At 46.0% G+C, this 144,179-nt stretch overlaps 5 protein-coding genes and 1 long non-coding RNA gene across 6 annotated transcripts in view; 2 read left to right on the top strand and 4 right to left on the bottom strand.

Moving 5' to 3' along the window:
* Positions 1–10,889: 10,889 nt before the first annotated feature.
* Positions 10,890–13,590, bottom strand: LOC127317161 (very-long-chain 3-oxoacyl-CoA reductase 1). The gene is made up of 3 exons (XM_051347685.2): positions 12,792–13,590; positions 12,592–12,661; positions 10,890–11,402 (listed from the first exon to the last, which is right to left on the bottom strand). The coding sequence occupies exons 1-3, from the start codon at positions 13,439–13,441 to the stop codon at positions 11,094–11,096; spliced, it is 1,029 nt and encodes a 342-aa protein (XP_051203645.1). The 5' UTR covers positions 13,442–13,590; the 3' UTR covers positions 10,890–11,093.
* Positions 13,591–43,029: 29,439 nt separating this feature from the next.
* Positions 43,030–44,706, bottom strand: LOC127313026 (uncharacterized). The gene is made up of 3 exons (XR_007858753.1): positions 44,581–44,706; positions 43,948–44,083; positions 43,030–43,257 (listed from the first exon to the last, which is right to left on the bottom strand). It is a non-coding gene; the product is annotated as an uncharacterized lncRNA (long non-coding RNA).
* Positions 44,707–48,211: 3,505 nt separating this feature from the next.
* LOC127315938 (uncharacterized) lies at positions 48,212–89,447 on the top strand. The gene is made up of 4 exons (XM_071823933.1): positions 48,212–48,307; positions 48,407–48,670; positions 48,749–48,870; positions 89,226–89,447. Exons 1-4 carry the CDS (start codon positions 48,238–48,240, stop codon positions 89,445–89,447), a joined length of 678 nt encoding a protein of 225 aa, XP_071680034.1. The 5' UTR covers positions 48,212–48,237.
* Positions 89,448–108,661: 19,214 nt separating this feature from the next.
* On the bottom strand, positions 108,662–112,914 carry LOC127315937 (tau-cadinol synthase). The gene is made up of 7 exons (XM_051346373.2): positions 112,809–112,914; positions 111,313–111,574; positions 110,186–110,561; positions 109,862–110,080; positions 109,397–109,532; positions 109,041–109,289; positions 108,662–108,958 (listed from the first exon to the last, which is right to left on the bottom strand). Exons 1-7 carry the CDS (start codon positions 112,905–112,907, stop codon positions 108,662–108,664), a joined length of 1,638 nt encoding a protein of 545 aa, XP_051202333.1. The 5' UTR covers positions 112,908–112,914.
* A 27,239-nt stretch (positions 112,915–140,153) lies between these two features.
* On the top strand, positions 140,154–141,747 carry LOC127317159 (dolabradiene monooxygenase-like). Its single transcript, XM_051347683.2, has 2 exons — positions 140,154–141,068; positions 141,154–141,747. The coding sequence occupies exons 1-2, from the start codon at positions 140,154–140,156 to the stop codon at positions 141,745–141,747; spliced, it is 1,509 nt and encodes a 502-aa protein (XP_051203643.1).
* Positions 141,748–142,032: 285 nt separating this feature from the next.
* Positions 142,033–144,179, bottom strand: part of LOC127317160 (uncharacterized) — a 2,263-nt gene continuing 116 nt past the window's right edge. Inside the window, exons 1-4 of the mRNA XM_051347684.2 lie at positions 144,000–144,179; positions 143,637–143,904; positions 142,991–143,095; positions 142,033–142,399 (exon numbers count right to left, since the gene is read on the bottom strand). The exon at positions 144,000–144,179 is cut by the window's right edge and continues 116 nt beyond it. Coding sequence (XP_051203644.1) covers positions 142,292–142,399; positions 142,991–143,095; positions 143,637–143,904; positions 144,000–144,179 — 661 coding nt within the window. The 3' untranslated portion in view covers positions 142,033–142,291. The remainder of the gene's footprint in view (positions 142,400–142,990; positions 143,096–143,636; positions 143,905–143,999) is intronic.

Below are 144,179 nucleotides of genomic sequence, written 5' to 3' on the forward strand. Positions count from 1 at the left end.
GGGTTATCTCCCAAGAAGTGCTTTCTTTATAGCCATTAAGATGGGCTCAGTAGTTTTAATGATGCTCGCGCAAGAAATAAGAGTTGAAGTAAAAGAGAGAATCAAGAAGCAAATTCCAAACACATTTAAGCCTAACCCACTTCCTATGAAAAGGAATCTTGTAAATAAAAAAAGTCATGTAAGCATAATGCAACAAGCATAGAAAGGCAACACAAGCGCAACTTCAAGATTCTCAACATAAAGAGGGGAAACTTAATATTATTAAGATGCATATAACCATGTTTCCCTCTCTCATAATAACTTTCAGTAGCATCATGAACAAACTCAACAATATAACTATCACATGAAACATTCTTATCATGAGCTACATGCATAAAATTGTTACTCTCCACATAAGCATAATCAATTTTATTTGTAATAGTGGGAGTAAAACTACCATAACCATCATTGTAATCATCATAAATTGTAGGCATGGTATAATCATAATAACCGTTATCCTCCATAGTAGGTGGCACCAAAATACCACTATCATTATAATCATCATAAATAGGAGGTAAAGTATCATCAAAGAAAATTTTCTCCTCAAAACTTGGGGGACTAAAAATATCATGCTCATCAAAACCAGCTTCCCCAAGCTTAGAATTTTCCATAGCATTAGCAACAATGGTGTTCAAAGCATTCATACTAATAACATTCCCATTAGCATGCATATAAAGTTCCATGGGTTTTTTAATTCTCTCTTCAAACACATCATGTCCTAATTCAAGATAAAGTTCATAAAGATCTCTCATTTTGTTGTTGTTTTTCATTAAGCCTAACTAGTGAAAACAAGAAACAAAAAGATATAATTGCAGGATCTAAAGGAAATACCTTCGAGCACTCAAACACCGGCAACAGTGCTAGGAAATAGCTTAGTAGTCGGAGGATGTGAATACCTTTTACCTTACCTCCCCGGCAACGGCGCTAGAAAATAGCTTGATGTCTACGCACGCTTCTAAATCTGTAGACAGTGTTGGGCCTCCAAGAGCAGAGGTTTGTAGAACAGCAGCAAGTTTCCCTTAAGTGAATCACCCAAGGTTTATCGAACTCAGGGAGGTAGAGGTCAGAGATATCCCTCTCAAGCAACCCTGCAATTAAGATACAAGAAGTCTCTTGTGTCCCCAACACACCTAATACACTTGTCAGATGTATAGGTGCACTAGTTCGGCGAAGAGATAGTGAAATACAAGTAATATGGATGATTGTAGGTAGTAATTGCAATCTGAAATAAAGATGGCAGCAAGTAAACATGCAGTAGAACAGTAAATAAACGGTGATTCGATATTTGGAAACAAGGCCTAGGGATCATACTTTCACTAGTGGACACTCTCAACAATAATCACATAAATAAATAAGTTCTCTTCCTTTGTACTACTTTCAAAGACTCTATTGTTGGATAACAAACACCATTCATTGTGTAGGGCTACGAGAGCACACCTCAAGCCGGAGTTAACAGGCTCCACAATGTCATAAAGGAATCACACACGATGCACACACTGTCACTGTCACACCATGGAGAGTGAATCCGGAGTTCATATTAAAGTAACTCTAGAGTGCATAGTAATAGTTAACTTCATAATCTACAAGAGATCACAATCATAACCTACGCCAAGTACTACATGATGCACACACTGTCCACATTACATCATGAAGGAGGAATAGACTACTTTAATAACATCACTAGAGTAGCACATAGATTAATAGTGATACAAAGCTCATGATCACATAAAGATCACATGGGAGAGAGAGATGAACCACATAGCTACCGGTACAGCCCTTAGCCTCGAGGGAGAACTACTCCCACCTCATCATAGGAGACATCAGCGGCGATGAAGATGGCGGTGGTGTCGATGGAGATGCCTTCCGGGGGCACTTCCCCGTCCCGGCAGCGTGTCGGAACAGAGACTTCTATCCCCCGAACTTGGCTTTGCAATGGCGGCGGCTGCGTAACTTTTCTCGTCTCGTGGCTTATCTTTTTAGGGTTTTCGCATCTGGGAGACTTTATAGACGGAAGGGCGGCGTCGGTGGGGCACCAGGGTGCCCTCACCACCAGGTGGCGCGGCCAGGAGTGGGCCCGCGCCCAGGTGTGGTGTGGGGGCCCTGATGGCGTGTATTTCACACGTTCGTTGGGCAACCCCAAGAGGAAGGTATGATGCGCACAGCAGCAAGTTTTCCCTCAGAAAGAAACCAAGGTTTATCGAACCAGGAGGAGCCAAGAAGCACGTTGAAGGTTGATGGCAGCGGGATGTAGTGCGGCGCAACACCAGGGATTCCGGCGCCAACGTGGAACCTGCACAACACAACCAAAGTACTTTGCCCCAACGAAACAGTGAGGTTGTCAATCTCACCGGCTTGCTGTAACAAAGAGTTAACCGTATTGTGTGGAAGATGATTGTTTGCAGAAAACAGAGAACGATGGCAAGAGATTGTATTTCAGTAAAGAGAATTGGACCGGGGTCCACAGTTCACTAGAGGTGTCTCTCCCATAAGATAAACAGCATGTTGGGTGAACAAATTACAGTTGGGCAATTGACAAATAAAGAGGGCATGACCATGCACATACATATTATGATGAGTATTGTGAGATTTAATTGGGCATTACGACAAAGTACATAGACCGTCATCCAACTGCATCTATGCCTAAAAAGTCCACCTTCAGGTTATCATCCGAACCCCCTCCAGTATTAAGTTGCAAACAACAGACAATTGCATTAAGTATGGTGCGTAATGTAACTAGTGACTACATCCTTGAACATAGCACTAATGTTTTATCCCTAGTGGCAACAGCACAACACAACCTTAGAACTTTCTCACTTGTCCCGGTGTCAATGCGTGCATGAACCCACTATCGAGCATAAGTACTCCCTCTTGGAGTTACAAGCATCTACTTGGCCAGAGCATCTACTAGTAACGGAGAGCATGCAAGATCATAAACAACACATAAGCATAACTTTGATAATCAACATAACAAGTATTCTCTATTCATCGGATCCCAACAAACGCAACATATAGAATTACAGATAGATGATCTTGATCATGTTAGGCAGCTCACAAGATCCGACAATGATAGCACAATGGGGAGAAGACAACCATCTAGCTACTGCTATGGACCCATAGTCTAGGGGTAGACTACTCACACATCACACCGGAGGCGACCATGGCGGCGTAGAGTCCTCCGGGAGATGATTCCCCTCTCCGGCAGGGTGCCGGAGGCGATCTCCTGGATCCCCCGAGATGGGATCGGCGGCGGCGGCGTCTCTGGAAGGTTTTCCGTATCGTGGTTCTCGATGCTGGGGTTTCGTCACGGAGACTTTTTATAGGCGGAAGGGCAGGTCAAGAGGCGGCACGGGGGCCCCACACCACAGGGCCGCGCGGCCAAGGGGGGGCCGCGCCGCCCTATGGTGTGGCCCCTCCGTGGCCCCTCTTCGTCTCTCCTTCGGACTTCTGGAAGCTTCGTGAGAAAATAGGCTCCTGGGCTTTGATTTCGTCCAATTCCGAGAATATTTCCTTACTAGGATTTCTGAAACCAAAAACAGCAGAAAACAGAAGCGGCACTTCGGCATCTTGTTAATAGGTTAGTTCCGAGAAAATGCACGAATATGACATAAAGTGTGCATAAAACATGTAGATAACATCAATAATGTGGCATGGAACATAAGAAATTATCGATACGTCGGAGACGTATCAGCATCCCCAAGCTTAGTTCTGCTCGTCCCGAGCAGGTAAAACGATAACACAGATAATTTCTGGAGTGACATGCCATCATAATCTTGATCATACTATTTGTAAAGCATATGTAGTGAATGCAGCGATCAAAACAATGTATATGACATGAGTAAACAAGTGAATCATATAGCAAAGACTTTTCATGAATAGCACTTCAAGACAAGCATCAATAAGTCTTGCATAAGAGTTAACTCATAAAGCAACAATTCAAAGTAGAGATATTGAAGCAACACAAAGAAGATTAAGTTTCAGCGGTTGCTTTCAACTTGTAACATGTATATCTCATGGATATTGTCAACATAGAGTAATATAATAAGTGCAATAAGCAAGTATGTAGGAATCAATGCACAGTTCACACAAGTGTTTGCTTCTTGAGGTGGAGAGAGATAGGTGAACTGACTCAACATTGAAAGTAAAAGAATGGTCCTCCATAGAGGAAAAGCATCGATTGCTATATTTGTGCTAGAGCTTTGATTTTGAAAACATGAAACAATTTTGTCAACGGTAGTAATAAAGCATATGCATCATGTAAATTATATCTTATAAGTTGCAAGCCTCATGCATAGCATACTAATAGTGCCCGCACCTTGTCCTAATTAGCTTGGACTACCGGGTCATCACAATGCATTGTTTTTACCAAGTGTCACAAAGGGGTACCTCTATGCCGCCTGTACAAAGGTCTAAGGAGAAAGCTCGCATTGGATTTCTCGCTATTGATTATTCTTCAACTTAGACATCCATACCGGGACAACATAGACAACAGATAATGGACTCCTCTTTTATGCATAAGCATATAACAACAATTAATAATTTTCTCATTTGAGATTTGAGGATTGTTGTCCAAAACTGAAACTTCCACCATGGAGCATGGCTTTAGTTAGCGGCCCAATGTTCTTCTCTAACATATGCATGCTTAACCATATGGTGGTAGATCTCTCTTACTTCAGACAAGACGAACATGCATAGCAACTCACATGAAATTCAACAATGAAAAGTTGATGGCGTCCCAGGTGAACATGGTTATCGCACAACAAGCAACTTAATAAGAGATAAAGTGCATAATCACATATTCAATACCACAATAGTTTTTAAGCTATTTGTCCCATGAGCTATATATTGCAAAGGTGAATGATGGAATTTTAAAGGTAGCACTCAAGTAATTTACTTTGGAATGGCGGAAAATACCATGTAGTATAGGTAGGTATGGTGGACACAAATGGCATAGTGGTTGGCTCAAGTATTTTGGATGCATGAGAAGTATTCCCTCTCGATACAAGGTTTAGGCTAGCAAGGCTTATTTGAAACAAACACAAGGATGAACCGGTGCAGCAAAACTCACATAAAAGACATATCGAAAACATTATAAGACTCTACACCGTCTTCCTTGTTGTTCAAACTCAATACTAGAAATTATCTAGACCTTAGAGAAACCAAATATGCAAACCAAATTTTAGCATGCTCTATGTATTTCTTCATTAATGGGTGCAAAGCATATGATGCAAGAGCTTAAACATGAGCACAACAATTGCCAAGTATCACATTACCCAAGACATTTATAGCAATTACTACATGTATCATTTTCCAATTCCAACCATATAACAATTTAACGAAGGAGAAACTTCGCCATGAATACTATGAGTAGAAACCAAGGACATACTTGTCCATATGCTACAGCGGAGCGTGTCTCTCTCCCATAAAGTGAATGCTAGGATCCATTTTATTCAAACAAAACAAAAAACAAAAACAAACCGACGCTCCAAGAAAAAGCACATAAGATGTGATGGAATAAAAATATAGTTTCAGGGGAGGAACCTGATAATGTTGTCGATGAAGAAGGGGATGCCTTGGGCATCCCCAAGCTTAGACGCTTGAGTCTTCTTGATATATGCAGGGGTGAACCACCGGGTGCATCCCCAAGCTTAGAGCTTTCACTCTCCTTGATCATGTTGCATCATACTCCTCTCTTGATCCTTGAAAACTTCCTCCACACCAAACTCGAAACAACTCATTAGAGGGTTAGTGCACAATATAAATTGACATATTCAGAGGTGACACAATCATTCTTAACACTTCTGAACATTGCATAATGCTACTAGACATTAATGGATCAAAGAAATTCATCCAACATAGCGAAAGAGGCAATGCGAAATAAAAGGCAGAATCTGTCAAAACAGAACAGTTCGTATTGACGAATTTTAAAATGGCACCAGACTTGCTCAAATGAAAATGCTCAAATTGAATGAAAGTTGCGTACATATCTGAAGATCATGCACGTAAATTGGCTTAATTTTCTGAGCTACCTACAAGGAGGTGGACCCAGATTCGTGACAGCAAAGAAATCTGGAACTGTGCAGTAATCCAAATCTAGTACTTACTTTTCTATCAACGGCTTAACTTGGCACAACAAAACACAAAACTAAGATAAGGAGAGGTTGCTACAGTAGTAAACAACTTCCAAGACACAAAATAAAAACAAAGTACTGTAGGTAAAAACATGGGTTGTCTCCCATAAGCGCTTTTCTTTAACGCCTTTCAGCTAGGCGCAGAAAGTGTGTATCAAGTATTATCGAAGGGTGATGCATTCTCAGCGGGGTGTGGAGTTTTCTCAGCTAGGCATAGTATATTGGATACATAAGTTTCAGCATCTCCCTTTTCATTAGTCTTAGGCGTGCTACTCTCATCAAACAAATTTTCAGGAACTAGCCAAGCATAGTTATTTTCTAATGCATCATTCATAGCTAAGAGCTTACATGGTATTGGTGCTTTTATCTCCCCTCCATCATCAATATTATTAGTGTATCTTATTCTATCCATATCCATCCTTTCAAGGAGACTAACAAAATTAGTAGGAGAACCAAGCATATTAAATTTAGCAAACACCTTTCTAGCTTCTCTTGCTAGACCACCAAATTCTCTAAAAAGGGTTTCTAATACAAAATCTTTCTTTTCCCCCTCTTCCATATCACCAAGTGTGAAAAACATGTGTTGGATTATAGGATTAAGATTAACAAATTTAGTTTCCAACAGGCGAACTAAATGCGCAGCAGCAATTTCATAAGTAGGCGCAAGGTCTACCAAGTGTCTATCTTCAAAATTTTCAATAGTACTAACATGATTGAAAAATTCTTCTATATTATTTCTCCCAACTATAGACCCACGTCCTACCGGTATGTTTTTTGTGGTAAAATTAAAAGGAAACATGATGAATAAAGTAAATGCAAGTAAACTAATTTTTTTGTGTTTTAGATATAGCAAACAAGATAGCAAATAAAGTAAAACTAGCAACTAATTTTTTTGTATTTTGATTTAGTGCAGCAAACAAAGTAGTAAATAAAACTAAGCAAGACAAAAACAAAGTAAAGAGATTGAGAAGTGGAGACTCCCCTTGCAGCGTGTCTTGATCTCCCCGGCAACGGCGCCAGAAATCTATGCTTGATGGCGTGTATTTCACACGTTCGTTGGGCAACCCCAAGAGGAAGGTATGATGCGCACAGCAGCAAGTTTTCCCTCAGAAAGAAACCAAGGTTTATCGAACCAGGAGGAGCCAAGAAGCACGTTGAAGGTTGATGGCAGCGGGATGTAGTGCGGCGCAACACCAGGGATTCCGGCGCCAACGTGGAACCTGCACAACACAACCAAAGTACTTTGCCCCAACGAAACAGTGAGGTTGTCAATCTCACCGGCTTGCTGTAACAAAGAGTTAACCGTATTGTGTGGAAGATGATTGTTTGCAGAAAACAGTAGAAACAAGATTGCGAGAGATTGTATTTCAGTAAAGAGAATTGGACCGGGGTCCACAGTTCACTAGAGGTGTCTCTCCCATAAGATAAACAGCATGTTGGGTGAACAAATTACAGTTGGGCAATTGACAAATAAAGAGGGCATGACCATGCACATACATATTATGATGAGTATTGTGAGATTTAATTGGGCATTACGACAAAGTACATAGACCGTCATCCAAGCGCATCTATGCCTAAAAAGTCCACCTTCAGGTTATCATCCGAACCCCTCCAAAGTATTAAGTTGCAAACAACAGACAATTGCATTAAGTATGGTGCGTAATGTAACTAGTGACTACATCCTTGAACATAGCACTAATGTTTTATCCCTAGTGGCAACAGCACAACACAACGTTAGAACTTTCTCACATCGTCCCGGTGTCAATGCGGCATGAACCCACTATCGAGCATAAGTACTCCCTCTTGGAGTTACAAGCATCTACTTGGCCAGAGCATCTACTAGTAACGGAGAGCATGCAAGATCATAAACAACACATAAGCATAACTTTGATAATCAACATAACAAGTATTCTCTATTCATCGGATCCCAACAAACGCAACATATAGAATTACAGATAGATGATCTTGATCATGTTAGGCAGCTCACAAGATCCGACAATGATAGCACAATGGGGAGAAGACAACCATCTAGCTACTGCTATGGACCCATAGTCCAGGGGTAGACTACTCACACATCACACCGGAGGCGACCATGGTGGCGTAGAGTCCTCCGGGAGATGATTCCCCTCTCCGGCAGGGTGCCGGAGGCGATCTCCTGGATCCCCCGAGATGGGATCGGCGGCGGCGGCGTCTCTGGAAGGTTTTCCGTATCGTGGTTCTCGGTACTGGGGGTTTCGTCACGGAGACTTTTTATAGGCGGAAGGGCAGGTCAAGAGGCGGCACGGGGGCCCCGCACCACAGGGCCGCGCGGCCAAGGGGGGGGCCGCGCCGCTCTATGGTGTGGCCCCTCCGTGGCCCCTCTTCGTCTCTCCTTCGGACTTCTGGAAGCTTCGTGAGAAAATAGGCCCCTGGGCTTTGATTTCGTCCAATTCCGAGAATATTTCCTTACTAGGATTTCTGAAACCAAAAACAGCAGAAAACAAGAATCGGCACTTCGGCATCTTGTTAATAGGTTAGTTCCAGAAAATGCACGAATATGACATAAAGTGTGCATAAAACATGTAGATAACATCAATAATGTGGCATGGAACATAAGAAATTATCGATACGTCGGAGACGTATCAGGCCCCCCGGCCCATCTCTGGCCCATCTTCGGTGCTCTGGAACCTTCCGTGAAATATAAGATCGTGGGCATTAATTTCGTCCAATTCCGAGACTATTTTCTGTGTAAGATTTCTGAAACCAAAAACAGCAGAAAACAGGAACTAGCACTTCGGCATCTTGTTAATAGGTTAGTTCCGGAAAATGCATCAAAACGATATAAAGTATGAATAAAACATGTAGGTATTGTCATAAAACTAGCATGGAACATAAGAAATTATAGATACGTTGGAGACATATCATGGGGCAGCTCACAAGATCAATACATGAAGCACAAAATGGAGAAGACAACCATCTAGATACTGCTTTGGACCCATAGTCAAGGGATGAACTACTCACGCATCACTTCAGAAGCGGGCATGTCGATGTAGATGCCTCCGCCGATGATTTCCCCCTCCGGCAGGGTGCTGGGAAGAGCTTCAGAACCCCCCGAGATGGGTTCGGCGATGGCGGCCGCGACGGAACTTTTCGTGGATTTTGGCTCCGGTTTCCAGGGTTTCCCGAGAAGATGTATAAATAGGCGGAGGATTGAGGTCGGTTGGGCGCCTGGGGGGGCACACCATGCCTTGGTGCGGGCAAGCCCTAGGCCGCACAAAGGGAAGGTGTGGGCGCCCTGGTGCGCCTCTTCGTCCCCCCTCCGGACTTCGTCTTTGTTTCGGTAAAATATTGACTTCGGCTTTTGTTTCGTCCAATTCCGAGAATATTTCCTGTACAACTTTTCAGAAATACAAAAACAGCAGAAAACAGGGAACTGTCACTGTGTCATCTTGTTAATAGGTTAGTGCCGGAAATCATGTAAAAGTGCAACGGAGTGTAAACAAAACACATATGAATTGGTGTAAAACAAGTATGGAACATCAAAAATTATAGATACGTTTGAGACGTATCAGCATACATACCTTAATTGATTAAAAAATGTATCGTCCCTCCATTAGCTTGTGCCCTAGCTGGAGGTTAATTGTAGGGCACCACCTTGGAAGGATTCTTTTTTCTCTTGACACCCTATCTGCGACTACCTCTAGTATAAGATATACAACCGTAAGTCGCATCACAACCACCTCCACGAGAGTCATACCAGCGACGATTATGGTAGACACCATTAAAATAATGAGATTTACCTCTATCAGAACAAGTAGCCCTACGACCACCAATGAATCCAGACCTGATGCCAAAACCTCCTTGTTAACAACAGTTCCCAACTTAAAGCCAACACCCAAGAACTCAACAAGCATGTTTCCAAATCATGGACTAATACCGAAGTTTAGATTTAACCCGTCATTGCCCGGTATAACAAAGCCATATTTATCTCCATGACCAGTGGGAACAAATTCCCGCCATCATAAATATCCTATTTCTCCTAACGTCGCGCTCCCTCCTTCGAGGCTTCCTACCCTAGAAGGGAGAGTGGATGACTTTGATATGGGAGGCAACCAGATAACGGCTATTTTTATGAAGCCTAGTGAATTTGGATCCCTTAAGCTCAATACAATATTGGCAAGCTAGACCTCAACGCGGTAGTACACCTCGTTTTTTTGTAGCATGCTCTCACTTAAGGAGGAATTGTAGGGTATGGAAGCCAATTAAATTCCTGCTGAGGCTCAGGGGAGTGGTGTTTTAGCTTTTGGGTGCATATGGTCCTATACAAAATGCATTTTGAAATGTCAAAAAGATTTTAAAAAAAACTTTGCATGGACATCTTCACATGCTAGGTGCGTTCAAAGTAGTCTCAAGAGAAATCGACTTGTCGCGTGGCCTATGTAGAAAACATGAAAATCGGTGAGTGTTTTTTATATGCCCATGTTGTGGGGCGCACCAAGGAAAAATTTGGAATTCAAGGAAAATGGGGATGATTGACCGTTGCAGGTATTCCCTCTGTCCCATGAAGGTTATCTGAGATTTGTGAAAACTTGGATGTATAACACTTCATTTTCATACCCAAATGAAGATTTGTTTAGATATATGTAAATAAGGTTGTTTGAGATTTTCTGGGATTTGTGAAAACGGAGATGTTGTCTAGACACATTCAAATTTTCACAAATCTCACACAACCTTCGGAGGAAATACATGCAAATAGGAGGCATTCATCATTGGGGATTACAACTTGATTCCAGCCGGCTGAGAGGTACAGAGATCATACATATCACGCAGATTGCGTTCAGAGATACACATCACACAGCTGATACTAAATACGTATCATACATTTCTTCAAGATAATCAAGAGCAGGACACCAGCAAACCACGAACGCGTCGCTTGCGTGCAAGCAGCTAGCCTTGTTTGCGGGCCGGCAGGCCGCCGTTGATCCTGGCGGACCTGAGCCGCTGGAAGAGAGCCCGCTGCCGGAGGTTCTCGCGGAGGCGCAGCGCGTCGAGGAGCCGGTCTGGCACGAAGCTGCAGAGGCACCACTGCAGACGATGCCCCAGGTTGGGCATGCAGACCGGGCCGTGCCCGATCCAGCGCGCCGCCGCGCCGGCGTACGCGTCCGACGTCGGCACCATCAGCCTGGACATGAGGCCTCGCCGCTTGCCGGATCTCGCCACGACTGAGGTCATCTTAGTCTCCACGAACAGAGGGGCCTGCACATTACAGAGTCGCAGAAAGTATATAATTCTTATGCATTATGCATGTGCATGTATAGCTTTTTGAAGCAAAAGCTAAGCTCTGCTTCGCCGCATTATGTCAAAGTACTACTGTAGTTTGAATCCGAGAGAAAACGAGGGAGAAACAGAAGAAAGAAAATATCATGCTGAACACAAACTCAACACCCAGGACCTCCGACTTTCCCGTGAACACGTCTCACTTGTCACTAGAGCAGGACCGTCGGAAGAGATGCCGCTGGCGCCTGTCGATCGTCGCCTCCTGGTTTTGACGTTTTATGGATCAACGCAGCCCGTGATCTGGAATCTTTGGACTCAACATATCTTATTACCACTGACATACGTGGGCACCGATGAATTGATGAACTAGTAGTCGGATGGGATCTGCATGCACTAGAATGGCTTCTACTTTAAGCGCCTTTTTTAATTCCCAGGATTTTAAAAATGTAGGAATAGGAAAAAAAAATACAGAAATAGGGTAAGAATGAGCGCTCAATCACATAGGATTGTAAAAGCATTGAAATTTACGAAAGTGGGTGTTTGATTCGCAGAAATAGGAAAAAGACAGAAATCCTTAAAATCATAATCAAATCATGGCTAAAATAAAGCTAAAGATAGATTAGGTTAATATCATGTAATTTGTGACCTTCTTCTGGTTTTTTGTGCATACGAATGTAAAAAAAGGTTTGAGTGGACTGTAGAATGCCTATGTTTTCCTTTTGAAAACTTAATCAAAGTAAAATTCCTACATTATTTCTCTGTTTCATTCATTTGAACACCAAAGAAAATTTTCTATTTTTATGTTTTTTAATCAAAGAGGCTCTAACTATTTTTCCTCTTCTTGTGAAGAGAAAAGTACTTCCTCTAACCATAAATAGATTTCAAAAGTTTATCTAAATTTGAATGTATCTAAACACTCTTTGGTGTATACATACATTTAAATTTAAACAAAATTTTGGCATATTTTTATGAGCGAAGGGAGTACTTACTATGCCCACAAAGGAAACAACGATGATATAAAGCACACCTGTCCCTCTAAGTAGAGTTGCAACTAATTTTTCTAGTTGAAAGCGAGTACGTGTTGACAACTAAGATTAAATAACATCACCTACCCTAAGCAAGTTGATTCAAATTAATTTGCCGTCGGCAGCCATGATTGCACACTTACCTGACATTGCACGTCGATCCCTTTGCTCCTGTACTCGACGTAGAGGCTCCTGGAGAACTGAGCAACGTACCTGCAATTTAGTCCAACCCACATGGCCTGGTTAATTGGTTCGGCGACAAGAACAGCTAGCTATCGTCAAAAGCAAACCTACACGAGATATGACTAGCGAAAAGGACGCAACAGTTGGCATGTACTAGTACCGTTTGGATGCGGCGTAGACGGTGTAGAGCGGGAACGACGGGATGGCCTCGGTGGAGCCGGAGCCGATGTTGACGACGGCGCCCCTGCCCCGCTCCACCATCCCCGGCAGCACCGCGGCGGTCACCTCCGTGAGCGACCACAGGTTCACGCGAACCATCCGCACCCACGCCTCCACGTCGACCTCGTGCAGGTACACCGCGCACGGCTTGGCCACGCCGGCGTTGTTCACCAGCACGCCCACGTCCAGCCCGGACACCGCCTCCCGGAGCCGCGCCAGGCCGGCGTCGCCCGCAGGGGTGGTGACGAGGGCGAGGTCGAGCACCACGGTCTTGGTCCGGACGCCGTCGTGGGTGGCGGAGATGGTCTCGGAGATGTCGTGGAGCTTGGCGGGGTCGCGGCCGACGAGGACGAGGTTGAGGCCGAGACGGGCGAGCTCCAGGGCGACGGAGCGGCCGATGCCGGACGTCGGGCCGGTGACCACGGCCCAGGCGCCGTAGCGGCGGCGGAGATCGGTAGGGCGCCGCAGCAGGAGGGCGATGTGGGCCAGGACCTGGAAGGCGGCCGCGGCGACGTAGACGGCGCCGAGGATGGCCAGCACGAGGAACCATGGCTGCTCCCGCTGCTGGAGGAGGAGGGCGCCGCTGCCCATTTTCTTTTCCGGGCCGGCGCACGTCGCGCTAGCTAGGAATTCTTGCAGATAAACAAACCAATACGATCGGTACGGATATAAAAATGTAGGTGCAGATCGACTGCAGGTCGCAAGTCGCAACGGGGGGCAGTTATCAATCGCTGCAAAAAAAGAAAAAACAATTCAGCTGCTTTTCTCCGGTTGCTACGGCGGAGGGGGGACGAAACACGTGAGGTTCTCGGGGAACAAGGCGGCATGCATGCAACAAACAACAACGTCTAAACTGGCCACCAGATTCTACAGCGGGATTTCAGAGGCATGCGCACCGCACCAGTGCTCTTGGGTTTGGTGGTGGATTTATCAAAACAATAGTTACCAGTTCAAAAGTTATTTTTATTTCGAGAGCATGCCGGTGCCATGCCTTACTTTTAGGGTGTGTTCGGTTTGGGGATGGGTGGAATGGAATGGAACCATTCCATTCCACTGTCGCGGAACTGTTCCATCCCTGTGTTCGGTTTGGATAAAAAAATTGTCACGGAACGGTTCCATCCCTGTGTTCGGTTTTGGAATGGGATGAGAATGGAATGGAATGGGTGAGATAGTCACCCGATTAATTATTCTAAACTCGATTAATTATTTGCTAAACTTGATTAAGTAGTGCTAAACTTCATTAATTATTGCTAAACTTAATTAATCAACGTGTGACAGTCACCCATCCCACCTCGTCCGGCCGAATCGGAGGAACCACTTCATTCCGGATCTAGAGGGAATATTCCATTTGGAGGAACCACTTCATTCCATTCCAGTTTGCAACCGAACGCAAGAACGGGCTCTGGGTGCGGAACGGTTCCATTCCGTTCCACCCCATCCCCAAACCGAACACACCCTTATAGAAGAAGATCGAGTCCTAGTAGCTACAAATAAGAGAACCCGCTCCCGTAGCCCCTCCCCGAGGGCGGCTCGGGGCACCCCCGCCCACACCAGCCGCCGCCCCTCCCCTCCTCCCTTCCTCCGCCGTCGTCGGCGACGGCGGTCTTCCTCTCTCTCGCGCGTCGGTCGGATTCCGTCGGGGCGGTTTTGATCTGTGGCGACGGAAGCCTCCCGCTCTGGCCTCGGCCGTCGCGGCCCCCGCCGTGGCTGGCTGTGTGTGGGTTGGGCGTGGTGGTGGAGGCTGCTAGCGCCGCAGCCCGCCGGTGCTTCGAGTGCGATCGTGAGGACGACCAGATCTGGGCCTGGAGGGCCCGGTCGCCCCCACACCTCTGCACGTTCCCTTCGTGGCATTGTGTCGTCCGGCCTGGACGTGCGGCTCTGAGCGGTGGGTTTGGCCCTGCGCGGTGGCCGGCGGCCTTCCGCCCACTCAGATCTGTCGGAATCTTGTGGGCTTTCGACAGTTTGGTGTCGTCTTGGTTGACGTCCCTGCTGACTACCTAGAAATGGGTTCCTGAGTCGGCCCGTGCTCGCCGAGGATGGTAGCACGCTCAGTACTGCAGCTGTTGGCGTGCTGCAGTCTGCTTCTTCCCACCAACCAGTTTGGTCGCGCTAGTGCAGTGGTCTTGCGCTCAACCTGCGGATGAATCTAGTCGGGGCTAGGTCTAGTGCGACTTGGTTTGGTGGTGCGGTAGTGATTTCTGCTTCGTCCGCTTTGTGTCCTCGCGTCGGCGCCCGATTTTTTGATCGGGTTGCCTCTCGGCGAAAGTCGCACATAGTGTTGGCCTGTGCCGGTGACGGCGTCACCTGCAGGTGTCGCTCCCTTGTTGAAGGCATCCCGTTGTTGTCCCTCCCGTTCGAAATGATGGATTCCGTTCCTCCGCCTCAACCCGCTCTCCTTGGGGGCCTCGCTTCATGCATACCTCTCTGGTAGTTTCTTGTGGATCACCCTGCGACCTCTCGCTGGTGTTGCAGCCCTCACGCAACGTCTGCCTGGCTGCTTTTACACGGTTTGATGCGGTAGCTAATGTCCTCCCTAGCGCCTTGGGGGGCTTTGCTAGGTCTAGCCCTTACCGGTGTGCATATCCCAACGCCAGGGGAAGATGTTGTGTTTTTGATCTGAACCTAGCCCGAGTTCCAGGGGTGGTGGCTCTTGGGTCTGGGTGAAAACTTTGCATGACCTCTGTTTCTGCCGATGACGATGATGCATTCTTGAGCCATTAACCTTCTTGGAGGCTTCGCCGCAATACCCCTCTCCTTTGGTTCCTCAAGCTCTACTAGGTGGTCGGCCCGTCGATGAGTTTCCCCTTGGGTTGCAGGCTTGGTGCGGTGGAGGCTTGTTGGTGTGGACACGGTCGTGATGGCTCCGGTGCAACAGAAGACAAGGCTCCCTCTTCACGGTTCAAGCTGGCGCTTTGGCTTGACTTTTTCTGTGTTGTCCTCTGTTGTGGCTGGTTTCGGTGTGCATTTAACGTGTGTGCGGGTTGTAACTCTTGGTGTAACTCCTAGCCGGTTGATGACTTCGTTAATTCAAAGTCGGGCTCATTTCGAGCCTTCCGTCTATAAACTTTTATAGAAGAGAAAAAACACACATACAAGAAGGCCAGAACCCAGCTGCAAACAACCCGCTTGTTTGGCACAACCCCCACCCAACACACACCCCCACACTCTTGGAGATATGCCCAAGAGGCAATAAAAAGTGGTTATTATTATATCTTTGTGTTTATGATAAATGTTTGCATCCCATGCTACAACCTATAATTGTATTAACCGGAAACATTAATACTTGTGTGTTATGTAAACAGAAAAGAGTCCCTAGTAAGCCTCTTGTAAAACTAACTTGTTGATTAATAGATGATCATGGTTTCATGATCATGAACATTGGATGTTGTTAATAACAAGGTTATGTCATTGGGTGAATGATATAATGGACGCACACCCAAATAAGCGTAGCATAGGATCAAGTCATTAAGTTCATCTTTCTATAAGCTTTCGATACATAGTAACCTAGTCCTTCGACCATGAGATCATGTAAATCACTTACACCGGAAGGGTACTTTGATTACATCAAACGCCACTGCGTAAATGGGTGGTTATAAAGATGGGATTGAGTATTCGGAAAGTATGAGTTGAGGCATATGGATCAAGAGTGGGATTTGTCCATCCTGATGACGGATAGATATACTCTGGGCCCTCTCGGTGGAATGTCGTCTAATTAGCTTGCAAGCATGTGACAAGGTAATAAGAGATGACATACCATGGTACGAGTAAGGAGTACTTGTCGGTAATGAGTTTGAACTAAGTATGGAGATACCGATGATCAAACCTCGGACAAGTAAAGTATCGCGCGACAAAGGGAATCGGTATCGTATGTTAATGGTTCAATCGATCACTAAGTTATCACTCAATGTGTGAGAGCCATTATGGATCTCTAGGTCCCACTATTGGTATTGATCGGAGAGGGGTCTAGATCATGTCCGCATAGTTCACGAACCGTAGGGTGACGCGCTTAAGGTTCGATGTTGTATAAGTAGATTCGGAATATGAGATGGAGACCGAATGTTTTTCGCAGTCTCGGATGGGATCCAGGACATCATGAGGAGGACCGGAATGCTCCAGAGAATAAGATTCATATAAGGGAAGTTTATTTCTGGGGTTCGGAAAAAGTTCGGGATGTTCCGGTGGAAGGCCGAGAAGGTTGTAGAAGGTTCCGGAGGGTCCCCTAGTGGGCCCACAACCCCGAGAGGGGCCAATTGGGACGAGGGGGTGCTTCATTGCCCTAATGGGCCAGGCGCACCAAGCCCTTAAGGCCCAGGCCGGCCACCCCTTTAGGGTTTCCCCAAAACCCTAGGGAGAAGACTTGGGGGGAAGAAATCTCCCCCCCCTCTTTGGCCGCCGGCCATAGGCTTGGAGGAGGGGCCAAACCCTAGCCGGCCTCCCCCCCTATATAAAGAGGAGAGGGGGCAGGGGCGCACCCCTCCTTCATCCCCACCTGAAACCCTAGACGCCACCTTTCCTCCCTCCTCTTTCTCTCTGCTCCGGCTTAGGTGAAGCCCTGCAGAGATTCTCCTCCACCACCACCACCACGCCGTCGTGCTACTGGGATTCCGAGGGGATATACCACACCTCCGCTGCCCGCTGGAATGGGGAGATGAAGGACTTCATTGACACCGTACGCGCGATCGAGTACGGAAGTGCTGCCGGATTGCAGCACCGGGACGATCGACTACATCAACCACGAGATCTGTCTTGTTAAGTCTTTGGATCTTCAAGGGTTAGTCTCTCATCTCTCTCGTTGCTCCGATCTTCATAGATTAGATCTTGGCTCTTCCTAGATTGGATCTTGGTTTTGTTCTTGTTCACGGTAGAAGTTTTTTGTTTTTCATGTTGCAAACCCATCAGTGGTATCAGAGTCGTGTCTATGCATAGATCTGTTGCACGAGTAGAACACAATGGTTTTGTGGGCATTGATGCTTTTGTTGTCTTTAGTTATGTGTACTTTGCATCTTGCGAGATGGGTGGGATGAAGCGGCCCGGGCTAACTTTACATGACCGCGTCTCATGAGACTTGCTCCACGCTTGACATGCAACTTGTATTGCATAAGTGGCTTTGCGGGTATCTGTCTCTCTCACAATAGTTAAGATCCATTTTACTATTTCAATTGACAACACTAGTATCACCATTGTGGTTCATGTTCGTAGGTAGATTGGATATTACTCGAAAACCCTAAACCACATAAAATATGCAAACCAAATTAGAGGTGTCTAACTTGTTTTTGCAGGGTTTGGTGATGTGATGATGACTATATTTGATGTATGAGATGATCATTATTGTATTATGGCAACCGGAAGGAGCCTAATGGTTGTCTTTAATTTTGTTAAGACCTGCGTGTCTATTCATCATGTAATAGCTTTATTTAAAGTAGTTGTTATAGTAGCTATAAGTGATGGACAACCATGAATCGGTGCCACTGACCTTGACGCCACGCTGGTGATGATGGAGATCATGTTCGTGCTTTGGAGATGGAGATCAAAAGCACAAGAAGAAAGGCCATATCATATCACATATTATGAATTGCATGTGATGTTGTTATCACCAGAATTTGACCGAGTCAGAGGTGGGCCGCGATCAAGATGGATTTGAAGAATATACATGGAAGAAATATGTGAATCGGCCTTTATATGCAAAATATGGGCTAGTTGGCCCGTGTATCTGTAACATAGTAGATTACGTGTCGTTTTAGTTAGAGTTGGCTTCGTGCACGGTTGGGATTATTCCCACGTTAGAAAGTCCCCTGGACTATAAATATGTATCTAGGGTTTATGAAATAAACAACAGCCAACGTTCAACCAACAAATCAATCTCGGCGCATCGCCAACTCCTTCGTCTCGAGGGTTTCTACCGGTAAGCATCATGCTGCCTAGATCGCATCTTGCGATCTAGGCAGCACAAGCTTTATGTTGTTCATGCGTTGCTCGTCATCGAAGCCTTTTTGATGGCGAGCAACGTAGTTATCTTAGATATGTTAGGGTTAGCATTGTTCTTCGTATCATATGCTATCGTAGTGCAACCCTTGCATATCTAGCCGCCCTCACACCTATCTTAGGTGTGGGGGCGGCACCCCACTTGATCATTATTTAGTAGATCCGATCCGTTACGGTTGCTCCTTGTTCTTCAAGGATTAGTTTAATATCTGCAACAGTTAGGCCTTACAAAGGGTTGGAGGATCCAGCGGCACGTAGGGTGTCGTTTGCTAGTCCTAGACAGGATGTTCCGGGGATCAACCTCGTGTTGGTTTTTAGGCCTTGTCTAGGATCGGCTTACGATCACCGTGCGTGGCCGCGAGGCCCAATCGTGAGTAGGATGATCCGATTATGCGGTGAAAACCCTAAATCGTCGTAGATCGTTTTAGCTTTATCTTGATCAAGCAGGACCACCATATATTCGTGCACCTCGTACGAATCATGGGTGGATCGGCTCCTTGAGCCGATTCACAGGATAACCTGAGAGCCGATCGAGGCTCGTATTTAATGTTTACGTGTATGCCATGCAGGAAACTAAGTGAGGCATCTCCATCACCTTCCTGACCAGGTATAGGTCAGGTGGCACGCCCTTGCATTCAGCATCGGACGTGTGTACCAGAGGCTTTGCGGGCCGTCGCTCGGAGGGACCAGGGCCAGCCGCAGCCCTAAGTTGTTCCCGGCTCTACTGTGTTGCCCGTCGCTGCCCGCCGGTGGGTTTTGACCGCAACACATTCTGGCACGCCCGGTGGGACCAGCTTCGTCATCAACCACATCGCCATCTACTTCTGAGATGGCGGACGGCACACCAGTCACGTACGAGGATCTGACCGACGAGCTCAAGAAGAAGTATGACGAGGTCAAAGCGATCCTCGAAGCCGACCTCATCGGCTCTTTCCACAGAACCCGTTCACATGGCATCAGGTGGAAGGGGTTCTCGCCTGATGGTGCCCTCGATGGGATAGACCTCTCTGCCCCGTCAGAAGAACGCACCAGGTCCCTGCGGCAGGAGATCAACTACTTGGTGGCTCACTCGCTGCATCGCCACTCTGAGAACCTGGTGAACACGTTGGAGCGTGTAGCTCTTCGGGTGATCCAGGAGATCATGAGGCACCAGTACTCGCCGTCAGGACCAGCTCTCGGGACGCATCAAGGAGAGTTGCCACTCCAGTCCCGTCCACCGCTGCCATTTGCGTTGGCAGCACCAGAAGTGCCGAATTCACCGGCATTCGTCGTCTACAAGATCGGTGGTGACCCTAGTGACTGCCAGTTCTTGCAGGAGGCGCCTAAGGAGATCCCTCACGGGTACATGTGCACGTATGTGCCAGATTGCGGTAACTGGGCACTCACGAACCAGGCCACAACATCAGGGACTTCTGGAAAAACCGGAGGAACGTCAGCGACAGATCTTGAGAAGCAGACGTGGCTAACTAAGTACGCCACCCCGACGAACCTCCAGAGCTCAGCTCCTGCAGTTGGCTCAGAGCTGGAAAAGCAATCATGGCTGGCTAAGTACGCCACCCCGGCGAATCTTCAGAGTTCAACTCCTGCAGCCCGGCCACAATGGATCAGATCAGTACCATACTGAGAGACCAGTTCGGCATGGTGCCGAAAAGGAGGGCAATCGGCTATTCCAAGCCGTACCCCGATGAGTACGAGATGATCCCGTTACCACCCAAATATCGGCTCCCTGATTTCTCCAAATTTAGTGGATCAGATGGTTCCAGCTCCATCGAGCATGTGAGCCGATATTTGGCACAGCTAGGAACGGCCTCAGTGTCGGATCCACTACGCGTGAGGCTCTTCTCACAGTCCCTCACGGGATCGGCTTTCGGGTGGTACACCTCGTTGCCACCAGACTCGATCCGGACTTGGAAGCAGTTGGAAGAATAGTTCCATACGCAGTACCACTCAGAGGCTTTCGAGTCTGGCCTTGCCGATCTAGCACAAATACGTCAGAAGCGTGGAGAAACTGTGACAGAATACATCCAGCGCTTCAGGAATCTTAGGAACCGATGTTATTCGGTTCGTGTGACTGAAAAGGAAGCAGTCGAGTTGGCAGTAGCGGGCCTTGCAGCACCGCTCAAGGACATGGCCTCCCAAGCAGACTACCCCTCACTGGCGCACATGGTTCAGAAACTGTCGGCATATGAACAGCGCCACCCGGACTTGTACCAGGACAAATTCAAGCGTGCAGTAGTCCTGGTCGAGGCAGAGGAAGATGAAGTTTCTGCGGGAGATCAAGAGGTAGCAGTGGCTGAATGGACTCGGGGGGCAACCCCCGTGTCCTGCAAATGGGTTAAGCCACCAGGTCCGCCCAGGGGGTTTGATTTTGACGTGACCAAAACTGAGCAAATCTTCGACCTCCTACTCAAGGAGAAGCAGTTGAAGATACCCGAAGGTCTCAAATTCCCCACGGTACAGGAGCTGAATGGAAAGCCATACTGCAAATGGCATAACTCGCTCTCCCATGCCACCAACGACTGCAGGGTGTGGCGTCAGCAGATCCAAATGGCGATAGAACAAGGACGTCTGATTTTCAACCAGTACGCCATGAAGGTCGACACCCAACCCTTTCCCGCCGTTAACATGGTGGAATGCACTTACCCTGAAGGTTGCCAGCCAGGATCCTCGTTCAGCATCAACATGGTAGGACTTGAAAACCACGCTGGCAAGGATGGAGACGAGGGCAGCTGCTCTCGTAGCAAGGACACAGAGGAGGCCGCTCCATGCGATCGGCTCTGTCATGATGGCAAGCGCTACGTCACAGAGGGAGAAGTGAAGAACATAAGATATCAGCGACCCCTCTCTGATCACCTCCTCAACAAGTATGTGAGTCAGTATGACCAACGCCGACGATCCAGCGATGATGATGAAAGAGATCGGCTGGCTAGAGAAGCCAGAAGACATCGTCGGCATGATCGCGATGAGGAGGAGCACGAGCGCCGTGCCAAAGGAAAATCAAGGGAGCAAGACGACAACGATAGGCACTGGGACTGCCCCTTCTTCAGACACTGATGGGATTCAGGAATGAGCCGATTGCCCACAATCGGAAATTGCCCAGAATGCAACCAGAAGAAGAAGGAGGCAGCCAACGTGTCCGTGTTCAAGCGCTTAGGGCCTCTCCCGCCACACAGCAAACGCGCTGAGTCCCCTCGGTGGGAAGATCTCGAGGATTCAGAAGACGAGGGACAAGAAGAAGAAGAAGAAGACAGGTACCACCGGCCAAGGTGGTGCCCTGATGGACTCAACCGTTCACAAAAGCGCAGGGTTTAGCGATTGCGCGGCCTGGAGGAAGCCGAAAGGTTATACTTGCATACGTTAAGGAAGGCACGACCTGATCTGGCTGCGAAAGTTCGGCGAACCCTGGACGAAGAGGGCCGTCCACGGAAAATGGAGTGGCGCCCCAAGCAAAGGAAAGCCGATGATGAAACATCGGCTGGCACAAACATGGTGCTCGTCCTTCCGACGGAGCTTAGTGCTCCACGATTACACGATGCACTCGAGGTGGACGACAGCAAGCGCATCAACATGATAAAGTCAGAGGTTGGGCTGGTTTTATCCACTGGCCTGACCATGTAGCAAGAGCAGAACAATGAGCAAACATGGCGAGGCCGATCCTTGGGATTGGCTCCAAAGAGTTATGGAGGGACATTACAAAACCTTCATTGAGCGTTTCAATCAATATGGAGGCCGATTCCAGCAATCGGCCAAAATTATCTTCACCACATGTTCTGTTTGTGTTCAACATCGATCTATTGGGCAGCGGTCACGTCGGTGGATGAAAGTCAACACGGATCCTAGCAGAGCCGACGTGCAAGTGCAGTGCCTTGGCTAACCACAAAGCCGATATCTGCAGTCACCTAGCAGATTCGGCTCGGGGGGCACCTAAACCAGATGAACATGTGAACATGCAGAGGAGAACATTTGTGCAAGTAAAATATTGGGGCTGATAGGAAAAATCGGCCAGTAAAAAAAAAATTTACAGCCGATGCAAGGGTATCGACTTTAGAACTAAGAAACGAAGCCGATGCGCAAGCCATCGACTCTAGTGCAATTATACAAGGTTTACCGGATCTCCACCAAGTCTAGTTCAGCTGTGGGGCCCTCTGCTGCCTTGAGCCGATTCGGGTTCCTGAACCTTCTTGTCGAAGACTTTCAGTCCTTGGTGCTAGTTCTGCAGTATTGACAGAAGAGGTATATCGGCTTTTGAAGGAAGAAGGGTGATCGGCTTTGGTGCATCCTCTCTGACATTCTCGCCTCGAGTAAGGCTCGGGGGGCAGCAGGCCTGGTGGATGCTCTGTTCAGGAGCCGATTGGGGGACCATCGGCTGATCTTTCGTTGCAGCCTTCTTCACAAAATGATGAGTGTTTGAAGAAGACCATTAGGTTTGGTTGGAAGGATTCAAAGGCTTTCCTGAAGACTCTACATTGTCTACCAGATCTCAAAAAATCATCATTTGAAGAATTGAAGGGTGAATTTCAAAGGACCGATGCATGGTTATCGGCTCATTACGCATTGGCAAAGGGGACAAATCGGCAGGATCAGTATGAGAGGAAATCGGCTAGATTAAGCTCAAAGGAAATCGGCAAAATCAAATTGGGAAAAGTGCTTCATTGATAGGCGAGATTTCTTACATAAAGAGCTGATTGCTCTCAAAAGGAAGTACTAGGGGATACATTGCCCCATCTACTGCTACTGGTCCTATACTAAAGGTCCTATCTACGGGCCGTCGCTGCCCTCGTCATCGCCATCGTCGCCGCTGTTGGCGCTGCTCCCGGCAGGCTCGTCGTCGCTCCAATGGCCGCCGACCGGGCCCTCATTGTCCTCGTCCTCTTCGTCAGCGTCATCGCCATCGCTGTCGAAGTCGCTGAGGTTCCCGGCCAGGGGCAGAACCACTTGGCCGGCGGCTCGTCGGAGGAGGTGTCGTCCTCCTCCTCCTCTTCTTCCTCCTCCTCCTCGGGAGAGGTGAAGTCACAGGAGAAGCGACCGTCGTCGCTCTCCTCCTCCGTTTCCCCGTCGGCGAGGAAGCGGAGATCGCTTTCCCCGTCGGTCAGGGACTTGTCGTCCTCCGACCAGATGGAGAAGTCATGGCTAGGCTCCTCCCCGGCCTCAATGGCGCGGCGGGTATTGGCTGCGTGGACCTCCGCCGGGTTCGGCTCCGGCGTCGGCTCGCGAGAGGAAGAGGACTGGGTCGAAAGATCTGATGAAGCAGAGGAGGAAGAAGACATGGTGGCGCAGGAGGGCTTTGGAGTGCTAATGCGAAGAAGATGCGGAAATAAACTGTGCGGAGCGGTTAAATAAAGGGGATATAGTGGAAATTCAATGCCACAGCAGTTTCCGAGGAAGTGGTGCCTAAAAAAAAATTGCCAGGTCACGCGGAGAAGTTGAGAAGGCAAGGCATCATGATGACGGATACTGCAACGGTTCTGCCACGACATGACCCAACGAAGGAAGAGCAGAGTGATTTTGGAATTTCCAATTCCAAAACCAGGGGGGCATGTGTTATCACCAGAATTTGACCGAGTCAGAGGTGGGCCGCGATCAAGATGGATTTGAAGAATATACATGGAAGAAATATGTGAATCGGCCTTTATATGCAAAATATGGGCTAGTTGGCCCGTGTATCTGTAACATAGTAGATTACGTGTCGTTTTAGTTAGAGTTGGCTTCGTGCACGGTTGGGATTATTCCCACGTTAGAAAGTCCCCTGGACTATAAATATGTATCTAGGGTTTATGAAATAAACAACAACCAACGTTCAACCAACAAATCAATCTCGGCGCATCGCCAACTCCTTTGTCTCGAGGGTTTCTACCGGTAAGCATCATGCTGCCTAGATCGCATCTTGCGATCTAGGCAGCACAAGCTTTATGTTGTTCATGCGTTGCTCGTACGGAAGCCTTTTTTATGGCGAGCAACGTAGTTATCTTAGATATGTTAGGGTTAGCATTGTTCTTCGTATCATATGCTATCGTAGTGCAACCCTTGCATATCTAGCCGCCCTCACACCTATCTTAGGTGTGGGGGCGGCACCCCGCTTGATCATTATTTAGTAGATCCGATCCGTTACGGTTGCTCCTTGTTCTTCAAGGATTAGTTTAATATCTGCAATAGTTAGGCCTTACAAAGGGTTGGAGGATCCAGCGGCACGTAGGGTGTCGTTTGCTAGTCCTAGACAGGATGTTCCGGGGATCAACCTCGTGTTGGTTTTTAGGCCTTGTCTAGGATCGGCTAACGATCACCGTGCGTGGCCGCGAGGCCCAATCGTGAGTAGGATGATCCGATTATGCGGTGAAAACCCTAAATCGTCGTAGATCGTTTTAGCTTTATCTTGATCAAGCAGGACCACCATATATTCGTGCACCTCGTACGAATCATGGGTGGATCGGCTCCTTGAGCCGATTCACAGGATAACCTGAGAGCCGATCGAGGCTCGTATTTAATGTTTACGTGTATGCCATGCAGGAAACTAAGCGAGGCATCTCCATCACCTTCCTGACCAGGTATAGGTCAGGTGGCACGCCCTTGCATTCAGCATCGGACGTGTGTACCAGAGGCTTTGCGGGCCGTCGCTCGGAGGGACCAGGGCCAGCCGTAGCCCTAAGTTGTTCCCGGCTCTACTGTGTTGCCCGTCGCTGCCCGCCGGTGGGTTTTGACCGCAACAGATGTTAATCCTTTATGCATCTTATTTTGCTTAGATCGCGACGGTAGCATTATAAGATGATCCCTCTCACTAAATATCAAGATAATAAAGTGTTCTTCCTTAGTATGCACCGTTGCTAAGACTTGTCGTTTCGAAGCATCACGTGATGATCGGGTGTGATAGATTCTACATGTACATACAACGGGTGCAAGCCAGATTTGCACATGCGGATACTAAGGTTAACCTTGACGAGCCTAGCATGTACAGACATGGTCTCGGAACACGGGATACCGAAAGGTAGAGAATGAGTCATATGAGTGATTATGATGAACACTTTGAGTGTTCGCCTTTGAAACTACATCTTCTCTCGTGATGATCGGACTTGGTGTAGTGGATTTGGTTCGTGTAATCACTAAGACAATGTGAGGGATGTTGTTTTGAGTGGGAGTGTCGTTGCCTATTCGTCGGTACCTTGGAGGAGGTATCCTCACGAAGGGAGAAGAAGTAGGGGCCATCGGGCGGAGAGTCCTTGGGATGGTGGTACGCGATTTACCCAGCTTCGCAACGCCTGCATGATGACAGGGTCTACTACTGCTTGTCTGGAATTATCAGGGCGTTGCGTTGTTACAATGAGTTGTGGTTGTCTCGTCTCTACTTCGAGATCTGCCTCCAAGGCTCCCGGGATCCGGCTTATAAAGGCACCCGGATCTAGGGCTTCTACATAGAGTCCTACCCGGAATACAAGTTTCCTAACTACGGAATATTACATTGCCGTGCACGTCAAAGATCCACCTATTCCTAACTTGTCGTCATGAATCCGGCTTCCTTCATGGGCCTTCACGGATCTGACTCCTGGCATAGACCTCCAAGGATCCGACTACCTTCATGGGCCTCCATGGATCCGGCTACCTCAGTAGGTCGGTTCGGTTCCGGCTACCTCAGTAGGTCGATTCGGATCCAGCTACCTCAGTAGGTCGGTTTGGATCCAGCTACCTTCGTAGGTCGTTTGGGATCCGGCTACCTTTGTAGGTCGGTTGGGATCTGGCTCCTTGTTCTTGGGCTGGACATCTTCCATCTTGATCAACAGCAACTGGCCGCCCGGTGGGCCATATGCCATCATCACCATCTGCGGGCCACCCGGGCTTGCCGGAATCGAACCATGTCGATGGTATACCTATGAAGTATATCCATAACAGTAGCCCCCGGAGTTCTCCGAGATTCACCGTTCTTCCGTCCAGCTCAGCTTGCACATGTATCTTCATCCTTTGGCTGGAACGAATAATAGAGAATCTTGAAGGACTCCAAATTTCATATCTCCAACCAAGTATTGGTCGGAAACTTCATGGTCCAATGGTAAGATTCTTCGGAGATTCCATTCAACGGTCACTTCACGTAATCTTCGGTATGGATCCGACTAGCCAAATGTAGGTTAGGATCTGACTAGCCAAAATATAGGTGCGGATCTGACTACCAAAATATAGGTGCGGATCTGACTACCAAAATTGAGGTGCGGGTCCGACTACCAAATATAGGTATGGATCTGGGTAGTTAGCCGGATTTTCGCCATGTTGAAAATTTTCCTGACATAACCATATGTAGCCCCCGAGCGTTGAGTCGGCTTGCTCCAAGGAGACCCGATGCTAAGAAACTTAGCCCCCAAGTGTTAAGGTGGAATTTTTTCGGCTTGTTGCTCCAAGGAGAACTTCAAAAGATGTATTCCCCAGCGCCAAGGTGAATTTACTTGAAAATCCATAGGTGAATTTTTCGGCTTGTTGCTCTAAGAGCTTGGAGCTCTTAGAGTAGCTTTATCTTTATATGTGACTTATGAATAGCGTAAATCTCAAGCATATAGGCGGAAATTTCCAGCACTGATACTCGAAAAGAAACACACTTTTCACCTAAGATCAAATCGCAGTCCCCCGAGGGTTGGTTCCTGCTAAGCATAGCGGAATCAAGACTCAAGGTGCTTTTCCAGCTGTGCCCGCCACGGATCTGCCTAACCTTCTCTCATATGGATCCGGCTAGCTTCCCCTAGGCTCCGTGCGAGTGCTAGGCCTCCTTGAAAACATCTTAAATCAAGGACTGTTGTACGTCCAAGCGTCATGTACCTGATACATAAACATAAAGATACATTTGTATTAAATTGTTTCTTTGATCATGTTCAACGAATAAATGTAAGGCGGAACAAAAAAAGGCCTTTGAACAAATGTTTTAAAGCTGAAACTATGCAGCAGTTGAACAACATAAAACTGTCAACATAGAAAAAACTCGTTTATCTTGAACAGTTAATGCAATTTATATGTTTTAAGAAAGTGTTGGTTTATGTGTTCTTCTGGTTTATATGCTTGTTTTTGCGAGAAGGCAAACTTTAAGCACAGAACATCTGCTGAGGCGATAACGCTTAATAGCGAAACAATCAAGAACCTCAGAAACAGAACCCGACTTTAAGTACCGAAATATCACTACTAAGGAATCCACACATAAAACAACAGAAAACGTGTAGGACAGAAAACTTAAGCTAACGCCCGAAGGCGGAATTTTTGAAGCGTACTGGAACCTTAGGCGGCAAAAATAGTACAATTTTTTTACGAGCGCGAGGCAAATCGTGGAGAAGATATGACCAATAGTGAAAGTAGTAAAAGACTCAGGATATGAGTGAACCAATCTTAATCTCATGCTCATAAAATTTTAAAATTTTAAATATAAATAAAAACTTAGTTGTTTTGAGTGGAGTCAACGTCGGTCGTGGCGGAGACAAATCCGTCCGTGATGGAGGCGAAGTAAACCATGATAACATAAATTCGGATTGGCGGAGTCGAAACAATCAGTGGTGGTGGCAGAGCCGACTTTGGCGGAGTCGAAACAATCGGCGGTGGTAAAGCCAACCATTGCTGGAATAAAAACCATCCGCGCCAGCGTAAAGGCGGACGTAATGGAGTCGGAGCAACCAACAGCGAAGACGAAAGTGGCCGCATGAGAGGCTGCTTAATCGCCTGCTAAGTCTCCGCCAATCTCCTCAGCTCACGCATCAATCCCTCCTCTTCTGTTGTGCAGGCACATAAAGAAACAAGAATATAGTCTTTGATTGCTTCACACGAAGAAGTAAAAGTGAAATGCTCCACGATGCTTCAAGCTACCTCCGGCACATGCTTCTGTCAATCTATCCTGACAGAAACTTGTCTTGTCCTTGCCAATCCCATGGACCCGGTCGGTACGCTCTGAAATCGTGTCGTTTAAAGATGTAGATTCCGTCAACATGACCATGATACAATCTAGTCTAGTAGAACAGCACAGCTGACAATGAATCCACGATTTTCTTCTCTTGGCCAGATCCGAATCAAAGATCAAGGTCAACTCGGCCACACGACTAGATCGATACGGCAGAATCAAATTCCTAACTTCTAAATTTTAGGTGAGGATTCAACTTCTAAAATTTAGGTATGGATCCGGCTACCAAAATATAGGTGCGGATCCGACCACCAAAAATTTAGGCATGGATCCAACAACAAAAAATAGTATGGATCCAGCTACCAAAAACATAGGTGCGGATCCGACTACCAAAAATGTAGGCGTGGATCCAACAACAAAAAGGACACTGCTGAGAATCCTCCGGAGGATAAACTCCTTCCAGCCTCCTGCTTGCCTGATTGACACGTGTCAACTTTCAGCCAAAATCCTGACGATGCTTCGTCGCAGCAAAAAATATCCCGCTTTTGCTTCATTGAAGCACAAAAACGATTCGTCTAAAAAATTTCAGCCTCCTACTTCCCTAATCGACACGTGTCCACTTTCAGCCAAAATCCTGACGATGCTTCGTCGCAGCAAAAAATATCCCGCTTTTGCTTCATTGAAGCACAAAACGATTCGCCTAAAAAAAGAAAAAGACACGAGGAGCTCGCTGGAGACTTCGCCGGAGACCTCGCCGGAGACATTGAAGCACAAATAATGTAGTAAAGAAGCAGAGCCACGAAACATTTACAGCACTGCCATTGAACATTTGCAGCACCTCCCCAACCTCACCGGAGACTCGCCGGAGTCTCGCCGGAGACATTGAAGCACAAATAATGTAGTAAAGAAGCAGAGCCACAAAACATTTACATCACCACCGTTGAACATTTGCAGCACCTCCCCGACCTCGCCGGAGACTCGCCGGAACCCTCGCCGGAGACATTGAAGCACAAATAATGTAGTAAAGTAGCAGAGCCACGGAACATTTACAGCACCGCCGTTGAACATTTGCAGCACCTCCCCCAACCTCGCCGAGAAATGAAATTGTCTTGCTGCAATGCAGCCCAAATTTCATAGTAATAAAGCTAAAAAAGTGTAGTAATGCAGCCCAAAATAATACTTAGGAAGCACAGTCAAAAAAAAGATGCAGCTGTCCAACAAATGAAGTAATGCAGCCCAAATTTAACAGTAATGAAGCTAAAAATACGTAGTAATGCAGCCAAAAAATAAACTAAGGAAGCACAGTCATTGCTCCGGTGAGACGCTCATAGCAAAATTGGGATTGCAGCGCCGTCGATGCCCTTTGCAGCTCCGCCGCTGCGGTTGCAGCAGCGCCGCCGCCGGTTGCAGCTTCGGCCACAGGCGCCTGCAGCAGGGGCAGCGTCGCACGGGATGGAGGCGGCGGAAGGAGCCGGCGCCGCGCGAGATGGTGGCCTGCTGGCTGCTGCTGCTGTTGTGGGGGAAGGAGGCGACGCGCGGGACGGAAGCGGCGGCCTTCGCGGTGAATGGAGCCGGCGCCGCGCGAGATGGTCGCATGCGGCCGTCGCACAGTAGGAGGCAGCGGCGCACTCCATCGAGGATGGCCGTCGCTGGGAAAGGAGGCGATGGCGCGCTCCATCGAGGCCGGTCCTCACGGGTAGAGGAGGCAGCGGCGCTCTATGTAGTTGCCGCCGTCGCTCCTGAAAATTTTTGGTGGCCATCGGAGTCGGGGCAGCTCACGTCGCGCAGAAGAATGGAGGGCGGCGGGTTTTGGTGGCCGCCGGAGCTGGGGCAGGTCGCGCAGAAGAATTCTGGTTCACGGAAGGATAAGGAAGAAACGGAAGATGGAGACGTGTTGAGGGTGGGGTCCATGTGGACACGCGTCGCAACGCCAAGACGGAGGCTGCGGGAGGCTGTGCCTCCGAAGGATTCAAAGCATTTTCCCAACAAAAAATAGTATGGATCCAACAACAAAAGATTTTGGTGCGGATCTGGCTCCAAAAATATAGGTGCGGATCCGGCTACCAAAGTTTAGGTGCGCATCCGGCTACCAAAATATAGGTGCGGATCCAGCTACCAAAGACAACCAAAAATAGGTGCGGATCCGGCAACCAAAATCTATGTGCGGATCCGGCTACCAAAAATCCAGGTGCAGATCCGGCTACCAAAACCAGGATTTGAAATTTCCAGATCTAAGGCGGATTCTTCCTTGGGAAGCTCCAGCGTCTCGGATCGGATCTTTGCAGCTGCGTCCTGCTCGGCGGCGGTCGTAGCTGTAGTACTTACCAGTGCGTTTCCGTTGGAATCGACGATCTCGCCGATGAAGATGTGTATCCCGCCGATCGGGATGATGGAGAGCTTGACGGGGTCGGTCCTAGTCGGAATCCAGCACTCGTCTTGAGGGACGATAGGAAAGTTTCCGGTGTACAAGACACGCCCCACGGCGATGGTGTCGCCGATGCCTCCGAAGGTAGAACCCTCCCGGTTCCGGCCTCCAGACGCCGCTGGCCCCACGGTGGGCGGCAACTGTCGTTGCCTATTCGACGGTACCTCGGAGGAGGGATCCTCACGAGGGGGAGAAGAAGTAGGGGCCATCGGGCGGAGAGTCCTCGGGACGGTGGTACGCGATTTACCCAGCTTCGGAACACCTGCACGATGACAGGGCCTACTGCTGCTTGTCTGGAATTATCTGGGCGCTTTCACGTTGTTACAATGAGTTGTGGTTGTCTCGTCTCTACTTCGAGATCTGCCTCCAGGGCTCTTGGGATCCGGCTTATAAAGGCGCCCGGATCTAGGGTTTCTACGGAGAGTCCTACCCGGAATACAAGTTGCCTAACTACGGAATATTACATTGCCGTGCACGTCAAGGATCCACCTATTCCTAACTTGTCGTCATGGATCCGGCTTCCTTCATGGGCGTTCACGGATCTGACTCCTGGCATAGACCTCCAAGGATCTGACTACCTTCATGGGCCTCCATGGATCCGGCTACCTCAGTAGGTCAATTCGGTTCTGGCTACCTTCGTAGGTTGGTTGGGATCCGGCTACCTTCGTAGGTCGGTTGGGATACGGCTCCTTTTTCCTGGCCTGGATATCTTCCATCTTGATCAACAACAACTGGGCCGCCCGGTGGGCTATATGCTATCATCACCATTTGCGGGCCACCCAAGCTTACCGGAATCGGACCATGTCGATGGTATACCTATGAAGTATATCCACAACAGGGAGTTTACCTAGTTAATTTAAGAATTAAAATGAACTCAATTTCTCATAAACTTAGTCTAAACTCTTTGCAAATATGTTGTAGATCATGGCGGCCCCCACCATCAATTTTAATCAGTTCCTAGAGAAAGAAAAGCTTAAGAACAATGGAAGCAACTTCACGGATTGGATCCGTCTTGTGTGGATTGTGCTCACTGCTGGACAACTGCAATATGTGCTCGATGCACCGCTAGGTCCCCCACCAGCACAAACTGCTCCCGATGACGTAAAAAATGTTTACCAAACTCGGAAAATTCAATACTCCCAAGTTCAGTGTGCCATCTTGTACGACCTAGAGGCAGAGCTGCAAAAGCGTTTTGAAAACCACGACCTTTGTGAGATAGTCCGTGAGCTCAAAGCTATCTTTGAAACTCATGCGGTCGTGGAAAGCTATGAAGCCTCGGAACAGTTCGTTGGTTGCATGATGGAAGAGGAAAGCTCCGTTAGCGAGCACGTGCTCAAGATGTCTGGGCACACAAAGAAACTCAATGACTTGAGAATAGTGATTCCTAAATCCTAACCAGTTGGGTATTCATCGAGTCCTCCAATCACTGCCACCTAGTTATAAGAACTTCATGATGAACTACAACATGTGAAAGAGCAAAGTCTAAACCCCGGGTTTTGTGTGTTTGATGACAACACTTGAACAATCTCACCGTGTGCAAAGAGTGTCTTTGATAGATTTGCAAGTGCACGGTGACCTCGCTGGACACGTCAAGATCGGAGGACTAAAGCGTAGCTTATAGGTTTTCTGGTTTTGTGTGTGTATCGTGAGGTGACATGGTCGGAGAGGAAAAGAGGAGAAAGCGGTTTTTGCCAGGCCGGTACCAGTAGCGGTAGTACCGCTACCCCTACTGGTACCGCTCATCAGTACCGCTCTGGAGACTTGCCTGAGAAAAAGCCCCACAGATCAGGGTTCAGTACCCTTGCGGTACCATGGGCGGTAATACCGCTTGAGAGCGGTAGTACCGCCTTGGTACCGCTTGAGTACCGTAACCAAAGTTATGGCAGTACCGCTCTGGTACCGCTTTGGTACCGCTTGGTATCCAATAAGCTCTGGAGGCCACTGCGGTACCTCAAGCGGTACCACGAGCGGTAGTACCGCTATGTGTCCACGTGGACTAGATCTGGGGGATTTCGAATCCAGGGCGGTAGTACCGCTTACCAAAGCGGTAGTACCGCTTAGGCAAAAATCGCAGATAACGGTTGGATTTCGGGGAGCCTATTTAAAGGGCCCTTCTTCCCCAGCTCGTTTTTATCTCTTCTCTCTCTCTCTCTCCTCCATTGTTGCTGAGCTTAAACCTTGAGGATCTCCCCAACCATCCAACCAATCTTGCCCAAATTTTGAGGAGTGGTGGAGGAGGCCCTGATCTATAGTTCTACCAAGAGAGATTTCACCAATTCGTGCTAGTCCTTAGTGGATCTTGGAGATAGGGTTCCTATGGTGGGATCTTGGAAGAAGTGCTCCTATGGAGGCTAGCTTGGAGTTGTGCTAGCCCCATAGGGTGTTGGGAGCCTCCTAGTGTGTGGAGCTCGCCTCAACCTTGTGAAGGAACCACTGCCTCGACCGGTGCCTTAGTGGAGAAAAGGGAGCCCCTTTGTGGAGCTCTCTTGAGGAAGAAGGTGAGGCCTTCCTTCGTGGTGTGGCCGTCTAGTCTCTTGTGTGAGACTAGCACCTCCTCAACGCAGACGTACTCCCTCTTGTGGGAGGAACTGCAGGAAACACATCCTCGCCTCGACTCCGCGCCCTCCGGTTGTCCGCTCCTTACTCTTACTATCATGTTTGTTCCTTTACTTGTTGCACTTGTCTAGGATCACGCTAGGATCATCTCCATCACTAAAGCAATGACCTTTACCTTCCGCTTCGCTTAAAAACTAAAAAAGACATAAAACTTGAGTAGCGCCCATTCACCCCCCCCCTCTTGTTCGCTACGATCCATTCAATTGGTATCAGAGCAAGGTTTTCTTGCTCGGGCTTTACCGCCTAAGAAATGGACGAACAAGACAAGGTTGTGAATGGGTCTCCTTCCCTTGTGACGCCCGCTCCATCATCTACCATCGATAGCACAACGGCTACGTTGGATGACCTTAAGAAATTGGAGTCATCCATCGTCAACCAAATGAAGGCAATGATGATGGAGTTGGTTGCACAAAAGTCAACCCCTATCATAGATCCTAAGGCAAGTGTCGAGAACCCCCCACCGAAAGCTAATCAATTTGCTCTTGTTGATTTTATCGCGCAATCGACAAAAGATCCACAAAAGGAAGGCCTTGGGGAGACCGGCACTTCAACAGAGGGGAAGGATGAGACACCGGTTGCGGAACGTCTAGGGGGTAACCATGTGGTGCCACCACCAAGTGATTACACCATAAACGTTCCAATACCTATGCCACATATCTTGTCGCATGGTTCACCACTATTACTTGAATCAAATAGCTTTGAGAATTGGCATATCTTGATGAAATCTCATGTGCGCAGCGCGTCTACCGAGCTTTGGCGCATCATCGAGGAAGGCTATTCACCACGGGACCCAAAGAGCTTGACTAGGAGAGAAGTGGTGGATGACCAACTCAACGCTACCGCCATCAACATGATTCACATGGCCGTCACGCCCAAGGATCGCGCTCATATCCGCTCGCTCAAGACCGCCAAGGAAGCATGGGATAAACTCGACAAGCTCTTCCTCGGAAATGAAAGCATCCAAAGCTCTAGTTTTGATGAGGTGAATAACATGGCCGACAACTTTGTCATGAATGAAGGAGAGACCCCCAAAGAAATGTATCTGCACCTTATTGCTCTCGCCGTACAAATGCAAGATCTTGGAGGAATGTTTGTGGATGATCATTGGATCAAGCGCAAGTTCTACAATGCTCTCCTCCCTTATGAGGAAGTAAAGTTGACGGCCATCCGCCAAAACGCCTCCTTCCGTGCTATGACATCCGATGAAGTCCTTAGCGAAGTCATCGCTTTGGACATCTCCAAGAATAATGCGGAGGATCTTGTTGCTCGTGCTCACAATACCCGCAAGCCCAACCTTGCATTGAAGATGAAGGTAGATGAGGCAAGTCAAAGCGATGAGGATCCTATTGAGTGGGGTCTGGATGATCTCAAGACCAACTATCATGAGCACATGGCTCTCGCCGCCAAGAAACTTTGGGAGGGAAACAAGTCCCGAAGCACAAGACCAAGAAGATCACGTGATTCCCCAAGAAGCTACTCCAAGAGCCCAAGAGAGGGGAAAAGGGGGAGAACATGCTACAATTGCGGCGACAAGAGTCATTTTGTTGCGGATTGTATCTATGAGAAGAGAGAAGATAATGGTGCAAGGCTTGTCCGCAAGGAGAAGTTCAAGTCACTCTCCAAAGGATTCTCCAAGTTCTCCTCCAAGCCCGATGACGATAAGGTCTCCTTCACCAAGAAGCCAAGAGCCTTTATCATTCGTGAAGAGTACTCCTCCGATGAAGATGAGGAGCATGAGGACAAGTGCTCCAACAAGGAAGGGGAGGAAGTGGCCGCCATCACCATTACCACTCCCTCTATTTCCCTCTTCGACTCTCCTAATGATAACCTCGACACCAACAACGCCCGTTTCCTCATGGCAAAGGTATCCTCGGAGGTAGAATCCCCTTCCAAACTCACACCCCCATCTAATGCTTTATCTATTGATGATGCCACTAGTCTCACCATTAAACGTGAGATTGTGGGGTTGGATTCTTTTCTCACTAACATGCAAGGGGACACCAAGACTCATGTTGGGGCTCTCTTGGCCCAACTTGGTGCGGCTCAAGACCTTATAGAGGAAAAGGAGAGTCTTGAAAGGGAGGCGGCAAATGAGATTGCTTCTCTCAGTCAAGCACTTGAGGAAGAACAAAACTTGTGCATGTCTCTTAAAGCGAGTGTGATCACCCTTGATGACTCAAATGATGCCATCATCTCTCAACTCACCAAGGACCGAGATCATGCTCTTGGATTGGTGGGTGAGCTCAAGAAAGAGATGCTTTCTCTTGAAGAAGCCAGTAAGAAGAAAGATGAGGAAGACCCCAAGTCTTGTCATGACGAGGTTGTTGATCAAGTTGCTTCCTTGAAGAGGCACAACGCTCTACTCTTGGAAGTCAATGCTCTTCAAGAAGAAGCCTTGGATGAGTATTACCGCTTGTGCAAGGAGAAGACATCATGTTGCAATCATGAAGAAGAAATCACCACTCTTGAGAACGCCAAGGCCAAGCTTTTGAGTTTGAGTGGCATGCAAGAAGAGTCCTTAGTGGAATGCCTCCGTATGAGCAAAGAGAAAGTCACTTGTTGTGATCATGAGGAAGAAATAGCCTCTTTTAGGAGGAGTGAAGCTAAGCTCATGGAGGTCAATTCCATGCAAGAAGAAGCTTTGAAGAAGTACTTTCCGTTGAGCAAGGACCGTGCGTGTTGCAAGCATGAAGAAGACATGGCCAAGTTAGAGAGTGACAAGCAACTCCTTAAGAAGATGAACTCTCTCCAAGAAGAAGCTTTGTTGGAACATTTCCGGGTGAACAAGGCAAATGAAGTTCAAGTGTTTGATATCACTCATCCCCAACCGGAGCATGAAGATGAAGTAAATCGCTTGAAGGCCAAGATTGATAGTCTCCAAATCCAAGCAAAATACTTGGAGGGAGTCATTGAGGCAAAAGGTGGAGTCAATGAGGGTTATTGCAATGAGGAAGGAGGGGCTTACAAGCCGAAGAGAAAGAGAAGAAGGAGGACCAAGAAGAGAAACAACAAGGAGAACATGAGGATCAATCATGAGGAAGAACATCCTCGCTGATACGTCTCAAACGTATCTATAATTTCTTATGTTCCATGCTACTTTTATGATGATACTCACATGTTTTATACACATTATATGTCATTATTATGCATTTTCCGGCACTAACCTATTGACGAGATGCCGAAGAGCCAGTTGCTGTTTTCTGCTGTTTTTGGTTTCAGAAATCCTAGTAAGGAAATATTCTCGGAATTGGACGAAATCAACGCCCAGGGGCCTATTTTTCCACGAAGCTTCCAGAAGTCCGAAGAGGAAATGAAGTGGGGCCACGAGGCGACGCCACACTAGGGCGGCGCGGCCCAAGCCCTGGCCGCGCCGGCCTGTTGTGTGGGGCCCTCGTGTGGCCCCCTGACCTGCCCTTCCGCCTACATATAGTCTTCGTCACGAAACCCCCAGTACCGAGAGCCACGATACGGAAAACCTTCCAGAGACGCAGCCGCCGCCAATCCCATCTCGGGGGATTCAGGAGATCGCCTCTGGCACCCTGCCGGAGAGGGGAATCATCTCTCGGAGGTCTCTTCATCGCCATGATCGCCTCCGGATCGATGTGTGAGTAGTTCACCCCTGGACCATGGGTCCATAGCAGTAGCTAGATGGTCGTCTTATCCTCATTGTGCTATCATGTTCGATCTTGTGAGCTGCCTATCATGATCAAGATCGTTTATTTGTAATCCTACATGTTGTGTTTGTTGGGATCCGATGGATATTGAATACTATGTCAAGTTGAATATCAATCTATCATATATGAGTTGTTTATGTTCTTGCATCCTCTCCGTTGCTAGTAGAGGTTCTGGCCAAGTTGATACTTGTGACTCCAAGAGGGAGTATTTATGCTCGATAGTGGGTTCATGCCTCCATTAAATCTGGGACAGTGACAGAAAGTTCTAAGGTTGTGGATGTGCTGTTGCCACTAGGGATAAAACATCGATGCTTTGTCTAAGGATATTTGTGTTGATTACATTACGCACCATACTTAATGCAATTGTCTGTTGCTTGCAACTTAATACCGGAAGGGGTTCGGATGATAACCTGAAAGTGGACTTTTTAGGCATAGATGCATGCTGGATGGCGGTCTATGTACTTTGTCGTAATGCCCTGATTAAATCTCATAGTACTCATCATGATATATGTATGTGCATTGTTATGCCTTCTTTATTTGTCAATTGCCCAACTGTAATTCGTTCACCCAACATGCTATTTATCTTATGGGAGAGACACCACTAGTGAACTGTGGACCCCGGTCCTATTCTTTACATCTAAAATACAATCTACTGCAATACTTGTTCTTGACTGTTCTTCGCAAACAATCATCTTCCACACAATACGGTTAATCCTTTGTTCACAGCAAGCCGGTGAGATTGACAACCTCACTGTTACGTTGGGGCAAAGTACTTTGGTTGTGTTGTGCAGGTTCCACGTTGGCGCCGGAATCCCTGGTGTTGTGCCGCACTACACTTCGCCGCCATCAACCTTCAACGTGCTTCTTGGCTCCTACTGGTTCGATAAACCTTGGTTTCTTTCTGAGGGAAAACTTACTGCTGTGCACATCACACCTTCCTCTTGGGGTTCCCAACGGACGTGTGTCTCACGCGCATCAAGACTGTTTTCTAGCGCCGTTGCCGGGGAACGAAGAAAAGTTACACCACAAAGATTTCTAACTCCCACGTCAACTACACGCCAGCAACTGTTTTCTGGCGCCGTTGCCGGGGAGATCAAGACACGCTGCAAGGGGAGTCTCCACTTCCGATCTCTTTACTTTATTTTTGTCTTGCTTTACTTTACTTTATTTAGTACTTTGTTTGCTGCACTAAAACAAAACACAAAAAAATTAGTTGCTAGTTTTACTTTATTTACTGTCTTGTTCTATATATTAAAAACACAAAAAAATTAGTTACTTGCATTTACTTTATTTACCTTTTGTTTATTTCATCATGTTTCCTCCTAATTACACTCTAAAAGACATATCGGTAGGACGTGGGTCTATCATTGGAAGAGATAATATAGAAGCATTTTTCACTCATGTTAGTAAGGTTAAAGATTTTGAAGATAGACACTTGGTAGAACTTGCTCCCACTTACGAAATTGCTGCTGTCTCTATAGTACGCATGTTGGAAACTAAATTTGTTAATCTCAATCCTATAATTCAACATATGTTTCTTACACTCGGTGATATGGAAGAAGGGGAAAAGAAAGATTTTGTCTTAGAAACCCTTCTTAAAGAATTTGGTGGTGTAGCAAGAGAGGCTAGAAAAGTCTTTATTAAATATAAGATGCTTGGATCTTACACCAACTTTGCTAGTACCCTTGAAAAGATGGACATTGATAGAATAAAGTATACCAATAATGTTAATGATGGAGGGGAAATTAAAGTACCGATACCTAGCAAGCTCCTAGGAATGCATGAAGCTCTAGAAAATAACTATGGTTGGCTTGTTCCTGAAAATTTGTTTGATGAGAATAGCAAGCCTAAGAGTAATGAAAAAGGAGCCTCTGAAACTTACATAGATAAGATAACATGTATAGTTGAGAAAACTCCAAACTCCTCTATCGATGCTTCATCTCTTGATAATACTTGATTCACACTTTCTGCGCCTAGCTGAAAGGCGTTAAAGAAAAGCGCTTATGGGAGACAACCCATGTTTTTACTACAGTATTTTGTTTTATATTTGAGTCTTGGAAGTTGTTACTACTGTAGCAACCTCTCCTTATCTTTATTTTATTGCATTGTTGTGCCAAGTAAAGTCTTTGATAGTAAAGTCAATACTAGATTTGGATTACAGCGCAGAAATAGATTTCTTGCTGTCACGAATCTGGGCAGAATTCTCTGTAGGTAACTCAGAAAAATCTGCAAATTTACGTGCATGATCCTCAGATATGTACGCAACTTTCATTCAATATGAGAATTTTCATCTGAGCAAGTTAAGTGCCCCTGTAAAATTCGTCTTTACGGACTGTTCTGTTTTGACAGATTCTGCCTTTTATTTCGCATTGCCTGTTTTGCTATGTTTGATGGATCTATTTGTTCCATTAACTTTCAGTAGCTTTGTGCAATGTCCAGAAGTGTTAAGAATGATTATGTCACCTCTGAATGTATGAATTTTCAATTATGCACTAACCCTCTAATGAGTTTGTTTCGAGTTTGGTGTGGAGGAAGTTTTCAAAAGGTCAAGAGAGGAGGATGATACAATATGATCAAGAAGATTGAAAAGTCTAAGCTTGGGGATGCCCCCGTGGTTCATCCCTGCATATTTCAAGAAGACTCAAGCATCTAAGCTTGGGGATGCCCAAGGCATCCCCTTCTTCATCGACAACATTATCAGGTTCCTCTAGTGAAACTATATTTTTATTCAGTCACATCTTATGTGCTTTGCTTGGAGCGTCTGTTTGCTTTAGTTTTTGTTTTTGTTTGAATAAAATTGGATCCTAGCATTCTTTATATTGGATATATTACGCTCCGCTGTTTCGTATGAACACATGTGTTCTTAGCTTTATTCTTAATGTTCATTGCGAAGGTTGAACTACCTCGTTCATTGATATATGGTTGGAAACGGAAAATGCCACATGTGGTAAATGGTATAATGTCTTGAATAATGTGATACTTGGCAATTGTTGTGCTCATATAGATCATGTTTAAGCTCTTGCATCATGTACCTTGTACCTATTAATGAATAACTACATAGAGCTTGTTAAAATTTGGTTTGCATGATTGGTCTCTCTAAGTCTGGATATTTTCTGGTTGAGGTGTTTGAACAACAAGGAGACAATGTAAAGTCTTATAATGCTTACAATATGTTTATATGTGAGTCTTGCTGCACCATTTCATACTTGAGTTTGCTTCAAACAACCTTGCTAGCCTAGCCTTGTATTGAGAGGGATTCTTCTCGTGCATCCAAATCCTTGAGCCAAATACTATGCCATTTGTGTCCACCATACCTACCTACCACATGGTATTTCCCCGCCATTCCAAAGTACATTACTTGAGTGCTACCTTTAAACTTCCATTCTTTGCCTTTACAATATATAGCTCATGGGACAAATAGCCTTAAAAACTATTGTGGTGAAGAATATGTACTTATGTGTCTTATTTCTTAATAAGTTGCTTGTTGTGCGGTAACCATGTTTCTGGGGACGCCATCAACTTTTACCATTGTTGAATATCATGTGAGTTGCTATGCATGTTCGTCTTGTCTGAAGTAAGGGAGATTTTCATGATCAAATGGTTTGAGTATGCATATTGTTAGAGAAGAACATTGGGCCGCTAACTAAAGCCATGAATCATGGTGGAAGTTTCAGCTTGGACATAAAACCTCAATCTCTTATGAGAATATTACCTGTTGTTGAATGCTTAAGCATTAAAAGATGAGTCCATTATCTGTTGTCTATGTTGTCCCGGTATGGGTGTCTAAGTTGAGAATGATCAAAAGCGAGAAATCCAATGCGAACCTTCTCCTTAGACTCTTGTACAGGCGGCATAGAGGTACCCCTTTGTGACACTTGGTTGAAACATATGTTATGCAATGATAATCCGTGTTAATCCAAGCTAATTTGGACAAGGTGCGGGCACTATTGGTATACTATGCATGAGGCTTGCAACTTATAGGATGTCTTATACATAACACATATGCTTTATTACTACCGTTGACAAAATTGTTTCTTTTTTTCAAAATGAAAAGCTCTAGCACAAAAATAGTAATCCATGTTTCCCTCTGCGAAGGGCCTTTCTTCTACTTTATTGTTGAGTCAGTTTACCTATTTCTTTCTATCTTAGAAGCAAACACTTGTATCAACTGTGTGCATTGATTCTTACATGTTTACCTATTGCACTTGTTATATTACTTTGTGTTGACAATTATCCATGAGATATACATGTTGAAGTTGAAAGCGATCGCTGAAACTTATATCTTCCTTTGTGTTGTTTCAAAGCTTTCTACTAAGAACTTATTGCTTATGAGTTAACTGTTATGCAAGTCTTATTGATGCTTGTCTTGAAAGTACTATTCATGAAAAGTCTTTGCTATATGATTCATTTGTTTACTCATTATCTTCATCATTGCTTCGAATCGCTGCATTTATCTCATGTGCTTTACAATAGTATTGATCAAAATTATGATAGCATGTCACTTCAGAAATTATCTTTGTTATCGTTTACCTACTCGAGGGCGAGTAGGAACTAAGCTTGGGGATGCTTGATACGTCTCAAACGTATCTATAATTTCTTATGTTCCATGCTACTTTTATGATGATACTCACATGTTTTATACACATTATATGTCATTATTATGCATTTTCCGGCACTAACCTATTGACGAGATGCCGAAGAGCCAGTTGATGTTTTCTGCTGTTTTTGGTTTCATAAATCCTAGTAAGGAAATATTCTCGGAATTGGACGAAATCAACGCCCAGGGGCCTATTTTTCCACGAAGCATCCAGAAGTCCGAAGAGGAAACGAAGTGGGGCCACGAGGCGACGCCACACTAGGGCGGCGCGGCCCAAGCCCTGGCCGCGCCGGCCTATTGTGTGGGGCCCTCGTGTGGCCCCCTGACCTGCCCTTCCACCTACATATAGTCTTCGTCGCGAAACCCCCAGTACCGAGAGCCACGATACGGAAAACCTTCCAGAGACGCAGCCGCCGCCAATCCCATCTCGGGGGATTCAGGAGATCGCCTCCGGCACCCTGCCGGAGAGGGGAATCATCTCCCGGAGGTCTCTTCATCGCCATGATCGCCTCCGGATCGATGTGTGAGTAGTTCACCCCTGGACCATGGGTCCATAGCAGTAGCTAGATGGTCGTCTTCTCCTCATTGTGCTATCATGTTCGATCTTGTGAGCTGCCTATCATGATCAAGATCGTTTATTTGTAATCCTACATGTTGTGTTTGTTGGGATCCGATGGATATTGAATACTATGTCAAGTTGATTATCTATCTATCATATATGAGTTGTTTATGTTCTTGCATGCACTACTACAAAAAGCCTTACCGTCGGCGCATGGATTTGGGTTATCGCCGGCGCCTTCGCGATCGCCGGCGATCACCTCGCCGGTGGTAAGGGGTTATCCCCGGCACAAGGCGCCGGCGATCACCTCGCCGGTGGTAAGGGGTTATCCCCGGCACATTCGTATTCGCCGGCGGTAATATGAATATACCCCTGGCACATAGCCGTTTCGCCGGCGGTATCTCTAAGATACCCCTGGCACATAAGACCAATTCGCCGGGGGTATGTCATTTTGGATTTTTTTAAAAAAAGAACGATTGACGTAACCCATCCATCCAGTCTATATATTGTTTATTAGCTCTGCAATTATACATCCGGACACATGTGAATACATCCAGCAAAATTCATAAAACAAATCCACAAAATAAAGTGCTCTAACTTCTCATCACTCATTTGTTCCATCCAAACTCGGTAAAGTTTCTCCAGGGTATTTGACTTCCTTGATTAGGAACAGTTATGCCTCTATGGATAGCATCTTCAACTTTCTGTTGCAAGCAAGAGAAAATAGTCAGTTATGCCTCTAATTGACCAGACTTCACTGCAAGCTAAGAAAGTGGTAAGCACTTGATATACTACAAAATCCCAACCCTATCCCACAAATAAAGTTGGATAATGCTAAACAGTAGAACGATGTACAACAAGAGAACTAAAACTCAAACGTTTAATCTACCATTGACTTAAGATGAAGGCATTTAATGAAGTAACTTCATGACGATTAATCGTAAGACATTACAGTGCATGTTCCCAACTGTGATGAATAAGCAGAAGTACAGTACCAAGAACCAAATATCGACCTTTCACTTAGGTGACACTATATGTCTAGATGACCTTACTCTGATTTTCCTTTGTTTCTTTTGGGTAGCTGAATGTGATTTGGTGCGAGTATCCTAACAGTTTTACTTCGGAGAAGTACATGAAAACTAGCTTTTCTTGAAGAAAATGATATCAGGAGATTAAAACACCCCAATGACAGATACCCAGTATCATTCTTATTTTATTTTACTTGCAATAAAGTTTGCACAACAATTCCAACAGTAAGTATATTAGGTATTCGTATTCAGCTCAGAAACATGAATCTCAGTAGTTGCAAAATAAATCATATGACTGAGCATGCTAGTTTTAGAATTTGAGACATAACACATAACAGTAAAGAAGGTGGCTTTGTGGCTTGTTACCTTAAATGTTAAATGCATCCCAGCCTCCAAATCCAAATCTCAGCCAGCCAGCCATAAATGTATAGACCAAAGAGTGCAGAATTGCTTGCAGTACCACCAACTGAAGATTGACTGACTGCAGATGCCATCTCACCCCCTGGCCAGCCAAGCAAACAGGGCCAAAAATTACATCTAGTGAACATAATTTAGATCCTTCCATTGATCTAGAGGTGAAAAACTACATCATGGTGAAGTTTTAGCATTAAACTGCAGCTTTTGGAAGGAAAAAAAAGGAGCGATTTCTCATAACAGACTGAAATACTGCTGGAACAGAATTCTCGACGGATTGGGTAAGACCACTTGAGGTAATATCATACAATGGATATTGAGCACCACAATCAAAACAAGCGATTTCTCCAAAATGAACATCACCACTGATGAATAGCACGCCAATTCTGAGGTGGGGAAGTAAGACGGGATCTGAGGGAGAAAAATTAGGCCTCATTCCCGTTGATCCCTCGTGCTAGATTGGAACTAGTAAGAGGCAACATCCGATGCAGATTATGCTCAGAAAATCGTTTGCTACCCTCCTAATAACTTGTCTCAGATCTGCTCGATGGATACGAAATGGGAGGGATGGGAAGGAGGTATTACCGTCTAGGGGAATGGGGCGGTGTTGCCCTCCTCGTCGTCGTTGCCGGCGGCGGCGGCGTTGGCGCTGACTCCGCCGCTGTCAGCCATCTCCTCCTTCTCCTTGATGTTGGGTGGGTGCTGCTGCTGACAAGGTATCAACTTGTCAATGCCTATGGATTGTAGGCTAGGGTTTAGTTGGAAGTAGAGGGTAAGTAGATCTCGAAGGTTTCAGCCGGAAAGTACTCGACGAATATGAAAACTAGGGTTTGCAGACAATGATTCGATTGATTCTTTGTCCCTCGACTCCCCCTTTATATATGAGGTGAAGCCGAGGGATTCGTGCTATACAAGTTTACAGAGTCCGGGACGGTTTCTAACTCATCCCGCCAGATTACAAACAACACTTTCTATTACAGCTCTATCTTTTCCTTAAATACATCTTGGGCTCTCGAATCTTCTTATTCTTCGGGTAGTGGGCCTTCATTAAACCCCGGGTACTATATTCGGCAGGCCCATTTGGGATGCCTATGTCAGTAGCCCCCGAGATTTTGCTTGAATCGTAGAGTCAGGGAAAATCTCCACTGTTTACGTTTACCCGAAAGCTTTAAATTTTGTTTATATTTCTTCACATAAAATTCTATATTGTACAGGGATACTGGTAATTGGGGCTAGTTCATCTGACGGATCAGGTACTAGTTAACTGCTCTAGTGGCAATCCGCAAAAACCTACTTCAAAATCACGTCCCTGGACATGATCTCGGGATACTGGTGTAAACTTCGACAGGTGCCGCTTAAGGTCTTACCATTCTGTCGAGTCCCAGTCAAATTTATCGGGTACCTAACGCGTCCGTTAGGATTTTTCTTCGTATCTGTTGATACGGATAAAAGTAGCAGAGCGCAGTCTTCGGCGATGCCACGCCCAAAGAACGGATACGGAGTCTTACCTTCGCAAATTTGCGGCATTCAGAAATTGATCGCAACCGGCGTTACGAGAATATATTGTCGAGTGCTTTTCCGGCTGTTGGAATGGCACATTTTATCGAGTCAAATATGACTTATACTGCTCTCCCGATGGGAGTATATGTAGAGTTAACTACAACTCGAAATATACTCTCTTGCTTTTCTATTTTTCCTTTGTTAATTTCATCGGGCACGCGAACAGCGTTCCCGATGGGAGTAGCCCCCGAGGCTACAGCCAAGAACTTGTGCTTGGTTGTAGGCTCAACATTTTAGTCCACCTTGTCGCTATATTGTCATTATTTCTCAATATGATCTTTTTCTTCTCTTTTTTTTTTATCCCTCGGGTGCGCGAACAGCGCTCCCGATGGGAGTAGCCCCCGAGGCTACAGCCAAGAACTTGTACTTGGTTGTAGGCTCCGCAATTTCTATATTGTCATAGTCGAATTTTTACTTTTTGTCGAAGTAGCCCCCGAGCATTTGGGGAAAAACTTGTTTTTGATCAAAGGCTCCCGAAGTATTGAATAATTCTTCCTGTCGCCAATCTTCTTTAACTTTTCTTATCGACATGCTTCCCTTAACCAAATTTACTTCATCCTTCTCGAATAGTCGTGATTTTTCTGCCCTGTGGGTCCATTGCTTCCACCACGTTGACACGTCGTGCAAGTGGGGGACACACGTCCTCCGCTTTTTCTGGCGCACGTACAGTAACGCCTATCTCAGTAAAAATACCTTTTTACCCTTGTATCTAGAAGATCTATTCTCACCATACGATTTCTTCATCCAACGGCACACTGCTTCACCCGATTCTTATATAAACCTTTCTTCAACCTCCGTTCATCCCCTCGCTTGCGCCGCTCACCTGTTCCTCTTCGCAAAACTTCTCCTGCGCCCAATCTTTCTCTGATTTTCCGCACTCACACACATTGCTCTGTCATTGCCGTTGATGCCACCGCGCGCGCGTCTGACTCGCCACAGCACTCCGGAATCCAAGATGGCCGCCGAGGATCTTGAGTGGGAGAGATCCAAAATCTCCAACCAAGACACCAACATGCTGAAGAGGCTTGGCCTCATGAAGAAGGAGGACGCCATCCGCTTCCCTAGCGAAGAAAGCTACCCCAAGCCTCCAATGGAGTATCGGGTTAGTTTTGTTGATCATCTCATCCGCGGCCTCTCGACCCCAATCCATGATTTCCTCCGCGGTCTTCTTTTTGTTTATGGGATTCAATTGCACCAATTGACTCCCAATTCCATCCTTCACATTTCTATTTTCATCACACTTTGCGAATGCTTCCTCGGAATCCCTCCCAATTGGGCTCTGTGGAAACGCATCTTACGCCTCCGCCGCAATGGCTCCCACAACGTCACTTATAACATAGGTGGCGTTGTTATCTGTGTTCGCACTGATGTCGACTATTTCGACGTCAAATTTCCTGATTCTGTCCAAGGATGGCGCAAAAAGTGGCTCTACATTCACGAAGAAAGCGCCAACTCCGTTGAGCACAACATAGTTCCTTTCGACGGAAGTGCCAAAATTCAGCGCCGCCGCTCCTGGGATGCCGAAGCTTCCGAGGAAGAGAAAAAGGCGACAGAGGCGCTCATGTCTCGTATTCGCCAGCTTCAAAACACTCGAGGCAAAGAACTTTCTGGTGTTCAAATCACTGCCTATTTCCTTAGGATTAGAGTGCAGCCTCTTCAGGCTCGCAAAAATCCCCTTTGGACATATTCTGGTAAAAATGACGCCAACAGAATCTCCGGTGATCTTTCCACCAAGGACTTGGAGAAGTTGATTCGAAGACTTTCTCGCCTGGGTAAAGACCCAATTCCTTCCTCTTGTCGCGTGGAACCGTACAGCGCCGCCAATCCACTCCCCGAGGTATTTTGTCTTGCCGAGTTTTTACCTTATTTTGCACTTTCTCTCGCACCTCATTATATTGTCATCTCTTTTAATTTTCCTTACGGTCACTATTTTTTGAGAACCATCCTACCATGACTTCCCTTCCTCCTCTTTCGGAGGGTGGAGAAGTCGAAGAACAGGCCATCGTTGCCGAAGATACTCAAGGTTCTTCTATTCGTGAAAGTGAAGTCGCGGGTTCTCACAAATCTGCGGCTTCTCATGAAAAAGAAGTTGAGTCTGAAGCCAGTGAATCGACGCAATCCCTTCCTCCTGCTGTTTCTCCCAAGAACAAAAGGAAAAGGACTGATGTTGAAGATTCTGGCACCTCTAAGGCTGAAGAAGTTGTTCCTTCTCATCCGAAGGCAACTTACGATCTTTATGCTGAATCCCTCATCAGCTCGTAAGTCGTCTTTATTTCTCTCTATTTTTGTACTCGAAATATTTAGCTTGTCTTGCTTTTTATGCTGCCGATTTTTTGATTATTAGCGATGACGAGGAAGAAGTTCCAACTATCGACGTGGCTCCTCGGACAAGCACGTCACGTACTGTACTTGCCTCAGACACGCTAGTTGAAGGAGAAGAAACCTCGCCTCCTCAACAAAACGTCGTCACCACTACTCCGCCATCAAGCCCCCTTGCTCCTTCACCAAAAAGGGCAAGGGTTGAAAAGATTATTGAACTTGCCCCTCAGTTGGGCAGTTCGTCGACTCTGCTCCTAGATGATGTAAGCTTGTCAACATCTATATTTTCCTTATTTTGTTTTTTCACACCTTTTCTCTTTTTCATGCCGATGTTTTTCTTTCTGTGTTCACGTTGAACAGCCTATGATCAAGGATCTTCTCCGCATCGGTTCCCAATTTATTGGGTACCGTGAATATGCTAATAGAGCCGAAGGTAACGACTTTTGTACTTGCTGTTTTTCCTTGATTTTTTACTCTTGGTGCTTGTCGCGATTTTTGATCTTTCTCCTCTCTTTTTTTCATATCTTGACAGAGAAACTTGCAGAGGCTAACGAACGCGCCGACGCACTTTCTCGAAAACTTGAGCAAAGTGAGGCGGCTCGCAAGAAAGCGGACCTCGCTGCTAGCAAAGCCAAGACCGAAGCTGATGAAGCCAAGGCGAAAGCTGCTGGTGTCGAGGAACTGCAGAAAAAGCTTAAGGATGCTACAGCTGCTTTAGATGAGCACAAAGCTGCGCAAGCTTCTCGTGAAGAAGGAATCCTCAAGCGCCTGAAGACTCAGAGTCGCCGTACTTTCGGTAATTTTACTGCTCCCTTCTATTTTTAGGAGAATCTTTGTTTCTTGTCTTTTCACTAATACTTTGTTTCCTTGACAGTCCAAACAAACCAGGATTTTGACCTGACGAATCCTGTCGATGATCCGGTCCTTGACGCACTTTCCTATCTGGAGCTTCATGGGTCCGAGATTCGTGAAGGTGTATCGAACGCTAACGCGATTGTCGGCATTGTTCCCCTACTTCTTCCCGAAGAAGGAGGAGCCTGCGACTTTCCTCAACCTTGCCAAGATGTTCAATACAGGAAGACCTTGGACTGAAGATGCGCCAAGAGAATATGAAGGTTGCCGTTGAAAACACCGTCGCCTTGGTTGCCGATCGACGAGACTATCGATTTGGATGAAAGTTGGCGACACCGAGCAAATAGAACAATCAAGGTGGAAGTCGCTGATCAAGGCAGCCAAGCCCAACACGAAGAAGATCTTGGCCTATCTCGGGATTAAGCCAGCGTCGACTCCTAGCTCGTCAAGGCCGGAGGTCTAGTTGCATGCCTCTGTTTTTCTTTGTTTCTTTTGCTTTTGTCGCCAAAGTAGTCGTTTAGCGACACGTATTTCCTTAGCTCCACTGTAATGCCCTTGTAATTATTCCAAGAGATTAATGAAAAATTCTATCTTTGCCTGTCGTTTGATTTTATCCTGTTTATATTTCAGTTGATATTTGATAACTATACTCCAACTTCCGCTCCTTCCAATGTGTCGCCTTCTTCTTCTCACGCGAGGAGAGCTTTTGCTGATACTGCACCTGTCGACGATACCTTGTCGCAAGAACTGGACGAACTTCGACAGCAGCTTCAGTATGCAAAGAAGCAAACACTTGTGATGATGGAACAATCTCGCAAGTCATCTGAAGCCGAAAAAGTTGCTCTCCAGCAAGCTCGCGAGGCCGTGGCTGCCAAGGAATTTGCTGCTTCCGAGGCTGAAAAGGCGACTACTCGAGAAAATTTCATGCTCGAATTAATGAATGAAGCCAGTGCAGATATGTCGGGTATGCCTGTTTCATCCTCTGATAACTTTCATCTTCATGCTATTGTCTCTTAAAGGTTTCCACTTCTTTGTTTTGATAGGTGCCTTTACTGATGCCGCTGTCGAGGAAGAGAGAGTAAGTGCTAGGACAAACCTCCTTGTTAATCTTTCCCTGGATCATGGTTCTTTGTTTTGGGCTACCCCGGAGAGGACCCGCCAAATTGTCAGATTTCAAGATCGCACCTCTCAAACTCGCGATTTCCTTGACTTCTGTACCAAGACCTTGTCCATGGTTTACAACTCCATGTTTCCTCGGAACGTCCAACCAAAAACTCTTCCTGAATTGATGGAAAGGTTTAAGGATGCTCGCAGTATCCATGATTTTGTCAAGGCTCAACTAGTAGCTGGCGCCAGATTTGCTCTTATCATGCTCCAGATCTGCCACTCGAAACTTGACCTTACCCAGGTTGTCGAAAAGGTTCACCAAAAGGTAAAACGTCGGAGAGTTGGTGTTGACAGGATTAACACGAAGGTTACGCCCATAGCCGAAGAAATGATTGGGGACCTGCTTCGGATGGATGCCGACTTTTTTGCCGATGGCCATTATGCCGATTTTCTTGGTGCTGCTCCTGAGGAAAACAGAGTTACTCTTGATGACATACTGAATCAAGACTAGTTATTTTCTTCTTGTAGATATTTCTTCTTTGTAATCCATGACTATATTGTAAAGCAATCATTATATTTCTCTGTTTGTCTAGCCCCCGAGTGTTTCGGTGACTCTTTACTATATTTGTATATTTGCGAGGTTTTAAACCAAGGCATATATATTTTTAAGGTGAATATGAGCCCCCGAGCTTTTTACTGAGTACTATTTTGTATTTTTATTGACTCACGAGGTATTTGAATACCAAGGCAAGGTTTTTCTTTTGTCGATGAACTATATTGAAATTCGTCGGAGCAAAGATTTTGGTCATGTCGATAAAGAAGAAAAGTTATATTGTCACTATCTTTATTATATTGCAGCACCGCGAGCCCGCCTCATTAAAAACCTTCTCCGGCCCCACTCGGTGCCCCGAAAAAGGAAAAGAGTGCGTCTGAAAACTCGCGGGCGTTTCAGTACATTGAAGTTTTACAAGGACTATATTTCGACTCTAGGCGTAGAACCGCCTAAGTTGCGCCACGTTCCAGGGGTTTGGCTCCTCCACCCCTGTCTTCTTGTCCTTTATCCTATATGCTCCTCCTCCGATTACTTCCGTGACGATGTAAGGGCCAAGCCATGGTGACTCGAGTTTTTCATGACTTTTGCGTGAGCCGCAGAACCAGGACGCCCACCGGACAAGATCTTGGCCGCAAACGTCGACTGTGGTAATTCTTCAAGTCCTGTTGATATTTGGTTACCCGAGATAATACTTCATCTCGAGCTTCATCAAGTGCGTCGACGTCGTCCTCTAGCGCTCTTCTCGATGTTTCTTCATCATATTCAGCGACACGTGGAGAGTTGTGCTCTATCTCGATTGGTAGTGCTTCTGCTCCATGAACCAGAAAAACGGAGTTTCTGCGTTCTTTGTGTTTGGTGTTGTTCGGATGCTCCACAACACGCTTGGTAGTTCTTACGGCCAGGTATGTCGAGCTTTTTCCGGTGGTCCTAACAAGCGCTTCTTGATGCCATTGCGAGATAATACCATTGGCTTTCTCGACTTGCCCATTGGTTTGAGGATGTGCAACCGACGCAAAGTTCAGCTTGATACCCACCTCTTCGCAATAATCTTTGAATTCATGGGATGTGAAGTTACCGCCGTTGTACGTGACGATGCTATGGGGCACTCCAAATCTGAAGACGAGGCCTTTTACGAATTTTCTGCGGTTGCTCCATCTGGTTAATTTATCGGCTTCGCTTCTATCCTTTTTGTAAAGGTGTCGTCAGCTACTAGCATGTACTCCTTTCCTCCTGGCCTGGATTTGTGTAACTTACCCACCATATCAAGTCCCCATTGAGCAAAGGGCCATGACAATGGTATTGGTGCTAGCTCGCTTTCTGGAGAGTGAGGTTTTGTGGCAAACCTTTGACACGCGTCGCAAGTTCTTACTATGTCCTTGGCGTCCTCGATTGCTGTCAACCGGTAGAATCCTGCTTTCGAAAAACTTTGGCTGCGATAGCTCGACTACTTGCGTGGTGGCCACATATTCCCTCGTGTACGTCCTTCGAATTATTCTTCCTTCCTCTCGGTGTGACGCACCTTTGCAAGACGCCTGAAATACTTCGCTTATACAATTCTCCCTTGACCACCGTGAAAGCTTTGGAGCGTCGAATTACTCGCCTTGCCTCAAGCTGGATCGTCGGGTATTTCTTTCCTCGGGATGTATGATATGTATGGCTGCATCCACGGTATACGTATCACCATGACCAGGTCCCGATCTTCTTCTTCGTCCTCTTGCTTTTCCTTGGTAGCCCCCGAGGGTTTCTTCTCCTTCTTTTTGATTTTGTCGACTTAGTGGATCTCTCTGATTTCTTCCCCGAGAATACACACGGCGGGATCGCAAGGCATTGCGACCCGATGTTTGCAAGAATATCGGCTTCATCGTTGCTCAATCTGCTAATATGGTTTACTTCGCATCCATCGAACAACTTCTCGAGTTCGTTGTATACCTCCTTGTATGCCATCATGCTATCATTGTTCGCATCACATTGGTTCATAACTTGCCGTGCCACCAGGCTGTGAGTCGCCAAAGATTTTTAGTCGAGTTGCTCAGTGCTTTCGCCATCTTCATTCCATGTATGAGAGCCTCATATTCTGCTTCATTGTTAGATGCGTTAGGGAACGTCATCCGGAGGATGTACTTCAACTTGTCGCCTTCGGTGATATGAGTACTACTCCTGCGCTGACTCCTTCGATCTTTTGGACCCGTCGAAGTTCATGGTCCAAGTTCTCGATAAATACGGAGGTCCTGTATTTTGCAACTCCATCCACTCTGCGATGAAGTCCGGCAGTATTTGCGATTTTATTGCTTTTCTTTTTCATACGTGATGTCCCGAGGGAAAGTTCTATTCCCCAAAGGGAGACACGACCCGTAGCTTCTGGGTTGTTCAGTATATTTGACAAGGGAGCTTCATTGACCACTATGATCGGATGTGCCGAAAAATAGTGGCGCAATTTTCGTGCTGTCGTGAATACTCCATATGCTATCTTTTGGTACTGCCGATACCTTTGTTTAGATGGCGATAAAACTTCGCTGACGAAGTATACTGGCCTCTGCACGCCGTGGAGTTTTCCTTCTTCTTCCCTTTCAACAACTAGCACCGTGCTCACCACTTGGGGTGTGGCTGCGATATATAGCAGGAGGGGTTCCCTTTCTTTTGGTGCCACCAGAATTGGCGGTGTCGAAATTGTGCGCTTCAAATCCTCGAAAGCTCTGTCGGCTTCTTCGTTCCACTGAAATTTATCTCCTTGTTTTATCAAAGCGTAGAACGGCAGTGCCTTTTCTCCCAGCCTAGCGACGAATCTACTCAAAGCTGCGACTCGCCCGTTAGCTGTTGTATCTCCTTCAACTTTGTTGGCTTCCTCATTGTTACGATAGCTTTGTATTTTGTCGGGATTTGCTTCAATCCCTCTTGCTGAGACTAGAAACCCCAAAAGTTCTCCTGCTGGGACGCCAAAGGAACACTTCGTCGGGTTCAGTTTGAGGCAGAACTTATCAAGGTTGTCGAAGGTTTCCTTGAGATCCTCGATCAGCGTTGCCCCCTTTTTTGATGTTATGACGACATCATCAATGTATACTTGCACGTTCTTCCCAATCTGTGTCGCCAGACACTTCTGCATCATCCTTTGATATGTTGCTCCCGCATTTTTTAGACCAAAGGGCATTGTTCTGTAACAAAACACGCCGTAAGGTGTAATAAATGCGGTCTTTACTTCATCTTCTTCTTTTAATCTGATCTGGTTATAACCAGAATATGCATCCAGGAAGGAAAGACGTTCACATCCAGCCGTGGAGTCGATAATTTGATCGATCCTCGGGAGGGGAAAGTGATCCTTTGGACAATGTTTATTGACACACGTAAAGTTGACGCACATGCGAAGGACCTTAGTGTTTTTCTTCGGCACCAGCACAGGATTTGCTACCCATGTGGCCTCTGTGAATATCTCTTTGATAAAACCAGCTTCTTGTAGTCGATTAATTTCTGACAGCATGGCTTTGCGGTTTGGTTCCGAAAAACGCCGCAAAGGTTGTTTGATTGGTCTTGCTAGTGGATCCAAGTTTAGGTGGTGCTCGGCAAGTTCCCTGGGTACTCCTGGCATGTCAGCTGGACACCATGCGAAGATTTTCCAGTGCTCACGGAGGAACTCGACGAGCGCGCTTTCCTATGCGATATCCATGTCGTTTGCGATAGATGTCGTCTTTTTTGGGTCTGTCGGGTGAATCTGCACCTCTTTTGAATTTTTCTGCATGCTGAAAGTTGATTCTTTGTTTGGCCTTCCAACGTCCGGCAAGACGTCGTAATCAGTCATGCTTTTTGACGCCAAGTACTCAGCTTGCATCCCGAAGGTTTCTGACAACCGGTGGAAATCCTTGTCGCACTTGTCGGCTAAGGCAAAGCTTCCTTTAACTGTGATTGGTCCCTTTGGTCCAGGCAACCTCCACAACAAGTATGTATAGTGTGGCACTGCCATAAATCTAGCATATGCTGGTCGTCCCAACAGAGCGTGATATTGCGACGGAAAATCCACGACTTCAAACTCGAGCCTCTCGATTCTATAATTTTCTCGGGTCCCAAACTGAACGTCGAGATTGATCTTTCCCAATGGATAACTTGGTTTCTCCGGTGTGATGCCGTGGAACCTTGTGTCTGTTGGTTTCAAGTTTGCTAAGGATATGTTCATCTTCCTCAATGTATCTGCATACATAAGGTTTAAGCTGCTGCCGCCGTCTATGAACACTCGAGAGACATCAAATCCCGCGATAGCTTCTTTGGCAGAATAAGTCTTGACTGCCTGGCCGAGGAACTTGCTGCGGATGATCCGCTATTGTGAAGCCGATATCTTGTCCCGACCAATTAAGGTACTCAACTGTTGGTGGAGGCATTTTTTCTGCCATAAACACTGTCGTGAGATTACTTTACGAGCTCTATTGGACGGTCTTCCCTTACGGATCATCAACACTGCTCCATTGGAATTAGGATCAACATAAGGTGGTGGTGCAGGTGCTGCCGCTATTACGAGCTGATGCCGATTGTCGTCTGTAATCGCGGGAGGAGGCGGCAAGTGAATCTCGCTTACGGGTTCTCGAGGATTTCTCTGTGCTGCCCGCGCATTAGCGTTCTCTGCATACCGCAACATTGCTTGAAAATTTCGACAATCCTTACGCAAGTGCCACGACTGTCTTTTTCCGTTGTCGTCGAGGAAAAATGCATCCGGCACGGTCCATTCATCATCTCTTCAGGGGACACGAAAGGTCTTGGGAACCTAGGCCCGTTACTTTGCCTGTTGCGTGAATCATCCCTGTTATCACCTCGCTGCTCACTGCTTCTCTGGTAATCATCTCTGTTGCTTCCTCCTGTATTTGTCCGAAAACCTGCCGAAATTTGTCCTGGAGCGTCGTAGTTCTGGTACGTCCGAGGAAATCTTCGCCTCGGTTGATAGTTTCGACCGCGGTCCTCCTCTGGCGACCTGTGTCGTTTGTTGTGGACAGCGTCTTCTCCATCTGCCCATTTATTTGCTATCTCCATTAACGCGGATCTTGTCTTTGGATTGGTCCTTCCCAAGTCTTCGACGAAATCTCCACGCCCGACTCTGCGACAAACGCATCTATTGCTCTCTCGTCGGATATATTTTCTGCCGAGTTTTTAATGATATTCCACCTCTGGATGTACTTCCTCATTGGCTCATCGGCTTTTGTCGACACGCTCTCAACTCCTCTAACGACGCGGGTTTTTTGCACGTGGATCTAAAGTTCTTGACGAACACATCCTCGAAACTTTCCCAGTGTCGATGGATCCCGGAGCGAGTTTCTTTATCCAAGATCGTGCGGCTCCGCTCAAATGCACCTGGATACTTTGCATGGCTGTTGCCCTAGTTCCTCCTGTGAGCTTCACCGTCTCTAGATAGTCGACTAGCCAATCCTCTGGATCTTGAAGGCCGTCGAACTTCTTGAAATTATCGGGTAACATGAATCCTGAGGGGACTCGAGTTTTCCGGACTCTCCTCGTAAAGCATGGCAAGCCACACATATCTTCGTCGGTCAATTCCGGAGATTGCCGATGATCCCTTCTGCTTTGCCGCGCTCTGTCGACTCTTGCACTGTCTTCTTGTGTCTCTTGCTCCACTTGGCTCTTCAGGTGCTGCCGCTGTTGCTGCTGCAGGTCGTGGACTATTTTGCCTTGCCGCTCCTTCGGGAGGCGTTGATACAAACGCTGTCCCCATAGCTCCAACTCCTGCTACCGCCATATTGTACAATGTTTCCCTTGGATCACCTGGAGGTGGTTTAGACACAAGGATAAAAGCATGTGTCGCCATATACCCAGCCTCTGGTGTCTTAGGGATGATGTTTCCTCTTGTATCTATCGACATGAAGGACATGTCGAGGTTCTGGACCAAGTGCTCTCTTTCTGCTTCAGGTATGTGTTGCAGCCTTGATCTTGCTCTGTTCCGCGCCTCCCGATGGCTATCACCCGTAGTTCTAGATTGTCGACTTAAATCTGCCCTTCTCCTGCTGGATGCAGAAGCTGCCTCCTTTCTCCTGTTCAACTCAGATGTCTGTTATTCCAATTACCTGGCATCTCGTGAGAGACTATATTGATATGCTTGCGGTTCTTCTGGTGTGGCCGTGGTAGCCATTGGTTCTGTGCCGTTCATAGCTCTCGCGGCTCTGTCCCACGCTGCTTGTGAAAGTTGAACTCTATCTCGCGGCTCTGGCCCGACGTATTTGTTGCCCAGGCCTTGCCGTAGATTAGAGGGATCGACGTATGGATTTCCCAGACTGTCGAAAGCCTCGGATGTCTCCTCTTGATCTTCAATGGCGTAAATCTGATGATACTTTGTACTCAGATCTACGTTGGGTTTGGTGACATCATCGTTGAGATTGATGAAGACCTTGCCCACTGTGATAGATTTGTCGATAAAGTCATAACTGTCGACATTGCTTGAGCCATCGCTTATATATGAGTCCGCAGATGACTCGAACGACATGTCGTTGAAGATCTTGGCGAGTTTCTCTCTTGTTCTGGTGCTGACGTAACGTGTCACCGAGGTTTCTTCTCCTGACTCGGTTGACGATGCATAGCTTGAAAAATCTGAATCGATCACCGACGATCCCGACGAAATCGGAATCTCGACACGATACGATCCTTCCTTCTCGACGCGAAAGTGAAACCTTCCGAACGTCATCTCCATGGGCTCCGCCAGATACGCATATGCATCCAAACGGGAGGGTGGGTGAGGAACAAAATCGACAAGACCAGCAGCGATCTGTTTACCTCGATCCATTGTGTTGCTTGCGGTTGACGATGTCGAAGATCTTGAGCGTGCCATCGAGATCAGCTCCTTACGCCTCTAGTTCCCACAGACGGCGCCAATTGACAAGGTATCAACTTGTCAATGCCTATGGATTGTAGGCTAGGGTTTAGTTGGAAGTAGAGGGTAAGTAGATCTCGAAGGTTTCAGCCGGAAAGTACTCGACGAATATGAAAACTAGGGTTTGCAGACAATGATTCGATTGATTCTTTGTCCCTCGACTCCCCCTTTATATATGAGGTGAAGCCGAGGGATTCGTGCTATACAAGTTTACAGAGTCCGGGACGGTTTCTAACTCATCCCGCCAGATTACAAACAACACTTTCTATTACAGCTCTATCTTTTCCTTAAATACATCTTGGGCTCTCGAATCTTCTTATTCTTCGGGTAGTGGGCCTTCATTAAACCCCGGGTACTATATTCGGCAGGCCCATTTGGGATGCCTATGTCAGCTGCTGCACGTCATCGGGCTCCTGCTGGGCTTGGTCGGGGGCGGCTCTGGTTGCGCGACGGGGGAGCGGGTGCCGGTGACGCGCGCGACGGGGGTGACGCGACGGCCGCGACCCATCGGACCATGGTCTATCTACTAATTCCTCTCCGCCGCCGAGGTGAGGGGCGCGCCGAATCGAGGGGCAACACGTAGGCGGGGGACGGGCTGGCTAGGTAGATCTGGGGGAGAAGGGCGGTGGTTGGTGCAGTGCGGTGCGGTGCTGTGGGCGGCGGCGGCGGCGGTGGGTTTCTGGACTTGGGTTGGGACCGGGGACCTTGGGGGAAAACTAGCGTCACGGGTGTCGTCTCCAGTAAGGAAGCTTGGGCGTCGAGCCGTCGACCGCTGGCGAATTTGCATAGGCGCCGGGGGTATATTTGGCCTAGATGGTCCATACGAGCCCATATTATCCCCGGCATCCTCGAAGTGGGTTCGCCAGCGTTAAGGCCCGCTACCCCTGGCATTATTGGGCTGAATTCGCCGGCGGTAAGGCCAGGCCGGACGGAGGCCCCGCGGTCCATTATATCACCGGCATCTTCAAATCGAACTCGCCGGCGGTAACGTATGTACCCCCGGCATCTTCCTTTCAACCTCGCCGGCGGTAGGGTTAGGCCACCCTGGAAGACCTTACCGCTGGCATCTTCAAATCGAACTTGCCAGCTGTAAGGAGTGCGGCTATAAGCCTTTTCCTAGTAGTGATGCTCTCCGTTGCTAGTAGAGGCTCTGGCCAAGTTGATACTTGTGACTCCAAGAGGGAGTATTTATGCTCGATAGTGGGGTCATGCCTCCATTAAATCTGGGACAGTGACAGAAAGTTCTAAGGTTGTGGATGTGCTGTTGCCACTAGGGATAAAACATCGATGCTTTGTCTAAGGATATTTGTGTTGATTATATTACGCACCATACTTAATGCAATTGTCTGTTGCTTGCAACTTAATACCGGAAGGGGTTCGGATGATAACCTGAAAGTGGACTTTTTAGGCATAGATGCATGCTGGATGGCGGTCTATGTACTTTGTCGTAATGCCCTGATTAAATCTCATAGTACTCATCATGATATATGTATGTGCATTGTTATGCCTTCTTTATTTGTCAATTGCCCAACTGTAATTCGTTCACCCAACATGCTATTTATCTTATGGGAGAGACACCACTAGTGAACTGTGGACCCCGGTCCTATTCTTTACATCTGAAATACAATCTACTGCAATACTTGTTCTTTACTGTTCTTCGCAAACAATCATCTTCCACACAATACGGTTAATCCTTTGTTCACAGCAAGCCGGTGAGATTGACAACCTCACTGTTACGTTGGGGCAAAGTACTTTGGTTGTGTTGTGCAGGTTCCACGTTGGCGCCGGAATCCCTGGTGTTGCGCCGCACTACACTTCGCCGCCATCAACCTTTAACGTGCTTCTTGGCTCCTACTGGTTCGATAAACCTTGGTTTCTTTCTGAGGGAAAACTTACTGTTGTGCACATCACACCTTCCTCTTGGGGTTCCCAACGGACGTGTGTCTCACGCGCATCAAGACTGTTTTCTGGCGCCGTTGCCGGGGAACGAAGAAAAGTTACACCACAAAGATTTCTAACTCCCACGTCAACTACACGCCAGCACTCGCTCAAGGAGGGGTGGAATTCCCGACGCCACCACACCGGGTTTCGCCGGATCTAACAATCCTTCTCATGTTCTTTTCATTGACTACTATGGACATATTCGTGCTCGCTTTATTGGTCCTCTAGAGGACAATGTTGATTGGACTATTTGGGTTCCCAAACCCCTTGTTAGTAACATGTTAGGACCCATTGAAAAATGGGTACCTAAATCCAAGACTTGATTCCTTGTAGGACTATGCTTCCGGTGGTGCTAAATGGGTGGTTGATAGTGGAGCCACAAGTCATATGACCGGAAGCAAGGATATTGTTGTCGACCTCGATCCATCTCACTCTACCGTTTCATATTGCGACAACACGTGCTCTAAGGTATTGGGTCTTGGCAAGGTGGTGGTAACACCCGACATCTCACTTGTGAATGTCCTCCTTGTCGAGATCCTTGGTTACAATTTACTCTCCATTCATCAAATTGCTCGTATGGGTCTATGTACTTTTTTCGATGAACATATGGTGGTCCTCTTGTGGAGCAAGACACTACATGTAGCCTTTGTTGGATATGTAGAGAATGGGTTGTATGTTGTTGATTTCTCCGGAAAAACAACATCCTCCGCTCTTTGCCTATTCGCTAAAGGTGACAAGGGTTGGTTATGGCATCGCCGACTAGCCCATGTCAACATGAGGACTTTGCAAAGTCTCCACAAGGGTGGCCACATTCTCGGACTAAAAGAGGATGTTTCCTTTTGCAAAGATCGTGTGTGTAGGGCTTGCGTACAAGGAAAGATGCATGGAGCTCCTCACAAGACCAAGACAATCATCTCTACCACAAGATGCTTGGAGCTCCTACATGTTGATCTCTTCGGTCCACCGTCTCATGAAAGTCTTGGAGGGAAGAAGTATTGCCTCGTCATTGTTGATGACTATTCACACTATTGTTGGGTATTCTTCTTCAAGTACAAGAGTGAGACTCAACGGACCATGATGGAGTTTGCCAACCAAGTTCAACACAAGTACAACGCCAAGATTCTCGCAATAAGGAGCAACAATGGAACGGAGTTCAAGAACTACACCTTGGATGACTTCCTCGGCGAAGAAGGAATCCAACATCAATACTCCTCGCCATGTACTCCCCAACAAAATGGGGTCGCCGAAAGGAAGAATCGAACCTTGATTGAAGCCGCTCGAACAATGATGATGGATTACAAGTCAAACTACAACTTTTGGGCGGAAGCTATTTCTACCGCGTGCCATGCTACTAATCGCCTATACTTTCGCAAGGGTCTAGAGAAGACACCATATGAGATTATCACCAGAAACAAGCCCAATGTGTCATACTTCAAGGTCTTCGGATGCAAATGCTATGTGCTTGTCAAGGACACAAGACTCTCCAAGTTTGATTCAAGAGCTCAAGAAGGAATTTTCGTTGGTTATGCTACGGATTCTCACGCCTATAGAGTCTTCAACAAGTCAAATGGGCGAGTTGTAGAGTCTTGTGATGTGACATTCGATGAAGATGATAGATCTTTGGAGGAGCGAAGTGCTTCTTGTGAGAAAGGAGATGCAATTCCCCCGGTTACCGTAGGAAGGATGGGTGTTGGCACTAGCCGAACTCAAATGCTACCTTCTATGAGTACCGGGGAAGGACCAAGTTCCACCCAAGTGGAGCCATCTACACCACAAGGCCAAGCTTCTTCCATTTATCATACAAGTGCAAGCCAACCTCTACAACAACCTCATGATCAACTTCAACAAAAACCTCAACAATCAAGTGCAAGCCTACCTCAACCAACTCAAGAACAACATCAACAACTACCGCAAGCTCATCTACCACAACAATCAACATCAAGTGAACCATGTCAAGCTTCAAGTTCTTCACCGAATGGCTCGGGGGCAATCTCCATGGATACTCCCATTCCAAATACCCTCGAGTCATCCAACTCTCATGATGATGATGATGATGATGATGATGCCCCACACAACGACAATGAAGGTCAAGGCGAGGATCTAAACCATGATGAAGGCCAAGAGGACTCTCAAGATTCTCAATATTCTACTCCTATAGCCAACACTCGCCATGAAGATCCTACCTCAAGACATTTACGCCTCAAGTCTCATTCCTTGCGTAATGTCATTGGTGACTTAAAGAGCAAAGTGACCACTCGGAGGCAACTAGCAAACTTTTGTGAGCATCACGCCTTCGTCTCTATGGTGGAACCTCTCAAGGTCAACAACGCACTTGAAGATCCCGATTGGTTGATAGCAATGCAAGAGGAACTCAACAACTTCAAGAGGAATGATGTGTGGACTCTCATGGAGCGACCCGATCATTGCCGCAATGTTATCGGCACCAAATGGGTCTTCAAGAACAAGCAAGATGAACACGGCATCGTCATCCGCAACAAAGCAAGATTGGTGGCACAAGGCTATTCTCAAGTTGAAGGAGTGGACTTTGGAGAAACTTTTGCACCCGTTGCAAGACTTGAGTCCATCCGTATCCTTTTGGCCTTTGCCTCTCATCACAGTTTCAAACTACAACAAATGGATGTTAAGAGTGCTTTTCTTAATGGTCATTTACATGAGGAGGTATATGGAGCTCGCCCCAACCTTGTGAAGGAACCACCGCCTCGACCGGTGCCTTAGTGGAGAAAAGGGAGACCCTTTGTAGAGCTCTCTTGAGGAAGAAGGTGAGGCCTTCTGTAACATCCCAAATTTTCAAACAAAGAAGAAAATGAATTTCCTTTTTCCGAATTTTGGAACCAACAAAAACTTTTATTAAACTAAGTCATGTGCATAGTGCTCATGCCCAATTGTTGTGAGTTTTGCCATGATATGTGTTTACAATCCTTGACTTGTGCCAAAACCCTAAACCATACTTTTCTCAAAACCAAAGAGGAACAAGTAAAAAGAAAATAAAATAAAAAGTGAGGCATATGTGGGCTAATGGCTAATTCTCCAATAAGTGGCCTATGCCCAATTTACCTTACCCAAATGGTTGGAAATCATGAGTAAACCCAACCAACCTCATTTTGAACCCAAAACAATGATCCTTGGGATCAAAGAGAAAGAAAGAAAAAGAAGTGAGAAATTGCAAAAACCCTCACATATGGCTTATGGCCATTTTTGAAAATCTTTAATCTAGGCCATGTAAATTTGTGCCAATGGTTTGGAAACTCTTTTAAACTCAAAAGGATCCCTTTTGCATCAAAGAAACTCAAATCAAATCAAAGAAAAATCAAAAACCTAGTTACATGTGATAATGGTCACATGTGACAATTTTAACATCTTGCCCACTTTGAGCCCCTGGATCAAGAAATTCTCAAACCAAACCCTCTCAACTCTTTGCACCTCATCCAAGACCTCATCAAGATGAACATTTTTCGTGTTGACCACCTTGACCAAGTCATTGACCATTGCTCACAATAGTCAAGCCAAAATGCCACTTTAACACAAATTCGAGATTCCCCCAAATTATAAATTTTTCACAAATCATTTCCAAATCCCAAACCAATGTCACCCATTGCTGCAAAATATCATTTATAACTCATCCATGAAGAAACCTAGCAAAATTTACCCACACATGAGGTTTTTACATGAGAATCCACTTTTTACATAGAAGTACACCTACTCCAACCACTATGTACCACCACCCTTTTTCAACCTTGAGCTCATCAATAGTGTCACTAGTACCACAACCACCCTCATGACATCACCTAACCTTGACATCGTCACCATGAACCAAGACAAACCTAATACATGGCCTATGTCACACAAAACTTTTGCTATAGTCAAATGTGACAACCCTAGACCTCTCTCACCATGCTCACCATGTCTAGGAGATGTCTCTCACTCCCCTGCACACTACCATATCAGAGTTGACCCAAGGAACCCAATTGCACCACCCAATGCCACACCATGTCATCCTCATGATCACCACCATGTCATTACCTACCCCTGATCTTTTCCCTCTCTCTCACCTTGTCACACACCTTGCCCTTGACCCTTTACAACTGCTAGACACGACCATGGGACAAGGAGAGCAAGTGGTGGGCTAAAACACTCATGCCATTGCCAATAGTCACCAACCCGAGGACATCACCCTCTCCCTGCGTCTACACTGCAAGCCAGCCTCTCTCCCTGCGCCACCACACTCCTCTCTCTCCCACTCACCTGCTAGACACCACCATTGACCCTCTCACGCGCCCTGGCGACGCCATGACGCGGGGACCACGACGTCGGCCATGTCCTAGTGTGCCCTGTACACGAAGCCAACGAATCCACCACTGTGCACACATCATCACCTAACCATGAGCTCACTCTCTGACGCCAAAGCCACGCCGGAGAGCCCTGCACACGGCGTGCACCGTGACGTCGCCGCCATGACCACCACCTCGCGTTCTCTCCCCTGAACCCTATATAAACACCCCCTCTCGCTTGGCATAGCACTACAGCTCCTAGCAGCATCCTACTCCCTCTCCTAGCGCCGCTACTTCTCCCTCCTCGCAGCTCACCGGAGCCGAAAGCTAGCCGGCGGCCACACCAAAGCCACGCCATATTTTCGCCACCACAGCCTTCAACTCCTACACCCTCTTGTAGCTCGTAAAAATCCCCGTCGATCAAGCCCAAGCTCGCCGGAAATCGTGCCCGGAGGTGAGCGCTATCGCCGTCACAAGTTTCTGGCGTCGGGAGGTAGACGATGGCTCACAGTCGTCGGATCCCGATCCAGCGCCCCGCATGCTCCGCCCGCGCGCTACGTGCATGCGCCATGCAGTGTGGCCCAGGCCGCATGCTGGGCCGGCCCAATTTCTTCCCGCTTTAAAATTCAAATTTGGTTCTATTTATTTCAGTTATGATTGCTTACAGATGCTTTGCTAGAAATTAAAAATCTCCAAATCCACTGGGCCAAATCTTATGAATTTGGTATTGTTGGAAAGCTTATGAGAAGCTCTATACAACCCCACTGGTCTCAACCCTAGAACTCTTGTAGAATTAAAGTAGAAAAAATAACAAGTCAGAGAGTTTTTAGAATTCAAATAAATTTATAAAATCAACCATAAATGATTTTGAGGTGATTCCACCTCTCATAATTCACTTTTCAAGTAACCTAATTGTTTATGTAAAAACATAGCCTAGTTGTTTGCATGATCATGGGCTAGAATAAAAAATTGGCTATGTAGCCAATACTAGCCCATTTAAATCATTTTCAAAGTTAGGATTTTAAATCTATGAGGTGTAGCACCTCATTTAAATCATCTTCCGAAGTAGTGTGAAGTAATGTGATGACCCTTGTTGCATGGTCTCATCCTTGCTTACTTGAGGATATTAAATCAAATAGGATTTAAATTGCATGAGGTGTAATACCTCATTTAAATTATTTTCCCAAATGAAAAATATGAAGTGTTGACCTTGGTCAACATGTGTTCATACCTTATTATTTGAGGAGATTAAATCTTAACAAGATTCAATGAGGGGAAATTATTTCTCCAAAGAACTAAATAGAAACCCTAATAGAGTTTTTCAATGAGAGGAAATTATTTTACAAACACTAAAGAAGAAACCCTAGTCTAATGTTGAGTAATGATTGGGATGATGATATATCATCTTGAGTGAGCCATTAAGGCTATTTAGGCTCATTAAGTATTGTTTGGTGATTGTATACCTCATATTCGATTTTAGACGCTAGTACTGGAGACTATCAAGAGGAGGAGGTTTTCTACCAAGAGGAAGAAGAAGAGAACTTTGATCACTACCCCAATCAAGGAAAGCTAATATTCTTGCAAGCTACCCTAAGGCAAAGCTCTACAAGAGCAAGGCCTCATCACAATTTACTTTATGCTTAATGATCCTATCCCAAGTTTTTACCTTACCAGTTTTTGACTTTGGGTCTATCAAAGATTATTTTTGATTCATGATTCACTTGGTCTAGATATGGAGTAGTACAAGAGCATCAAATTTAGCCTAGAGCAATCAGAGCTAGTTAGCACCCCTCATGACTAGTTGCTAGTGCTAATAAATAAAATGGCTACTCTAGCTGGGAACATGTGAAATAAAATGACTTTGAAAACCTTGGAATGATGAGTCATTCTATTGAAAGATTTTGAAGGTGAATATGACTTGTGAATGACATGGTGAACTTTACAAAAACTGATGGTTGGGTTCGGATGCGATACCATTCCAATTTTACAAGTACCCCCACAATACCTGATTATGGGTAAGGGCTTAACTGGAAGTTTATGTATCTTAGTATGGGTTCCCTCTAAACAAGCGTCATTGGGGTTATGCCGAGGCTGCCTCCGTTGAAAGTGAAATGATGTGAAATGACGTGAAATGAGGTGAATGTCCGGCCCAAGCCCTGTGCAGTTCTCAGGCTGACGGTTTGTCTTCACTGGGAGGCCAAGCTCATGGGGAGAGGTGCCTATACTAGGGTATGTAAGTGAAAGGTTATGGTTGGTAGTCTGCACATGGAGTGTGATAAATCAGGGCCAGTTAACCCTGACGGATTATTGCAAATGTTGTGGCACAAGTGTACGACCTCTGCAGAGTGTAAAACTATTCGAATAGCCGCGTTCACGGTTAAGGACGGTTGGGAAGGCCATACTGTTCCGTCATCAGAGCTTTTCAAAAATGTGGCATGTGACTTGTGACTTGAACTTGAAAGGTGAATTTGACTTCAATCACAACCGAGTTGTGGGAATGACACTAATGTTCCCACTTGAGTTAGTTAGCAAATGAAGAGGCTTTTACTAAATGATTGTGAACTAAAATTGGCTTTATATATGCAAATAAACTTAGAGCTTAGCACCCCCTTGCTATAGTTGATAGTGCTTACACTAGTATTCGTTTGCGAGTACTTTAAAGTACTCATGGCTTTGTCCCTGGCTATTCAAATGGCCATACTATGAAGAGGAGTACCAGAACCAGGAAGAAGGTCAGCAGGACATCTACGACAACTAGGACCACTCCTGACGTCAACAGTTGCCTGTGGAACAGATGGACCACGACCGCTACTTCGCTTCCGCTATGTGTTTTGTAATTGATCCTTAGATCCCCTATGTTGTATTAAGAATGGATCATGTGATCCTTTGTTGTAAGACGATTATGTGTTGTAATGAATGATGTGTTGTGATATCAATCTATTATGTCTCGCAAAAACAATATTCCTGGGATTGCGATGAATGGCATAATAGGCACCTGGACTTAAAAATCCGGGTGTTGACAAGTTGGTATCAGAGCCATTGTTTGACCTTAGGAGACCCTAGTTAGAATGGACGTCTGAAAAACTCAGTTTCAAAACCAATGAAGTAAATATTTATGAAAAACATATTATCACTCTTACCTTTGAAATCTTTTCAAAATGAGAAATCCATGCTCTACTTTTCCTTGTAATCCTACATAAAATTTTGCACACTTGACCACTTCTCTAACTTACTCACCCTAATTCTTCACAGATGGAGTACAATTATGAGTCCTATCAGCTTGGCCACGGAGGAAACCTAATGTTCGAGAAGGATTTGAAGCAACTAGTGGAGTATTTAGGATGCCCGTATCCCGAGTTCTTCGGAATACCCCTCAACCATCCGTCGGGAGGACCACCTCGGTGGGAAGTTACTGCAGATCTGAGAGGAAAGCTTGGAGCCCCAATATGGGAAACCATATGGTTTTCTGTAACGGGAAACACTTGGAAGGATGGAATAGCCAAAGCCATGCAGGAAGCAATTGCCCGTCTGTGTGGACAAAATGAGAACAAGATCAAGAACACTCGCTTTGTTTACTACCCAAGACATGACCCCATGGAAAGACCAATAACCATGCCACCGCACCCGGAGATGAACTACTATGTCACATGCCTGGACTTCCTGCTGCACCAGACCCACAAGGAGTTGGACAACACTCGCGCCTTTCGCTAAGCACACTACCCATGAAGATGAAGAACCAACCATTCCAAATGAAGAGTAGTATCACTAAAGCACTTGAGTAGGTGTGAGTTTTGTATCAGGATCCCCTTGTATCGTAGAGCGAATGAATGGTTCTTAAAACCAACGGTGTGTTAGCTTTGTAATGTGTGATGTTTGGTATGAATGAAAAAGTGTTGTTGGTTGTACCCCCTCAACACTACACAAGTTTTGAAACTTTTTGAACTTTAAACCCAAACAAACCATAGAAATTTCCCTCTTATCTTATCATCTATCTCAATATTCAGATGGCCCCACCAACCCGCAGCACCAATCAAGACGCAATGATGCAGATGATGATGGCAGACCGCGAAGCCGAGAGAGCTGAACGACAAGCCAACATTGCCGCACTGCAGCAGATAGCTCAGAACAATCAAGGCCACGGAAACCATGATCACCCTGGATCAAAGTTGAAGAATTTCCAGAACACAGACCCTCCAATGTTAGACAAGACTGAAGAGCCCCTAGATGCTGATGACTGGCTCCAGACAATGGAGAACAACTTGGAAGTAGCGGGAGTAGAAGCTGCAGAAAAAGTACTATTCGCCACCCACTACCTATCAGGACCTGCCAGAGCCTGGTGGACAAGTGCCCGTGCAATGAATGCGGGACAAATGATGACTTGGGAAGACTTCAAGCTCAAGTTCAGCAAATATCATGTGCCCCAAGGACTGATCAAGAAGATGAGAGACGAGTTCCGGGAACTCAAGCAAGGCAGAATGTCCGTGGTGGAATACCGCGACAGATTCCTCACTCTGTCAAGGTACACCCCGGATGAGACCGACACCAACGAGAAGAGGAAGGAAAGATTTCTGAACGGACTACATGATGAGATGCAAACCGTGCTAGTGAACATTCCGTTCGTTGACCTCGAAGCCCTGGTAGACTCAGCCATCCAGATGGAAGGGAAGCTGCACCAAGCCAACGAGAACCGCAAGAGAAGAATGATGAACCAGAATGGACCTAACAACGCCCAGAAGCACCGCAACAACTCAACTGGAGGATTTGCCCCAAGATACAACAAGCCCCCTGTTTCAACGTACCGCCCAAATTACACCCACAATAATGGAGGCCACCCGAAGCCCGGAGACCACAACAACAACAACAACAACCACAACAACAACAACCCCAACAACAACAACAACCACCCCAATGGTAACGACAACAACCCCAATACTGCCCCAAGGACTGGAAGCAACGTTGTTCCGGTCAACCCCAAGGACAAGTCAATAATAACTTGTTATGAATGTGGAATTGTGGGTCACTACTCCAATGAGTGCCCCAAAAGGTTAGCCAAGATTGCCGCCAACACCGCTGCACCTGCCCAGCAACAGCGCCGCTTTGCAGCAAAAAAGGAACCCGAACAACCGCAACGGCCGCCTCTACCACATGAATGCAACAGAAGCTCAGGAAGCACCTCAAGCCATGCCAAGTATGTTTTCCTATTAATCTAATTGCTCAATCTCTCTTAGGAACCTAACTTTTCTTAAAATCTCGGGACGAGATTTGTTTAAGGGGGAAGGGTTTGTAACATCCCAAATTTTCAAACAAAGAAGAAAATGAATTTCCATTTTCCAAATTTTGGAACCAACAAAAACTTTTATTAAACTAAGTCATGTGCATAGTGCTCATGCCCAATTGTTGTGAGTTTTGCCATGATATGTGTTTACAATCCTTGACTTGTGCCAAAACCCTAAACCATACTTTTCTCAAAACCAAAGAGGAACAAGTAAAAAGAAAATAAAATAAAAAGTGAGGCATATGTGGGCTAATGGCTAATTCTCCAATAAGTGGCCTATGCCCAATTTACCTTACCCAAATGGTTGGAAATCATGAGTAAACCCAACCAACCTCATTTTGAACCCAAAACAATGATCCTTGGGATCAAAGAGAAAGAAAGAAAAAGAAGTGAGAAATTGCAAAAACCCTCACATATGGCTTATGGCCATTTTTTAAAATCTTTAACCTAGGCCATGTAAATTTGTGCCAATGGTTTGGAAACTCTTTTAAACTCAAAAGGATCCCTTTTGCATCAAAGAAACTCAAATCAAATCAAATAAAAATCAAAAACCTAGTTACATGTGATAATGGTCACATGTGACAATTTTAACATCTTACCCACTTTGAGCCCCTGGATCAAGAAATTCTCAAACCAAACCCTCTCAACTCTTTGCACCTCATCCAAGACCTCGTCAAGATGAACATTTTTCGTATTGACCACCTTGACCAAGTCATTGACCATTGCTCACAATAGTCAAGCCAAAATGCCACTTTAACACAAATTCGAGATTCCCCCAAATTATAAATTTTTCACAAATCATTTCCAAATCCCAAACCAATGTCACCCATTGCTGCCAAATATCATTTATAACTCACCCATGAAGAAACCTAGCAAAATTTACCCACACATGAGGTTTTTACATGAGAATCCACTTTTTACATAGAAGTACACCTACTCCAACCACTATGTACCACCACCCTTTTTCAACCTTGAGCTCATCAATAGTGTCACTAGTACCACAACCACCCTCATGACATCACCTAACCTTGACATCATCACCATGAACCAAGACAAGCCTAGTACATGGCCTATGTCACACGCACTTTTGCTATAGTCAAATGTGACAACCCTAGACCTCTCTCACCATGCTCACCATGTCTAGGAGATGTCTCTCACTCCCCTGCACACTACCATATCAGAGTTGACCCAAGGAACCCACTTGCACCACCCAATGCCACACCATGTCATCCTCATGATCACCACCATTGTCATTGCCTACCACTGATCTTTTCCCTCTCTCTCACCTTGTCACACACCTTGTGACGAGGGATCACCTCGCCAATGCCTACGTATTGTAGACTTGGGTTTCGGGAGATAGCGACGATGGAGATTCCAGGAACGAGATTAGGCACACGATGTACCCAGCTTCGGGTCCCCTCGGTGGAGGATCCCTACGTGCTGCTAGCAATCTATTATATGATCATAGATGTGTTTACAGGGTGCCGCCATAGGTGGAGCTATGTTGTCTATGTCTTGGCCCCCTTCTCTCGGGTGCCCTGGCTGGCTTTATATATGCAACCAGCCTAGGGTTTTACAAGAGTCCTAGTCAACTACTTCTTCGGGTTGCCTTGTTGGCCTTCTCCATATTGGGCCGAGCCGAGCCAGGTATACTAATAAGGGATTTCTATTTTCGTGCCCCTGGTTCGTTAGTTGTACTTAGTTTTCTCCAGTCCCTTAGTTTTTCCTCAGTTTTCCCCTCCTCTAGTTTGAAACACGCACAAGTGCTGGAACGGCCGGTAGCCGTCAGGTCAGAGGCCTTGACCGTTAGTCTGACCGGGTGGGGCCGCACAGGGGCAGCTCCTCCCTGACCGTCTCGTGCTGACGGGTAGGGTCAGGAGACACGTCGGAGCAGCCATCCATCTATCACTGACGTGTGGGCCGTTTTATTTCATGATTTTATACGCGGTGCTGCCAATGACAAATGGGGCCGCTCTATAGGGCTGCCGCAGCCAATAACCTGTGGGGTCGTATATTTTTCAGGACAAGACATATATTGCCGCTCTGTGGGGCTGCCGCAGCCAATGACCAGTGGGGTCGTCTATTTTTCAGGAAAAGACATATATTTGCCGCTCTGTGGGGCTGCCGCAGCCAATGACCAGTGGGGTCGTCTATTTATTTATAGAAAATCATATATTGCCGCTCTGTGGGGCCTCCGCAGCCAATGACCGCTGGGGTTGTCTATTTATTTAGAGAATATAATATAGAACCGCTACGTGGGCCGCCTCGGCCCATGGCGAGATGACTATTTTCGTAGTTTAATCTAAAGTGACTCTTATGCTAAACATTGTGCATAATATATAGAAAATAGCTAGATCTCTAAATATATAGAAAATAGCTAGATCTCTAAAGGGGATGGATGCATGGCTTCACGTCGACGTCACTTTCATCGTCAGTATCTTCGTCGTCTGAGTAGTAGTACTTCCTGCACATTGTTCCGTCGAACACCTTCACTGTGAGCACATCATCGCCTTCATATTTGAAGTGTACGTAGCAGCCGAAATCCACACCGTGCGCGATGGCGAAATTCTCCCAGCCCTTGTCGAGATACATCCGGCCTTGTCCGTCAAATAGGACCTCCACGGTCCAGAGACGAGGACCGCAGTCAGCTGCTCGCAGATACACCTTAGCTGGCTCCTGGCCGTCAAGATAGTCCGCAAACTTTTTTGGAGTGCTCGCAAAGAGATCGAGCGCCGATCGTTTGAAATTAAAGGTTTTTTAGAACATGCCCATAATTAATCACATGCATCATATATGTGGGAACGCATACGTACCTTCTTGACCAAAGGGTCTTCATAGATGACGATGAAGAACTCCTCTATGATCAATGGCAGTGTTGACGACGGTGGTGGTGGCAATGATGATGATCCACCACCCCGGCCGCCCCTTCCCCTTCCCCTTCCCCTTCCCCTTCCCCTTCCCCTTCCCCTTCCCCTTCCCCTTCCGTTCCGCGTCCGAGACGTGGAAGCCATGGCAATGGATGATCAAGTGTATGTGAACGAAGAAGAGAGAGGCAGAACCTATTGACACAAGGGATGGCCGTTGTGGGTGTTTATAAGGGAGAGATGACCGTTGTAGGGGTTTACACAATAAATTAAGGAGGAGGTGACCGTTGTGGGGGTTTACACAATAATTTAAGGAGGAGATGACCGTTGTGGGGGTATATATCTCAACAAAAAAGTAATGCGGACTATCTTGACAGAAATGGAACTTCGTGATATAGTTTATCATTTTACCGTGAAAAGTAATGCCTAAAAGAAATTGTAATTCGTGATAGTTTATCATTTACCGTAATGGCTACAACAAATCATTGATGGTTTATCATTTTTTGCGTGAAAAGTAATGGCTACAAGAAATGGGTGATGGTGTATCATTTTTTGCGTGAAAAGTAATGGCTACAACAAAATCGGTGATGGTTTATCGTTTTTTGCGTGAAAAGTAATGGCTACAAGAAATGGGTGATGGTGTATCATTTTTTGCGTGAAAAGTAATGGCTACAACAAAATCAGTGATGGTTTATTGTTTTTTGCGTGGAAAGTAATGGGTACACGAAATGGGTGATGGTGTATCATTTTTTTTGCGTGAAAAGTAATGGCTACAACAAAATCGGTGATGGTTTATCGTTTTTTGCGTGAAAAGTAATGGCTACAAGAAATGGGTGATGGTGTATCTTTTTTTGTGTGAAAAGTAATTGCTACAACAAAATCGGTGATGGTTTATCGTTTTTTGTGTGAAAAGTAATGGCTACAAGAAATGGGTGATGGTGTATCATTTTTTGCGTGAAAAGTAATGGCTACAACAAAATCGGTGATGGTTTATCGTTTTTTGCGTGAAAAGTAATGGGTACACGAAATGGGTGATGGTGTATCATTTTTTTGCGTGAAAAGTAATGGCTACAACAAATCGGTGATGGTTTATCATTTTTTGCGTGAAAAGTAATGCCTAAAAAGAGTTTATAATTTAGCTCGTGAAAACTAATGCAGAAAACCAAACTTTGCGTGAAGCTAACCGACGACAGAGAGAGAGAGAGAGGGTGGTGGCCCCGACCAGAGAGAGAGATAGGGGTTATCCTGCCCGTTAGATCATACGATCAACGATCGGCGGGCACGATCCGCGTGACATGGGCTAGACCAATCAGGGCAATGTTTGGCGTTTGTGAGAGTTTGTGAAGGGAGAGGGCAAAACTGAGTAGTATCAAGAAACCAAGGGCAGGTGAGTAGTAAACAGACTAAGGGATTCAAATATGAGATTTAAAAAATGGAAAATGCGTGTTTTGTACAATGAAACCCATCTTGGCCTACCTCAAACTATTTGCAATACCAATATACATCAGTGTGAGAATTGTGGCCTCATTTAGACAAAGTATGATTTGGGGGAAGCTGTTTTGGGAAGGGCTTATTGTGGAAAACCATGCACCTTCATAGCTACTAGGTGATTTGAGAAGTGGCAATTTGTGGTAAAACTTGATTTATCTACGATTTATCTATGATTTGAGAAGTGGCAATTTGTGGTAAAGACTCCATGAGTAAGTGCCACTCTTTTTCGGATTTTTTTGCACATTAATAACTCATTTAACTAGTTAATCCCATTTGTTGACTCTCTGTTGACCAGCCACTTGAGGGTAAAACTGAGTATATTACACTAGCCAGTATTAGCACTCAAGGAGAAAACTGAGCACACAAAAAATGCTAGTATATGACTCGGGGGTATACCTGAGTATATCTAAATTTCCAGGGTTAGACCCGAGGACGCGTGTTGCGGTGCAGAAGTGCAAGACGTGCCATTGTTGACGCGTGTCGCGGTGCAGACGTGCAAATAGTGGACGCGTAGGACGCGGGTCGCATTTAGGACGCGTAAGCCCCTCCCTCCCTCCCTCTCGCACACGGTCGTCTCATTCTCGCTCACGCACGAAACCACCCTCTCACGTCCCATCAACTTCTCCAAATCGAAAAAACCCCAACCGCCGTACGCACGCTACCCTGCCGGCGATGGAGAAGAAGAATGCGCCGGCGGCCGTCGCCTCCGAGCCCGTCGCCTCCGCGCCCGTCGCCTCCGAGCCCGTTGCCGCCGAGCCCGTCGCCGCCGAGCGCGCCGCCGCCGAGCGCATCGCCTCCGAGGGCGGCGCATCCAAGCGCGGCGCCTTCGTGAACTGGGCCTCTCTCTCGGCTGATGGACCACTTCACAAGATCGGCCAATGCTTACTGGCGAACGAGGAGTACGCCGACACCTACTCTGCTATGAGGCAAGTCTGTAGAAATTGGCGCTCAGGTTTGCCTGAGCCCGACGTGCACCTGGACGAATGGATCATGCTACACCACACCCTTCCACGCGTCGCTGAGTTCACCTTCCTCCAACTCGGCACATCACGCTACGTCACCATAGATCTATCGGAAGTTCATACAAGGTTCAAATTCCTCCATATCTACCTTTTTATTTTCAATCTTAAACACATCTTAGTGCTGAATGTTATCTTCATCAATATATTTTAGATACTACTTCGTCGGCTTTTGCCGTGGTGTCATCGTGCTTGCCCAGAAGAACCCGCCGCACAAGATACGGCTGCTGAACCCACTCACAAAGAAATCGAACACTATGTTTGAGGCGCAGATGCCATCTGTTTTTCTGAAATTAGTCGCTGTTATCAAATCCCCGACTATGATCTTCGTTGCCGCCAATTACCCGTCGGAAATTGGTTGGGTCGATGAGAGCACTCCAACTAAGGATATAAATGAAGATTGGGGAGAAGGAAGATTTTCGATCAAGAACCATTATACTGCGTTGCATTACCCCGTTCAATGGTGAACTGTATGCGATAGCTGCGGACAATTTTGAGATCGGAAGAATAGTGTGCACCAATGTACGATTGCGACAGGCGCGAGCCTTGTCAAGATGGAGACACTAATTTCATTTTCAGAACTTGGACGTCAGAAGTTCTACCTTGTGAAGTCGGATGGTGATCTGCTGCTTGTGTTGTTGGTCAGCGAGGCTTTGGCGGGCAAACCTTTGGTGTACCGTGTGGACACTCAGAGCCGCTCTCTCCATCCGGTCAGTAACATTGGCAGTAATGCCTTCTTCGTGAATTATATCCGGTGTATCTCCGTCGACACCAGAGTGTACCCGACACTTCGACCTGGCAGTATCTACTACGCGGATTTGGGTTATATCAGAGAGTACTCTCATGATACAAAGGCCTGGGATGAGTGGCCGATGCGTGTGGATAGAATAGGAAGCTACGGTATGAGTAATGAACACAGGCCATACCGTTTGGAGGATGTATTGGCCGCACACTGCAGACGGAAGGAGTTCAATGAATATTTCCTTGGGGAAATGCACGAATGGAGCAACGAAGAAATATATGAGGAGGAATGAAGAACAAATTCATTCATCCTAATCTTCTTGTTGTCCATACATTGCGTGCGTCTTGTATATTTTTCAGCTTAGTTTGTCGTGAACATTAACAACGTTATTGCCTGCTTTTGGCTGCTGTATGCAGTTTATGTATTATACTTAGTTTTGTGATTATGCTGTTGTGAATTTATCATATACTAGCTTCTAGATTTGCTACTAGATTTGCTGCCATATTGGGCAAAAAACGAGGGCCAAAAGGCATAAATAACCCCAGAGATTTGCTACTAGATTTGCTGCCATATTGAAGAAAGACAGAAATAGAAGCTTCTCTAGATTTGATACTAATTTGGTGAAAAAGACAGAGAGAGAAAGAGGGGAAAAGGTGCTCTTAAAAATGCCAATTTGGGCCGAGAGAGACAAAACCCAGCTCCTGCTCACGTGCAACCAAACGCTTCTCGTCCTGTCCCACGCGGTCCCTTTCTACCAGCCCCACGCGACGCGGCCCCACACGACGCGGCCCCACACGACGCGGCCCCACAGACGACGCGGCGCAACACGTTAGCACAGAACGTCCAAATAAACGGATTCCTTCCGTCTGAGCTCCTTCTGCGGGTCTTCAGACAAAGGCTAGGGTAAAACTGAGGAAAAACTAAGGGGCTGGGGAAAACTGAGTACAACTAAGGACCCGAGGGCACGAAAATAGGAATCCCTACTAATAATGGGTACCCGAAGGGTATACCCATGTCAGTAGCCCCCGAGTGTCTAGGGAAGTCGAAGACTTGCGTAGAGACTCCAAGTATAATCATCTCCGAAGTCGAAGAAATACAAGGCGAGGTCCATGTCGTAGATCATGTGTAGCATAGATGATGTCTCGAAATTGGTTTTCTATCGGGTGCGCGGTCAGCTCTCCCGATGGGAGTAGCCCCCGAGTCTATGGGCAAGTGCTTGCACTTGGGCATAGACTCAAGTTGTACTACTCGATGAAGAACTTGACTATTTCTGGGCACAGCCCCTCTTTTTATCGACTCCTGTTGGAGGACTTAATGAAATCCATGTGCTCCCGATGGGAGTAGGCTATACTCGAGTTGCAGAGTCGAGTTGAGTCTACAAACCTTTATATATTTACAGAATCAAATGAAATTCCATGCTTTTTCTCTTTTTCAAATTCTTCGAGACCAAAGAGACACTATATTTTCTTCATCAAATATATTGTGCAGGGATAACGGTAATTGGGGCTGGTTCATCTGACGGATCAGGTACCAGTTAACTGCTCTTGAGGCAATCCGCAAAAACATACTTCAAGATCACGTCCCCGGACATGATCTCGGGATACTAGCATAATTCGACATGTGCCGCTTCAGGACTTACCAGATGCCGAATTCCAGTCATGTTTTATCGGGTACCTAACGCGTCCGTTAGGATTTTTCTTCGCATCTGTTGATATGGAAAAAAGTAGCAGAACGCCGTCAGAGGCGGTGCCACGCCGCGCAGGACAGATCCTGGGGACTTACCTTCGTGGCCTTTTTACGAGTCACGGCATTCGGAGTTTTTACCGCAACGGACGCGTTCCGAGAATATATTGTCTAGCGCCTTGTTCGGCTGATGTAATGACCCATTTTTCGGGCTCTTCTATATTTTTCACGGCGTGACGGGATAGCCGAATATATTTGGTTCTTCTATATTGTCGTCAGGTACCCTGCCGACGCTCTTGTTCGGAATAAATGACGAGTTAATGAACCCGAAGATTTTTCCACCCTCTTTTTTTTTGAATTTCTCTTTGATGAAAATTTCGTCAAGTTCCTCCTTGAAGAAAATTTCTTCGGGTCCTCCCTGAGGACAATTCTTCGGGTCCTCCCTGAGGACAATTCTTCGGGTTCTTGAAAGAGCAAAGTCTAAACCCCGTGTTTTGTGTGTTTGATGACAACACTTGAGTTATCTCACCGTGTTCCTTGAGTATCATTGCTAGATTTGCAAGTGCACGGTGACCTCGTTGGACACGTCAAGATCGGAGGACTGAAGCTTAGTTATAGGTTTTCTGGTTTTGTGTGTGTATCGCGAGGTGACATGGCTGGAGAGAAAAAGAGGAGAAAACCAGTTTTAGCCAGGCCGGTACTACCGGTACCTGTAGCGGTAGTACCGTTACCCCTATAGGTACCGCCCCACGGTACCGCTCTGAGTTCTGCGCTGAAATTGTCCCACAGTACGAGTTGCGGTACCTCTGCGGTACCTGGAGCGGTAGTACCGCTCACGAGCGGTAGTAGCGCCCATGGTACCGCCCAGGTACCGTAACTAGTTACGGCAGTACCGCTCTGGTACCGCTCCAGTACCACTTTGGATCCAGTAAGGTTTGGACCCCATTGCGGTACCTCGAGCGGTACCTCTAGTGGTAGTACCGCTCTGCGTCCACATGGACCAGATCTGGGGAATTCGAACTCAGAGCGGCAGTACCGCTTCCCAAAAGCGGTAGTACCGCTTAGGCGAAAACTGGACATAACGGTTGGATTTGGAGGAGCCTATATAAGGGCCCTTTCTTCCCCAACTCGTTTTTATCTCTTCTCTCTCTCTCCTCCATTGTTGCTGAGCTTAATCCTTGAGGATCTCCCCAACCATCCAACCAATCTTGCTCAAATTTTGAGGAGTGGTGGAGGAGACCCCGATCTATATTTCTACCAAGAGAGATTTCACCAATACTTGCTATTCCTTAGTGGATCTTGGTGTTAGGGTTCCTATTTTGGGACATTGGAGGAAGTGCATCCATGGAGGCTAGTTTGGTGTTGTACTAGCTCCATGGGTTGTTGGGAGCCTCCTTGTGGTGTGGAGCTCGCCCCAACCTTGTGAAGGAATCACCACCTCGACCGGTGCCTTAGTGGAGAAGGGGGAGCACCTTCGTGGAGCTCTCTCGAGGAAGAAGGTGAGGCCTTCCTTCGTGGTTTGGCCGTCTAGTCTCTTGTGTGAGGCTAGCACCTCCTCAACGCAGATGTACTCCCTTTTGTGGGAGGAACTGCGGGAAACAAATCTCGCCTCGTCTCCGCGCCCTCCGGTTGTCCCGCTCCTTACTCTTACTATCTTGTGATTGTTCTTTTGCTTGTTGCACTTGTTCTAGGATCACCAACACCACTAAAGCAATCACCTTTACCTTCCGTTGCACTAAAATTGAAAAAGCTTAAAACTTGACGTAGCAACCATTCACCCCCCCCTCTTGTTCGCTACGATCCATTCAATTGGTTTCAGAGCAAGGTTTTTCTTGCTCGGGCTTTACCGCCTAAGAAATGGCCGAACAAGATGCGGGTGTGACGAATGGGTCACCTTCCCTTGTGCCACCCGCTCCATCATCTCCCGTCGATACCACAACGGCTACGTTGAATGACCTCAAGAAATTGGAGTCATCCATCGTTAACCAAATGAAGGCGATGATGATGGAGTTGGTTGCTCAAAAACCGAACCCTAGTGTTGATCCTAAAGCAAGTGCCGAGGATCCCCCACCAAAAGCTAACCCGTTTCCTCTTGTTGATTTTGTCGCGCAAGCGACAAAAGATCCACAAAAGGAAGGGCTTGGGGAGACCGGCACTTCAACAAAGGGGAAGGATGAGACACCGGTTGCGGAACGTCTAGGGGGTTATCATGAGGTGCCACCACCAAGTGATTACACCATAAATGTTCCAATACCTATGCCACATATCTTGTCGCATGGTTCACCACCGTTACTTGAGTCAAATAACTTTGAAAATTGGCAATTCTTAATGCGTTCACATGTGCGCAGCGCATCTACCGAGCTTTGGAACATCATTGAGGAAGGCTACTCACCACGAGACCCAAAGAGCTTGATAAGAAGAGATGTGGTGGATGACCAACTCAACGCCACCGCAATCAACATGATTCACATGGCCGTCATGCCAAAGGACCGCGCTCATATCCACTCGCTCAAGACCGCCAAGGAAGCATGGGATAAACTCGACAAGCTCTTCCTCGGAAATGCGAGCATCCGAAGCTCTCGTTTCGATGAAGTGAACAACATGGCCGACAATTTCGTCATTATTGAAGGAGAGACCCCAGAAGTAATGTACCGGCGCCTCATCGCTCTTGCCGTACAAATGCAAGATCTTGGAGCAACGTTTGTGGATGACCATTGGATCAAGCGCAAGTTCTACAACGCTCTCCTCCCTTATGAGGAAGTGAAGTTGACGGCCATCCGCCAAAACGCCTCCTTCCGTGGTATGACATCCGATGAAGTTCTTAGCGAAGTCATCGCTTTGGACATCTCCAAGAAGAATGCAGAGGATCTTGTTGCTTGCGCCCACAACACACGCAAGCCCAACCTTGCATTGAAGATGAAGGTACATGAGGCTAGTGAAAGCGATGAGGATCCCATTGAGTGGGGACCGGATGATCTCAAGATCAATTATCATGAGCACATGGCTCTCGCCGCCAAGAAATTTTGGGATGGAAACAAGTCCCGAAGCACAAGACCAAGAAGATCACGTGATTCTCCAAGAAGTTTCTCCAAGAGCCCAAGGGAGGGGCAAAGGGGAAGAACATGCTACAATTGTAGTGACAAGAGTCATTTTGTCGCGGATTGTATGTTTGAGAGAAGAGAAGATCATGGTGGAAGGCTTATCCGCAAGGAAAAGTTCAAGTCACTCTCCAAAGGATTCTCCAAGTTCTCCCCCAAGTCTGATGACGACAAGGTCTCCTTCACCAAGAAGCCTAGAGCCTTCATCATTCGAGAAGAATACTCCTCCGATGAGGATGAAGAACGTGGGGACAAGAGCTCCAACAAGGAAGGAGAGGGAGTGGCCGCCATCGCCATTACCACTCCCTCTATCTCCCTCTTCTACTCTCCAAATGAGAATCTCGTCACCAACAATGCTCGTTGCCTTATGGCAAAGGTATCCACGAAGGTAAAATCCCCTTCCAAAACATCATCCTCGACTAATGCTCTATATATTGATGATGCCACTAGTCTCACCGTTAAACGTGAGATTATGGGTTTAGATTCTTTTCTCACTAACATGCAAGGGGATACCAAGACTCATGTTGGGGCTCTCTTGAGCCAACTTGGTGCGGCACAAGACCTTATAGAGGAGAAGGAGAGGTTGGAAAGGGAAGCGGCAAATGAGATTGCCTCTCTCAAAGAAGAGCTTGAAGATGAACAAAATTTGCGCATGTTTCTTGAAGCTAGTGTCATCGTCCTTGAAGACTCCAACAAGGCTATTGTCTCCCAACTCATCAAGGACCGAGACCATGCTCTAGGTTTGATGGGTGAGCTCAAAAAGAAGATGCTCTCTCTCGAGGAAGCTAACAAAGAGAAAGATGATGAAGACCCCAACTCTTGCCATGAAGAGCTTGTTGATCAAGTTGCTTCTTTGAGAAAGCACAATGCTCTTCTCTTGGAGGTCAATGCTCTTCAAGAAGAAGCCTTGGATGAATATTACCGGTTGTGCAAGGAGAAGACCTCATGTTGCAACCATGAAGAAGAAATTGCCACTCTTGAGACCACCAAGGCCAAGCTATTGAGTTTGAGTAGCATGCAAGAAGAGTCTTTGGTGGAATGTCTCCGCATGAGCAAGGAGAAGGCCACTTGTTGTGATCATGAGGAAGAAATAGCCGCCTTGAAGAGGAGGGAAGCCAAGCTCATGGAGGTCAATTCCATGCAAGAGGAAGCATTGAAGGAGTATTTTCCTTTGAGCAAGGACCGTACGTGTGGCACTCATGAAAGTGACATTGCCAAGTTGGAGAGTGACAAGCGTATACTCATGAAGATGAATGCTCTCCAAGAAGAAGCCTTGATGGAACATTTCCGGGTGAACAAAGCAAAGGAAGTCCAAGTGTTTGATATTTGTCATCCACACCCGGAGCGTGAATATGAAGTCAATCGTTTGAAGGCCAAGATTGATAGACTCCAAGTTCAAACCAAGTACTTGGAAGGAGTCATTGGAGCCAAAGATGGAGCCAAAGAGGGCTCTTGCAATGAAGGAGGAGTGGCTACCAAGCCAAAGAGGAAGAGTAATAAGAGGACCAAGAAGAAGAAGAAGAACAAGGAGAACATGGAGATCAACCTTGAGGAGAGCAATGCTAGCTCAAGAAGGGATGGAGTACCCAACTCCGCCTCGAAGGGTTTCGCCGGCTCTAACAACCCTTCTCATGTTCTTTTTGTTGATTACTATGGACATAGTTGTGCTCGCTTTATTGGTCCTCAAGAGGACAATGTTGATTGGACTATTTGGGTTCCCAAACCCCTTGTTACTAACATGCTAGGACCCATTGAAAAATGGGTACCTAAATCCAAGACTTGATTCCTTGTAGGACTATGCTTCCGGTGGCGCTAAATGGGTGGTTGATAGTGGAGCCACAAGTCATATGACCGGAAGCAAGAATATTATTGTCGACCTCGAGCCTTCTTACTCTACCGTATCATATGGCGACAACACGTGCTCTAAGGTATTGGGTCTTGGCAAGGTGCTGGTAACACCCGACATCTCACTTGTGAATGTCCTCCTTGTCGAGACCCTTGGTTACAACTTACTCTCCGTTCATCACATTGCTCGCATGGGTCTATGTACTTTCTTTGATGAACATATGGTGGTCCTCTTGTGGAGCAAGACACTCCGTGTAGCTTTTGTTGGATATGTAGAGAACGGATTATATGTTGTTGACTTCTCCGGAAAGACAACATCTTCCACTCTTTGCCTATTCGCCAAAGGTGACAAGGGTTGGTTATGGCATTGCCGACTAGCCCATGTCAACATGAGGACTTTGCAAAGTCTCCACAAGGGTGGCCACATTCTCGGACTAAAAGAAGATGTCTCTTTTTGTAAAGATCGTGTTTGTAGGGCTTGCGTACAAGGAAAAATGCATGGAGCTCCTCACAAGGCCAAGACTATCATCTCTACCACAAGATGCTTGGAGCTCTTACATGTTGATCTCTTCGGTCCACCGTCTCATGAAAGTCTTGGAGGAAAGAAGTATTGCCTCGTCATTGTTGAGGACTATTCACGCTATTGTTGGGTATTCTTCTTCAAGTACAAGAGTGAGACTCAACGGACCATGATGGATTTTGCCAATCAAGTTCAATGCAAGTACGACAACAAGATCCTCGCAATAAGGAGCGACAATGGAACGGAGTTCAAGAACTATACTTTGGATGACTTCCTCGGCGAAGAAGGAATCCAACACCAATACTCCACGCCATATGCTCCCCAACAAAATGGGGTCGCCGAAAGGAAGAATCGAACCTTGATCGAAGCCGCTCGAACCATGATGATGGAGCCTAGAGAAGACACCATATGAGATTCTCACCGGCAACAAGCCCAATGTGTCATACTTCAAGGTTTTCGGATGCAAATGCTATGTGCTTGTCAAGGACACACGTCTATCCAAGTTTGATTCAAGAGCTCAAGAAGGAATTTTCGTTGGCTATGCTACGGATTCTCACGCATATAGAGTCTTCAACAAGTCAAATGGGCGGGTTGTAGAATCTTGTGACGTGACATTCGATGAAGATGATAGGTCTTTGGAGGAGCGAAGTGGTTCTTGTGAGAAAGGAGATGCAATTCCCCCGGATGCCATAGGAAGGATGGGTGTTGGCATTCGCCGACCTCAAGAGCTACCTTCTATGAGTACCGGGGAAGGACCAAGTTCCACCCAAGTGGAGCCATCTACACCACAAGGCCAAGCTTCTTCCGTTGATCTTACAAATGCAAGCCAACCTCTACCACAACCTCAAGTTCAACCTCAACATCTACAACAACAATCAAGTACAAGCTCACCTCAACAAGCTCAAGAACAACACTCACCACAAGCTCATCTACAACAACAACCGACATCAAGTGACCAAGGCCAAGCTTCAAGTTCTTCTCCGAATGGTTCGGGGATGATCTTTATGGACAATACCATTCCTAGTACCCCCGAGTCATCCGGATCTCATGTTGATGATGCCCACTTCAACAACAATGAAGGTCAATGCGAGGACCTAAACCGTGATGAAAGCCAAGAGGACCCACAAGAATCTACTCCTTTAGCCGTCACTCGCTGTGAAGATCCTATTGCAAGACACTTGCGCCTCAAGTCCCATTCTTTGAGTAATGTCATTGGTGATCTAAAGAGCAAAGTAACCACCCGGAGGCAACTAGCAAACTTTTGTGAGCACCACGCCTTGTCTCTATGGTGGAACCACTCAAAGTTAATGAAGCTCTTGAAGATCCCGATTGGTTGAATGCAATGCAAGAGGAACTCAACAACTTCAAGAGGAATGATGTGTGGACTCTCATGAAACGACCTGATCATTGCCGCAACGTTATCGGCACCAAATGGGTCTTCAAGAACAAGCAAGATGAACATGGCACTGTCATCCGCAACAAAGCAAGATTGGTGGCACGAGGCTATTCTCAAGTCGAAGGCGTGGACTTTGGTGAAACCTTTGCACCCGTTGCAAGGCTTGAGTCCATCCGTATCCTTTTGGCCTTTGCCTCTCATCATGGCTTCAAGTTGCAACAAATGGATGTTAAGAGTGCTTTTCTTAATGGTCCTCTACATGAGGAGGTGTATGTGAAGCAACCCCCGGGATTCGAGGATCCCCATTTCCCGGACCATGTCTTCAAGCTCAAAAAGGCACTATATGGACTCAAACAAGCTCCTAGAGCTTGGTATGAGCACCTAAAGGAGTTGCTTGAAGACCGTGGTTTCGAAGTGGGGAAAATTGATCCCACTCTTTTTACTAAGAAAGTCAATGGGGAGCTTTTCGTATGCCAACTCTATGTAGATGACATCATATTTGGCTCGACTAACACAAAATTCAATGATGAGTTTGCTATGTTGATGACAAATAGGTTTGAGATGTCAATGATGGGTGAACTCAAGTACTTCCTTGGGTTTGAGATCAAGCAAATGGGACAAGGCACCTTCATCAATCAAGCAAAGTATCTCCAAGACATGCTCAACCGCTTCGACATGAAGGGCGCCAAGGGGATTGGAACTCCAATGCATCTCAAGTGTCAACTCTCTCTTGACGAGACCGGCAAGGTGGTGGATCCCAAGCTCTACCGTTCGATGATAGGTTCGCTTCTTTACCTTTGTGCCTCTCACCCGGATATAATGTTAAGCGTTGGTATGTGTGCACGGTTTCAAGCTAGCCCGAAGGCAAGCCACGTTGTGGCAGTCAAAAGGATCTTTCGATATTTAGTTGATACCCCACACTTCGGACTATGGTACCCAAGGGACACGGACTTTGCTTTGGTTGGCTTCACCGACTCCGATTGGGCGGGCGACAAGGTTGATAGGAAGTCTACATCCGGAGCTTGTCACTTTCTTGGAAGATCCTTGGTGTGTTGGTCCTCGAAGAAGCAAAATTGTGTCTCCGTCTCCACCGTGGAAGCCGAGTATGTTGCCGCGGCAAGTAGTTGTGCTCAAATCTTGTGGATGAGGCAAACCTTGTGGGATTATGGACTCGAGTAGAGCAAGGTGCCTCTTTTGTGTGACAATGAGAGCGCAATCAAGATCGCCTACAATCCGGTTCTTCATGGCAAGATGAAGCACATTGAGATAAGGAACCACTTCATCCGGGACCATATTGCACGAGGAGATATTGGTCTATCCTTCATTGGCACCAAGGAGCAATTGGCGGACATCTTCACGAAGCCCTACGAGAAGCGTTTCATTGAGTTGAGGCATGAGCTAAATATCATTGATCCGTCGAACTTTGCTTGACCGTCGTGCGCACATCCCACTCTCAAACTATATATCTAGATGAAAGGCACGCATGAACATAGGGGGAGTGCGGTTTAAATATATTGAGCTATCCCTCCCCCCATAATGCATAAAGAAATCCAAAACATATGCTATTCGTCAATTGAGTGACTTATGAGCATCATGTTGAGTTGTAGTCCGTGAGTCCTAGATACATCTACACGACCTCACACTACTACACTCTTACATGGTGGCTTCGGCCACCAACCTCCTCTTTGAGGAGTTTTTCAGTTCTTTGTGTTTCTTTGTGACCTTCTTTTTGTCCTTCTTATTTGCTATCTTTTTCTTCATGTTTTGGGAGAACCTCATTCAAGCTTGTTTTCCCTTTTGGTTTTTGCAAGCTTGGTTGTATGTTCTTTTTTATCCATCCTTCTAGTTTCTTTACCCTCCTTTTTGGTGTTCCGATGCCAAAGGGGGAGAAGTTCCTATGTGGATGGGGACCTTTGTTGTTTGTAGCCTTGTGATCCTAGTTGCTTATCTTGTCTTGTGGCTACATCAACAACTCTATGGAGGTATCTTACGGTGAGTTTGGGTATTCTCAAGGCTATGGTATGATAATTTCACCCAAATCTCCTTACATGATCTTATGTTGCCTCCATATTGCGCATATGTTATTTGAACATGATCTTGTATCCTTGTTGCATGTGTGCTTGGTTTGTAAAATCTAGGGGGAGTTATGCCTCTAAGATGTGTGTATTTGTATTCAAATACATATTCAAAATATGCACACATTTAGGGGGAGCTCCGTCGAGCTTTTGCAAATCTAAGAATCTCATCATAATATCATATGCTTTTGAAAAGTCTTGTGTTGTCATCAAACACCAAAAAGGGGGAGATTGAAAGAGCAAAGTCTAAACCCCGTGTTTTGTGTGTTTGATGACAACACTTGAGTTATCTCACCGTGTGCCTTGAGTATCATTGCTAGATTTGCAAGTGCACGGTGACCTCGCTGGACACGTCAAGATCGGAGGACTGAAGCGTAGTTATAGGTTTTCTGGTTTTGTGTGTGTATCGCGAGGTGACATGGCTGGAGAGAAAAAGAGGAGAAAACAAGTTTTAGCCAGGCCGGTACTACCGGTACCTATAACGGTAGTACCGCTACCCCTATAGGTACCGCCCCACAGTACCGCTCTGAGTTCTGCGCTGAAATTGTCCCACAGTACGAGTTGTGGTACCTCTGTGGTACCTGGAGCAGTAGTACCGCTCACGAGCGGTAGTACCGCCCATGGTACCGCCCACGTACCGTAACTAGTTACGGCAGTACCGCTCTGGTACCGCTCCGGTACCGCTTTGGATCCAGTAAGGTTTGGACCCCATTGCGGTACCTCGAGCGGTACCTCTAGCGGTAGTACCGCTCTGCGTCCACGTGGACCAGATCTGGGGAATTCGAACTCAGAGCGGCAGTACCGCTTCCCAAAAGCGGTAGTACCGCTTAGGCGAAAACTGGACATAACGGTTGGATTTCGAGGAGCCTATAAAAGGGCCCCTTCTTCCCCAACTCATTTTTATCTCTTCTCTCTCTCTCTCCTCCATTGTTGCTGAGCTTAATCCTTGAGGATCTCCCCAACCATCCAACCAATCTTGCTCAAATTTTGAGGAGTGGTGGAGGAGACCCCGATCTATATTTCTACCAAGAGAGATTTCACCAATACTTGCTATTCCTTAGTGGATCTTGGTGTTAGGGTTCCTATTGTGGGACATTGGAGGAAGTGCATCCATGGAGGCTAGCTTGGTGTTGTACTAGCTCCATGGGTTGTTGGGAGCCTCCTTCTGGTGTGGAGCTCGCCCCAACCTTGTGAAGGAATCACCGCCTCAACCGGTGCCTTAGTGGAGAAGGGGGAGCACCTTCGTGGAGCTCTCTCGAGGAAGAAGGTGAGGCATTCCTTCGTGGTGTGGCCGTCTAGTCTCTTGTGTGAGGCTAGCACCTCCTCAACGCAGACGTACTCCCTTTTGTGGGAGGAACTGCGGGAAACAAACCTCGCCTCGTCTCCGCGCCCTCCGGTTGTCCCGCTCCTTACTCTTACTATCTTGTGATTGTTCCTTTGTTTGTTGCACTTGTTCTAGGATCATTGTAGGATCACCAACACCACTAAAGCAATCACCTTTACCTTCCGTTGCACTAAAATTGAAAAAGCTTAAAACTTGACGTAGCAACCATTCACCCCCCCTCTTGTTCGCTACGATCCATTCAGTTCCCCTTGAGGAAAATTCTTCGGGTCCTCCCTGAGGACAATTCTTCGGGTTCTCCTTGATGAAAATTCTTCGGGTCCTCCCTGAGGATAATTCTTCGGGTCCTCATTGAGGACAATTCTTCAGGTTCTTATTGAGGACAATTCTTCGTTGGGTCCTGTCCTCTCTTGAAGACAATTTCGTCGGGTTCTCCCTGAAGACAATTTCGCCGTGTTCTCTCAAGATTTCATCGGGTTCCTCCCTGTACAAAATTTCGTCGGGTTCTCATAAGATTTCATCGGGTTCCTCCCTGAAGAAGATTTCGTCGGGTTCTCTCAAGATTTCGTCGGGTTCCTCACTGAAGAAGATTTCGTCGAGTTCTCTTTTGAAGACAATTTTGTAGGGTGCACGGCCAGCGCTCCCGATGGGAGTAGCCCCCGAGGCTATGGTCGGGTGCGCGCATCCGGACATAGGCTCAAGAACTTGCATACTTTGAAATTTTCTTTCTCCTGCACAAATAAACAAACTTTTTCTATCTTTTCCTTGACTCTCTTTTTCGCATGCGGTGTTAGATGCTCGGATTCGATGATATGTAAAATGAATTTATGCCGTGGAGCCCTCGAGTGTCGGATGCGGCGAAAGTAAATGATAATCAACTTTGTGTAAATTAAAGGAAATACTTAGCTTATTAGGTACGACGGAGTTAACGGAGATATGCCGTGCAGCTAAATCGATGAAGCCTTGGAGTGCAGCGAAGAAATCGAGCCGAAATAGAAACCACCAAATAACAAAAGTAGATGCCGCCAAATTGTTTATAAAGAAATAGCTGATCCCCCGAGCACTGATGTGGTGATATCATGATTGTGGCTTAGTCGCGGTGCCGCAGTTGTGACCCGGGGCAAAGTCGTTGTCGAGCCCCCGAGCGTTAGCTGTGATGTCGGAAGAAGTTGACGGAGTCGCGGCGTCATATAAGGTGAAGCCATTAAAAAATAATATAATATGAATCCAGCCATTAAATACGAAGCATATATTAAAGATGAATCCGCCGATATCATAGAGGATGAATCCATTGACCCGAAGAAAATAAATCTAGTAAGAACCATAGAAGATGAATCCATTGACCCGGAAGCACATCGGGTAGTATTGTATAAGAGGAAACCAATGATAACCCGAAAAGAATAAATTCAGTAAGCCGAAGAAGATAAATCCACTGATCCGAAGAAAATAAATCCACTGAACCGGAGAAAATATATCCAGAGCCGAAGAAGGGAAATCTACTAAACCGAAGAAAATAAATCCACTGAGCCGATGAAGATATATCGAGAGGCGAAGAAAATAAATCCAATGGTGTATTTGCGGTAACGATATAATGGTGCCGCCCCGAGTGTCGGGTGTATTTGTTGTAATACTGTAATGGCACAGCCCCCGGGTATTCTGGTGTGGCGACAGTAAATAATAATTAACTCTCGGAAGAGAAAACACTTAGCTCTTTATCGGGTGTTCGGATCCATGTAGTAGTAGTCGATGAAGTAATGAGTCCGTGATGGGTGAGCTCCCGAATATATCGAGTCCACGATGAGACAAACGAGCCCCCGAGTGTGGCGACTGTGCGCGGCGAAGCAGTCGAAGTTTGTTCCGATTGAAAATATAGCACATGGTGGTCTTTATGTCGGATGGCGAATCCGCTATGGCGAGTGCGTCGTGCTGGCGTCCGCGGGAGTCATCGTTTGCAAATAAATCTGAAATTAATCGTAAAAATTCGCAGCAAATATTGATCTATATTTTCTACGCGGTGATTTTTCTTGCTAGAGATAAGATTACGTGTTGTTTGCCTTTGTTAGATAATTGCCCAATCAAAGACCAAATACTATAAACTGGAAATAGAAATACTTAGCTTTTGTTTTTCGGGAGAACTCAACAATCGGATCTTAGAACTCGTGAATCATCATGTTTACCTGTTGTTGTTGCATATTTTCTGATGAAGCTTTCTCGGGACTTGCTCCTCCTCTGCTTTCTTTTTTCCTTCTAGATTCATGAGATCTTTACGTGAAGCACCTGGCGTCCACTAGATTCATCAATTCGGGAGTAATTCGCTTTCCTTTGCAGCGACATGATGACAGCCATCCGGCCCATTGCGCGAGAGACGGGGTGATACAACAACTGCTTTTCTTGCGGGTTTGTGTCTAGGGAATATCAATCGAGATAGGCGCTGCGCAAGGTCCCGATCGTGTAGACGGCTTCTTCTTCATGCTTGGCGACGGATTTGTGCTTGTTGATGAAGATGATGAGGGATCTCGACTTCTTTTTCTCGACTTCAATCTTGCTGACGAAGTTGCTGATGGATTTGACGGATCTCGCCCGGATAACAAAATTCAGTCCTCGCTTTTTCCCACAGACAGCGCCAATTGACGAGGGATCACCTCGCGAATGCCTACGTATTGTAGATTTGGGTTTCGGGAGATAGCGATGATGGAGATTCCGGGAACGAGATTAGGCACACGATGTACCCAGCTTTGGGTCCCCTCGGTGGAGGATCCCTATGTGCTGCTAGCAATCTATTATATGATCATAGATGTGTTTACAGGGTGCCGCCATAGGCGGAGCTATGTTGTCTATGTCTTGGCCCCCTTCTCTCGGTTGTCCTGGCTGGCTTTATATATGCAACCAGCCTAGGGTTTTACAAGAGTCCTAGTCAACTACTTCTTCGGGTTGCCTTGTTGGGCCTTCTCCATATTGAGCCGAGCCGAGCCAGGTATACTAATAATGGGTACCCGAAGAGTATACCCATGTCACCTTGCCCTTGACCCTTTACAACTGCTAGACACGACCATGGGACAAGGAGAGCAAGTGGTGGGCTAAAACACTCATGCCATTGCCAATAGTCACCAACCCGAGGACATCACCCTCTCCATGCGTCTACACTGCAAGCCAGCCTCTCTCCCTGCGCCACCACACTCCTCTCTCTCCCACTCACCTGCTAGACACCACCGTTGACCCTCTCACACGCCCCGGCGACGCCATGACGCGAGGACCACGATGTCGGCCATGTCCTAGCGTGCCCTGTACACAACGCCAGCGAATCCACCACTGTGCACACATCATCACCTAACCATGAGCTCACTCTCTGACGCCAAAGCCACGCCGGAGAGCCCTGCACACGACGTGCACCGTGACGTCGCCGCCATGACCACCACCTCGTGTTCTCTCCCCTGAACCCTATATAAACTCCCCCTCTCGCTTGGCATAGCACCACAGCTCCTAGCAGCATCCTACTCCCTCTCCTAGCGCCGCTACTTCTCCCTCCTCGCAGCTCACCAGAGCCGAAAGCTAGCCGGCGGCCACACCAAAGCCACGCCATATTTTCGCCACCACAGCCTCCAACTCCTACACCATCTTGTAGCTCGTAAAAATCCCCGTCGATCAAGCCCAAGCTCGCCGGAAATCGTGCCCGGAGGTGAGCGCTATCGCCGTCGCAAGTTTCTGGCGTCGGGAGGTAGACGATGGCTCACAGCCGTCGGATCCCGATCCAGTGCTCCGCCCGCGTGCTACGTGCATGCGCCATGCAGCGTGGCCCAGGCCGCATGCTGGGCCGGCCCAACTTCTTCCCGCCGCGTTTAAAATTCAAATTTGGTTTTATTTATTTCAGTTATGATTGCTTACAGATGCTTTGCTAGAAATTAAAAATCTCCAAATCCACTGGGCCAAATCTTATGAATTTGGCATTGTTGGAAAGCTTATGAGAAGCTCTATCCAACCCCACTGGTCTCAACCCTAGAATTCTTGTAGAATTAAAGTAGCAACAATAACAAGTCAGAGAGTTTTCAGAATTCAAATAAATTTATAAAATCAACCATAAATGATTTTGAGGTTATTCCACCTCTCATAATTCACTTTTCAAGTACCCTAATTGTTTATGTAAAAACATAGCCTAGTTGTTTGCATGATCATGGGCTAGAATCAAAAATTGGCTATGTAGCCAATACTAGCCCATTTAAATCATTTTCAAAGTTAGGATTTTAAATCTATGAGGTGTAGCACCTCATTTAAATCATCTTCCCAAGTAGTGTGAAGTAATGTGATGACCCTTGTTGCATGGTCTCATCCTTGCTTACTTGAGGATATTAAATCAAATAGGATTTAAATTGCATGAGGTGTAATACCTCATTTAAATTATTTTCCCAAATGATAAATATGAAGTGTTGACCTTGGTCAACATGTGTTCATACCTTATTTTTTGAGGAGATTAAATCTTAACAAGATTCAATGAGGGGAAATTATTTCTCCAAAGAACTAAATAGAAACCCTAATAGAGTTTTCCAATGAGAGGAAATTATTTTACAAACACTAAAGAAGAAACCCTAGTCTAATGTTGAGTAATGATTGGGATGATGATATATCATCTTGAGTGAGCCATTAAGGCTATTTAGGCTCATTAAGTATTGTTTGGTGATTGTATACCTCATATTCGATTTTAGACGCTAGTACCGAAGACTATCAAGAGGAGGAGGTTTTCTACCAAGAGGAAGAAGAAGAGAACTTTGATCACTACCCCAATCAAGGCAAGCTAATATTCTTGCAAGCTACCCTAAGGCAAAGCTCTACAAGAGCAAGGCCTCATCACAATTTACTTTATGCTTAATGATCCTATCCCAAGTTTTTACCTTACCAATTTTTGACTTTGGGTCTATCAAAGATTATTTTTGATTCATGATTCACTTGGTCTAGATATGGAGTAGTACAAGAGCATCAAATTTAGCCTAGAGAAATCAGAGCTAGTTAGCACACCTCATGACTAGTTGCTAGTGCTAATAAATAAAATTGGCTACTCTAGTTGGGAACATGTGAAATGAAATGACTTTGAAAACCTTGGAATGATGAGTCATTCTATTGAAAGATTTTGAAGGTGAATATGACTTGTGAATGACATGGTGAACTTTACAAAAACTGATGGTTGGGTTTGGATGCGATACCATTCCAATTTTACAAGTACCCCCACAATACCTGATTATGGGTAAGTGCTTAACTGGAAGTTTATGTATCTTAGTATGGGTTCCCTCTAAACAAGTGTCATTGGGGTTATGCCGAGGCTGCCTCCGTTGAAAGTGAAATGATGTGAAATGACGTGAAATGAGGTGAATGTCCGGCCCAAGCCCTGTGCACTTCCCAGGCTGACGGTTTGTCTTCACTGGGAGGCCAAGCTCATGGGGAGAGGTGCCTATACTAGGGTATGTAAGTGAAAGGTTATGGTTGGTAGTCCGCACACTGAGTGTGATAAATCAGGGCCAGTTAACCCTGACGGATTATTGCAAATGTTGTGGCACAAGTGTACGACCTCTACAGAGTGTTAAACTATTCGAATAGCCGCGTTCACGGTTAAGGACGGTTGGGAAGGCCATACTGTTCCGTCATCAGAGCTTTTCAAAAATGTGACATGTGACTTGTGACTTGAACTTGAAAGGTGAATTTGACTTGAATCACAACCGAGTTGTGGGAATGACACTAATGTTCCCACTTGAGTTAGTTAGCAAATGAAGAGGCTTTTACTAAATGATTGTGAACTAAAATTGGCTTTATGCAAATAAACTTAGAGCTTAGCACCCCCTTACTATAGTTGATAGTGCTTACACTAGTATTCGTTTGCGAGTACTTTAAAGTACCCATGGCTTTGTCCCTGGCTATTCAAATGGCCAGACTATGAAGAGGAGTACCAAAACCAGGAAGAAGGTCAGCAGGACGTCTACTACAACTAGGACCACTCCTGACGTCAACAGTTGCCTGTGGAACAGATGGACCACGACCGCTACTTCGCTTCCGCTATGTGTTTTGTAATTGGATCCTTAGATCCCCTATGTTGTATTAAGAATGGATCATGTGATCCTTTGTTGTAAGACGATTATGTGTTGTAATGAATGATGTGTTGTGATATCAATCTATTATGTCTCGCAAAAACAATATTCCTGGGATTGCGATGAATGGCATAATAGGCATCTGGACGTAAAAATCTGGGTGTTGACACCTTCCTTCGTGGTGTGGCCGTCTAGTCTCTTGTGTGAGACTAGCACCTCCTCAACGCAGACGTACTACCTCTTGTGGGAGGAACTGCGGGAAACACATCCTCGCCTCGACTCTGCGCCCTCTGATTGTCCCGCTCCTTACTCTTACTATCATGCTTGTTCCTTTACTTGTTGCACTTGTCTAGGATCACGCTAGGATCATCTCCATCACTAAAGCAATCACCTTTACCTTCCGCTTCGCTTAAACACTGAAAAAGACATAAAAATTGAGTAGCGCCCATTCACCCCCCCTCTTGTTCGCTACGATCCATTCAACATGCAGTGCATTAACAAGGAGTTACCTGAACTCTTCTCCATGCTGAAAACTACTGAAGTGGAGATAAAGAAAGATCACTAAGTGTTGATGGTCAAAAGACCACCAGTTTCAAGAAACAAGGCAAGCCTAAAGAAAAGGGCAACTTCAAGAAGGGCGGCAAGAAAGCTGCTGCGCCTCCTAACAAACCCAAGGCTGGCCCTAAGCCTGATACTGTGTGCTATTACTGCAAGGGTGACGGACACTAGAAGCGCAATTACCCCAAGTACCTGGCTAATCTGAAGAGCGGCCACGTCAAGAAGAAAGGTATATTTGATATACATGTTATTGATGTCTATATTACTAGTAATCGTAGTAGTACCTGGGTATTTGATACTGGTTCGGTTGCTCATATTGTAACTCGAAACAAGAACTGCGGAATAAACGGAGACTAGCGAGGCACGAGGTGACGATGCGCGTTGGAAATGGATCCAAGGTCGATGTGATCGCCGTCGGCATGCTCCCTCTACATTTACCTTCGGGATTAGTTTTAAATAAATCTAAATAATTGTTAATTGGTGCATGCGTTGAGCATGAACATTATATCTGGATCTTGTTTAATGCAAGACGGTTATTCGTTTAAGTCAGAGAATAATGGTTGTTCTATTTTTATGAATAATATCTTTATGGTCATGTGCATGAGATGAATGGTTTATACTTGTTAAATCTCGATAGTAGTGATACACATGTTCATAATATTGATGCTAAACGAATTAAATTGAATGATAATTCTACATATATGTGGCACTGTCGTCTTAGTCATATTGGAGTGAAGCGTATGAAGAAACTCCATTCCAATGGACTTCTTGAATCACTTGATTTTGAATCACTTGATAGATGTGAAGCCTGTCTAATGGGAAAAATGACTAAGACTCCATTCTCTGGTACAATGGAGTGAGCTACAGACTTATTGAAAATCATACATACTGATGTGTGCGGACCAATGAGTGTAGCATCGCGCGGTGGTTATCGTTATGTTCTAATCTTCACGGATGATCTAAGTAGATATGGGTATATTTACTTTATGAAACATAATTCTGAAACTTTAGAGAAGTTTAAGGAATTCCAAAGTGAAGTAGAAAATCAGCGAAACAAGAAGATTAAGTTTTTGCGTTCTGATCGCGGAGGCGAATATCTGAGTTATGAGTTTGGCATGCATTTAAAGAAATGTGGAATACTTTCACAGTTGACACCGCCGAGAACACCACAACGCAATGGTGTGTCCGAACATCGTAATCGAACTCTCTTAGATATGGTTCGATCTATGATGTCTCTTACCGATTTGTCGTTATCGTTTTGGGGTTACGCATTAGAGACAGCCGCATTCACTTTAAATAGGGCACCATCTAAATCCGCTAAAACGACACCGTACGAATTATGGTTTGATAAGAAACCTAAGCTGTCGTTCCTTAAAGTTTGGGGCTGCGAAGCTTATGTAAAGAAGTTACAACCTGACAAGCTAGAACCCAAAGCGGAGAAATGCATCTTCATAGGATACCCTAAAGAAACAATTGGGTATACCTTCTATCACAGATCAGAAGGCAAAGTTTTCGTTGCCAAGAACGGATCCTTTCTTGAGAAGGGTTTCTCACGAAAGAAGTGACTGGAAGGAAAGTAGAACTCGACGAGGTTATTGAACCTTCTCTCGGACTTGAGAGTAGCATAGCTCCGGAAGATGTTCCTGTGCCGCCTGCACCGACAAGAGAGGAAGCAAATGATGATGATCATGAAACTTCGAACGAAGTAGCTACTGAACCTCGCAGGTCGACGAGGGCTCGTACCACTCTAGATTGGTATGACCCCTGTCTAAATGTCATGATTGTGGACAACAACGATGAAGACCCTGCGACGTATGAGGAAGAAATGATGAGCCCAGATTCCAACAAATGGCAAGAAGCCATGAAATCCAAAATGGGATCCATGTATGATAACCAAGTATGGACTTTGGTGGACTTACCTGATAGCTGCAAGGCTGTTGAGAATAAATGGATCTTCAAAAGAAAAACAGATGCTGATGGTAATATTACTGTCTATAAAGCTCGACTTGTCGCGAAGGTGTTCCGAAAAATTCAAGGAGTTGACTACGATAAGACTTTCTCACCTGTAGCGAAGCTAAAGTCTGTGAGGATTTTGTTAGCAATCGCTGCATTTTTCGATTATGAGATTTGGCAGATGCATGTCAAAACGGCGTTCCTTAATGGTGACATTGAGGAAGAGTTGTATATGGTACAACCCAAAGGTTTTGTCGATCCTAAAAATGCTGACAAGGTATGCGAACTTTAGCGTTCCATTTATGGACTGAAGCAAGCATCCCGGAGTTGGAACCGACGCTTTGATAAGGTGATCAAAGACTTCGGGTTTATACAGACTCATGGTGAGGCGTGTATTTACAAGAAAGTGAGTGGGAAATCTGTAGCATTCCTGATATTATATGTAGATGACATTGTTGATTGGGAATGATGTAGAACTTCTAAGTAGTGTTAAAGGTTATTTGAATAAGTGTTTTTCAATGAAATACCTTGAAGAAGCAACATATATTTAGGCATCAAGATTTATAGAGATAGATCAAGATGCCTAATAGGGCTTTCACAGAGTACATACCTAGACAAGATTCTAAAGAAGTTTAGAATGGATGAAAGCAAGAAAGGGTTCTTGCCTATGTTGCGAGGTAAGGTCTTGAGTAAAACTCAAGGTCCGACTATGGCATATGAAAGAGAGAGGATGAATAAGATCTCCTATGCCTCGGCAGTAGGCTCTATCATGTATGATATGCTGTGTACTAGACCGGATATCGCACATGCTGTTAGTTTGACCAGCAGATATCAGAGTGATCCAAGAATGGAACACTGGACAGAGGTCAAGAATATCCTAAATTACTTGAAAAGGACTAAGGATATGTTTCTTTGTTATGAAAGTGACCAAGAGCTCGCTGTAACCAGTTACACTGATGCTAGTTGGAACACTGATCCAGATGACTCTAAGTCTCAATCTGCGTACGTGTTTATATTGAATGGTGCTGCAGTAAGCTGGATGAGTGCCAATCATAGTGTGGTGGCGAAATCTTCAACTGAATCTGAATACATAGCGGCTTCGGAGGCTTCGTCGGAAGCGATATGGATGAAGAGGTTCATTACTGAGCTTGTTGTGGTTCCTAGTGCATTGGACCCATTGACCATCTATTGTGATAACATGGGTTCCATAGACAATGCACAAGAGCCAAGGTCACACAAGAAGCTGAAGTATATCAAGTTACGTTTTCATGTGATTCGCGAGTATGTCGAAGATGGTGACATAAAGATTTACAAAGTACACACAGATCTAAATGTGGCAGATCCGTTGACTAAAGCTCTCCCTAGAGCAAAGCATGACCTACACCAGAACGCCATGGGTGTTAGGTACCTTACCATGTAATCTAGATTATTGACTCTAGTTCAAGTGCGAGACTGTTGGAGATATGCCCAAGAGGCAATAATAAAGTGGTTATTATTATATCTTTGTGTTAATGATAAATGTTTGCATCCCATGCTATAATTGAAACATTAATACTTGTGTGTTATGCAAACAGAAAAGAGTCCCTAGTAAGTCTTTTGTAAAACTAGCTTGTTGATTAATAGATGACCATGGTTTCCTGATCATGAACATTGTATGTTGCTAATAACAAGGTTATGTCATTGGGTGAATGATATAATGGACACACACCCAAATAAGTGTAGCATAAGAACAAGTCATTAAGTTCATCTTGCTATAAGCTTTCAATACATAGTAACCTAGTCCTTCGACCATGAGATCATGTAAATCACTTACACCGGAAGGGTACTTTGATTACATCAAATGCCACTACGTAAATGGGTGGTTATAAAGATGTGATTGAGTATTCGGAAAGTATGAGTTGAGGTATATGGATCAAGAGTGGGATTTGTCCATACCGATGACAGATAGATATACTCTGGGCCCTCTCGGTGGAATGTCGTCTAATTAGCTTGCAAGCATGTGACAAGGTCAGAAGAGATGACATACCACGGTACGAGTAAGGAGTACTTGTCGGTAACGAGGTTGAACTAAGTATGGAGATACCGATGATCAAACCTCGGACAAGTAAAGTATCGCGCGACAAAGGGAATCGGTATCGTATGTTAATGGTTCAATCGATCACTAAGTTATCGATGAATGTTCGGGAGCCATTATGGATCTCCAGATCCCGCTATTGGTTATTGATCGGAGAGGAGTCTCGATCATGTCTGCATAGTTCACGAACCGTAGGGTGACGCGCTTAAGGTTCGATATTGTATAAGTAGATTCATAATATGAGATGAAGACTGAATGTTTTTTGGAGTCTCGGATGGGATCCAGCACATCACGAGGAGGTCCGGAATGGTCCGGAGAATAAGATTCATATAAGGGAAGTTTATTTCGGGGGTTCGGAAAAAGTTCGAGATTTTCTGGTGGAAGACCGAGAAGATTCTAGAAGGTTCCGGAGGGTCCCCTAGTGGGCCCACAACCCCGGGAGGGGCCAATTGGGCCGAGGGGGTGCTTCCTTGCCCTAATGGGCCAGGCGGACTAAGCCCTCAAGGCCAGGCTGGCCACCCCTTTAGGGTTTCCCCAAAACCCTAGGGGGAAGACTTGGGGGGGGGGGTAGAAATCTCCCCCCTCTTTAGCCGCCGGCCATAGTGTGACGCCCCGGAACCGGTACCATGAGGATCCCAGCGATCCCGCAGAAATTCGCACGATATCGATTCAGAGACGCCCTCCGACACGACGTGCGCGACGAATCACACACGTGATGCCAGAGGAATTAACACGAGCAGTAACATTACAACAAGTTTACAATAGAGCCCACAAGAAACATATATTACAACAACGACTCCAACGAGTCAAGATACAAATAGATACATACAAGGATCCAAATCATACAGAAGATCAAATACGTTCGAGTACGGACAAGATACAAATTGGACAAAGAGTCCTGCAGATAAACGATGGCGTCCATAACCCTGCCCAGGCCAAGCCGGAAGGGTAACCTTGCTAACGTCGTCTTCTTCGAACATATCTTCATACCTGCCCGGTTATATCCCGTAGAAGCAGCAATAAGTACGGGTTCGTACTTAACAAGACTTCAAGACGTATAAGCATTCGTCAACCAATCGTCCTTTGTACTTAAGGCACGCAGGGGACTTAGAGGACGCAAGAGGAACGTCATAGGCAATATGGTGGAGTTAAGCGGCAGCGCGCAAGCACTAAAAACCTATAGAGACACTCTACAACAGTCGTCCAATCAGAGAAGATGAGAGAGCACATAAGCTAGTAGTTCTATACTCTGCAAACATAACACAGCCGATGCGTTCCCCCTTCGCAAAGAGGTACTTACAAAGGCACTCACACTGTGGACAAGTTTTAACCAGTTATTATTTAAGTTGTTCTATCTTACTATGCAAGTTAATAGTATTGAAACAACATGTGTAAGTTGTCTATGGTCGAGTCATACAGCTCCAAGTCGTCCATAACCGCGGACACGGCTTATCGATAAGATTGTAACCCTGTAGGGGTGCCCAAATGTGCCCACACGCACGCTCAACCCACTTGCGATAGGTGGATATCACGACTCGCACTCTCCTTCACTACACCAATGTCCAGGAAGCCACCTAACTAAGTTTAACCCGTTCAGAGCCCGATCGGAACTCTGACGCGGACCTAGCTGTTGCGAGAACGGCTAAGAGGATCAGAGCCCACTAGAGGATGACCTCTTAACAATACGTGCCGCACCTACGGACGTGCAAGAGACAACGGGGATACAAGGCACTCACGGCTTCAACATCATATCATCTGACCACAAAGAAACAAGCTTGCACGCCCGAGAGAAACAAAAGCATTCAAACTAATTGTGGCCACTGGACAAAGCTGTAGATTCCGGCAGTGGTCAAGGGGAGACCCGGTAAGCATACCCACGTGTGGTTAGAGCGCTCAGTCTCGGAACAGATAACAAGAACTCGGGGTCCTAAGATATTTAGGAAACACAAGTGAGCCGTCACAAAACAAGCAGCTGACCCACCGATGCCTCCGCTAAACAATTATCAACAACTAAAGTAACCATGATTCTTCTCAACATATAACCCGATAAGATATCAGTAACGGTAACGAGGTAAAACGGCACTAGCATGCACTACGACTCGCAAGGTAGACCCGATAACCAAACAATAGCTGTAGGAGGTGATGGTGGAAATATGGGCTGCTTGAGGTAACAAGTGGAAAGGACACGTGACAAGAACGCAACTTAAGGATAGCATGAGGGAGAAGGCAAAATAAAATAGGTGAGCGACTCCTGCAGGGGCAGGAGTATAGGGGAAATGCTTGCCTATTAAAGCTTGCCGAGGGACAACCGGAGATCTCGTCGTATCTCACCACACCACTTCGCGATCCTATCCGGGAAGAAGCAAATGCTACAACAAACGTGTGCAAGTCTTACTACTACGGATAAAGAAGAATCAGCATGAGCAAGATGATATGCATGACATGGAAGGGATGATGCGGTGCTACTTATCAAATTTAAACGGAATCGGAATTCCGACACACAATTATTAGGTTCAAGTTATTTATCTACCCCGCATATTAAATGTTATTAACATTGCATAAACATGGCATGGATGCGCTACGCAAAATTAAATGGAACCGGGATAAGATAACAATCCCGCACAATTCCATATTTAATTAGGTGATTCGCTATTTACCCGAACCCACGGGATACACAATGCGATGCAACATGGTATGTTTGATGCAACAAGATAGATCATACATTTAGAAAATAGGTATAGGTTAGGGTTTGGTTCTCACGAAACAAAGAGGGTCGCCGGATTCGGGTTCGAAGAGGAAGAAGAGGAAGCGGGGTCTCGATCTTCCGACCCATGAAGGTGGATACTTCGCATTCGGATCCACAAAGAAGTACTTGAGGTTCCAGCTTCGGTTCGTGGGTGTCGAACTTGAATTGCGGCATCGATCTCCGGGTTCAATTCCAAAACGTGCCTTGCTGCTGTTGGGAAAAGAAACAATGATGGCTGCTGGTTACTGACGAGCGGATGTGTGCGCGCACGAAACAAAATGGCGCAACGACGCTGAAGAGATGGTGCGGCCAGAACGCAGGGCTGGCCAGAGGTCGATGGTGCACAACCAGAGACGGAGAACATGGCGGAAACGCGGCGGCGTCGCGGCGCGCGCGTTGCAGAACTTGGAGCCCCGGACGACGGCCACGCGAGCTCGTGACGAGGGCGTCCTTGGCGACCGGGAGAACCTCCTGGCGGCAGAACTCGTAGAGGACGCGCGCAGCCGGAGCAGAGAGGGGCGCCAAGGATGGCGACGCGGTCCGTGCGGAGGCTGCCGTGGTAGGGGACGCTCTGGTTGCACGACCCCGCGACGCGCTGCTGCAGGGAGACGAGGTGAGGGCGCGCGGGCCTGAGCGTGGAGGCGGAGGATGGCGCAGATGACGGTCTTGGCGGCGCCCTTCTGCAAGGAATCAAGGCGGCGGCGGCCGGAGCTCGGGGAGGGAGGTGGCGAGGCGACGGGACGGCCACAGGGAGGAGAGCGAGGCAGCGAGCGGGGCGACGAGGGGAACGGAGGCGATGGGGTCGGGCTCGGGCTCGAGCGGACAGAGAGAAGAGAGAGGAGGTGGGAGGACCCGAACGAAAAGGTGGCCGGCGGCGCGGGGGGGTTCCTGCAAGATTGCCAGGGAAGGTGGGGATCTGGTTAGGGTTTGGCTGGAGAGGCTCCGGCTGGGCTAGTTGGGCCGCGCGGTGGCTGCCGGCTGGGCCTGGTTTTGGCCTGGCCGGTTGGGAGCTTATCTCCCTCTTTTTTTTTATTTGAAACGTTTTCTTTTTTTTTTAATTTTTTTTCTGTTTTGTTTAAACCATTTTCAAATAGTTTTTATATAGAGAAATAACTAGAGAAAGGTATATTTTTATTTGGAATCAAAGGAGGGAATTAACTGTAAAACAAAATAGGGTTTAATAAAAATAATTTCGGGCTTAAAATATGCATGATGACATGATTAGGCATAAACGAAAAACAACATGCAAAATCTAATAGGGGTATTTCCTGGGCCGTTACACATAGGCTTGGAGGAGGGGCCAAGAAAACCTTGGCCGGCCTCCCCCTATATAAAGAGGGTAGGGGATAGGGGGCGCAGCCCTCCTTCATCCCCAACTGAAACCCTAGCCACCACCTCTCCTCCCTCATCTTTCTCTCTGCTTCGGCTTAGGCGAAGCCCTGCATAGATTCTCCTCCACCACCACCATGTCGTTGTGCTGCTAGCATTTCGAGGGGATCTACCACACCTCCGTTGCCCGCTGGAACGGGGAGAGGAAGGACTTCATCGACACCGTATGCACGACCGAGTACGGAAGTGCTGCCGGATTGCAGCACCGGAACGATCGACTACATCAACCACGAGATTTGTCTCGTTAAGTCTTTGGATCTTCGAGGGTTAGTCTCTGTTATCACCAGAATTTGACCGCATTGGAGTTGGGCCGTGATGAAGATTGGCTTGGAAGATTTACATCTAAGAGGAGTTTCTGAATCGGCCTTGGGGCTAGAATTTGGGCCAGCGTGCCCGTGTATCTGTAAATAATAGTAGTGTACGTGTCGGTTAGGATTAAGAAACAGAGTCTAGCTCGTACACGGTTGGGTTTATGCCCACGTTAGACAGTCTACGGACTATAAATATGTATCTAGGGTTATTGAGAAAGGAGGACAATCACGTTCACAACAAACACAAACCAGGCGCATCGCCACCCCTTATTTCGAGGGTTTCTTCCGGGTAAGCATCATGCTGCCTAGATCGCATCTTGCGATCTAGGCAGTACACGTTTATTCGATTACCTTGTGTTACTCGTGCTGAAGCGTTGTTGATGGCGAGTAGCACTATTTATCGTAGATGTCTTGGGGCTTGCATTGATGCTTTTCTTATGCATATTTGCTTAGCAATGTCGTCCCTCGATATCTAGCTGTCCTTACACCTGAATAGGTGTAAGGGCAGCACCTTGCTTATTCGTTACTTAGTAGATCCAATCTGTTATAGTTGCTCCTTGTTTCAAGGATTAGTTTAATATCTGCATGATTAGGCCTTATGCTGGGGTTGGATGATCCGGTAGTGCGTGAGGTGTTGTTTTACCGTTCCTATAAGGGATGTTCCGGGAATTGACTTAACGTTGGTTTTTAGGCCTCTTTTAGGGATAGTTTCCATCATCTTTCGTATCTGCTAGGCCCAACTACGCGTAAGATGTTCCGATTATGCGGTGAAAACCCTAAACTATCGTAGATTGGTTTAGCTTTGTTTTGATCAAACAGGATCCCCATGTCATCGTAAATCCAACGTGAACCATGGGGCGATCGGCTCTTTGAGCCGATCCACAGGGCAACCTGAGAGCCGATCGGGCTCGTATTTAATGTTTACGTGTCTACCATGCAGGAGACTAGTTGAAGCAATCCAACACCTTCCTGATCAGGTATAGGTCAGGTGGCACGCCCTTGCAACCGCCAGGACGTGTGCTGGGACTTTGCGGGACAACGCGAGGCGCCAGGGCCCACTAAGCGGTCTTGGGAGTCTCCCGGCTCTTCGTGTTGCTTAACCACTGCTCGCCGGTGAGTTTTGGCAGGCAACACATTGTGGCACGCCCGGTGTGACACTTTCTACAACAACCACGTCAACATCGGCAGCCAAGATGTCAGACGAACTGATCAAGTACGAGGATCTACCTGTAGAGCATAAGAAGAAATACGATGAGCTGAAGGCCATCTTTGAAGCCGATCTCATCGGCTCTTTTGAGAAGACCCGTTCGCACGGCATCAGGTTCAAAGGATTCACACCAGAAGGCGCGTTCGAGGGATTAGATCTGTCTCTCCCTTCGGAGGAACGTACCAGAGCCCTGCGCCAAGAAATTAACTATGATGTGGCTCATTCTCTACATCGGCATTCTGAGAGCCTGGTGAATACGCTTGAGCGAGTTGCGCTTCATGTGGTGCAAGAAATCATGAAACATCAGTATTCTCCGTCAGGACCTGCTTTAGGGACTTATCAGGGAGAGATACCATTCCACACCAGGCCACCACTGCCATTCGCAATGGCAGCTCCACAGCAACAAGGTTCACCGGCATACGTTGTCTACAAGGTTGGAGGTGATCCTGGCGACTACCAATTCTTGTATGAGCCGCCCAAGGAGATCCCATATGGATACGTGTGCACATACGTGCCGGACTGCAACAACTGGACGCGCGCGATCCAAACTTCGGCAGGAGGAATTGCCGGAGCAGGAGCGATTGTTACAACAGGAGGGATTGCTGGAGCAGCGGGGAGTTCTGGAGCAGATGCTGAGAAACAGGCGTGGCTAACTAAATATGCCACTACAGCGAGTCCGGACAGCTCAACCTCTACAGCTCCTACTGTGGATCAGATCAGCGCAATCTTGAGAGATCAGTTCGGTATCCTGCCGAAGAAGAAAACAATCGGCTATTCCAAGCCGTATCCCAATGAGTTTGACCTGATCCCGCTGCCACCTAAATATCGGCTCCCTGACTTCACAAAATTCAGTGGAGCAGAAGGATCTAGCTCCATCGAGCACGTGAGCCGATACTTGGCACAGCTGGGCATGGTTTCAGCATCAGAACCGCTACGTGTGAGGTTCTTTGCCCAATCTCTCACGGGTCCAGCCTTTGGGTGGTACACCTCGCTACCCCCAGATTCAGTTCGGACATGGAAGCAGCTGGAAGAGCAGTTTCACATACAATATCATTCAGAAGCTACCGAAGCAGGCATTGCCAATCTGACGCAGGTTCGGCAAAGGCGAGGAGAGAGGTGTCTGAATACATTCAACGTTTCAGAACTGTCAAGAACCGATGTTATTCGGTTCATTTATCTGAGAAAGAAGCAGTCGAGCTGGCCGTGGCAGGTCTCGCAGCGCCATTCAAGGATCTGACGTTCCAAGTGGAGTACAATTCGTTGGCGCACATGGTCCAGAGACTAACTTCGTATGAACAGTGCCACCCAGAATTGTACCAAGACAAGTTCAAGCGCACGATAGGCCTGGTCGACGCTGAGGAGGATGAAGACCTTGCGGAAGATCAGGAAGTCGCCGTGGCTGAATGGACTCGGACGGCAGTTCCCGTGTCCTGCAAATGGGTGAAACAACCAGGGCCTCCAAAAGGGTTTGACTTCGATTTAAGCAAAACTGAGCAAATTTTTGATTTGCTGCTGAAGGAGAAACAGCTGAAGTTACCCGAAGGCCACAAAATTCCCACGTCACAAGAGATGAACGGTAGGCCATATTGCAAATGGCATCACACGTTCACCCACGCCACCAACGACTGCAAAGTGTTGCGCGCACAGATTCAAAAGGCGATAGAGTCAGGCCGATTAATCTTCGGACAATTTGCCATGAAAGTAGACACACATCCGTTTCCTGGCGTCAACATGGTGGATCTCAGTCACTCCCTAAGACGCGAGCCAGGTTTCTCTTTTGGTGTCAATATGGCAGGGCTTGGGACCCGCCATGGCAAAGATAAAGCAGAAAGCAGTCACTCCCGTGGCAAGGAGAAAGAGGAGGCCAATCCACGCGACCGGCCCCAATATGATAACAGACGGTACCTGACAGAAGAAGAAGTGAGAAGCGTGCGGTATCAACGACCTCTCTCCGCGCATCTCCTTAACAAATATGAGCAGCAGTATGACCGACGTCGGCACTACGACGTGGATGACGAAAGATATCGTCGGTCTGATGCAGATGACAGGAGGTATCGTCGATATGATAGAGACGATGAAGGGTACGAGCGTCACGCTAGAGGGAAGTCAAGAGAGCAAGAAGACTTGGATGGGCATTGGAACTGTCCTTTCTTTAAACACTGCTGGGACTCAGGAATGAGCCGATTGCCTACAATCGAGAACTGCCCAGAATGTAGACAGCAGAGGAAGGGAACGAATGAAGTTTCAGTGTTCAAGCGTCTCGGGCCTCTCCCACCTCAGGACAAACGAGCTGAGTCGGCTCAAGATGAAGACTTCGAGGAGTCAGATGAAGAAGAGGATAGGTACCACCGGCCAAGGTGGTGCCCTGATGGACTCAGCCATTCTCAGAAGCGTAGGGTGCAGCGGCTACGAAACCTGGAGGAAGCCGAAGCACAGTACCTATACACGTTGAGGAAGGCACGGCCCGATCTGGCCGTGAAAATTCAGCAAACGCTGGAGACAGAGATGCGCCCGCTAAAGAAAGTGTGGCGCCCTAAACAGACAAAAGCCGATGCAGAGGCATCGGCTGATACAAACATGGTGTTCATACTCCCGTCAGAGTTTTGTGCTCCAAACGACGAGGAAGTATCGGTGGCTCAATTCGACTGCGGTCCACGGCCAGTGATCTTTGAGAAGCCACGAGAGAGGAGCTACAGGCATTTGAAAGCTCTGTACCTAAAAGGTTATATCGATGGGCAGCCTGTCAGCAAGATGTTGGTTGACACGGGAGCGGCAGTCAACATAATGCCGTATTCCATGCTACGACGTTTGGGACACTCCAATGACGATCTGATCAAGACCAACGTCACGTTAAGCGATTTCAACGGCCAAGCATCAGAAGCAAAAGGTGTTCTGAATGTAGATCTGACCGTAGGCCGAAAAACCATACCTACCTCGTTCTTCATTGTCGACAGCAAAAGCAATTACGCTGTCCTGCTAGGAAGGGATTGGATTCACGCTAACTGTTGCATCCCATCCACAATGCACCAATGCATCATATAGTGGAGATGATTCAATGCTGCAGCGGTTCCTGAAGAGGTGGTGCCAAAACCGTCAAATCATGCGGAGAAGTTGAGAAGGCAAGGTATCATGATGAAGGGATACCATGGCGGTTCTGTTCTACCCCGATTTGACACGACGAAGAAAGGGAAAAACAGAGTGGTTTTGGAATTACTATTGCCAAAACCAGGGGGCATGTGTTATCACCAGAATTTGACCGCATTGGAGTTGGGCCGTGATGAAGATGGGCTTGGAAGATTTACATCTAAGAGGAGTTTCTGAATCGGCCTTGGGGCTAGAATTTGGGCCAGCGTGCCCGTGTATCTGTAAATAATAGTAGTGTACGTGTCGGTTAGGATTAAGAAACAGAGTCTAGCTCGTACACGGTTGGGTTTATGCCCACGTTAGACAGTCTACGGACTATAAATATGTATCTAGGGTTATTGAGAAAGGAGGAAAATCACGTTCACAACAAACACAAACCAGGCGCATCGCCACCCCTTATTTCGAGGGTTTCTTCCGGGTAAGCATCATGCTGCCTAGATCGCATCTTGCGATCTAGGCAGTACACGTTTATTCAATTACCTTGTGTTACTCGTGCTGAAGCGTTGTTGATGGCGAGTAGCACTATTTATCGTAGATGTCTTGGGGCTTGCATTGATGCTTTTCTTATGCATATTTGCTTAGCAATGCCGTCCCTCGATATCTAGCTGTCCTTACACCTGAATAGGTGTAAGGGCAGCACCTTGCTTATTCGTTACTTAGTAGATCCAATCTGTTATAGTTGCTCCTTGTTTCAAGGATTAGTTTAATATCCGCATGATTAGGCCTTATGCTGGGGTTGGATGATCCGGTAGTGCGTGAGGTGTTGTTTTACCGTTCCTATAAGGGATGTTCCGGGAATTGACTTAACGTTGGTTTTTAGGCCTTTTTTAGGGATAGTTTCCATCATCTTTCGTATCTGCTAGGCCCAACTACGCGTAGGATGTTCCGATTATGCGGTGAAAACCCTAAACTATCGTAGATTGGTTTAGCTTTGTTTTGATCAAGCAGGATCCCCATGTCATCGTAAATCCAACGTGAACCATGGGGCGATCGGCTCTTTGAGCCGATCCACAGGGCAACCTGAGAGCCGATCGGGCTCGTATTTAATGTTTACGTGTCTACCATGCAGGAGACTAGTTGAAGCAATCCAACACCTTCCTGATCAGGTATAGGTCAGGTGGCACGCCCTTGCAACCGCCAGGACGTGTGCTAGGACTTTGCGGGACGACGCGAGGCGCCAGGGCCCACTAAGCGGTCTTGGGAGTCTCCCGGCTCTTCGTGTTGCTTAACCACTGCTCGCCGGTGAGTTTTGGCAGGCAACAGTCTCTCATCTCTCTCGTTGCTCCGATCTTCATAGATTAGATCTTGGCTCTTCCTAGATTGGATCTTGGTTTTCTTCTTGTTCACGGTAGATTTTTTTTGTTTTCCATGCTACGAACCCATCACACACCCCCTCTCAGCTTAAGGACATCTCAGGGTTCATCCCATTTTTTTATAGCAACCACATATTTCATTAATCGAAAACCAAGTTACATGAAGCAACACATGTGGAAACTAAAAGACAAACCGAGATAAAATGACTATCCTGAATTTGCAGATAAAATCCTAAAAGATCAAGAAATACAAAACGATCCCTAGGGTTTCCTGCAACCACCATAGCCAGCGGTCGCCGTCCAATTCCAACGCCGCCGAGACGAACGCAGGAAGAGACGCCGAGCCTCCACCTTTGCAAGATCAATAAAAAGCACCATCGCCAACGAGGCATTGTGAGTCGATGAATAGGCCTGCTGCAAGCAGCGAAGCACATGTCGCTGTGGCAGGTCGACCGGGGGACGTCCCCGTGCTGTCTTGGACCAAGATACACCACCTCCCATCGCCGAAGTCGGAGAAGAATGGCATATCCACCACCTCCGGACCAACATCTTCGCTCCAGAAGAACCACCTCGCCCCGGCCCCAGAGTCGTCGTGGACAACAACAGACGCAAGTGACACGTTGAGATATAGATCTCGCCAGATCTGAATAACGACGAGAAAACCAAGCTGCCGACCTGAAAGATCGACAAGCACACGTTGCAACAACTCCGAGACACCACCGTGAAGGTCGCCGCCGGTGTGGGAATGGAGTTGAGGCAGATTTATTTGCCCGGCGCCGCTCCCACCACCCCAACGACGCACCATAGCAGACAAGCCCTAACTACAAAACGGAGGAGGAACGAGGTCCCCTCCCTCTCCTGCCGCCGGAGCGGCAAACGGAGGGAGAGGGGCCCAGAACTCACGCGGTGGAGATGGGATCTGGCGCCCGCTGCCTGGGAGAGAGGAGCAGGGGCAAAACGTTTCGTTACTGGGTTCATCCCATTTCGGACACAATAAGCATACGTTTTCAGGTTGAATCCATAAAATGGCTGGATCTGCTTTTTTGGATTAAATAATATGGAAAATTGCTCATATGGTCAATTTACAATCTAGGATGGATAGCCTCAACGAAATGCTGATGGATCCTGTGTTTGTTGCCACGACTGAATGTGTAAAGGTCACTTTTGTCACGGAACAACAAGGTCATGCTCTTGGTGAGGTTAGCAACACGGTTTACAAATGGGAGCAATGTACGACACTGAAATCGTGCCTGATTGGTAGTTTTCCATGCATCTTCAACAAGATTATCTAGGAAGGCGATAGCTACATCACTTGTAACATGATATTGGTAGATATAGCTATCCAGGGAGCTAGCCACATCCAATTTGTTCTTGCCATGCTGTAAACAATCGAACGTTTTGTTAGTTTCCCTACCACTTTTACTGTAATAAAAGATGTAATCATGGCACATATATTTATACCTTAGATGCAGCCAAATCATCCATAAAACGTGTCACCTCACCGCATGCCTTTACAACATCAGGGTATCCGATGGCCCACTGGAATGCTTCGTCTGTTGCTTCGTCACCCATACCAACAAGTGAACCGATGATTAGCGATGGAGTACCCGCGGAGATGATTGAGCATTTCACATGATCTTCAAAGGTTGGTATGTAACTAGCATGAAACCATTCAGATTCCTGTTGGTAATGTTTGCACAAACTTTGGAACTACATGCATACGAGGAAGTGAATTATTAGAACCGGATAATTCATCAGTGAAAGTTTTACGTACAGTATTAGAAATATTATTGTAGTGCATATTAATAGATACATACCGATTTTCTACAATAAAGAACACGGTACTTCTGATCTTGTTTCAGTTCGTCCTCAAACTCTCTGAAAGTAATCATACACCTGACATAGTACTTCTTCAGGTACTCAGGTAAAAAAGGAATAGCTTTCTCATCCCATCTGCATGTGCGTATGTCCAACTAGTTTAGCTTCAATGGGATTATATTACAGAAATATATAGAGTATATGCAAACATAGAATACTTCCCCATCCTAAATATAAGACGTATGATACATTAAGAATAGGTTTTGAATAATAATTAATATACTAAAATTTGGTTTTTATGAAACAATATTGCAATCATTAGTAGTATTATTTTTAATACAGACCTAATTAATGTCATCAATTTCACTATGTTTTAATAAACAAAGTAAAAAACCTTATCTCAACAATTGAAATACGTCTTAAGTATACAATGAGAGGGTTAATTCAAGAATAACATTTCCAACCTTTGTATGGCCTCATTAAGCTTTCGGCCATCTTCCAAAATAGCATGCATATCAAAAGTGTCATCCAACAGGGACGACAGCGCAAATAACTTGGCAAGAATTGTTCGCGCTTGTCCATGTTTTTCTTCATAGTGCATTGTGTAGGACCAGAAGTAGCATTCAACTATACGATTCCGAGAGTAGCTTAGTCCCACTTCATCATATAGGTCATTTCCCCACCTACAATCAACATTGGGAGATAATAATTATTTAATTCTTGCACTTCTATATTGATATGTGAGCTAATATAGAAAATAGCTACACCAACCGTTGTAGAAACCGTACCGACAAAAAGCAATAAGTTCCGTCTGGTGAAGACGTTGCAGAAGATTGAAGTCTAGCCTTGCAAGCTCTAGCACAGAAGGATTGCATGTTTCCTCGTGTTTGTACTCTGCAATATAGTGTGGCGCATCTATTCTTTTCAGAGTCCTTGGATATGGTATTTCAAGGTTCCGTTTGATTTGCTCAGATAAAGGGTACTTAAGGACACCACAGATGGATTCAAGATGATTCCTTGAAAAAGAGATAGCTTCATTGAGTTCCGATTCGCCATGGATTGAAAGGTAGGCAGCGTTGTATAGACCTAACACTCCCCTTTGTTCAATAGTGACCATATCGTTGTTGAAACTCCCATCATCACCCCTAAATTTATTGAATACATCTGCAAGAAAATGTCGCATGTATTAGAAGTTAATACGTATTAGCTCTTATTTACTCACATGTGTATTATATATATGTTTTGTGGGCGAATATTAGTTTATCGTGTACTAATCATCGAACTGCATGCCTTCACGGGCAAGGGCCGAGTGCTACCGCATCTTGTGATGCTACACCATGCAGACAGCAGGTGGTAGAACCGCCAAATAATCATGGAAATCGTGTACTAATCATCGAACTGCATGCCTTCACGGGCAAGGGCCGAGTGCTACCGCATCTTGTGATGCTACACCATGCAGACAGCAGGTGGTAGAACCGCCAAATAATCATGGAAATATTTTAGAAAAATACTCTAGGTGGATGGCAATATTATCCATAATGCCACAAAGTTTTAGTGCAAAATTTTACATAAAAGCCCAAAGAGAAATTTTGCATGGAACACTAGCTTCATATTTTCTCTCTCTTTGTGCTACTATTCGCCGTGAACTTAGTCTCTTTCAGATCCCAGTGTGTAAATAAAATTGGGATCTGGAATTTATGCAATGGTAGACACATATGGATACATTTATACTCGTTTAAGATGATGGTTTTGATAATACTGCCAACTAAGAAACGTGGGGCCATACTATATATATGCAAGATCTGATTCTTCCATTTTCTACATAATATAGATAATATGGATTATTAGCAGTAATACGATAGCTCTTAGAAAGTCGCCAGTTAGCGAAATAAAAATATATGGAGAATAGGCATACCATTAGATACCCAAAGTCCATGCTCTCGAAGCAAGCGAAAGCGGAGAGCAACTTCATAGAGGCTATCACCGCTGAACTCACTCTTGTGAATTTCATTCATCTCCATGTTGATCTGTTCTTGAAATAGGTGGTCTATTCCGAGACGCTGCAGTGTATCCACTAAAGTAAGTTTATCTACCATACTACCGTTCAACGTCTTAAATAACTTGAGAACGTCCTCCCTAAGTTTGTCCACTTTCGCCCTCATGCACTCTTCTGGTATCTGCATGCATGCACAGGTAAGTTAGGATTACTAGCCACATGGCAAAACGGATTATCACTTTATTCAGAATTTAGACAAAGCTAAGTTAATTTCTAACGGAGAATCTATTTCATTTTTTTATAAAGGAAGTTTCATTACTTTAAAATTTAAGCATTACATCCGATCTCCATATAACTAAGATGCACACAATCAGAAAGTAATAGCTAGTAAATAAAACTAAAGCTCTCTTCAAGTAATCATGAAAGAAACTATTAAAACTTCTAGAACGGAGCAGGACCAACCCGTAGATTACGTTGCCATTAGGGACAGAACTGCCTTGTCAGGTGACCCCAACGAAAATTTAGAAATCATTCACTAATTAGCATTAACTACTATGCATGACATGGGCGAAATATTTTTCTAGCTTCGTCTCTGCCTGCCATCCATGTTGCCATGTTAAAAGTATCTACTTCAGTGGATACATGATAAACATTTTTCTTTGAGAAAGTGAAATGAGAAAGAAGGTAAAAAATGCAATAGTGCTTTGAGGCAAATTATATACACGTACATGTATAAACTAATAGATAACACTACGGGAAAAAAAAGGCGTTACCGTGCATCCTATCTTTGCCGTGTGCTCTTACACGGCAAAGATTTCTTTGCCGTGCGCACGGAGGAAAACGCACGGCAAAGATCTTGACCACAACAAAAGCAGACACGAGCCACGACAAAGATACCATTCACAGCAATGACGGAAGAAAGCGTACGGCAAAGAAAGCTGCACGGCAATTAACCAACATAGCCCACGGCAAAAATTTGATGCACGGCAAAGCACAAAAGGCATCGCCGTGCACGCCTTTGCCTAGTGTTTTTAACAAACACACGGCAAAGCAAGCTTTTGCCTAGTATTTTTAACAAACACACGGCAAAAAACATTTGCCTAGTGTAAGCGCACAAGATGTAAAAACTAGATTTTTTCTCAACTCAAAAGGCGTGGCGTGGTATAGTTATCATGGTATAGTTATCAACAAACGAACACTTAGTCCAGTGGCAAGGTTGCACGCTTTCCCTACTCTGCGTCCTAGGTTCACATCTCAAACTGACCAGTTTGGGGCTTTGCCGTGCAACGTTGGCGAGTCGCACGGCAAAGAAGCCTTTGCCATGCATATAGGGCCTTGTCGTGTAAATAGTTGCACGGTAAAGCCTTATTTTCCCATAGTGTAAGTACCAACATATAAACATCCAAACCTCGTACCTCAAGTGTCTCTGGCTCGTATTGGATAAAGAAGTCATTCCACACCGATGGCTCGAAAGCACATACTCTCTCCGGAGCAGCCGGAACGCCAGATGCCATCAGGATTACGCTTACAATCTATGCAATAATATATGCACGTATTCGTATGTACTTTCGTATCGACGAGTTTGTGGTGTTGGATTTGCTCTAGCTTGTGATCATCATATATATACGTAGTCTTCGAACTAGCTAGAGCTTGATAGAGCCTTTTTCCTGCTTTTTTTTTTGATAGTTTGGTCCACATGCTATCCACGCTAGTCACGAGTAGTGTGATGCCTAGTGGCTAGCCCGACGAGCATTTTGTATTCACCAGCCGTACCCCTTAGAAAATACACAAATATATAGTAAGAAATATTATCTCAGGTTTCAATAGCTTTACCTAAATACATATGCATCTAAACTTAATTTACTTTTAGTTTATCTATATCTTAATAAAATTGCGACATTTATTTTAGAATTGAAGGAAGAATACATTAGGGTGCGCCAACTGCTCGACATGCCATCCCAACACATGGCTGCCGTGCCGCATTGTGGTGTGGCACACAGCTACCATGTCTTGTCCAATGTGTTGCACGTGGTTTCCAAGTTGGAATAACAAACAATTCGCAAAAAAAAAAAAAGTTGGAATAACAAACGTTCTATTGTCGGAATAATGGTGCATCATGTTAGACGTGATATCCTATATCGGGCGCATTCGTATGCGCTGACGTACACTGCCGTAGTATGAGCTATCCGGTTCGACATGGCGTACGGCAAGCATGAGTAAATTTAGGGCATCTTCAGCTGGCGCGACTCGTTTCGGACGTCCAAAAATGGTAGCGAGCGTCCGTTTGCGTCGTCCCGCAGACATATTTTGTCCCCTCGTCCGTTTGCGTCTGGATGTGCTCTCACCGGGGCGATCCATTTTTTAAATTGCAACATAGTCAAACTTTTAAAGTAGTACATATAAATGCAATAAAACTATACAAAGTAGATCTATAGGCCTAGACTACTTGCTTCTTGACGGGCCGGCACCGTCGTTGCGTCGCTCCGTCGCCTGCTTCTCCGCCGCCTCCCGCGCGGCCGCTATGGCTCGGTGCGCCGCCGCGTCCTCTTGCAGGCGCTCCTCCAGCCTCGCGCTCGCGGCGTCGTCCTTGAGCGTCTTGAAAGACTCGACGATGGCCCTCTGCTCCGCCGCCCTCTCCTCCGGCGTAGGCGCATCAGGGTCATCGGAGGACCAAGATATCTCCGAGTCGGAGTCCTCAGCTGCAGCGGCGGCCGCCAGCCTACGCTGTTCCAGCACGGCGTCGACCGCCGCATGGGCCGCCCGCTCCTCCTGTGCTTCCTTCTCCGCTTCAGCCAGGGCCTCCGCGTCCCTGACCGGGTGGAGGAGGTCGGTGATGTCTTCGGAGTCGAACTCCTCGTCGGAGCTCGAGGTCGGGTGTCAAGGGTACTCCTCGGCAATGCCCTCCGTTTGGGGCTTAGGGTAGATGGAATCCTGTAGGCTGACACGAGACATCGGTTATCAAACAAGCGGGGAAAGCGATTTACCCAGGTTCGGGGCCCTCGATGAGGTAAAACCCTTACGTCCTGCCTGTCTGATCTTGATTATGAAAATATCGGGTTACAATGGGGTGCCGAAGGTTTCGGCTGTGATCTCGTCGAGATGCTAAGTTCTACGGGGATCTAGCTCTAGACTTATGGTGGCTAAAATTGCTAAGATTGATTGTGTCCCTCGGCAGCCCCTCTCCTGGCCCTTATATAGGGAGCCAGGTCTCGAGAGATCTGTCCGGGTACGACTAGGTTACAAAGGCCCCTAGTTCTAGACTTTCCTTGTTCGATTCGTCTCTTCGTCTTGTTCTTCAAGGAATCTTCTTCGGCACCGACGTAGTGGCCCACCTTGCCATCGGGTGTCTTCATGGGCCTCCTTTTGGGCTGGACAGGATAGCACTAGTGGAAAACAGGGCTTTCGTATAAGCCTTTTATCGCGGCCGCGTCTGGAGCCGCGATAAATGGCCTGGCCACGTCGCCCTGAAACCAGCTGGATGGCTCTGAGCCTTTTGTCGCGGCCTTTTGTCGCGGGCCGTACTACGACCCGCGACAAAAGAGGTCCGAGGCTGGCCACGGCCTGCTGGCACCCCTTTTGTCGCGGGCCGTGACGATCCCCTATATATACAGCCAGCCAGCTAGCCTGACAGTACGTACAATCATGCCCTGCAACGACAGCATATTACTAGTCCCGCGCTTGAATAATTAATCGCAGCGCGTATTGCCGGCTAGATCGACGTCGATGTGTACTGCAATGACTGCCTCCCTACCGCCTTGTACCACGTACACATACGATTTCGTTTCGTATTTGGGTCAACATGCTTCTGATCGACCTCTTTTAAGCGGTAGGGCTTGCACTAATAGCATATAACCACAAATTATCAAGCTAAATCAACCAAATTGGTACCACTTATGGGTTTTCGACAAAAAAAACCACGAGAAAGTGTTAAGTCTTTCGCAAAAAAAGACAAGACCAAAAGAAAAGACAATAGATATATTATTTAATAATAGTAATAAAAATGAATAAAAAATAAATTATTTCATATATATTTAAGTTCCTCACATTTTTTAATAATAATGGACATATTATTTGTCCAATTGCGATTTACAGATTCAAAGATATTAATTATGCCATATTATATGAATGATGGATATATTATTTAATAATAGTAATAAAAATGAATAAAAAATAAATTATTTATATTTAAATTTCTCACATTTTTTTAATAATAATGGACATATTATTTGTCCAATTGCGAGTTACAGATTCAAAGATATTAATTATGCCATATTATATGAATAATAGATATATTATTTAATAATAGTAATAAAAAATGAATAAAAAATAAATTATTGATATTTAAATTCCTCACATTTTTTTAATAATAATGGACGTATTATTTGTCCAATTGCGATTTACAGATTCAAAGATATTAATTATGCCATATTATATGAATAATGGATATATTATTTAATAATTGTAATAATAATGAAAATAAATAAATTATTTATATTTAAATTCCTCACATTTTTTTAATAATAATGGACGTATTATTTGTTCAATTGCGATTTACAGATTCAAAGATATTAATTATGCTATATTATATGAATAATATATATTATTTAATAATAGTAATAAAAATGAATAAAAAATAAATTATTTATATTTAAATTCCTCACTTTTTTCTAATAATAATGGATATATTATTTGTCCAATTGCGATTTACAGATTCAAAGATATTAATTATGTCATATTATATGAATAATGGATATATTATTTAATAAAATAGTTTTATTACTTATTTTACTTTCATTAGAATTTAATATTATTATCTTATAAATTATTGTTTACTTAAAAAATATATTTTTGTTTTGTTTTCAAAAAATACAGAAAAGTGACACAATGGTATAAGAGTTAATAAGATTGATATGGTAGTATTGACAACAAGGTACAATCAGCTTCGCGGGAACACAGCAGGAAAGAACAGAGAAGTTAAGCGTGCTGAGGGTGGAGTAGTGTGAGGATGGGTGACCGACCGGGAAGTGTGACCAACACTTGAATTTGACTAAAGATTAAGTGTAATTAGTGTTAACAATGGTCCAAGTGAGAGAGTAACGAGTCAAACAAAAAGAAAAAAAGAAAAAAAGAAAAAAAAAGTAAAAAGTAAAAAGAAAAAAAAGTAAAAAGAAAAAAGAAAATGAAAATACCCTAAAGGAGCAGCGTCCTGCGCGTGCCACGTAGAGGGCCTTTTGTCGCGGGCGGTGTTACCACCCGCGACAAAAGGGGGTGTCCCCTGCGCGCCCCGTGGTTGCCATGTGGTGGACCTTATGTCGCGGGTGGTAAGCGACCCGCGATAAAAGGGGGGGCCTTTTGTCGCGCCTCCGTTGTCGCGGCTGGCCGCCCGCGACAAAAGGGTCTTACGGCCCGCGACATTAGGCCTATTTTCCACTAGTGTAGGGCAATAACAGTTACCCGAAGGGTAATGCCTACGTCAGTAGCCCCCGAGTGTCTAGCCGAAGATATTTCGGGTAGAGACTAAAGCATGCCTCCACCGAATGTTCTTCTCTCTTGATAATTCTTGTTCTCCTTGTAACAGCATCATCTCCTTCTATCGGGTGCGCGTCCAGCGCTCCCGATGGGAGTAGCCCCCGAGTCTAGGTACGGATGCTTGCAATCCGTGCGTAGACTCAAGTTGTGCCACTCGAATGTCTTCTTCTGCCGAAGTTTTCGACAGGTCTTCATAGGTCAACCGATACATTTGCATCGGAGCTTCAATTTTTCAATACGTAAAGGATATTGTATAACGTGCCCAGCTTTGCTGGTTAACTACCGATGGCAAAACAACGCTACTCTACACAGAATCAAGTTCCCGGGCATGATCCTGGAGTGCTAAAAAAAAGTTCGTCGAGTGCGCAATCGGCGCTCCCGATGGGAGTAGCCCCCGAGTCAGGGCACGGGTGCTTGCAACCGGGTGCAGACTCGAGCCGAACATTCCATCCTTTTCTTCAGATATTATTTTCACGCCCTTCTTTGTAGGAAAGTCTTCGAGTCCAAATTTATCGGGTGCGCGTCCAGTGCTCCCGATGGGAGTAGCCCCCGAGTCTAGGTGCGGATGCCTGCAATCCGTGCGTAGACTCAAGTCGACCATCCGATGGTTTTGCCTTTTCTTCGGATACCTCAAGCGAGCTTCACGACGTCACTGATGACGTAATTACTGTTGTAATTCTGACTTACAGGACACGACCTGTCGGGCCCATCCTACTTCTGCGCGGTTCTGTTTAGGAAATGACCACTACTTGCGTGCAGTTACCAAGGTGACTCCTCGATTTCCGCGATTGATGATGAGGAGAAATCCCCTTAATAAATTGGAAACAACGACACGTGCCCGCTCAATCCTCAGGCTTTCTCCTCCTTTATAATCTCTCGGGGTAAATTCTCTCCTTTTCACACTTCATCTTTGCGTCCTTTCTTCCTCACCCATCCTTTTCGCTCACAACTGTTGCGCCGCCGCCACCTGCTTCCAGATCTTCCTCAAATCTCACAGTGGTGAAGAAGAAGAACCCCACTCTCGCCACCAATGTTGTAAGCAGGGGCGCCGCCGCCAAGACTCCTCCGAACCCGTCGAGGAGAAGCGCGTCAGATGCTCCTCCCCCAGCTCCGGCGCCGCCAGCGCCATCAAGCTCCATGGCTGGGCCCAATCCCGGCGATTGGCCGGTTTCCACTACTACAAAGCGCGACGAGAAGAGGGCTCGGAGCCTCGGAATAATTTCTTCTGACGAGGGGAATGTTATTCTTCCAGGTGTGATTTCACGGCCCAATCCCCCCGCCGGATTTACTGTGATGTTCTTATCTTTCTTGTATCGAGGTCTTTCGCTCCCCGCTCACAAATTCCTTCGTCACCTCATTCGAGTGTATGAGATTCAATTGTGGCAGTTGACTCCCACTTCAATCCTTCATATTTGCCATCTTTATCACCATCTGCGAAGCGTGGCATTGAGCCCCACTTTGGTTTGTGGAAGAAGATTTTCTTCGTGAAAAGATACAACTGCAGCGGTGGATCTTTCGTCATAGGTGGAGTTGGGTTTGTTGCTCGCAAAGAAGTTAACTACTTCAACTTTCCAATGAAAGAATCTGTGCAATGATGAAGGCTGAAGTGGTTTTATATCAGAGACTCATCAGCAGCCGATTCCCAGCTCCCCCAATTCTCTGATGTTCTAGAATCCAAACCCAAGAAGTCTTGGAAAAATATCCTTTCACCCGATGAGAAACCAACAGTCGATAAGTTGTTTGATAGATTCCTTCGGATCAAGGAATCCAACGGTCAAACCAATGATAGGTACTGAGGTAGCCGCTGTGTTCTTAAAACGTCGAGTTCTGCCGATCATGTCTAGGGCCCATCCAATGTGGTTATATTCGGGCCCCAAGGACGAGACTAGAGTAAATATCGCTGAATTATCCGAAAAGGAACTGCTCGATGAAGTCCGGCGCCTCACTCTCTTTAGCCAGGAGGATTCAATCCCACTGATATCTTCCCAACCACCATTCGATGATGATCATTTACCAACTGAGGTAAATTTTTCCCTTCGTGCCCTTATTGTCCTGTTTATCTTGATCATTGTAACTGCCATTATTCTCATTTGTTTACTTCGACAGATCCTTATAGCTCTCGAACGTTTGCAAGACCTGTCAAACGATACTTCCGAGAAAAGAGATTCCTCAGTCCCTGTAGGATCTCATACTGAAGAAAATACATGTCCAAAAGATGAACATGATGATCCAATGAATCCTGAAGCTGCCTTCATCAATCCTCAATCCTCTGCCGATGATATAAGTGATACATCGGGGTCGATGCATGATGATGACGCTGATCGCGCTGCCTTTGTTGATGCAGCATTGGAGGAGGCCGAGGCGCTGCCCTCGAAGAGACCATCCGGTGGCTTTGCCGACGAAGATGATCTTTACGATCTGTAAGTCCTTGCTTCTTTTTCCCAGGATTGGGTCCTGTCTTTGCCATTCGTATCCTCTTTTGACTTTGCCAATTTTTCACTCTTGTAGTGACGAGGGTTTCATCGAGCCTCCGTCCAAGAAGGCTAAATCTTGTACCATCCTGCCGAATCCCGCAGCCTCCGAGGCTTCGACCCCTACTGCAGCCCCTACGGCCCAGATATCGACAGCTTCTTCCCTTTCTAAGGGGAAGGATATTCCTTTGACTCCCGCAGTTACAGCTTCTCCTCCAGGGAAACCTGTAAGCCTTTCCTGCTTTAATAATATATTTATTCGCAACATATCCCGAGTGGACCTCGATCAAATTATTAGTTCGTTGACGATTAGTTCTCCATCTAATAATCATTTCCCCTTATTTCTTAAGGATTTGCGAGCTGTTATCTCTTCTCTGGAGGCCTTCGCCTCCCAATATACTTCCCTGGAGGTTGACAAGGCCCAGCTGCAAAAGGAGGCCAAGTCTTCTTCCTCGAAGTTGGAGGGTGCAATAAAAATAGATGCCGAGGCTCGCCAGGAGGTTGATTCCTTAAAGGAGGAACTCGAGGGGATGAAGAAGAGGCTGAAGGACGAAGAAGCATCCAGGCTTGCTGCCGAAGCTCGGATGATCGAAAAGGATGATCTTCTTCGCCAGTCTTCTCTGGCTTTTCTCAGTAACCCCCTTTTCGCTCTCTCATTTATTTTTGCTTTATTAATTCAATTCCCAGTTAATGAACTCCTCCTATTTCGCTCTTTGCAGAGGCTGCCGACATCCCTGCTGAAGCTCTAGACAAACTCCCGAACAATTCTCCGGCAAACGCTTTGTCGATGACCCTCGAGTCTCACTGATGTCTACGTTCCCCCTCCTTTCCTGTAGACAGTGTTGGGCCTCCAAGAGCAGAGGTTTGTAGAACAGCAGCAAGTTTTCCCTTAAGTGGATCACCCAAGGTTTATCGAACTCAGGGAGGAAGAGGTCAAAGATATCCCTCTCATGCAACCCTGCAACCACAAAGCAAGAAATCTCTTGTGTCCCCAACACACCTAATAGGTGCACTAGTTCGGCGAAGACATAGTGAAATACAGGTGATATGAATAAGTATGAGCAGTAGCAACGGTGCCAGAAAATAGCTTGCTGGCGTGTAGTTGTTGGTGGTAGTATTGCAGCAGTAGTAACGCAGTAAAACAGTAAACAAGCAGCGATAGCAGTATTTAGGAACAAGGCCTAGGGATTACACTTTCACTAGTGGACACTCTCAACATTGATCACATAACAGAATAGATAAATGCATACTCTACACTTTTGTTGGATGATGAACACATTGCGTAGGATTACACGAACCCTCAATGCCGGAGTTAACAAGCTCCACAATAATGCTCATGTTTAAATAACCTTATAGTGTAAGATAGATCAATAGACTAAACCAAGTACTAACATAGCATGCACACTGTCACCTTCACGCATATGTAGGAGGAATAGATCACATCAATATTATCATAGCAATAGTTAACTTCGCAATCTACAAGAGATCATGATCATAGCATAAACCAAGTACTAACACGGTGCACACACTGTCACCTTTACACACGTGCAGGAGGAATAGAACTACTTTAATAACTTTGCTAGAGTAGCACATAGATAGTAGTGATACAAAACTCATATGAATCTCAATCATGTAAAGCAGCTCATGAGATTATTGTATTGAGGTACATAGGAGAGAGATTAACCACATAGCTACCGGTACAGCCCCGAGCCTCGATGGAGAACTACTCCCTCCTCATGGGAGCAGCAGCGGTGATGAAGATGGTGGTGGAGATGGCAGCGGTGTCGATGGAGAAGCCTTCCGGGGGCACTTCCCCGCTCCGGCAGCGTGCCGGAACAGAGACTCCTGTCCCCCAGATCTTGGCGTCGCGATGGCGGCGGCTCTGGAAGGTTTCTGTGGTTTTCGCCAATCGTATCAGGGTTTTCGCGACGGAGGCTTTAAATAGGCGAAGAGGCGGCGCAGGAGGGCTGAAGGGGCGACGACACCATAGGGCGGCGCGGCCAGGGCCTGGGCCGCGCCGGCCTAGGGTCTGGGGGCCCAGTGCCCCCCCTCTGGTCCTTCCCGGGTGTTCTGGATGCTTCCGGTGAAAATAGGAACTTGGGCGTTGATTTCGTCCGATTCCGAGAATATTTCGTTACTAGGATTTCTAAAACCAAAAACAGCAGAAAACAGGAACTGGCACTTCGGCATCTTGTTAATAGGTTAGTTCCAGAAAATGCATGAATATGACATAAAGTGTGCATAAAACATGTAGATAACATCAATAATGTGGCATGGAACATAAGAAATTATCGATACGTCGGAGACGTATCACTCACCAGCTTGTTCAGGACCTCCTTCAGAAGGGTAAGGGAGCCATGGCAAGGATGCACTCTATGATCTTTCCCAAGATTGATCAGAACAAGACCTTGGGACAGCTGATCGACACGTTTGCCATCAACACAAGGGAGGTTATCGAGGTATTCAAAGGTACTTCGTGTACCTACGGTGCCCTCCTAGCCTTTCAGCTTATGATGGGTCATGGCTTCAAAGCCAATATTGAAGAGATGTCCAAAGAGCTGCCGAAAGAGCAAGATGGGCAATTTGTTGACTTGGGTGCCTTTAAAACCTCGGCACTTAAGTGTGCTCGCCAGCTCCTTGAGCTGGTCTCGGCAAAGAAATCGTTCATCGGACCAAGCTTGTCAAACCAGACTCAGACCCCTTGATTCCATTCTTGTAATCTTGCTCTGTTAAAACAATATCCTGTCGTAAGACTTCTATGATTGTAACAAATTCAGTGCTGGCAATGTTGCCAGTGTCTTCTTTCTATAACACTTTTATTCGCACGCTCCCGGTGGGAGTAAATTCCAGTGTTGAATCCATATAATCCATCATGCCTTTTAACAATTTTGTGCAGGTTTTCCCTGTGCCTGCATTTACCGATGATTCTTTGGGTGCTTGTTCTGAGAGTGATCGACTCCAGCGCATGAAGGATCGAAACGCTCAGATGGAGAAGGACATGCGCAGTACTTATGCCTTGGCTGCTATTATCAGGAAGAAGAACGAACTTGCGGTTGATGCAGAACGCTATGATCTTGCTGAATTGCATAGGGCCACAAAAAGTTTAAACTGTAAGCACCCTTGTCCTCTTGCTCCTTGCTTTCCATGAAAGTCATCTTCTTATCTTCGTTTCTTTTTTCTAGTTATAGCTCTGAACCCAGCTAAGGAGAACAAGCGGATTCATGAGCGCGTAAATGCATTGGCTCAACTATCATCTTTAGATGAGATTTTCTGGAAAGATCATTCCAAAGCTTCCACTGTCGCGAAGTTCCAAGATCGGGTCTAGCAGGTCCACCATTTCTTCGACAAGTGCTATAGAGGGCTGAGAGTGATCATGAAGACGATGTTCCCTTTGGACGCGATCCCTCCCACGCTGTTGACTTTAATGTCAGAATTTAGTAACGCCAAGAAGATCCGATACTTGGTTCGAGCACAACTTCTTGCAGGAGCTAGAGCTGCGCTCGCCCTTGTCCTTGTATGCCATCCTTCGGCAGACCTGCTGGCAATTGCCAATGCGGTAGGTGAATTAGGGCCGCTTTACCCCGAAGGTGGACCTTCCCGCCGCCATCGTTATTGAAAGGCTTGAAGTAACCTCAATGGCAGCCGAGGAAAAAGAGGCTCCACAGGAGTAGTCCAAAGATATGCCCCTATTGTAAGTAGAAGGCCTTGTTACTTGCTGCATCTGAATGTTTGGATGATTATGGTTGAACTATTTTATCGGAAGGTGTATATACATGTACCTTTTCCATGTTAGTGTTGTTGGTAAATTTTGAAGGAGTAAATCTTAATTACTCGTTTTTACATCTGTATTATGATGCATACGTATGTTTGTCGGCAACAAATTATTTGAGTGATCAGCTCGTGTTGTAGGTCTTGCTAAACCCGTTGTATGTGCAACTTTGCTTTCAACTGATGCATGACTTGACAGCAGCTCCCGAATAGATCAGTGGCACTAGATCTGCCGATGACTCTGTCGCTCTTTGATACTTCTGTAGTTTAAAGTACCGAGCGTGGGTCGTTTTTGTACGTGTTTCATGATCCTTGCTATCTGCAGCACTCTTTTAGGCATCTATAGCAAAGGAAAAGAGCAAGGTCCCTGTTGATTTTGCATCATAGCACTCGTAATTTCAGAGGCTTTTTTTAGAGTGCAATCTCTGGGCGTATCTTCCATCGCACCGATGTTCGTTGTAATATACGAACAAAGTTCCTGACGATGTAGTTCGGGTGTCCCGAATTACTGCAATTCTTCAAAGAAACAAAACTTGAGTCTTCATTAATAAAGTAAGCGAAAAACTAGGGGGCTAAAAAGAGCCCTGCTGAAAAGAGAGAAAAAACTAAATGCTATCCATCCTTTTAAGCAAGAGGAGGATTCTTCTTATCTTCGAGCTTTTCCATCGCACCAGCGGCTTTGGAAGCATCACTGGTTTCATCAGGAGTTCTGGCGGCGATTGCCAGAGTTTTGTTTTCTTCTATAATTGCCGTGCCATCAGCTGCCGAGGTTTTCACTGTCGGAGCTTCCTCCGGGTATTGAGGAGAAAGTTTATGTTGATTATGATATGCCTCCCATATATGATGATTATAATGATAGTGGTCTTCTGGTGCCACCTACTATGGAGGATAAAGTTTATTATGATGATACTATACCTCCTATATTTGATGATGAGAATAATAATGATAGCTACTTTGTTGAATTTGCTCCCACTACAACTAATAAAATTGATTATGCTTATGTGGAGAGTAATGATACTTTTATGCATGTGAATAAGAATGCTTTATGTGATACTTATATTGTTGAGTTTATTCATGATGCCACTGAAAGTTATTATGAGAGAGGGAAACATGGTTATATGCATCTTAATAATATTAAGTTTCCCCTCTTTATGTTGAGAATTTTGAAGTTACTCTTGTTTTATCTTCCTATGCTTGTTACTTTGCTCTTCATGAACTTGTTTAATTACAAGATTCCTATGCATAGGAAGCATGTTAAGCTTAAATGTGTTTTGAATTTGCTTCTTGATGCTCTCGTTTGCTTCAACTCTTATTTCTTGCGCGAGCATCGTTAAAATTGCTGAGCCCATCTTAATGGCTATAAAGAAAGAACTTCTTGGGAGATAACACATGTCTTTATTTTGCTACTGTTTTGTTGTGTCTTGGAAGTTGTTACTACTGTAGTAACCTCTCCTTATCTTTATTTTATTGCATTGTTGTGCCAAGTAAAGTCTTTGATAGTAAAGTCAATACTAGATTTGGATTACTGCACAGAAACAGATTTCTTGCTGTCACGAATCTGGGGAGAATTCTCTGTAGGTAACTCAGAAAAATCTGCAAATTTACGTGCGTGATCCTCAGATATGTACGCAACTTTCATTCAATTTGAGCATTTTCATCTGAGCAAGTTAAGTGCCCCTGTAAAATTCGTCTTTACGGACTGTTCTGTTTTGACAGATTCTGCCTTTTATTTCGCATTGCCTCTTTTGCTGTGTTGGATGGATTTCTTTGTTCCATTGACTTCCAGTAGCTTTGTGCAATGTCCAGAAATGTTAAGAATGATTGTGTCACCTCTGAACATGTGAATTTTTGATTATGCACTAACCCTCTAATGAGTTTGTTTCGAGTTTGGTGTGGAGGAAGTTTTCAAGAGTCAAGAGAGGAGGATGATATACTATGATCAAGAAGAGTGAAGAGTCTAAGCTTGGGGATGCCCCGGTGGTTCATCCCTGCATATTTCAAGAAGACTCAAGCATCTAAGCTTGGGGATGCCCAAGGCATCCCCTTCTTCATCAACAACTTATCAGGTCATGTCTAGTGAAACTATATTTTTATTCCATCACATCTTATGTACTTTACTTGGAGCGTCTGTGTGCTTTTATTTTTGTTTTGTTATTTTCATTAATTCAAGTTTCACTAGACGCTCCAAGTAAAAGCACACAGATGCTCCAAGTAAAGTACATAAGATGTGATGGAATAAAAATATAGTTTCACTAGACATGACCTGATAAGTTGTTGATGAAGAAGGGGATGCCTTGGACATCCCCAAGCTTAGATGCTTGAGTCTTCTTGAAATATTCAGGGATGAACCACGGGGGCATCCCCAAGCTTAGACTTTTCACTCTTCTTGATCATAGTATATCATCCTCCTCTCTTGACCCTTGAAAACTTCCTCCACACCAAACTCGAAACAAACTCATTAGAGGGTTAGTGCATAATCAAAAATTCACATATTCAGAGGTGACATAATAATTCTTAACACTTCTGGACATTCCCCAAAGCTACTGAAAGTTAATGGAACAAAGAAATCCATTCAACACAGTAAAAGAGGCAATGCAAAATAAAAGGCAGAATCTGTCAAAACAGAACAGTCCGTAAAGACGAATTTTTCTGGGGCACTTAACTTGCTCAGATGAAAAAGCTCAAATTGAATGAAAATTGCGTACATATCTGAGGATCACGCCCGCAAATTGGCAGATTTTTCTGAGTTACCTACAGACGGGGCTGCTCAATTTCGTGACAGTAAGAAATCCGTTTCTGCGCAGTAATCCAAATCTAGTATCAACCTTACTATCAAAGACTTTACTTGGCACAACAATGCAATAAAATAAAGATAAGGAGAGGTTGCTATAGTAGTAACAACTTCCAAGACGCAACAAAACAGTAGCAAAATAAAACATGGGTTATCTCCCAAGAAGTGCTTTCTTTATAGCCATTAAGATGGGCTCAATAATTTTAATGATGCTCGCGCAAGAAATAAGAGTTGAAGCAAAAGAGAGCATCAAGAAGCAAATTCAAAACACATTTAAGCCTAACCCACTTCCTATGAAAAGGAATCTTGTAAATAAACAAGTCATGTAAGCATAATGCAATAAGCATAGAAAGGCAACACAAGCGCAACTTCAAGATTCTCAACATAAAGAGGGGAAACTTAATATTATTAAGATGCATATAACCATGTTCCCCTCTCTCATAATAACTTTCAGTAGCATCATGAACAAACTCAACAATATAACTATCACATGAAACATTCTTATCATGAGCTACATGCATAAAATTATTACTCTCCACATAAGCATGATCAATTTTATTAGTAATAGTGGGAGTAAAACTACCATAACCATCATTGTAATCATCATAAATTGCAGGCATGGTATAATCATAATAAACTTTATCCTCCATTGTAGGTGGCACCAAAATACCACTATCATTATAATCATCATAAATAGGAGGTAAAGTATCATCAAAGAAAATTTTCTCCTCAAAACTTGGGGGACTAAAAATATCATGCTCATCATAACCAGCTTCCCCAAGCTTAGAATTTTCCATAGCATTAGCAACAATGGTGTTCAAAGCATTCATACTAATAACATTCCCATTAGCATGCATATAAAGTTCCATGGGTTTTTTAATTCTCTCTTCAAACACATCATGTCCTAATTCAAGATAAAGTTCATAAAGATCTCTCATTTTGTTGTTGTTTTTCATTAAGCCTAACTAGTGAAAACAAGAAACAAAAAGATATAATTGCAGGATCTAAAGGAAATATCTTCGAGCACTCACACACCGGCAACAGTGCTAGGAAATAGCTTAGTAGTCGGAGGATGTGAATACCTTTTACCTTACCTCCCCGGCAACGGCGCCAGAAAATAGCTTGATGTCTACGCACGCTTCTATTCCTGTAGACAGTGTTGGGCCTCCAAGAGCAGAGGTTTGTAGAACAGCAGCAAGTTTCCCTTAAGTGAATCACCCAAGGTTTATCGAACTCAGGGAGGTAGAGGTCAGAGATATCCCTCTCAAGCAACCCTGCAATTACGATACAAGAAGTCTCTTGTGTCCCCAACACACCTAATACACTTGTCAGATGTATAGGTGCACTAGTTCGGCGAAGAGATAGTAAAACACAGGTGGTATAGATGGTGGTAATATTGCAGGAAGTAAAGATGCAGTAAAGCAGTAAACAAGCGATGTTTGCGGTATTTGGAAACAAGGCCTAGGGATCATACTTTCACTAGTGGACACTCTCAACATTGATCACATAACTGAATAAATAAATGCTACACTCTCTTGTTGGATAACAAACACCATTCATTGTGTAGGGCTACGAAAGAACACCTCAAGCCAGAGTTAACAAGCTCCACAACTTCATAAAGGAAACACACACGATGCGCACACCGTCACCATCACACCGTGGAGAGTGAATCCGGAGTTCATATTAAAGTAACCTCTAGAGTGTATAATAGTGCTACTCTGGATAACTCTCCTAATGGAATCACTAATCGTGTAGTGGCTACAAAAGCTCCGCTCAGAGTTCATCAAGTACTTGACAAACACCACTCATAGGGATATCCACGTCAAATCATAAATCCAAGATAATATATTTATCATAGTGATAGTTAACTTCACAATCTATAAGAGATCACAATCATAACCTACGCCAAGTACTACATGATGCACACACTGTCCACTTTACATCATGAAGGAGGAATAGACTACTTTAATAACATCACTAGAGTAGCACATAGATGATATTCAACTAGATCACAAAGCTCATGATCACATAAAGATCACATGGGAGAGAGAAATGAACCACATAGCTACCGGTACAGCCCTTAGCCTCGAGGGAGAACTACTCCCTCCTCATCATAGGAGACAGCAGGGGCGATGAAGATGGCGGTGATGTCGATGGAGATGCCTTCCGGGGGCAATTCCCCGTCTCGGCGGCGTGCCGGAACAGAGACTTCTGTCCCCCAAACTTGGCTTCGCGATGGCGGCGGCTGCGTAACTTTTCTCGTCCCGTGGCTTATCTTTTTAGGGTTTTCAAGGCGGAGAGAATATATAGGCGGAAGGGCAGCCTCGGAGGAGTCAGGGGGTGGCCCCCCCCCATAGGCTGGCGCGCCCCCCTCTTGGCCGCGCCGCCATGTGGGGTGGGGCCCCCAGGGCTCCCCTCTGGTCTCTCTCTGACACTCTGGAAGCTTCCGTGAAATATAAGATCGTGGGTGTTGATTTCGTCCAATTCCGAGAATATTTCCTTTGTAGGATTTCTGAAACCAAAAACAGCAGAAAACAGGAACTGGCACTTCGGCATCTTGTTAATAGGTTAGTTCCGGAAAATGCATCAAAACGATATAAAGTATGAATAAAACATGTAGGTATTGTCATAAAACTAGCATGGAACATAAGAAATTATAGATACGTTGGAGACGTATCACCCGCATAATTCATGTAAAAATAGTAAATGATCTCCAGGATGGACAATGTCATCCCCTTCATAGCGGTTATCCACAACATGTTCAATAATTTTCATAGGTATTTTGTATGGAACCTCTTTCTCACCTGGCACCTCATCCACTACCTTTGCAGTAGTAGTAGATTTTCCAAATAGGAATTCAAGAGAAGATCTCTCCATAATGAATTATAGCAGCAGGCAGAAATAAAATCAGCACGTACAGTAAAGGTTTCCCTTACCAATTCCACTTACCAATAGCGCTTCACTCCCCGGCAACGGCACCAGAAAATAGTCTTGATGACCCACAAGTATAGGGGGTGTATCGTAGTACTTTCGATAAATAAGAGTGTCGAACCCAACGAGGAGCAGAAGGTGTTGACAACCTGTTTCGATGAAGGATTCACTGTAAATGCTCACAGACAAGTATTCAGGGGGTTTTGATATTGCAGGTAAATAAAGTACAAGTAAATAAAATGCGAGAGTAATAGTTGCAGCGAGTGGCCCAATCCTTCTTAGCACAAAGGACAAACCGATTTGTTTACTTATAATGACCAAACGTTCTTGAGGACACACGGGAATTTATTCTAGTGCTTTCGCTTCATATAGCTGATTAATCTTCATTGTTTTGATAAGTGTTGTGTGGGTGAACCTATGCTAATGCACCGCCCTTCCTAGGACTAATACATACTTGTGATTATACCCCTTGCAAGCATCCGCAAATACAAGAAAGTAATTAAGATAAATCTAACCACAGCCTTAAACTCTGAGATCCTGATATCCCTCTTGCATCGATATACCAACGGGGGTTCAGGTTGCTATCACTCCGGCAACCCCACAATTAGCAAACGAATACAAGATGTATTCCCCTAGGCCCATAAAGGTGAAGTATCATGTAGTCGACGTTCACATGACACCACTAGAAGAATAACACCACAACTTAAATGTCAAACCATTGAATATTAATCAACATAGTTCACTACTAACATTTAGACTTCACCCATGTCCTCAAGAACTAAACGAACTACTCACGAGACATCATATGGAACATGATCAGAGGTGATATGATGATGAATAACAATCTGAACATAAACCTTGGTTCAATAGTTTCACTCAATAGCATCAATAATAAGGAGTAATCAATACCGGGAGAGTTTCCCCTACCAAACAATCAAGATTCAACCCTAGATGTTACAGCGGTAACGAGGTGCAGCGGTGGAGATGATGGTGTCGGCGGTGGAGATGATGGTGATGATGATCCCAATGAAGTCCAGCTCGATGGTGGTGACGATGGCGTCGATTTCCCCCTCCGGGAGGGAATTTCCCCGACGGATTTCAGCCTGTCGGAGAGCTCTTTTCTCTCTGGTGTTTTCCGCCCCGCAGAGGCGGCTGTGTCTCTTCGCGATTATCCTCTGGAGCTTAGGTTTTCGGGAAGAAGAAGTACGTGAAAGAGAGGCGGCCGAAGGGGCTGTGGGCCCCCTCCCCACAAGGCGGCGCGGCCAGGCCAGGGCCCGCGCCGGCCTATGGGGGGGCCCATGGCGGCCCTCCTCGGCTCCTCCTTTTGGCTGGCTCATTCTTTTGGAAGAATAAGATCTTCGGTGTAATTTCCGTCAATTATTGATCTCCAGAAATATTGCATTCTGACGGTGCTTTTTTCAGCAGAATCCTGACTCCGGTGAATGATCCTCCAATAATCATGAAACATGCAAAATAGATGAAATAACATAAGTATCATCTCTAAATATGAAATATATCAATGAATAACAGTAAATTATGATATAAAATAGTGATGCAAAATGGACGTATCATTGCTGCTGCTGCCGGATGAGCTTCAGCATCTCGATGAACTGTCGACAGTCTCTGAGCAGGTGACTTGACTTTTTCTTGTTATCTTTAGAATCGATGTAGGCATGCAGGTAGCAAGGAGCGTTTATCTGCTCAGCGAAGGGTAACTCGGGGGTCCTCTGAATTCGCGGTTTGTAGTTGCCACGGCTCCCAGAGTTACTCTGGTTGCCGTCCTGTCGATCGTCTCGCCTGTCATCGTACCGATCATCTTGTCGATCGGAATATCCCGCGGCTACCAGGTTGTTGTCATCGTATCTGCGATCTTTCCTTTTCTTACGACGATCCTTTCGACCACCTGAATCGTGCCTCGGCTGATCGTCGTCTTCGTCGTCACTGCGTTGTTGTGGCCTTCGTACGTTGTCTTCGCCATCTGCCCAGCTGTTGGCAATTTCCATTAACTTGGTTAAGGTCTTCGGCTTCTTGCGCCCAAGTTCCTCTATGTAGGTTTCACGTCGGATGCCATCGCTAAAGGCATCGATTGCTCTGTCGACGGAAACATCTTCGGCGGCGTTCAGGAGTTTAGTGAATCTCCCGATGTATGCACGCATCGACTCCTTCGGCTTCTGCTGGCAATGTCGTAATTCTTCGATCCCAACATGCCTCTTTTATGTTGGTTGGAAGTTTGCGACGAAAGCGTCCACCAGGTCATCCCATGATTTGATGGAGCCCTTCGGCAGGCCTCTCAACCAGGCTCGTGCCGAATCTTTCAGGTAAAGTTGCAAGCACTGCATTGCTGCTATCTGATTTCCTTTGTGTAGGATCACAGTCTGCAAGTAATCGTCTATCCATGACCTCGGCTCCTGATGTCCATCATACTTAGCAGCGTCAGTAGGGGTAGGTTTTAACTTTTTGGGTGGCATCGTCTCACGGATCTTGTAGCTCAAACAGTCAGCTCCACTCAACTCGCCGTCGTACTCCTGGCTTTCTTCTGAGGCGTCGCTATCGTACTCCTCCCTCGCGGCTCGTCGTTGCCTAGCTTTGTCGATTCTACTCTGGGTGATTTCGTGTCGGGCATCCCTTGAGTGATGCTTTGAGCCGCTGGCTTGGAGCGTGGACTTTTCCTTTCGTGGAACCAGATTGTCTCCCAAGATTGCAAGACTTTCCAGGGCGCCCCGATGAGCTTGAGCCATAGAACCTTCGGGTCGTTGGTTGATGAGGTACACCGCGAGGTTGGCGGTTTCTCCTTCAACGGTTTTCGGCCTTAACATACCCGCAGTGTCCATAGTCATGAAGGACTTGGACAGGTTTGAGGTTATTTCTCTAGCATCGTCTTCCGAAAGTCTGGATAGCCTTGATCGATGCTTCCCTGCACCTTGACTGCTTCGGGACGCACTTCCTCGCGAGCCCCTTTGTCGTTCACTAGATTGTTCTGCCGCGAACAGACGTCTTTCGAGGGTGGCCTGCTCATTCGATAGTCACTCCCGATTTTTCTCCAAGATGGAGCGATAAGCATTGAGGGTTCCAACCGAATTTCCGGCGGGAAGCGGTGTGTTATTAAGTACAGCAGCCCGGTCTGCTGCCCATTCTTCCTCCGCGATGGTTTAATCGCTATTATTGTTATTGGCACTGTTTTCAAAGCTATGTCGTCTGCTGGAGTGAGGGGTGTGATCTCCACCTCCCCCGTTCCTTGCGTTTCCTGTGTTATTAGCGGCATAAACTTGGTGGTGCGCCGTTTTCCAGGTGACCTCCTTGACAACGCTGTCGACACTGTCCTCTCCCGATGAATACTGGGCACTTCAGATGAACGGTGTGTCACTCGATCCCAGCCCGTGCCTGGTGTCGCAGTTCAGGCAGTAGTACGAGGTCATCTCCGATGGTACGGGGTTATCGGATCCAACCGACATCGAAGACATCGACCGAGGGGTTGATGGCGGGGATGAATTCACCGAGTCTGTCAGGCCAGCCGAAAGGTCGATTGATGATGACATGATGGACCCTGCGGCCGATGGGGGCGACTTCCTTGCTGATCTGGGGGCGAACGGTTCCAGCAGACGAAGGACTCCTTCCGCGTTGACGTTGTAGTGGACGCTCCCGAACGGGATCTCCATGTTTCCTTGTAGACTCGAAAAAGTCGAGCGAGAGGAGTCGCTGTGCGGGGTGAACTCATAGGAGCCGAATCGGATCAGACTTCCCAAGATTGGTGATGCTAACAGCGTCGACGAAGCTGCCGACGACATGGCTGGATCTGCCGATGACGGATCTTGTGCCAACAGGGTTCCCACAGACGGCGCCAATTGTCGAGGGTACTCCTCGGCAATGCTCTCCGTTTGGGCTTAGGGTAGATGGAATCCTGTAGGCTGACACAAGACATCGGTTATCAAACAAGCGGGGAAAGCGATTTACCTAGGTTCGGAGCCCTCGATGAGGTAAAACTCTTACGTCCTGCCTGTCTGATCTTGATTATGAAAATATCGGGTTACAATGGGGTGCCGAAGGTTTCGGTTGTGATCTCGTCGAGAGGCTAAGTTCTACGGGGACCTAGCTCTAGACTTATGGTGGCTAAAATTGCTAAGATTGATTGTGTCCCTCGACAGCCCCTCTCCCGGCCCTTATATAGGGAGCCAAGTCTCGCGAGATCTGTCCGGGTACGACTAGGTTACAAAGGCCCCTAGTTCTAGACTTTCCTTGTTCGATTCGTCTCTTCGTCTTGTTCTTCAAGGAATCTTCTTCGGCACCGACGTAGTGGCCCACCTTGCCATCGGGTGTCTTCATGGGCCTCCTTTTGGACCGTACAGGATAGGGCAATAACAGTTACCCGAAGGGTAATGCCCACGTCACCGGGGGAGGTGGTGTAACATCCCAAAATTTTCAACAAAGAAGAAAATGGATTTCCTTTTTCCAAAAATGAGAACCAACAAAAACTTTTATTAAATTAGGTTTGATGCATAGTGATCATGATCACATGTTGTGTTATTGCCATGATTGATTGTGGAAGTATTTTGAAATGATCTAAAACCCTAAACCCTACTCTCCAGTTTACCCTCCAAGATAAAATCAAATAAAAAGAAATCAAAGTAAAAAAGAAAAGGCCTATGTGAACCCCTAGCCATTCTTGCAAATAATAACCTACACCATGTCCTATCTTGCTAGATGGTTTGCAAAACCTCAACAAACCTAACCTATCATTTACCAACTAAACCTAAGGTGAAATAAAAAAAGAATATGCATAGAGGCATATGTGGCACATAGCCATAATGCCAAATCTTGACCTATGCACTCACACTTTCCCCAAATGGTTTGAAAACTTTACCAAACTCAATCTAACACTAAATAAACCCTACACCATGCCCTTTGATCAAATAAAAAGAAAAGGAAATAGAAATAGAAATACACATATGAGCCTAAGGCTATATTTGAAAATTAGGTCTAAGACATGATCTACCTTTGCTAGATGGTTTGAAAATATTAAGAAACCCTACCTAGTACTCAACAAAGCCAATCCAAGTTGAAACAAAACAAAATAAATAAAATTCAAAATGTCCATAGAGGCATATGAGAAGAAATGGCCAAAAATGCAAATTTGAGCAAAAGGCCACCAAACTTGGTTTGATTGTTTGGATTACATTCTTATACCTTTTCAACACTCAACAACCTCAATTGGGTCAAGAGAAACCAAATCAAAATGAAAATAAATGAAATTCCCAACTCACATATGATGATGGTCACATGTGACACTTTTAACAAGTACCCTACTTTGAGCCCTTTTATTAAGAGATTCTTAAACTAAATCACCTCAAATATTTGCACCTCATCCAAGACCTCATGAAAGTGAACAACTTGGTCAAAGTCAACCTTGCTGGTTCAAAGTCAAATTCTAAATATAAGCATGCCAAGTGGCAACTTTGAAACAGATTCTAGATTCCCTCCACTTTTAGAGTTTTCACAAACCAACTCCAAAATTTAAACCAAGACCACCAATAGATGCCAAACTTTATTTAGAACACATCTATGAAGAAATTTGACCAAAATTCAAACCCAAATGAGATAATTGCATATGATCCAATTCTTTACATAGAAGTACAACCACTATTCAACCACTATTCATCACCTCACCCCCACCTCTCTTGTACTCATCTATAGTGCACCTTGTACCTCTAACCACTACCAATGACCTCACCTAGCCTAGCCATGCTCACCCTAGCACAAGGACACACCATATCATGCCTATGTCACATACATTTTGGCATGGATCCAATGTGCACACCCTAGCCTCCTCCAACCTTGCTCACCATGTCAAATAGACTCACCTCACCCCATTCAAGCTTGCAGCACTCATAAACCAAAAAAATAATAATGCATAGAGAATCCATGCCAAGCCATGCCATTGAAATAGACATCACCATGCCAACCCATGTCATCCTCCCTCTCTTGTCCTTCCAACCTTGTCAAGTGGACTCCCCTCACATCACTGAGCACCACCATGCCTAAGCTGACCCTAGGAGAAGCCCTACACTCCCCAGGTCATGCCATGCCCTAGACATGCCCATGTCACACCAAACCTGCCTCCTCTCTTCCCTGGCTCACATCAGCATGTCCTAGAGGTGCCCTGTACTCCCCCTCGTCCAACCATGCAAGCCAACAACAAGGTGCCAAGGAAAAACGGCCGCCCCGACCATGCCAAGTCTCTGCCCATGCCACCCGTGCGTCACCCGCGGACACGACCCCGTTCCCGCGTGCACACTGCGATCCAGCTCGTCCCCGTGCGCCACCAGCTCCCTCTCGCTCCCGCACACCTGCCAGACACGATCGTTGGCCCGCACGCGCGCCAGGAAGACGACATGACGCGACGCCCTGCAAGGACGCCGACGTCGGCCTCGTCCTCGCGCGCCCTGCACACGGCGCCAGCAGGCTCGCCACTCCGCGCGCGTCACCACCTACCCAATACCTACCTTCCTACACCGTAGCCCTGACCGAAGACGACTGCACACGACGCGCCCGCGACGTCGCCACCATGCCGGCCATGTCACGCCTCTCCTCTCTGGCGCCTATAAAAGCAGCGCCCCTCGCCTTGGACAGCCTCACAACACCCAGCAGCATCCCTCTCTTCCTCCTATCACCACCCTCTTCCCTTCCTCGCCGCTCACCGGAGCCAAAAGCTCACCGGCGGCCACCCTCATAGCCGCACTTTTTCTCGCCACCATAGCCACCAAGCCCTACACCACTTTGAAGCCCTTGAAAAACCCTGTCGATCAAGCCCAAGCTCGCCGCCAACCGTGCCCGGAGGTGAGCACAATCGCCGTCGTAAGCTCGCAGCGACGGGAGGAAGACGACGGCCCAGCTCCGTCGGATCATCATCCGACGATCTGCGCGTCCCGCGCGTGCCCGACGTGCATGTGCCATGCATGCGTGGCCCAGGCCGCAGCTGGGCCGGCCCAACTTCTTTCCCGCCCCCGTTTGAATTTGAATTCTGTTTTAATGTATTTCCTTTAAATCGCCTACTGGTACATTGCTAGAATTTAAATATTTTAAAATATACAAATCCAAATTTAGTGATTCAAAATGTTCTATAAAGCTTATGAAATGATCTAACTAATCTCACTAGTTTAAATTAAAAATTCATTCTAGATACTCTGCAATAAAAATGACAAATCAGTAACTTTTCAAACTTCAAATAAATATCTAAAATCAACCATAAACTATTTTGAAGTGATTCCAACTCTCATAAATCACATTTGATGTTGTCTAATTTATTATGTAATAAAATACTATAGTTGCTTCATATGATCATGAGCTAGATTTAAATAAAAGGCTATGTAGTCATAACTAGCCCATTTTAACTATGTCAAAAATTTGGAATTCAAATCTATGAGGTGTAGCATCTCCTTTAAATAATTTTCCCAAGTGAGAAGAAGTAATATGATGACCTTAGTTACATGGTCTCATACTTGCTCACTTGAGGATATTAAATCAAATAGTATTTAAATTGCATGAGGTATAGAACCTCATTTAAATTATGTTTCTCAAATAATAAGTGGGAAGTGTGGACCTTGGTCAACATGTGACCATACATTGTTATTTGAGATGGATTCTTCTCATTTAAATCTTTGTCTCAAGTAAATCAACATGAGGTAGTAACTATGGTCTAATTGATCTCATAATGAATTATTTGAGGACATTAAATCATTACCATGTTAGGATTAAATTGCATGAGGTACCTCACCTCATTTAAATCATTTTCCCAAATGATGATTATGAAGTGTTGACCTTGGTCAACATGAGTTCCTATATTATAATATGAGGAAATTAAATCTTAACAATATTCAATGAGAGGAAATTATTTCCCCAAAGAATTAAATAGAAACCTTAATTAATATTTGTAATGAGAGTAAATTATTTTTCTTAAGAAGAAAACAAAGTCAACCAACATAATAATAATGTTGCGATGCTAATCTAACTTGTGTGACTCATGTGTGTGCTTAGTCTAGCTTTTAAGTTTTGTTTGGTGATTGTATCCTCGTATTCGTTTATAGACGCTAGTACCGGAGACTATCAAGAGGAGGAGGTTTTCTACCAAGAGGAAGAAGAAGAGAATTTTGATCACTACCCCAACCAAGGCAAGCTAATATTCTTGCAAGTTGCCCTAGGCAAAGCTCCACAAGAGCAAGGCCTCATCACAATTTATTTTATGCTTAATGATCCTATCCCAAGTTTTTACTTTGCAAGCTTTATTGATTTTATTTTATCAAAGTTACTTTTTGATTCATGATTCACTTGGTCTAGATATAGAGTAGAACAAGAGCATCAAACTTAGCCTAGAAAGCTATAAGCTAGTTAGCACCCCTCATGACTAGTTGCTAGTGCTAACAAATAAAATTGACTACTCTAGCTGGGGGCATGTGAAATGAAATGAATTTGAAAAACTTTGGAATGATGAGTCATTCTATTGAAAGATTTTGAAGGTGAATATGACTGGTGAATGACATGGTGAACTTTACAAAAACTGATGGTTGGGTTCGGATGCGATACCATTCCAATTTTGCAAGTACCCCCACAATACCTGATTATGGGTAAGGGCTTAACTGGAAGTTTATGTATCTTAGTATGGGTTCCCTCTAAACAAGCGTCATCGGGGTTATGCCGAAAGCTGCCTCTACAACAAAAGGAATGATGTGAAATGACGTGAAATGAGGTGAATGCCCGGCCCAAGCCCTGTGCAGTTCCCAGGCTGACCGTTAGTCTTCACTGGGAGGCCAAGCTCATGGGGAGAGGTGCCTATACTAGGATATGTAAGTGAAAGGTTATGGTTGGTAGTCCGCACACGGAGTGTGATAAATCAGGGCCAGTTAACCCTGATGGATTATTGCAAATGTTGTGGCACAAGTGTACGACCTCTGCAGAGTGTAAAACTATTCGAATAGCCGCGTCCACGGTTATGGACGGTTGGAAAGGCCATACTGTTCCGTCATCGGACCATTTTTCAAAAAGATGACATATGACTTGTGACTTGAACTTGAAAGGTGAATGGTGATTTGACTTGAATCACAACAGAGTTGTGGGACTGACACTAATGTTCCCACTTGAGTTAGTTAGAAAATGAAGAGGCTTTTACTAAAGGTTTGTGAACTAAAATTGGCTTTATGCAAATAAACCTAGAGCTTAGCACCCCCTTTACTAAAATTGATAGTGCTTACACTAGTATTAGTTTGCGAGTACTTTAAAGTACTCATGGCTTTATCCCTGGCTATTCAAATGGCCAGACTATGAAGAAGAACAGCAGTACGAGGAAGATGGACAGCAGGACGTCTACGACAACTAGGATCACTCCTGACGTCAACAGTTGTCTGTGGAACAGATGGACCACGACCGCTACTTCGCTTCCGCTATGTGTTTTGTAATTGGATCCTTAGATCCCCTATGTTGTATTAAGACTGAACCATGTGATCCCTCTACGTAAGACAATTATGGGTTGTAATGAATGATGTGTTGTGATATCAATCTATTATGTCTCGCAAAAACAATATTCCTGGGATTGCGATGAATGGCATAATAGGCATCTGGACTTAAAAATCCGGGTGTTGACAGGTGGAGTGGGAGGTGAAGGTGGAGGTGGAGGCACAGCAGCCTGGCCGCGTCCGGCGCTGCTCATGGTGGATCTGCCGGAGGCTGAGCGGAAGCAGCGCTACGGCAGCGGCGGCTAGGGTTTAGTGGGGAGGAGATGAGATGCTCGCGCCCCTGTTTATATAGGTCGGAGGCAGGGCGACGCCACGCGTGGCATCGCCATTACTACGTGCGCAGAGGTAGGCGATGGCCGCGCGGCACGCGAGGCATCGCCATTTACGCGGCCGCTGACTGCCGAAGCGACGCCTCGGTGCCAGTACTGGCGGAGAAGACGCATCGACGTTGCGTCACTGCCTGGTGGGCAAAAAAAAACGTCCGCCATACGCGAGCGGACACTTTCCGCGTCCGCCGAGCGTCCGCCAGAGACGCATCCGAGGCGCATATTTGGGTCAGGTTTGCGTCTCCGCGGACGGTCCGGTCACTTTGCGCCACCCTGCTGAAGGTGGTGCCAGACGCATTTCCGATCACGGCGGACACAAACGGTCGCTCACGTCGGGCCGCTCGAGATGCCGTTACATATATTCATGCATCACGTTTAGAACAACTGACTCCTATCTTCAGAATGCAAACGTGGTGTGATTGATTTTGCGCGGAGTTTTATAGGGATCGGGAAAGAGGCCCGAAGGCCCCATAAGTTTATTAAGCGACGGGTAATATTACATAGAGGACCCTCAGTGATACATAAATAACAAATTGGTTCTCAACTTTTATAAGAAAGTCCTCAGATAAAAATGAGAAATTGTGATCAGGTCCTTCTTCTCCGCTGCAGCTCTAACTAGGTCTTGAAGCACGGCCACCGTGGGCGATACCAGGGACTACACCACTAGTAGGAATTTTTTTATTACCGCGACAGTTCGCATGCCGCTAAATCGAAAGTCCACCGTTAGTAACCTGAACCACTGATGGGTAAAAAAACACCAGCGGTAGCTTGTCAACTGGTTTCGGGGTCAGGCCTAGAAGGCTGAAAAAGCGGTGACAAGACTATTTTCGGGCATTAGGGGTGTAGGAAAAAGCAGTGACAGAGCAGCACCAATGGTCCGTCGTTTGTTTTTCTCGGAAACTAGTGACACTTGTTTTGCTCGATTATCACTTGTCATATATAGAATGATGAAAAGATTATATAGTGATGTGTTGTTTGGCACTTTGGCGTGGAGGAGCACGAGGAAAAACGCGAGCCTGGCTGGGAACAAGCAGGCGGCATGCTCGCAGCACAAAAAGATTGTGAAACCGGAGCTACACTAACGTGCAACCATCTCGTTTCTGATGTACTTGCAGTTGGCCTTCGAATTTCGAGCTGGGATACGGAGCAAAAGCAAGGTTTTAGAAACCGACGAAATTAAGTATATATTGTGTATCGAAGGGAATAACAAAATTTTGTGTGAGGCAAACCACATTGAGGTACCTGACCGTATATCGATCACATCACCGTGGATTACTTGGCTTACCTAGAGATAGCTGCAATATCTAAGTTCGATCGTACTTGTATGCGTCAGGTCGTGGAGTAACACTTGCGTTATCCGTCCAAATTGCTGTCTCATTATATCTTAGACTGACAATCGATGGCACCTCTACATGCTCTACTATGCCACGGGTGCGCCTACATGATGGAGCAACAGCCGTACTACCTCCGTCTCTTCTTGGCTCTCCTCGTGCCCTTCCTGCTCCTAAAGCTGTTCAGGAAGATCGGCGGCCGCGGCGATGGCCAGCGGCTGCCGCCCGGCCCGTGGAGGCTGCCGGTCATTGGCAGCCTGCACCACCTCGCCGGTAGCCCGCTCGTGCACCGTGTGCTTGCCGGCCTTACGGACCGGTTGGACGCACCGCTCCTGTACCTCAAGCTCGGCCAGGTCCCCCTCGTGGTGGCAATGTCCCCGGAGGCCGCCCGGGAGATCACGCGGAGCCAAAACTCTCTCTTTGCGACGTGGCCATGGAGCCCTGCCATCAGGATCATCGACGTCGATGGACGTGAACTCACGTTCGAGCCCTCCCACGCTCTGTGGCAGCGTCTCCACAAGATGTTCATTCTCGACCTTCTCAGTCGCAGCCCCTACCGCGTCAAGTCGTTCTACCACGTCCGGGAGGACGAGGTCTGGCGCTTCATCAACGCCCTCGCTGCGGCGCCGCCAGGGCAGCCCGTGAATGTCAGCGAGCGGATCGCCGCGCTCATCACTGTTTCGGCATTGCGTGTGATGATCGGGGGCAAGTTCAAGAGGAGCGAGGAGTTCTTGCATGTCCTTGAGGAGGGGCCCAAGATCGTTGCTGGGTTCAGCCTCGGTGACCTGTTACCATCATCATCATGGCTCCGAGCCACCACACGTCTGGCCGAGAGGAACCACCGCAAGAGCTTTGAGCTCATGCAGTATGTGATCGATCAGCTCGAGGAGCGAAGGGATGCCGCCATGACAGGCAACTACGACATGGAGGAACGAGAGGACCTGGTGGACGTGCTCCTGAGGATACGTGAGGAAGGTGGCACTGACGATGTGCATCTTACAATGGGAATGATCAAAGCAGTTATACTTGTAAGTACATAGCTTGTTGGTCAGTAGGCAACATTCCTGGTAAGTGCTAGGCAATTCCTAAACTATGTAAGTGGGCATATTGCAGGACCTCTATGGTACAGGGAGAGAGACATCAGCGACCACACTCCAATGGGCCATGTCAGAGCTCATGAGGCACCCAAAGGTAATGCAGAAAGCACAAGCTGAAGTACGCAACGCCCTCCAAGGAAAGCCTAATGTGACCCTGGATGACGTGGCCGGTCTCAAATACATCAGACTCGTCATCAAGGAGACAATGAGGCTACATCCACCAACACCATTGCTGATCCCCAGGAAGGCCATGAAGCCTTGCAAGATACTTGGGTACGACATACCTAAGGGCACCACAGTGTTGGTCAATGCATGGGCGGTCGGCAGAGACCCTAGGCATTGGGAAGACCCTGACGAGTTTAAGCCGGAGAGGCTGGAGCCATGCATAATTGACTTCAACGACGAGGCAGTCTTCGAGCACATGCCATCGACGTCGCTTTTGACGTTTGCACATGACAACATGGAGATTGTGCTTGCCACACTTCTCTACCACTTCGATTGGGAGCTCCCAGGTGGCGTGGAAGTGGACATGACAGAGGAGATGGGGCTCACCCTCCGGCAGAAGAAAGACCTGTACCTGCACGCAGTGGTCCGTGTGCACCAGATTTGATTTGCAGTCACAGTGCTATGTGATCAGGAAGTTCGGCAAATGTTTCTAGCAGGGCCTAAGGAATTTGAAAAATAAACAGCAGCTCCTATGTTACTTATTGAAAGCACAAATCAAGATCTGGTTTACCAGATGTTTCTCTGTAACACAGGTTTTGCTCATATAATACCAAGACAATCAAAACTACAGGACATATGAGGATAATGTATCCCAATACAGCAAAAAAAAAAAAGCGCTACACGTCTTGCAATGAGCTAAGCTAATCTGGCTTCGGCGATACCTTTGGCCTTTAACTCAGTACTAACAACTTTGATTTCCACAAGAGAAGCTTACAAGGGAAGTTCAGATACAGCAGCTCAAGAAACTCGGTTTTACTCCATGTCCAACATGTGTCATCTAATTGTAGTACCCAGGTGAGAGCAAAGGAGGGGGTCATCATGTCTCATAGCTCTATAATGGGTCTATCAGCAACTAAGTACAGAAATATTTCACAAATTACAAGGGTACGTGTGTGATCATAACGTACATTTTGGTTCTAATTAGGTTATCAGCCAAAAATTCTTGATACTGGAGACAGGAGACTTGAAGAGAGAAACTTCAGTCCGCTAGAGCCTCCAGGGAAGTAGGATATGGTGTAGTAAGCAAGAGCCAGAACCTGGAATGAAAGCAAAAGAAAGGTCATTACACTTCTTAACAGGAAATTTAACATGAATCTGAAAAGAGCCATCAGCCCAGAATCTATACGTAGTGAGCACTAAATTGTTACTCGGGGTTAGAAAAGCACATGTGTTGAAAGTGAGAGATGAAATCATATTGCGCCCAAATAAAGAGCATATTACTACCTCCATCCCAAAGCTTAAGGCTTATATTATTTTTAGAAATTCAAACTATGTCAAATTTGCCTAAGTTCTTACCAAAATTCATTAACATGCAAAATACAAAATTAATATCATTAGATAGATAATGAAATATATTTTCGTATGGTATCTACAAAATATTATATTTGTTGATAGATTGTTCTAAAAGTTTGGTCAAACTTTACTTGGTTTGACTTTTTTTTTAAAAAAATAAGCCTTAAGCTTTGGGATGGAGGTAGTATATTAAGTCGTGGCTCTTATTAGAAGCTTGTTGTAGATGTGGACTTGTGGGGAGAAGGAAAAGGGGGTCGCTGGGCCCTAAACCACCACGCCAATATGAACCACATTCCAGAAGACAAAGCAAGTAAATTGCCAAGGGAAGGATGTACCTGAAGGATCGAGAATATCACTGACAGAAAATAGCTGTGAAGCACCATAGAGACATAAATTGTGCCAACCATGCATCCAGTGAACCCAACTGTGAACGGTAGCCTCTGAAAGAGAATGAAATGCGAGTTTTCTTATCAGAAACCCCATCTATTTGAAGATTAGGTGAACATGAAGATATTGATTTGCATCATATTCAATAAAACTGAGCAGCTACAAGCACCATACACTGCCTATTATCACCAAGTTTTGCACAATACAGATGTGCCTAAATGGGCACTTAAATTTTCCAACTGAAGATTCGAAAGGTTGTAAATTTTACAGTATGCAAAATCCACTCAACCCATATTTAAATATTTCTTGCTGAATTGGAGAAATAGCAATCAAGAATGCTCATGTACCTACAAAACACATCTGCTGGATAAAAATGTTATACCCACATAGCAGATGAGCAACTGCAATTAAAGTCAAACTAGACTCTCCCAAGTGTATCCCAATGACTTCAACAACACGAAGGAAAAGGTTCAACTATTGGTTCAGAATTGGGATAGCACAATTTAGCACAGCATCTGATTAATCATGTGCTCATCTGTCGGGTCAAACAATTGAGCAAAACCATAGCGAGGATTTGCAGCAACATAGTAGTACCTCTTTGGAGGTCATGTGCGCGAACTGGTTGGCGGGGCCCTTGAGCGCGAAGAGGGAGGCGATGATGAGCGCGCATCCGAGCGTGAAGCAGATGGCGAACTTCTGCGGCATGAGCACCATGACGGGGAGGAAGAGCGTGAATGCGATGAAGACGAAGAAGATGCCGGTGGCGAGGAAGAGGCCGAAGTACATGAGCGCCTTCCCGGACGGGAAGCTGCTGGTGGCGCCCTGGAAGCTCCCCGGCAGGTCCCGCACGCCCTTGCTCACCCTGCGTCCACGCGGATCAGATCTCTCGGAGCAGCGAGGGGGGCGGATCAGATCTGGGGGAGGGAGGGACGGGGATGGGGATGTGGGCGGGCTTACACGCTGAAGGTGCCGGAGACGGTGTCGTTGGCGGTGCGGACGGCGGCCTCGATGTCGAAGGGGAGCGGGGAGGAGGAGGAGGCGTCGGAGCGGGTGGCGGCGTAGGAGTTCCAGTCTGCGAGGAGGGAGGGCTGCGACTCCGCGGCGGTGCCGGAGGAGGCGGTGCCGCCGGTGAACCAG

This window comes from Lolium perenne, chromosome 7, assembly GCF_019359855.2.
Source record: "Lolium perenne isolate Kyuss_39 chromosome 7, Kyuss_2.0, whole genome shotgun sequence".
Taxonomy (NCBI): domain Eukaryota; kingdom Viridiplantae; phylum Streptophyta; class Magnoliopsida; order Poales; family Poaceae; genus Lolium; species Lolium perenne.

What these genes read in the sequence shown, in the direction of transcription:
- LOC127317161 (XM_051347685.2), bottom strand. Translation starts at nt 13,441, where the DNA reads ATGGGCAGCGGCGCCCTCCTCCTCCAGCAGCGGGAGCAGCCATGGTTC. An exon ending in GTCTACGCCGCATCCAAACG is followed by an intron (nt 12,662 to 12,791) that starts GTACTAGTACAT and finishes ACTAAATTGCAG; the next exon opens with GTACGTTGCTCAGTTCTCCA. An exon ending in GGATCGACGTGCAATGTCAG is followed by an intron (nt 11,403 to 12,591) that starts GTAAGTGTGCAA and finishes TGTAATGTGCAG; the next exon opens with GCCCCTCTGTTCGTGGAGAC.
- LOC127315938 (XM_071823933.1), top strand. Translation starts at nt 48,238, where the DNA reads ATGATCAAGGATCTTCTCCGCATCGGTTCCCAATTTATTGGGTACCGT. An exon ending in ATATGCTAATAGAGCCGAAG is followed by an intron (nt 48,308 to 48,406) that starts GTAACGACTTTT and finishes ATATCTTGACAG; the next exon opens with AGAAACTTGCAGAGGCTAAC. An exon ending in TCAGAGTCGCCGTACTTTCG is followed by an intron (nt 48,671 to 48,748) that starts GTAATTTTACTG and finishes TTTCCTTGACAG; the next exon opens with TCCAAACAAACCAGGATTTT.
- LOC127315937 (XM_051346373.2), bottom strand. Translation starts at nt 112,907, where the DNA reads ATGGCATCTGGCGTTCCGGCTGCTCCGGAGAGAGTATGTGCTTTCGAG. An exon ending in TGGACTTTGGGTATCTAATG is followed by an intron (nt 110,562 to 111,312) that starts GTATGCCTATTC and finishes ATTTTCTTGCAG; the next exon opens with ATGTATTCAATAAATTTAGG. An exon ending in CTTAATGAGGCCATACAAAG is followed by an intron (nt 109,533 to 109,861) that starts GTTGGAAATGTT and finishes ACGCACATGCAG; the next exon opens with ATGGGATGAGAAAGCTATTC.
- LOC127317159 (XM_051347683.2), top strand. Translation starts at nt 140,154, where the DNA reads ATGGAGCAACAGCCGTACTACCTCCGTCTCTTCTTGGCTCTCCTCGTG. An exon ending in TGATCAAAGCAGTTATACTT is followed by an intron (nt 141,069 to 141,153) that starts GTAAGTACATAG and finishes GGCATATTGCAG; the next exon opens with GACCTCTATGGTACAGGGAG.